General features: G+C 38.1%; 7 protein-coding genes and 1 pseudogene across 10 annotated transcripts; 3 read left to right on the plus strand and 5 right to left on the minus strand.

Annotated features, from left to right (window-relative positions):
• Nucleotides 1-11,425: 11,425 nt before the first annotated feature.
• LOC145777920 (peptidyl-prolyl cis-trans isomerase H-like) lies at nucleotides 11,426-15,695 on the plus strand. The gene is made up of 6 exons (XM_082589283.1): nucleotides 11,426-11,504; nucleotides 13,185-13,273; nucleotides 13,522-13,609; nucleotides 13,824-13,916; nucleotides 14,500-14,587; nucleotides 14,989-15,695. Exons 1-6 carry the CDS (start codon nucleotides 11,451-11,453, stop codon nucleotides 15,099-15,101), a joined length of 525 nt encoding a protein of 174 aa, XP_082445409.1. The 5' UTR covers nucleotides 11,426-11,450; the 3' UTR covers nucleotides 15,102-15,695.
• A 138-nt stretch (nucleotides 15,696-15,833) lies between these two features.
• LOC145777919 (testis-expressed protein 47-like) lies at nucleotides 15,834-23,940 on the minus strand. The gene is made up of 6 exons (XM_082589282.1): nucleotides 23,801-23,940; nucleotides 22,750-22,837; nucleotides 20,508-20,695; nucleotides 18,876-18,936; nucleotides 18,181-18,270; nucleotides 15,834-16,177 (listed from the first exon to the last, which is right to left on the minus strand). The coding sequence occupies exons 1-6, from the start codon at nucleotides 23,914-23,916 to the stop codon at nucleotides 15,977-15,979; spliced, it is 744 nt and encodes a 247-aa protein (XP_082445408.1). The 5' UTR covers nucleotides 23,917-23,940; the 3' UTR covers nucleotides 15,834-15,976.
• Nucleotides 23,941-30,353: 6,413 nt separating this feature from the next.
• On the plus strand, nucleotides 30,354-51,825 carry LOC145778544 (uncharacterized). Its single transcript, XM_082590051.1, has 21 exons — nucleotides 30,354-30,551; nucleotides 30,849-31,065; nucleotides 31,952-32,071; nucleotides 32,376-32,511; nucleotides 33,106-33,276; nucleotides 34,221-34,391; nucleotides 34,824-34,927; nucleotides 35,234-35,444; nucleotides 35,736-35,891; nucleotides 38,936-39,082; nucleotides 39,603-39,787; nucleotides 40,839-40,985; nucleotides 41,753-41,896; nucleotides 42,551-42,679; nucleotides 43,217-43,275; nucleotides 43,375-43,412; nucleotides 44,296-44,453; nucleotides 44,855-44,925; nucleotides 48,267-48,404; nucleotides 49,380-49,433; nucleotides 51,666-51,825. The coding sequence occupies exons 1-21, from the start codon at nucleotides 30,454-30,456 to the stop codon at nucleotides 51,823-51,825; spliced, it is 2,814 nt and encodes a 937-aa protein (XP_082446177.1). The 5' UTR covers nucleotides 30,354-30,453.
• Nucleotides 51,826-52,035: 210 nt separating this feature from the next.
• Nucleotides 52,036-55,366, minus strand: LOC145778545 (deaminated glutathione amidase-like). Its single transcript, XM_082590052.1, has one exon. The coding sequence runs from the start codon at nucleotides 54,003-54,005 to the stop codon at nucleotides 53,112-53,114; it is 894 nt and encodes a 297-aa protein (XP_082446178.1). The 5' UTR covers nucleotides 54,006-55,366; the 3' UTR covers nucleotides 52,036-53,111.
• Nucleotides 55,367-55,657: 291 nt separating this feature from the next.
• Nucleotides 55,658-59,334, minus strand: LOC145778627 (uncharacterized). The gene has a single exon (XM_082590156.1). The coding sequence runs from the start codon at nucleotides 59,315-59,317 to the stop codon at nucleotides 55,949-55,951; it is 3,369 nt and encodes a 1,122-aa protein (XP_082446282.1). The 5' UTR covers nucleotides 59,318-59,334; the 3' UTR covers nucleotides 55,658-55,948.
• A 26,946-nt stretch (nucleotides 59,335-86,280) lies between these two features.
• On the plus strand, nucleotides 86,281-107,098 carry LOC145778786 (uncharacterized). 4 transcript variants are annotated; one of them, XM_082590366.1, is made up of 21 exons: nucleotides 86,284-86,420; nucleotides 87,542-87,764; nucleotides 88,019-88,156; nucleotides 88,404-88,536; nucleotides 89,062-89,238; nucleotides 89,618-89,791; nucleotides 91,478-91,581; nucleotides 92,090-92,306; nucleotides 92,921-93,079; nucleotides 94,018-94,164; nucleotides 94,619-94,800; nucleotides 96,341-96,487; nucleotides 99,361-99,504; nucleotides 100,021-100,155; nucleotides 100,777-100,835; nucleotides 101,088-101,167; nucleotides 101,402-101,559; nucleotides 102,154-102,221; nucleotides 102,846-102,992; nucleotides 105,688-105,741; nucleotides 106,490-107,098. In XM_082590366.1, exons 1-21 carry the CDS (start codon nucleotides 86,356-86,358, stop codon nucleotides 106,608-106,610), a joined length of 2,832 nt encoding a protein of 943 aa, XP_082446492.1. In that variant the 5' UTR covers nucleotides 86,284-86,355; the 3' UTR covers nucleotides 106,611-107,098. The 4 variants fall into 4 exon arrangements, with proteins under 4 accessions (XP_082446495.1, XP_082446492.1, XP_082446493.1 ...); XM_082590367.1 differs by lacking the exon at nucleotides 99,361-99,504; XM_082590368.1 differs by lacking the exons at nucleotides 86,284-86,420; nucleotides 87,542-87,764 and having other exon boundaries at nucleotides 88,024-88,089.
• A 2-nt stretch (nucleotides 107,099-107,100) lies between these two features.
• On the minus strand, nucleotides 107,101-115,061 carry LOC145778787 (uncharacterized). Its single transcript, XM_082590370.1, has 5 exons — nucleotides 114,624-115,061; nucleotides 113,928-114,048; nucleotides 113,327-113,467; nucleotides 108,031-108,219; nucleotides 107,101-107,764 (listed from the first exon to the last, which is right to left on the minus strand). The coding sequence occupies exons 1-5, from the start codon at nucleotides 115,044-115,046 to the stop codon at nucleotides 107,697-107,699; spliced, it is 942 nt and encodes a 313-aa protein (XP_082446496.1). The 5' UTR covers nucleotides 115,047-115,061; the 3' UTR covers nucleotides 107,101-107,696.
• A 5,898-nt stretch (nucleotides 115,062-120,959) lies between these two features.
• On the minus strand, nucleotides 120,960-122,758 carry LOC145778273 (dynein axonemal light chain 4 pseudogene; annotated as a pseudogene).
• Between the last annotated feature and the right edge of the window lie 13,718 nt (nucleotides 122,759-136,476).

Here is a 136,476-nt window from a genome sequence, read left to right on the forward strand (position 1 = left end):
TACCAATTTTTCTTTGCTTGTTTCTTAATCTTGCAGCAGTCACTTCACAGTCATTCACAAGGGCGCTGGTAGCGCTTTTATCTCCATGATTTCTTGTCTGTATATTATGCTGTTAGCAGCTAATTTACCCAGGTCCGGTGATTGTTTAATAAACTTAATACCAGTACCACTAAAATTGTGTATAAAAGTATGCATCTCCCCAATGTTAAAATCGTCTAAAATTTGATAAAATTCTGATTTATCCCCTCCAACCTTTCATATAACTTCGGCACCACTGGACGGGATTACTCCATCTTCATGTGTGAAGATGGGTTGGGTTAGTGAAAGGTTTAAAGTTTCAGGTCTGAAATAGATCACTTAGCTTAACTCAGCAAATTTGCAATTATGGTTATTGTAGCGGGGACTGACAGCAATATTTAACTTAAAACCCAAATTGGAGACATCACCTTTAACTTTCTGGTAGAAGACGTTTCCCTTTAATTACGCACGCCGTCATTTTCTCTTGCCTGTCAGCCATATTGTTTTTGAAAGGGAAGTTTGTAAGTGTTAGTGCATCAGGGAATTATCAATTTATGTATTGTTGACAGGTGGCAATTAAGCCGAAATTAACACCCCCTCCTTCACTGTCTAAGACTGTATTAATCTAAATGTTACTGTAATCTTTGGCTTTGTGGAAATAAATATTTGGAAATACAGTACGAGTGGCGTTAGATTCCAGAAAACCACCTTCAGTAGAATCAACAACAAACTTGGTCACGCGGGACCTCTTACATTAATTTCGGTTTCGAATGGACTCTATCGTTGATGCCGAAAAGTAAAGAAGATTGAACATTTCACTACGGGAAAACTGACATTTGAACAAACCATTTACAGACTTTGGTGGTGCAAGAATCAAAGGGCCAGTCAGCTACCCTACAAATACTGCTCAGAGCATACTTACGGATGTACGGGATTGGAGTTGGCTGGTTAAGGAAGCTTGTTGCATCGGCTCGGACTGCACGGGTGTTGGTAAACGTGCACAGGTTAGTGCTTTCATTGTTTTTGTGTAGTGTCTATCTGATAGGTGTTTGTGTTTCGGTTGTAAGGTGTGTGAAATCACAGGTGGTAGGCGGTGCCATCTGCAATAATTTGTGACCAATCAAGACTTGGGGTTATACAATAATACATCAGAATATCTTACATTTCTTCGAGGATATAGTCTTTTTGCTGGTACCTTAGTAACCATGGGGTCTGAAGAAATGTCACCTGATGAGGCTATTGCTGAGGCCATAAGTGAAATTCAACAAACATGGGTAGACAATCCAAGCCCAGTACAACAATCTAATCATAGAAATCTTTTTCGATATGCTCGAGAGTTAGACGCAATGAATGCAGTCATGCATGAGTACTCACTAGGCGAAGATCAATTGAACCATGATGTCATAAAGGCGGTGTATGACTATGTTGTTAAAGCACATCACGAATATCTTAAAGCATTAAATCAATGGATCACAGAAGCTGATAAACAAGAAAAAGAAAACAAAACTCCCATATTAACCTTACCTAGGGTTAGAAAACTGCAGGCTCAATATGATACATCAATCCAGACAAAATTAGAAACATATTACAAACAAGCAATTGGAGTGGAGTCGTCACCAGAGATTGGAGGCAATAGTGATATTAATGACGGCAATATGGGAGAGACCTCAGGCCATGCTCAAGTGGAGGCTCAGTCAAGTGGTGCGAGAATATACAATGATGTTGGAGGGCCAATGCTTCGAGCTAATACTCCAACATTTACACCTGCAAGGGAGCACGCATGGAAAACAACACCCAACCACTCAGTGGAACAATTTGGCGGACCAACATGGAAATCGCTGCCACGATACTTAGCTTATGATAGAGAGAGTAGTCGCCGGTTTTCTGGAAAGGCCTCGGACTATCCCATGTTCAGGCAACAGCTTTTAAGCGACTACTCTATGTTTTGGGAAGCAGATCCTTATGGTCTGCTTCAAAAGATCGCAGCTTCGGTTACTGACACAGTGTATGATCACATCAAGAGCGCCTGGATAATGCAAGATCCTAGACATGCACTGGATCGGATCTGGGAAATATTTGAAGATCTATATGGCGACCCTCGACACCTGCTAGAAGACGCCATACGAGAAATCAAGTGGGAAAAAGGGTCACTGTCGAACAATGTGACACCTATGCAACTATATAGGACCAAGCTCAGAAACTTGGAAAGTGTGGCAAATTCAATAGATATGAATGATGAACTATCACGGCCAAAACTGCTATTTAGAATTGTTGATTGCTTCAATGCAAATTTGTATGCTCAATTTGCCCAACAATATCGAGAATTTCAACGATGGTCCTTTGACATTATACTTAAATTTATTGATGAGCAAGTTTCCAACCTAAAATTTAGGGAAAGGCATTCTTATGACATATCAGCCGTGATTGATGAAGAGAGAAATAACATTCCTCGGAGACCTCAAGACGAAGGAAGAAGAAATGGTGGTCATTGGAGACTTCATCAACAGAAAAATGAAGAGAGAAGAAGTGGCAGTCAATGGAGACCTCAACAAAAAAGACCTCCTCAAGCCAGGACCAATCATTTGCAAAGGTTTACCCCTGACATTGCAGACAGGAAGTCACCTATTCCAGACACTTCAAGACAAGCGAATTATTATCCCCAACAACCACCAAGAGCTCATGTTACAAAGTGCTTTATCCATCCGTTGGCCAAACATAACACAAAGGAATGCAGACAGTTTTTAGAAATGAAGGTTGCAGAAAGAAGAAACTTCGTCTGGAGAGAAGGCTTGTGCTACTACTGTCTTGAAAAACATCTCGCTAAAAACTGCAGGAACCGCAAGCCATGCGACAAATGTGAAGGGGGCCATTCAGTATTGCTCCACACGCCAGAGCAGGACAAAAATTATTCACAAGACCATCGTCAACGGGACACTCATCTCAATAATGGCCCAAGGTATGAACCAGTCGCATCCCATATGAATATGGCTCATGCAAAACAAGTTAGTTATTTCGACCAATCAAACAGTGCGGCATCTGTACCTTTGATGACACTAACAGCAGTAAAGACAGACAGCAAGCACCATGCCACAAATCAGGTTACGTTTTATGCACTGCTTGACACGGGGGCTGATACCAGTGTCTGTACTAAGGATTTGGCAGAGCAATTATTTGGGTGGAAGCCAAACGACGAAATAACAATTCAGTTTTTAGAAAATACTCCAGAGACCCACCCATGTATGAACCAGACACTGCACCTAATGGATCACACTACGGGGCTGGTAGAGTTGCCCAACGTTCCCTTTATCGACACTCGGCTACCGTACAGAGAATGTATTCCAAGTACAGAGGTCCTTCAGAGGCATAACTTGTTGGAGGAAAATTTTCCAGTTGTGAAAGGAGAACGTCGAGTCAGTATGATCCTGGGGGCACAGGACATTAGGAGATTTAAAATTTTAGAAACTTGTACTTGGAAAGAAGCCCTTGCAAGCGAACCCCTGGTTGGAAAGCATTCACTTGGATCAATATTCTGGGGTATGAAGATTGATGATTCCCATACTAAACACATCTGCGCAATGCAATCAGTCCAAGGAAGAAATTGTGTTGAAGACATCATTAGTATTGTAACTGCTGAGCATGGTATTACTGAGAAGGAGTGTATGGAATACATTCCTCTGTTGAAGCATGACTTATCTCGGTATTACAAGGATCAACTGATACTAGAGGTTGATTCTGAAAAGAACATAATGAGCAAGGAAGATGAAAAAGTCCTCAATATGTACAATCAGAGCTTGACAGAAGTATTTGACGGTCGTGGTCAAAGGCGACTACAGCTTGCATTGCCATGGAAAGAAGGATACCCTGAAAATGTACCAGAAAGCTGGCACATTGCCAAACGTCGTTCAAGATCTCAAGTCAACAGGCTCTCATTACAGCCACAAAAGGCACAAAAATACAAAGACACATTTATCAAAATGCAGATGGAAGGGCATGCTGAGCCAGTTGAAAGCCAATCTAGCTACAATGAAAAGAAACCTAAACATTACATAACTCACTTTGCAACTGAGCAGGAAAAATTTCGTGTTGTTTACAATGGAGCTCTTTCCATCAACGGAACAAGCCTAAACGACATGTTGTATCGCGGTCCTATGTTCTTGGAACCACTCGTCGGGGTCCTCCTTCGTTTCAGACAACATGCTTATGCAATCACAGGAGACATAAAGAACATGTTTTTTCAGATTAAGTTATGTAATGAAGACAGAGACATGCTTAGGTTTTTCCCTTTCACTGGAGCAGTGGAGAGACACAATCCACAAGAGTGGAGATTTACCGTTATGCCATATGGCCTTGTTTGTGTGCCCAGCATCGCAGGTTTCTGTATTAAGTACACTGCGCTAAAGAACTATGCAAATATTACTCCCGAAACTTTGCACAGAGTTGAAACGGATTTCTATGTAGACGATTTCATCACCTCTGTCGAAACAGTAGAGGATGCAAAAAAGACTATTGCTGAAGCAACAGAACTACTTGCCACAACCGGATTCATGCTCACCAAGTTTTCCAGTAATTGTCTGTCTGTGTTAGAGGATGTGGACCGGGATCACTTGGCACCCCCGTTAAAAGAAATCACTTCTTCAAAGGATGGACTTCCACAACAAAAGACGCTTGGCATTTCCTGGTATGCCGAGAAGGACCAGCTAGAGCTGTATGTTAAGGATCGCCCAATTGTGTCAGAATCTCGGCTAACTCGCCGCAAAGCACTCAGCTATGTCAACTCTCACTTTGACCCTTTAGGACTCTGGTGCCCTTTCTTTGTTAAGCTCAAACGGGGTTATTCAGACATAGTTGCCAACACCTTGGGATGGGATGATGAAGTAAACCCTGATCTAGTGAAAAAGTGGAATGAGAGTGTGTCGGATGTGCAGCAACTATCATCCTTTCCATTCCCCCGACAATACTCATCCCTCTCCGGTGGGGAAAATGAACTTCATTTGTTTACTGACGCTTCAGACTATGCGATGGGTGCATGCATTTACTTAAGAAAAATTCAGGATGAGAATGTGGAAACGGCCTTAGTCATGGGAAAGTCAAGGCTCTTCCCATCAATTCAAGTCAAAAGATTCTCTATTGCTCGTAAGGAATTAATTGCTTTATGTATGGGCATAGATCTGTTGACTCAATGCAAATCATGCCTCAGTATCCCTATACGCCAGACATGTGTCTGGACTGATTCCATGACTGTCATAAAATGGTGCAAGTGCACTACGAAAGAGCTGACACAGTTTGTCAGAAACCGCGTGGACAAAATTCTCAGTGGCACTGGGAACCAAATACCAGAGTATGTCGACACAAAGGAAAACCCGGCCGATGTAGCATCAAGGGGTATGCACCATCGGCAAACAAAGAGTTTTGAATTGTGGGCCAAAGGCCCTGCATTTATTCGACAATCTGGCATTATTCCGGTAGAGAAAACTGAGGAACGGGGGGACAGTGACACAGACTTATTGGAAGGGATCAAAAGTCCAGTTCTGCGCATTAATCTTGCACATGCAGAAGGAAAAGGCCGCATACTAAATGCCTTGTCAGACTCAAGCAGCAGTACGGAAGCAGAAATACGGATTGTCAAAGCCCATCATTGCCTCAGATCTCTTCAAACACACTTTCAAACTGGAAAAAATGCACAGGCAATCTCACCTATGACAAGAGACAAGGCACGGATCATTCTTTTGAAACTGGTGCAGCAGGAGACCTTGGAAAAGATCACCAGCAGAATGGAAAAATACCACATTCTCTTTGAAGAAGCCCTCAATAAGGATCCCCCGAAAGAAAGACCTCATTTCTTGACCCAGCTATGTAGGTATGTTCCCTTCCTAGATGGCAACGGTTTACTTCGTATAGGGGGAAGATTGCAAAACACAGACCTTGGTTTCGACTTCAAACATCCAATTCTCCTGCCGTACAGGCATTGGTGTACCGAACTATATGTGAAAAAGAGTCATGCTGACTGTGGACACCTTGGTCCTGACTTAGTATTCGGGACTCTGCAACACGACTACGGACTGTGGCCAATAGGAGGCACAGCCACCATTCGACATTACATCAAGGACTGTTTGGGCTGTAGGTTAAGGCGTAGGGAAAGGGGCGAGCAGTTGATGGCACCGCTTCCGGCTGTAAGGTTGCAACCTAGGTTGCATGTTTTCACACACACTGCTTCCGATCTCGCGGGCCCTTTCAGTGTGGCAGTGGGCAGAAGCTGTGTTAAGCGCTGGCTATGTGTTTTTGTGTGCATGGTCACCACTGCAGTGCGTGTTGAAGTAGCGGCAGATTTAACTACGTCTTCCTTCATGAATGTCTTCCGCAGGTTTCTTTGCTCCACAGGCTACAGGACCAAATTCATGCGAACTGACAACGGGACGAATTTCGTTGGTGCCAATACCCTACTGAAGAAGGAAATTGCTACTGCTCTCCAATCGGTTGGTAAATCGCCAGAATTGCGGAGAAGAATGGAAGAGTGGGAAATAGAGTGGCAATTTGGGCCACCGGAAGCTTCTCATCATGGAGGGCTATATGAACGGCAGATCCGCACCATTCGTAAGGCAATGGCTGCTCTTCCAGAGCTGTCTCTAAAGAACCCGACGGAAGATGAGCTTCAAACCTGCTGTAAGATGGCAGAATATATCATCAATTGTAGACCACTTACCAAGTCACCATCAGATGACGGCCTCCCACCATTGCGACCCATCGACTTGATGGTTGGCACACTAGAACCAAGAGATGATTGTATGCCTCCCAACATTACCTCACCCCGAGACGAGCTTCGACGAGGCTACAAGTTTTCAAAGCGAATAGCAGAACTGTGGTGGAGCAGATGGTACAAAACCTACTTCACAGGCTTGCAGGAACGCCAGAAGTGGCGCAAAGAAGAAAGAGACTTCAAAATCGGCGATCTCGTCATCCTGAACGACGAAGACGAACCGCAGTTCCTGAAGTACCCATACGCAATCATTACACAAATAAAAACAGGTTCGGACGGACATGTACGCTCCGTTGTGGCTCGCTTGCCTAGCGGAAAGCTCAGAGAGCGACCAATAACTAAACTGACTTTGATTGAGCCCAACGACGATAACTGACTTTGATTGATTTACACAGACGCTTATACTTGCCGCCAGTTGATTTCTTGTACGTTATTCAAATGTGCTTTACTGTGTCGTCAGCCCCCTTCCAATTTTAGAAAACTTCTTAAAAGTTTTCGGGGGGACTGTAGCGGGGACTGACAGCAATATTTAACTTAAAACCCAAATTGGAGACATCACCTTTAACTTTCTGGTAGAAGACGTTTCCCTTTAATTACGCACGCCGTCATTTTCTCTTGCCTGTCAGCCATATTGTTTTTGAAAGGGAAGTTTGTAAGTGTTAGTGCATCAGGGAATTATCAATTTATGTATTGTTGACAGGTGGCAATTAAGCCGAAATTAACACCCCCTCCTTCACTGTCTAAGACTGTATTAATCTAAATGTTACTGTAATCTTTGGCTTTGTGGAAATAAATATTTGGAAATACAGTACGAGTGGCGTTAGATTCCAGAAAACCACCTTCAGTAGAATCAACAACAAACTTGGTCACGCGGGACCTCTTACAGTTATTGTTTTTAACTAATGTGCTGCAGATTCCAGAACAAGACTTAAAGTGGAATTTTTTTAAGTTACTTTTTGCCTATGACAAGAGTAAAAGAAAGTGAAGATTTTTTTACAAAGAAAAAGAAAGCTAGAGAAGAGGAACTAAAAAGAATGAAGAAGTCATTTTGAAGTTCGTAAAATTGCCTCTGCTAAAAAAACAGAAGAGATTAGCACAGTAAATCTCTACCTCAAGTTGAGAAGGAAGAACTGTAGGCTACCTCGAGCAAAACAATAACAAAGTGATCATTGAAAGAAGTCAGCCTGTGAATGAAACACAGATAAAGATAAAACAGATGCTATCTATTATTCTCATAACGATGTGGCTACTTGGCCAGAAACATTAACTCATAACATGAGAGTTGTGATGATCAAACTAGGGCCCGAAAGGTTTCAGAATAAAGAAGGGCCACTCAAGCCAGCGATTAGAGTAATTAAAGGAGACAAAGAATCCTTCAGTTGTCTGGTTTTATTTTGAACTTTCAATAAAATCAAACATAACTTCTTTAATTCTTCTGTTGTGTGAAATTTTAATCAGCTTTTACGACGGTGTCAGGGGGGGGGGGGGAGGGGGCGGTGTTTCGTGCGAAAATCCAAGGGCGGCATATTGCGTTGCTACGCCACTGCGCTACAGTAGATAGTGACAAGAAGAAATTTGCAGCTGCTAGAGGCGTATTAAAATGATTCGGCCATTGCCTGACTGAATATAAGCGTAACTGCATGTTGAAGAATCTCATCTGTTTATACTTTGAAAATCCGCAGCCTGAAACCATTATAGAGTTAGTTATTTTTCGAAAAAAATTCAAGCCTCTAAAAATAATCCCGACGTCCAAACAGGGCTGTTGAGCAGATAGTTTGGGCCAGGCAGCCTTTCGATGAGATCCTCGATCACCCAATCAAGAAACTTTTAACAAAAATTCCCTATATCCAAAGAATAGCCCTGCGCGGTGGTTTCCTGAATTCCCATGCCATTCGGAAAGGCCACAGGCTCCTAAAACTATTTGGCATCAAAAAGTGCCTCCAGTCAACGCAACTGGACCTAAAGTCTCAAGCATATCCTATCGAGTTTTGTGGCCTCGTAAGGAATCAAGTTAGCTATTTCGCTCTTCAGACAGGCCTCGTTGTTGTCACACCTATAGTCGGGCATACGCTACAAAGTTTTAGAGTGCCTACAGTGGTAACCGAATAGCCTACCATTTCGAATAGATACTTTTTTTATGAATGAGATTCCTGATGAGAGTATATAACTTATGTCTATATAAATGAAAGCTTTTATGACTGGGTGCCTTTCGTATTGTGAGACCCAACAGGAATCTTTTTGCCAAGATAGGCCTGGTTGCGGCTCAATCGCTGGCGTCAAACTATTTCGTTCCAATATGAACAAATAGGGGGTGGCACCATCCGCGATCTGTAAGTGCTCCTTGGAGGAACATCGTCATGAACTGCGCCAAATGGTCTGCTCGAACTGGATGACTAATCAATTCAATGGCTACTTGACATCTGTGCAAACATCTAGCCCGAGTCACCACCACCAGTCAAGGATGGTAAAAGGCAGACCCTTCGACTCTTAGAGTGGCGAAGAACAAAGGTTCAAACGAAAAAGTTTTTTTGTTTTTTTTTGAAAGTGTGATAATGCATAGCAATCCGGGGTAGCAATTAGTAAAAATCTAGCATAACATTGCACTGGAAATCTCTAATAGTTTTATTTTGACTTTTGACATTGAAAAGTGAGTGATATTGAGGAACTTTTGAAGCCACAATGAGAAAATACATACGGCAGCACTGGCATCAGTAAATCGCATGCTGATTCTGATTGCCAGTTCGTCACTACTCACTTCGCTTCGTCGTACTCAGTGGTGCCTCTCCTAGTGTTTTTCCACTAGATCTAGTGTTTTTGGGTTGCATCTAGTGTTCTAGTGCTTTTTTTTAGCGTTATCTTGGAGTGCATATAAGTTGGACAGTGTTCAAAGTAGCCCACCTATATTTTGTTTGGCTGCATCAATGTGTTTGTAGTGCTTTTCAAAGTGGACAGCGAGTTTTTTGTCTGGTTACTCCCAAGTCCCAATGATGACCAAATTTGAGATACTTAACATAAATACTTTAAAAAATATACACCAATAACTGTGAAAAGTGTTCAAAGTAGGTAGCGTATCGTACGGTAGGCTACCTTATGGTAGGCTTACATTTCGTCGGCTTATATTATTGACAGCCTAATAAAAAAAAGGCAGTGGCTATTTGACCGGCTCCGGTCTTTGAATCTGAAACTCTATTTGACCGGTCATGACGTCACTACATAAGTACTTTTTTTTTTCTCTTTCAAAGCAAAAGATGTGAAGCGCCGATATAAAGTTCTAAATTCAACACGTTTTGTTCAACTCAGTCCGTGGCGCGTGCGTTGCGTCTCGGGTTGCCATTCTAAAGGGGAAGAGTTCGATACTATCCGGAAGCATTGATTTTTTTTTCATTTTTTTTTTATCTAAACTTTGAACCAAAGCGCATTTTTGTGGTCAATTTTTAATTTGAGTAGCCTACAGCCCATTTTTTTATGTCTTTTCAAATGTGAGTAATAAAGTTAGAGTTGTTTTAATTTGCTGGAATTTGAGAATTTGTCTGGGTAATTTTCCGATCGTCATAAGTGACCGTGTTTGCCCATAGGTTTGCCGAACGACCCTACATTTTTGCTCTCAAGTTAGTTATACAGTATACAATACTTCTTTTAAAAAAATGGTAATGGTAAAACCATTTTTTAAAGAAGTATTGTATAGGCTATAACTAACTTGAGAGTAAAAATGTAATTTTCTTTAAAAAAAATGGACAATCGGAAAATTGGACCCCCCCCCTTGGTAACTTATGACAAAGAGGAATTGACCAAAACATGTGGATTGAAGTGTGTGAACTGTAGCCTAAAGCAAAGGTAAAGTAGTTTCACCCTATATGTTTGGTCGAGTCCTGTCTTTCCATGAGTTACCAAGGGGTGGGGGGGACTTGTATACCAGTTCCGGCATTTCTTTCAGTGTCCCATTTTTCTCACACCCGGGAAAAATGGGACACTTTTTCTTTTTTAAAAAAAGTTGACCTTCCCGAGGTGGCAGCCTTGAAATTTTTATGGCCTTGTGTCACCCTTTGATTGTTTGCAAAATCTACAAAACAATATTCATGCTAGCTGTAAGGTTATTTGGTCCAGCAACAGAAATAGTCATTTGTGTCCCATTTTACCCCAGTTTACCCTACCAACATATATAAAAAAAAAAATTTTTTACAAATACTGCCTAGCATGAAAAATCAAACAAAAATCGCATATACAAAATCAAAGGCAAAGCAAAATGTAACCTTCACTGTGTTGCTAATGGTGATTTACAATAGTAGAAATGCTGTCAATATTAAGCCAACAGAGCAAGCAAAGCGGTTGCATGCAGTAGGGCATGGTCTCTGTAGGCTACAAAGATTGTGGCAGCATTTTGCATCTTTTTTATTTTTACCTAATTTTAGCATGTAGTTATACTATTTCAAGCTTGTATTATATTTTTGTATCTTTACTAAGTGTAGTGACTTTATTTACAAATGAAGTCACTACATATGAATTTGGTGGTAGTGACTTCATATGAATTTGATATGAATTTATATGACTACATATGAATTTGGTTTATTTACAAATGAAGTCACTACATATGAACTACACTACACATTGTTTTTTTTCCAATTGCACAGGCCTTTGAACCGAGTTTGTTTTTGCAGACAATTTGCAATAAGACTAAAATATGGTTGATCCGAAAAACCCAATTGTTTTTATGGACATTACTGTTGGTGGACAGGTATGAACATATTTCTTTATGGGTATTATGACTTAATATTATTATTTATATACGGACACGGTATGATACTTATTATCACATTAATGAAACTTGTATGTTATTAGGAGCATTGTATCTACACTTACATTATTTTGACCTTTGTATTGTTGAATAGAATAATGCCGGTATTATGTTTAGTTGTTTACTGGAATATTACACATTTTATGAACAATGCAGAAAACTATATTTTGTTTACTAACTGTAATTGCGAAGGTCGGTGGCTAACTTGATGTTCACTTAAATGTTCTTTCACCACCTTTCTGATTATTTCATGAAGGTCATTCAATTACATATAATTCAACTAATGATGAACACTTTTACCTCTCAAATATCTTTTATATTTGATTTTTTGAAGACACAAAGATATGGTTAAATTTGCATTTTAAATTTGTTTCTCTAGGCCAGTGCTTCTCAACCCCTGGGTTGCGACCCAAAACTGGGTCGTCGTTGCATTTGGCTGGGTCGCTGTGTGTAAGATGTAGTGATAAAAAATAACGTCTCTTGAGCAGAGGTAAAACTGCCTTCCATTACTTCAGTTTTCGTAATTTCCACTATTCAAACTACGCCGCAGGTTTCACCCGACGATTTTGCCGTGAAGTGTACACACTAGACTAGTTTGGAAGAAGAATTTTTATTCTGCAAAGCTTTTGAAACAACAACACGAAGCGAATATATCTTTGCTTTGGTCGCCTCAATTATGAATGAAAAGGGGTTAGAGTGGGCCTGAAAACTACCAAAGCATTTTTGGATTTCAAGAGGAGTTTATTGACATTCAGCGCAACAGTGTATTGATAAACTGTTGCAAGAAAGAAACCCTTGGTCAATTTTGGACAAAAGTCAAGAATGAAAAGACTGTTGTTGGCACGCACGCAGTTAAAGCTCTCCTGCCATTTCTTACTGCCTGCCTGTGTGAGAGCGGGTTTTCTGCGCTTACACCAAAACAAAGGAGAGAAATTGTCTTCAACCTGAAGATGACATGAGATTGGCACTGAGCAAGATAGCTCCTAATTTTGACTAGTTGTTGAAACAATACAAAGTCAAGGCTCACATTAATTAAATTCGACATTTTGTTGTTATGTTTAATCATGGTATGTATGAGTGTGACTCATTTTTTCATGCTTACAAAACATTGTGCGAAACGTAGTTTTGGAAATAGGGTCGCCAAATTTTCACTATTAATTTAACCTTAATTTTTGGGTCGCCACAAATAAAGGTTGAGAAGCACTGCTCTAGGCAATTGTATTTGGTTTTTTAATAATCTTGTATTGAAAATTTGCATTTTTTTACTATTGGTGCCAAAGCGCATCTTGGTGTTTTTCACAAAATTGGCCTAAAATCTACGTTTATGACTTAAATTTGCTGAACAAAATGGTTAAAGGTATATTTTCGGGGCTAAGGATTTCATTGATGAGATCAAAAACATCTAAAAAGCTTAGTTTTGAACAGAAATTGATGCACCAAACGTTAAGTGCCCCTAATTTGTTCCATGCTCATGATTCAACTTTTAACAGCCTTACAAATATCTGATCTCAAAGGGTCTAAATATCTTTATAGGAAATTTTTGCATAATGAAGAACTTTACTTTTAAGATTGGTCTTGTAAATTGGTGTACTCTATGGGACTTGTATGTTATTTCCTCAGGAAGTTGGACGTATTAAGATGGAATTGTTTGCAGATATTGTTCCTAGAACTGCGGAGAATTTTCGGCAGTTTTGTACTGGAGAACACAGGTATATTATATATGTTTGTATCACTTGCAATAAAAACAAAGCTTTTGATTAAACATAGCCAGAAGACACAAAGCAATAACAGAAAATACAACAGAAGTTGGTAGTGTAAGCATTATATAGTAGTGATAGTTTATTTTAATTCATCCCGTGAATTTCCATATAGACTGCACTGATTCACTATGTTACCATTACCGATTCACAACTGTTACCTGAGTGTATAAGTATGAATTTCCTACTTGATCTTGCAGAAGAGATGGTATTCCAATTGGATACAAGGGAGCTTCATTTCATAGAGTAATAAAAGATTTTATGGTGCAAGGTGGAGATTTTGTCCAGGTTTGGAAGTTTGTAACATGATTTATAATAGTTTGGTTGAGGGAATGCTTAAGCACAAACAAAAAAGCTTTTTTTGAAGTTTAATAAATCATTTTCATGTACCTGTGAGATCCCACTAAAACAACTGATACCATTTGGCATCCAACTGTGGTGATTAAAATAGTTATTGAATTATGTCATCCACGGTGTGGAATTTACAAGGTTAATTTTTTAGAACAATGGAACCGGTCTCACAAGCATATATGGAGGGAAATTTGAAGATGAAAACTTTAAAATGCGTCATACAGGCGCCGGATTATTGTCCATGGTATGCTTAGCATTTCCACATATTTTTAGTGTTTTAACTGCTCTGGTCAACAGCATAAAAATGCTTTCTCTTTTCTGTTATAGACGCTAGTTCAACGCTCCTTAAGAGCATGCAGCTGTGTCTTGGTAAGAGCCTTTACTTTTTGCACCAAAAAGGGGGGAACAGTTGAGTATCAATGACTGCACAGTTTTTCTTCATCTCAATCTGTACTTGCATTGTACTGTGTGTTGTCGCGATGGAGTAAAACAGAATGATTTTGTTATTATTATAGTGTCTGTGCATTTACATAATCTGTATTGAAAACCCGTAAGTTGCTAGTATATAATGACTCGTGTCTCGCTGTCGCTTATTCTTTGTTCCGCCACGCAAATACAAGTGCTATGACAAGCAAGTTAAATCTGAACTATAAAATTGTGTAAAGCAGGCTACGCAGACACAACAGTGGTGGGGGTGGCAGCTAATTTTGTTGACCTTTTGCTGCAATATTATAAATAAGCTGAACTTTACGTCAAAGGTTCAAAGTGTTTTTCTGTTTTGTTTTGTTCTTTCTGGCATTCTAACTTTTTTCATGTTATTTTTTCAGGCAAACAGTGGTCCACATACTAATGGCTGCCAATTCTTTATTACTTGTGCGAAGTGTGACTTTTTGGATGGAAAACACGTCGTGTTTGGTGAGTGATCATACGGCAATTAAAACCTTGAAAGTCATATGCTGCTTATCATCACAACTAGTGCAGTCTTTCAGCGCTAAAATCTAAACTTCTCCGAAGATAACGCAATACTTTCACAATGTAGATTTTAACGACCTGTTTTAGCCTGATGCTGCGAGTTCGCTGTGGTAATAGCGAATTGCACTAGCTTTCGGAACACAGTTCCATGAAAGCATCAGACTAAAACAGGTCGTTGAAATCTACATTGTGAAGTAAGCAACGATCATGCTGCTAAAAGCGAAACTCAATCTATTGCATAGCGCAATTAAATAATATGGTTGTTATTATATGGCTGTTGGAGCTACCTTCTTATGCGTTTCGTTAAACGTTGCCAATTCATGTTAAAACTTTGTGTTTCTCAGGTAAAGTTTTAGGCGACGGCCTTCTTGTTGTAAGGAAAATCGAAAACATATCAGTGGGGCCAAACAACAAACCGAAACTGCCTGTCGTGGTATCGGAATGCGGAGAAATGTGATGTTCATGATCGATGAGGGTGCGATCTATGTTGAACCTGCTGAAATTGTGCTGGAACTGAAGGAGCAGTAGAGACAAACGGCAGTGCAGCGTGTTTTTCTACTTTCATTTATCTTACGTTAAGGATGGTTTCTTTTTCGTTTTCTAACCCCAACTCTTTGAATCAGGAAGCGGAAGAAAGTATAAACGCACAATACCGACAGAATTGGACTGTAAGATTCACAGAACAGGTTTAGTCTTCAATGTGGTTAAAACACGTTGCATCGCACTTAGTATTCGACAAATTGCGTGATGTGCGATACAACGAGTGACTGACCAAACCCAAGTTCAATGAACCAGTTTCTTGTTGCGTTTGCAATAAATTAACGCACCATATTTGCTGAAACTATGAATGTGTTGTCTCGAAATTCATTATGAGTGAATTTGAAATATCATATGAAGAAAACGATTTCAATGTTTATTTAATTTTGTTTTTACAATACGGTAAGGATAAGTTATTTGCAACGTTCAGTAGAAAACTTTTTTTTCATTTTTGTTGAATTTGATAAAAGCATGCCTTGCATTTACGAAAAATACGCCACTATGACACAACTCGATGTTGACAGTGCCTCCAAATAAAATAGTAGAAAAACACCCCTGCTTCTGTGATGCTAAATGTAATCTTTTCCTCCAACTTAGCCTATACAACGCTATGTAACTATCTGAATATCTCACTCAAGCTACATTTGTACAATACGAAATACAAAAACATGTGTATTTTGCAGAAGAGGCAAGTTTTGAACATTGACAACTAGTATTTTGCCTTGGGTAGTTTACACAGTGATAGTAATTGTAGGTAAACAACAGGCTACAGTACATACATATTACATATGCTATTCATTTTATGGTGACTGCTATGTTTTCTGCCAATGGCCAAACCAGTTCACTTTCGAGAACTGTGTCGACAGGACGGTCGAAAGTTTTTAGGAAAGTCGATGGGGTGTCCAGTTCCGTTTGTTTTAACAGGTATCCGATTTGATCTTGTGGTATCAGGAGTTCTGGAACCGTATCATGCAGGTTGTCCATGGCATTTTTTACCTTCAAACAGTTGAGTTTTACTTTAATGATGACCATCAAAGCAAAAAATAATGCTACAGTAGAATTTGCCTATAACGGCTTCGTTTATAACGTCAATTCGCCTATTACGTCACATTTCGCTCAGTCCCGGCAGAATTCCTATCTTTTACGTACATTGTAGTTCGGCTACAACAGCATCGCCTATAACGTCAATTCGCATGTAACAGCACCCTTTATTGGTGGTTTAATTAACATTTTTCCCGCGTGAAAAACTATCACGTGTAAAAACTTTTCTACTACGGTACTGTATGTAACGAGCTGTATTGCGCAAATTTCCTGTAGCCTACTGTTCGCTGTAAGTTATTTTTTTTAAAACAATTTCTTTGTTTACTGTATTTTCTGCGTGACTTTTGTCAGTTTGGCGGTACACAGTAAACCTGACTGGATTATACACCTCTTTCTTTAATCAAAAAACAGTTTTGGAATAGTTTGCGGTAGTTCGTCTATAACGTCAATTCGGCTATAACGTCAGTTTTTGCAATCCCCTAGAGGTGCCGTTATAGGCGAATTCTACTGTACTGTGCAACATAGCAAGAGTCTCTAGAAACAACCGCTAATTCGAGACAAAATTATAACACTGAGCGCAAAGAATTTGACACGGTTGCAAAGCTTTAAAAAAACTTGAAAGTGAAGAAAATGTGTTAAATCTCAAAAACGCATGATTGAAAATAAAAAAAGGTTGCTATGGATATTGGATAAGAGTCTTTAGGCTAATGACCGAAAATTTATTGACAGATAAATGGCATAGAGAGGGAGTGAAATGCAAGGAAGCATTCGAGACCAAGAAGGTAAATCTCAAATAAAAAACAAATGTAGTGGATCAGAATGCGTAGTTGTAAACAGGGCCGTTGAGAGGATATTTTGGGCCCGGTAACAATGAAATCCTCGGGACATAAACCAAAGTGGTTCTTCAAGTGTCTGGAACCAAACGTACCCCTGTCAACTGCCTTTGAAGACTCTCAAAGCAAACGTTCAGGAAACTTGTTACATTTTGAATTTCATTTTTGTGTAGCCTAATTAAGTTTAAATCGGACTTGCAAGTGTTAATTGTAGGACTATTATCTCAAAAAACATTTTATTTTTTCTATCTCTCTTCTAGGTTTGGTGGCTGTACAATTTTAAGATAGTGGTAGTTTAGCTAGTAGGCCTACTGTTTTATCGATGTATATTTTGGTTTTTGCCATCTTTCCCTTTTGTTGGTGTCAAATTTGTATGTTTACTTTGTCGCTCTGTACATATTTGCGCCAGCAGCAAAAAATAAAATTGATTGATTGGTTGTAAAAATCGAAATGGATCAACGATCAATATTTTGTAACAAAGTATTGGGATTGCATTTGTGACAAATAAAAAATTTCCATTGTTGCATTGAAACATTGATAGACGCTTGTTCTCTGGGTGATCGATGGAATAAGAAGCAGCTGTGACAAGTTGGACAAATTCAGGGAATTTTGCATGGCAGAAGAAAAATTGCTAAAGTGAAGGGAAAAGTGTATCGGATTTGTGTGCGGACTGTCATATTGTATGGCAGCGAGACTCAGAAGAAATGGCGAGAGCAACGTGTGAGTGAACGTAGGGATGGAAAGATTGAAAAATTCATGGGTAAAGGCCTAATAGAGATGAAGAAAAATCTCGACCAACTTACAAGGGCTATTGGGGTAAGATGGAACGGGTAGGCTATGCCCTGAAGAGAGGAGGAATTTTTTCTCAAAAACGTTTGGAGGTGGTAAGAAGAAACAATAAGGACGACAAAAAACATGGAAAGAACAGGTAAAGAATGACACAGACAAGGTCAAACTGAAAGAAGAAGATGCGATGGACAGAATCAGATAAAGAAACTTACTGCAACGAAAGAATCGAGAACCCCCACCAGCAGGGACGAACCGAATTATGCCATAAAAAAGAGAACCGCGTTATATGTAACAAAGCTTAACAGCCTGAGTTTTGTTCTCATGCGAGGGTCTTACATTTAGTTTCGGTGTCTTCAAGATGTGCATTCCGAGTCTCAAAAGCTGCGATACCATTTCCACAACCAGTTGACTTACTCCTTCTTTACCCTAAAAGAAATGAGTGATGAAGCGGTTACAAAAGGTTGATCAAACGAAAGTCGATTCATTTAACTGCGTAGCGGTCCAGCAGTAATATGAGCAACTTTTAGAGCGTGTATCACCTTATAACTTACTTAATAAAAAGTTCCCAGATGAGAGTAAATAACTTTGTGTAAGCTTATTGCAACCAATTTGAGAGTTATCTGGTATTCAAGCAAGAAAATATGTCAATACATGCTTTTCTAATGTTAGGATACAATTAAAATTAGCAATGTTGCATACTTTAAAAGTTAACTGGTCAAGCGGAATTCATAGAACGTGACACCTGTAGCCCTCGCGTTGTCATTTTTCAAAATAAAATGACTTGAGAAAACATTTCCAGCCGGCAAATTAATTCTTTTTGAGATTGAATCAGCAACGAAGAAAAAAAATAAATTGGTAGCTGGTAACCACTGAAGCAACGGGACTGAAAAAAAGATATACTATGGTTTTTTATTCGGTGTTTTCCAGGTCATTCTGACTCGAATCACTGATGGCAAAAATTATATCAAGCAGTTGTTTTAAATGGAATAAAGAATGCCTAGCATAAAGCGTTAATCCACTGCACAATGCACCTCATAATCGTTTCTTCCTGAGGCAATGTTCAAAACCCGGTAGCTCCAATGCTGATACAACCTGAATGAGAAACAAGGACATGTGAAACAATATCTCGATCACAAATAAGTCTGCAAGTAGGCGTTGTTCAATGATCACAACTTGTCTCTACACAGGGCATAAGCCTACTTGTAACGTCAGATATGCGCATAAGCACTACGTTGCGTTTTTCTCAAAATTTTAGCAAAACCGCTGCTGCTCGCTATATCCGAAAATACCATTAATAACAGTGCACGCGGCTGTGTCTCGGCAAAGACACTTAATGGCAAGCCAAACTAAAGGGAGCAGCTGACTCGAAGACTATATGTCACTTCGCTGCTTCCTGTCGTCTGTTGTATCGCATCTGTGATCGCAGTGTATTGTATGTTATCGCAATGGGCGCAAATTAAAGCATGATTATTATTATTTTAAAAAAAACACGCAACTTTACAACACGACAATTAATAGCTGTTGCCCCGATAGCTCAGTGGTCAAGCGCCTGACTATACGAACGACCAGACTGCAAGATTACACTGAGTTGGTTCTACTCTCGGGGTGTGCGCTTGAGCAACGCATTTCAAGGACAGCTCTCCATTCAACTGCATGAGTTTGTTTTTATTTATTTCTAACCATCACAATGAAAAACAATATATGCCAAACATAGCAGCGGTCTAGAAAAAGGCAAAAGCGACAAAACGCGAACGTTATTATCAGTTTAAAATATGGCACGGTCGCAATACCTTAAATGGAATAAGTGGATGGAATAATTTGCAGACAACAACACTTCAACAATAGAAAACTTCACTCTGTCAAAACTCGGTGACCGGCCTGCGTCAGTGATTCAAAGCCTCTACAAGTATGCGAAACTGCCAGGATTAAGCTCTGCAAGAAGCTTTCCCAGTCCGAGGATAAAAATTCAATCAATCAATCAATCAATCTTAAAGTTCGTTGATACACCACAGATTGACACATTCTTCCGCAACGGAGTTATACAGTGACAGGTCCCACCTACTGCACCGGGTGGCAAGCCGAGGGCAAACAAGAAGGTGATCCGCTGCATAGGCGTAGCCAGGGGGGGAGGGCGAAAGAGGCCATGCCCCCCCCAATTTTTTTCCCACGAGGTTTCTGTCTCATTTACATATTTTGGTAAAAGTTTGTATTAAAACCATGTGAATGCATCATTCTCTCGTTGGCACGGTTGGTTCAGTGGTTTCATTCTCTGCCTATTGATCGTGAGAACGAGGGTTCGACGCCCGTCGAAGTCAAATTTTTTTTTCTTTAAATTAATTTTTGCGGTGCACAAAAGCTTTTCAAAAAAAGTAGGGTTAGGGAAAGCTTATATTTTATTATCATTGCAGAATTTCATTGGCAAATAGTTATTTCGCAATCTGAATCAACCAATCTCTCAAAACACTTTCGGAAAATCTTACTTTTAGAGTGACTAGAATCAATGAGACAGAAATCTCGTGGGAAAAAAATTTTCGCGACCGGCCCTACGACAGTGCAATGTAGGCTGTATTCTGCCAAACATGAAATTCAGTAAGTTTCGATGTGAGGTCTTACGGTTTCCTTATAACAGAAAAAGATCACCGTTTTCCCATATGAACACCTACCTCGTGGGAATATCGTGACTTAGGGTAAGAATTTTGGACTCAATGATGAGTGCGTTTTCACTTGAGGCACGTTTATCCAGATCACGTAAAATTCCATAAATAATGTCTGTTGACGATTCAAGGAAGTGGACAGCATATCCTGGGTAAACTAGCAAGATTCCAGAAACTGTTTCCGCCTGATGCTCCATCTGAAACAAAATTACTTTACTGAAGTGAAACATGAACAACACCTCACTCATCTGTACGATAAATGTATGGAAAAACTTCTAGGCAAACGGACGGGGCGTCTGTTCAATGTAAGAAGATAACTATACGGTTATTAACTCTCACCATTAGTGATTCTGTCTTGACAATGCTTTTTATTTGTAAAAGCTAAAACTGGAAACTACTGAATGGCTAAAGATTTTCCAAGGAGTGAACCGATAAGCCTACTGGCCATAGGTTTTCATAAATTTCTGCATTCACTCAAATTCGCTTATTCATCTTAGACGTGGAGAGCAATATATTCCAGTTTAAACTACTAGGGCAAGTTTCTAATGACCTAAATATTCACAAAAAAAATTATTGAACTAACAAAAATTTGACTAAATGAACCATTGTTTCTTGCATTTTATATTTAAAACAAGGCTGCTTGAACAAAAATAAATAAAAAAGGTAAAACAACGAAAAAACATTGAAATCCTCAACAGAATGTGTTAGGCACGACTGAGGGCTATATAAGTACTCTAAGCAGGCAACTAACTTCACAATGAACATCACATTCACCAAGAGTTGAAATGTGACATAGTGTTCAGTTCAGTAGGCCAAAGCCCTAAAAAGGGCTTTAGGAATTTCCCCCTTGGAGCAGTGTAATGTTCATGATCATGAAAGATTCAGGGCTATAGTTGAAGGGGCACCACTCCGTAATAGATGGCACACCTTTGGGTGTCTTGCAAAAGACACAGCCACATGTTCTTAAGCGGTGTCAAACCGGCGTTTAATTAACTTTCTGGTCTTTCAAGGTTCTTTATTTTAGAAATGTTGTCATTGATATCCAGTGTTTCTAATGTTAAGACGCTAAACGAAGCACAGATTGAGATTGGTGAAAAAGGTATTAAAGCAATAACATATCTGTTTTTTTACAGCGTTTAAAAGAAAACATTTGGACTGGACATGTCAATTACATGAAAACTGACTTTGTTGACCTAAAATTGAAAATTTGCTAAACGATAAAACATTCTTTTTATTGACCTATCAAACTAAGATTTTGAAACCTACTTCTTGTGGCCAGAACTCTTACTTAAAACCGCAATACTTACACTGCAATAAGATCCAAAAAAAAATTGACTTTACTTGTAATACTAATAACTAAATTGTCTTACAGTTGCGAAGTAATGCACAAGCAAAAAGAAACCCAGTTGTTAGCTGGGCTGGGCAAAACAATTCACCCCTTCTCTTGGAGTAAATATTACTATGAGCTTTTCCTTTCACACAAAGTCATTGTTCTCTGATGTTCAACGAGTGGTGATCAGTAACTTTACCAAAAGCTGTTCCATGTTAACAGTTTTTTTTTAATTTTAGAGAAGCTTTTGTTAAACTTAAAAAACAGTTTATACTAGTCAAATTTATCTTTGCCAACAATTTATAGTGAATGCAGGTAAATATTCTCCCATGAAAAACATTCAGGTAAATATATTTTCAAGAAAAAAATCCACCCTGATAAACATTTCCCCAGATAAAACCCTTCTGGTAAATAGTCCATTGGTAAAATCGAAATACTTGGTGTGGGAATACTTTTTCTGAGGCAGATATTTCACAGGGTGGATTTTTTTTATTTTTTATTATATATTACTGATCACAATTTTTACTCAGTGAAACAAAGACATACCATATTGGTAGGCAAATATTATTAATGCTTGAAGAATGGTAGAAACCATGCCCTAGTGGTGTAAGGTTAAGTTGTTTGTCAACTTAGCTTCAAAAGCACACTTAATTTGCAATTTACAAAATAGCTTTTCAGATTTAAATTAAATGATACAAAGAGCTGTTATGCAAATGAATTCATCATCATCAACCAATTTTGATTATAAAAGCCACTGGAGGCCAGAATTAATCCCCACAATGAGGGTGCGGCCTGTCGGATTAGGTATAGTATATATTGAAAGCTTGCTACAAAAAATGAACATCCAAAATAAAGGTCACAGCCAGGGCGTCACAGCATATGCCACAGCCAGAAACACTATAGACAAGTCTTAGTTTTTACCTGTAATTCTTTGAATAGGTCCTCATAGTAGTCTCCAAGATTACGATAATCTGATAATTCTGGTGATAATTTGGAAACATAGACCAACCTGAGAGTTCAAATATAACATATAATGTTTCAAACTTAATGCATTCATTTGCTGTGTTGGTCAATATTTTGTTTAAATACTTATAAAGCATTTATAGAACAATAAAATGACCAATCTGTCTTCAAGCCCTTGTAATCTTTCTTCCCTATCTTCGCACCAGTATGTCCAATTGTCCAAGTGATTAAGCTGTTTTAGTGTGACAAACCTACCACCTCATTGTCTGGGATAAAATAATTTAGCCTACATAAGAATTAATTGAATACTATAGGAAAAAAATAATGTGTTTAAGAAGAAAAATAGTAAATACACAACATTTAAACATTCTTGTTCATATCGGAGTAAATTGGGCTCATCTTTATGAGGAAAATATCATCTATGACGGTGCTAAATGTGACTTTAAAGGCCCGGTGATGAACAAAAGTTGTATGGTGTATTGTGAATAGATGGTGGTGCACATCCTTGGGGTCTATTGCTAACTGTTAAGGCTAAATTTCAATTACGCATGACTACACTTTCATACAGTTAGTGAACAATCTTGAACAGGTAACATTATTGAAAATAGTAAAATTACCATAATTCCATTTACACTAAAATAAGGTGTAACCATTTATCAAATAGGCTACTTGTGTAAGAGAGAGCTTGCAGAAGGCTATAAAATTACTATTCATCAACTAGCCTATGATTTAGAAATTAGAACTATTAAACAGTTTATATTTTTAACTTGAATAGGATTAATTAGCTATTTCATACTCTACATTGCAACCACAGGCAATAACTTAGTGGTAGCAATTTCAAGTCACAATAAGATAGGCTACAACTGAGAAGCCTTGGCCTGACTTCCAAAGCATGAAAACTCAAGTTGCATGATGGATTGATGGTTTATACCAGAATTCCAACTAATTAAAATATTCTAATATCAGTTTGCGTTCAAATTACAATCAAATTTTGTTGTAAGCAAATTACCTGTCCAACAATGCTTTTTTATTCAACGCTCTTTGCTTTTCCTCTAATAGCATCAGATAAGAAACTCTGGTTTCATATACAGTGGAGTCTGGTTCATTTTCGTGAATAGATGTCATTATTAAAAACTATAAAACCTATCATCACCTACAACAAAGCAGTCATATTTTACCTATTAGATTGTTAAAACACTCAAAGCTCTTTGTATAAAATGTTACCATGGGCCTACTGTTTCAAGAAACTTTGGCATGATAAATAAAGGGGTTTGTTTAAAACTGTTTAATAGAATCAGGTAGGAACATTAATGGAGTTAAATAACATATTACAGGTTAAAACTTTTCTCAGCCTATGAGAGCAGGACACTGAATGGCAGAAAGCAAACATCAAGTATGAAAAGGGACAAGGACATTTGGAAAGATCATGTTAATTAAATGTGTGTACGCCTAAATGACTAATGAGGCACTGAATTTACTTTGATTAATAATTCACTAATTGCCATGCCGTGTAGCCTACTAATACAGTTAATTTCCTCCAAATCCAGAAATTTTATTCTTTCTAATTACTCAACGTTATAATTATTTTCACTCACTTTATAAACTAAATTTCTTAGTAATTTTTCCCACATACAATATACTAACTCAAAACAGAAGTAAAAGTAAAGGTGGTTCCATACTTGATTCAAGTGTTGGGTATGAGAAGTTAAGGTACTCATTATACTAAGCTTTCGGCACTAAGGAAAGTAGGGCGACCAGTTCCTTTCTCTCGGCTACCTTTCTTTTGGGAGTCAAAACAGAAGTAAATGGTTAGTTTTTACATTTTTTTTTGTTTAGCTCTTGGGGTGTGCAGTACTGTGCACTGTACTTGAGCAATGAATTTCAGGACTGCTCTCCATTCAGTGGCATGCTGCTACCTAGTGAATGATATTATTGACAGAGAACTTCCACAACAAACAGAAACTTTACTCTGCCAATCTCAGTAACCGAAATTGTGTCAAAAGCCTCTGCAAAACCCGTCACAGGCTTGGTCGTTCTGAGGATATAGATTCAAACCAGCAACAACATGTTTATGTAATGTTTTTGAATTATGCAATTCAGTCCTATCAAGTTGCTATGAATTATCTGTCTATAGTATTCAAGAATTATCTCTCTACCAAAGCCATAACATGTTTGTTGATATTGCAACGATTTATTTTGTTATCTCAATTTTGTTTTAAATTAATTCATAAAAATTATCGTTGTAACAAAAATAAAAGTTGAACAACATTACACAGGAAATATAAGACCACGAGTTAAATTTGCCTGGGTTTATTTGTATCCTATAGCATAATTAATAGGGTACCAGTAGGTAGACCTATGTATTAATAATAATAATAAATATTTGATGTTGTAAGCACCGAGGTGCTTTTTCATCATTCTGATATACATAACGCATTTGCTGTTAATTAGGTTAACAGCTAGTTTCATAACTAATAACTCTAACCATCAATAATAATATATATAAACTTTTAGTATAATACTTATATAATATATAAACATATATATGCAGTCCTTGAATCCAGGATTCTGTAGTCAACAAGTTTAATGAAATAATAATTAAGGTACAGTAGTGTCCAACTTGCATAATCTAGCCTTTTTGGTTTGTTATTTCTTATTTCCTCCAGGGGCGGATTTACCTATGGTGCCGGGGCGCCGCAGCGCCTCCTAAAATTCTATTTTATTTTTTTATGTCTGCATGCAAATTTCCTTTTTATGCTAAGCTATACTTTAACTTGTAAATTTCCATTCTACTAACGTAAAACAATGTGTGATGTTTAGTCTCGGCAATTAGACCTAGTTTTGCTTATTTCAATTTTGCTTATTCTACAGAATAGAAATAGTAGACTCTTATTGCTGCAAGCGCTTTGTTCATATAATCATATTTGAATTATTTTTTTATTTGCAATATCTTAACTGAGTACCACTCACTTGTACTAAGTAGCCTACACCTAGGCCTCACCGTTTGAATGTTTTTTATAATGCATTTTTTTGGGCTATGCACCAGTGAGCTTCAGGTACTCTCGGTTGGTAACTAATTGAAATGGATTTTGGTAGTTACGATACCCCTTTTCATTCACTTGGAGCAATCACTGTTGTATAGCCTAAAGTTTTAGTGGAAAATAACTAAATTATCATTTCACATTTGTTATTGCTTTTAATTGCCACAAGTAGCATTATGGCATTGCCTCCACTTTACAACTGATTTTCACTTGTGGTGTTGATTTGTGATGTGGGAATGACTGGTACCGTAGCCTACCTGACTTAGATAGGCAATTTTATTGATAAAAACGCGAAAAATTTCCCCAAGCCATTTGCGGCGAGGTTGTTCCATACTTCTTTGGCGACCCCTAAAATTTTGCCCTAAATCCGCCACTGATTTCCTCTCAATTTGATGATTTCCTCACAAATTTTTGCAAGTGGAAGCCATGACCAAAAAGCCAAACTTGCGTCCTGCGTGTTGTTGTCATAGAGATCGGTTAAATCATTTAGGAAAATAATTGTTGCGGAAAACGGAAAGAATCTTACAAAAAGCGGAAATCAGTTAGAAATAAAAACAAAAAAGGCCTTGAAAACATATGACTGGTTGGTTGGTTTCAATCTTTATCCTTGAACTGATAAAGCTGCTGATAGGTTATTACTGGCAGTGTCGCATACTTGTAGAGGCTTTAAACCACTGGCACAGGGCCGGCTACCGAGACTGACACAGTGAAGTTTGTTGATTATAAAACTTTGCAACGGCAAGAAAACTTGTGAAACGGTACGTAATGAAGCTGTCACAGCCGGTCAAGAAGTCAAAATAAGTAGGCTACAGCAAAGTACAAAGATTCAGCAAAAAACAGTCCACAAAATCTGCTTTAGTAAAATCAAGGTACCGCGTAAATCACTGGAAGTAGGCTACTCACTTGGAAGATAGGCTAATGCCGCAGGCCACTAACAGTTTCACATTTGCAAAGGCTTTGAAGAACTAACGAAGGCCATCCCTGAGCTTGACAGAGTGAAGTTTTCTCTTGTTGAAGTCTGTGAAGTATTTCGTCTATGAGGTCCGTGGTTATCAATCTTTTTTGACTCATTCGTCCCTTTACTCATGCTGGAGTTTTTCCAGAGCCGGATTAAGAGTTTATGGGGCCCTGGGCTGAGCTGAAAGTGGGGGCCCTTATCAAGTGACATTTTTCGCTAAAAATTAATGGTGGAGTGGGGCTACGACACGGGCCCAGTTGCATGTATCTGTGGCACCGAGCCCAAAACAGCGGACCAGTGGCGTACGGTAGCCAGAAAAAAATTTTGGGGGGCCAAATATTTGATATTTTGAAGAGAACAACAAAGTGTTTGATTTAAAGCCATCGCCACTTGATGTGCAGTGGCGTATCCTGGTGGGTTGAAGCAATAAAAGTGGTAGGGTTTTTTTTTTTTTGAAAAATTACACTCAAATAATGGATTATAGCTATCTGAAAACACTTTTAGGGTAATATTTGTATGAAATTTATTAGCAGATAAATAGCTATTAACTTATTAAAGATAGCTCTTACACACGAACGGGCAAAAATCGCGGCTAAAATTAGAGAACACTAAAAACTCAGCTACATAAAAACTCAATAACTACGCAAAAACCCAACAGAGTAAGCCATTCTGAAATTGCTTCCAAAAAGTAGTTCAAAGAAACGTTAATCGCGTAAATTTTGCGCGATTTACGATTTGCAAAATTTATTGGTGTCTTTCTGTGTGTCTAAAACAAGTCCTTGGGGGTGTTAATGGCCAGATGTCTTGGAAAACGATATAAATTTCTACAAACTTTATTATATTTTCAACAAAGGGCTCAACTTTGGAATCCAAAATTGGGGAGGGCATGGCCTCTTTCGCCCCCCTGGCTACGCCTATGCAGCGGATCACCTTCTTGTTTGCCCTCGGCTTGCCACCCGGTGCAGTAGGTGGGACCTGTCACTGTAGCCTATAACTCCGTTGCGGAAGAATGTGTCAATCTGTGGTGTAGCCTATCAACGAACTTTAAGATTGATTGATTGATTGAATTTTTATCCTCGGACTGGGAAAGCTTCTTGCAGAGCTTAATCCTGGCAGTTTCGCATACTTGTAGAGGCTTTGAATCACTGACGCAGGCCGGTCACCGAGATTGACAGAGTGAAGTTTCCTATTGTTGAAGTCTTGTTGCCAGAGGAACTATTCCATCCACTAGGTGCCGCTGAATGGAGAGCAGTCCTTAACGTGCATTGCTCAAGCGCACACCCCGAGAGTCGAACCAGCGCCGCTTGATCTTGAAGCTTCTTCGTTCCAGAAGTGACGCGCTAACCAATTGACTCGATAGAAGAAGAACTGCATCACTATTCATATCTAACTGACCATCTTGTATCAGATAATGTCTTCAAAACAGGCAAACCATCTAGGAATTTTCGATGGACTGCCAACAATGAGTAGACGACACGAGCCATGAGTAAAGGCTTTGCAACAATTCAAAAAGTAGAGCGGCAGAACGGCATGTTTCTACAGGACATTTAGGCTACCGATTAAATTAAGTGAATGTGCTGTGCATGGGACATAATGAGCTACACTACATTTCTCGCGCAGAAGAGCTTGAAGACCGTTATACTTGCCACTCATATTGGCAGCATTATCATAACTTTGACCCGTAATCCGTACCATTTTCGGATATGAAAGTATCAAATAAATATGTTTTTTTTTTGTTAAAAAAACGAAGAAAAATTGAATAACTGGGGTTGGGCAGGGGTGCTGCAGCACCGCAGCACATATGGGTGAGCCGCCCTTGCTTGTTTGAGATACGAATTAAAGCAGTAATCTCCAGCTGTGCAACTAAAAAAATTAGTAAAATTTTTTCTTTGAGGCGGGAGCCCCCAAAAGTGGGAGCCCTGGGCTTCAGCCCAGTCCCCCCCCTTAATCCGGCACTGAGTTTTTCATTCCTCTCTTGCTACATTGGGTAGGCAGCATATGAATGAAAGAGTTGACACTTTGTTTTTCTACAATCGGTCTTTTTTTTCGTGCAAACATTCTTCGCCACTCCAGGGCCTTTGCCTTTACCAACCTTGGGAAATGGCGGCGACTCGGTCTAGATGTAGAGAGAAGACGAGGCAAAATGGACATGCCAATTTCAAAGTGCTCCATTTGAGCAAACAAATTAGATATCATTGACCTATTGCGTTTTTTATGTCACTTAGAGTATGAAACTTAATGTAATGAAACTTAATGAAACTTAATACTTAACTTAATGAAACTTAATACTTGATAAGGGCTAACGTGTGTATGGCCGAAAACGTTTGTAGCTTATAGTTTATGTTCAATTTTAATCGATTATGTTAAATGCCGTGTGGTTGCTTGGTTGTATATGTTTTACCAAAATTGAAACTTAATGTGTTTTTGTTTTTTTTTTACAAAAAATGATTTTCATTTTCGAAGCTATTTCAGGTGGGTCGCGCAGCATTTCTAAATGTTATTGTTACTGAATGTTAAAATTTTCTAAAAAATACCGACATTAGCCTACTATGGATCTCACAAGCCGCAGTTGTGTCTTGAACAGTACTGCGCCTTCGCCATCGCTACTCTTATCTTCACTTCATTTGTTGAATTTCCATTTTAATGAATTGTGCACCTTGTTCTTTATTAGAATAAATCGAAAAATTAATGCCATAATAAAGATATCATGTCTCATTGTCATTGTGGGTCGCACAATAAAACTTGCATTAAAAGTGGGTCTCGAACTGAAAAAGGTTGGGAAGCACTGCTCTATATGGTAACTTTGAAATAAGCTATGACGTTTTTGACGTCTGTCAATTTGCATTTTTTCTCTACCAGCGTTGCCAAATGGGAGATTTTGTTTCAAAATTTGCTGGTGTACAAGAGCCTGAGTTTTGAAGTAGCCTACTGTAATTAGGAGTATCGGGTTTCGGTCGGAGTGGAGCCACAGCTTGAAATTCTTGGCAATATAACATGAGCCGGAGTCTGATTTTTTGTCAGTTAATACTTTTAACGTAGGCTACAAATATTTCAGGGTCCAGAGTCGTACTGGAGTTTGGAATTAATATCCCCAAAATGTTTGTAGCAGGAGTGGAGTTTGGATTCAAAAATTTCAGAGTCGTAGTGGAGCAGAAGTCCAAAAAAACTGACTCCGTACACCTCTAAAACTTAATGAAAATTTGGAAAGATTTGTAGAATAATTATTTGTGTAAATTCAGTGAATGGGATGTGAAATATGAAACAGAATGTTTTAGTTTAATGGAATAGACGTACCTAAATATGTGGTTGGTTAGATTAAGTCTATGTTGTTAAATTCAAGGTATGATATAGGCTGTGGAATTCAATTAAGACCAGACAAGGTCTATCCTATTTCATGCACTTGACATTTCTTAAATTTTTTCATGCTTTGGTTACTAATGACCAATTTTCGATTGGAGATGACGTTTGCCTTAGTCCATCTTTTTATTGTTTAGTTTTTTTTTATTCTATATCTGAATAATAATATAAGTTCCTAGTCATAAAACTGATTTCCTTATTTACAAAATGGTCCATTGCTGCATACTCCAAGTGCTACATAGAACATAAACTTGCAACGTTTAAATCCAAGTTTGATGATTTGTTTATTCTACTTTTGAACGAAACATGAGCAGCTTCGATTTTGAGAGGCTAAAACATGACACAGTGTTTTTGGTGATGTTTATATTGCTTTGTAAGCTGCAGCCAACTTTTGGAACTTGGCAGTAAGTATGCTCAGCTGTTTTTCAATATCATATTAGTTTTTAGTTGATTTTAATTTTGTAGAATATTAATCCTTGTTGAAACTCTTGCTTAGTCCAGTTCTCATAAGGATTGAATCTAAAAGTGTTGAGATGTATATATATTTTGATTTTTTTTTTGCATTTTACTAGTTGAACCATTAGGCTATCTACTAGCCTGAATCAAATTTTGTGATAAAAACATTTGTGTTGATTGTGAATTGCTAAAACCGTAAGGCCATAAGCTTACATGATAAAATTATTTTGCTTTATATTTTTCAGATTTTCTGGTATTGGAGTGACTTCAAATCATATTTTAATACGTAATCAAGATGTACAACATGTTTTCTTTGCAAGAGATACCATAATCTTGAAAAGTATAGATAATAAATTTGTTTTAAAGTGGATTTCACCTTCTGATTGCTTATTAAGTTCAGAAGACAACCAAACATCTTTTCTTCAATGTTTTAAAATTGGACTTTATAACATTGGAATACAAGTAATTAAAACTTTTTAGGCTTCGGTACTGGAATTGTGTCATACTCATTTGATTTGACATTAGACTAAGCTGGCTGTTTCAACACTTTATCTCTGGGGTTTCATATTTTGGGTGGGTATAATTTTTATCAAAGATTGCTGAGTGAAAAGAATTGAGTAACCTTTTTTTTGATTAGTTGTTTATTAGTAGCTATCTAGTTTTATTAATGTACCGTACTGTCGGCTGCATGGCCATGCAATGGCAGTATTAGTACATCGATTTGACATCCATTGAGATTATGTGGATGTGCTTCAGCAAAATATGTTCTTGAATGCTTTTGAAATTTTACACAAAACTTGGCTTCCTTATATAAATGTTCTAGTAAGGGAATGCTATTGAAAGAATCTTCCGTTCTTGCTCACTGTGTGGTTGTATTACATTGTTATGGAGAAGTCTAGGGCCATTCCTGATACTTATACTGTGAGATTTCTTTAAACATTATGTGATAAAGCAAATTTAACAAGGTTGCTGTTTAAAGTGATGAACAATTTTAAGTTGTTATGCAGCTATTTTTGAGTTGTGTTTAAAGGTACGGTATAAAATGTAAAGTAAAAGAATGAAGTATTCAGTAACTTATGGAAGATTTTGAAAAAAGCGAATTAAGGAAAGTATTCATCACCTTTCATGGCATATCTTGCTTTGTGTTTACTTTTTCCATATTTTTAATTACCAGATATAAGCTGTGTTCACTGGAGTTAAGTAATTATTGTAATAGACTTAGACCATATAAATTTCACCTTGTTACTGAACATGGAATCACCTTTTCTCTAGTTGTGTAACTTTGTAGCTTAATCATCTCATAAAAATACATCACTAGCCAAATTACATTCGAATTTCATGTTTCTAGAGAAATTGCAGCAGCTGTCCTGCCAATGATACTCAAGTATTTGTCAGAATAGATGAGAGTTCAAATTGCTTTTTTTGGAATGCAACAGCAGTTATCAGAGAAAGTTATGCTGATTTGCAGGTAGGCTATCTGAATGAACTTCAAAAAATACACTAGCTTAAAAAGTAATGTATACACTATATATATTTGAAATATGAGTATTTCTTATTGAACATGAGGTGTTGTATTATAATCTTATTGTTATGCCTATGTAGAACTGTAGGCTATGTTAGATTAGTAGGTTTCTGTGTATTCAGATATTATGTGCTCTTTCCAACTTTTAGCAACTGTTGAATAAAGCCAGCATAAATCAAATGTTGCAACATTTGACAAAAGCTGGTTGTCAGGATGGTAATTGATTTTAATAGTTCACAATGTTTTTCAGTTGTCTGTTAGTGCAATTCGTAATTCCTATGCCAAAAATGAGAAACGTAATGCATCTTTTGTGTACAATGATCTGTTTCATTCAAGAAGACAACATCCTGTAATTGAAAGTGCAGTCAAGATACCTTTTTCAATCAGTTAGTATTTTCCTCATTAAAGTTTTTCAAAACAAAAATTGTTAAATCATAAATTAATTTCAATGCTAATTTGCGAAACAATTGTTGATTTTTTATACAAACAGCGCGATTGATATAGCTATATTTTTGATTTTGCACATTTAATTGTTTTTATGCCGAAAATAATGATATGTAGTAGGGCAGCGGTTCCCAACCTTTTTCTCTCACGGGCCAGTTTTAAAATAAAAATAGCGTTGCAAACTGGCGACCGGAAGTGGGAAGTTGCTATTTTTACATCATTTGCAACGTAGTCATTCGTTTAAATGATGTAAAAATGGCAACTTTTGTTAGCTAGATAGTATTGTGTGATCTTTCAGTAAAATTTCGAAAATCTGTCTGAAGTACGCTCACTTTTCGCATATCTCAGTAAGTACCTTCAACAACCAATTGATGCGGCTGGCCCACCGATTCTTTTGAAATACCCCCGAAATTGATATTCTTCTGTAGCACCAGAGTTGAAAAACATTTATTTTTTGTGTATTTTTTTATAGGCTGCGCAGGACAGTGTGAATCAGTTCATTGTTTCCTAAGTAAACAGTGATTGTTTTTCTTTAGTTTCTTCCTCATACAATCTAGCATCAAGAACATGGAACTTCCGTTTAAACAAAAGTGAATTTTTGAATTCTTCGTTTGTGAAAGTCACATCCGATCAATATTCAACCGTCACCGGTTGTTCTGTCTCTACAACATTCATACATTTTCATAGAGAACACGCACAGCAACCTGGTACGATGGCTACAAAATATGTATAAGTTTGGTTTCGCGCTAGGGATAGTTGGTAATAAAAAATAACTGTAGGCCTATTTCTATTAATGTAGGCTACTATTGACAAAGCACTTCAATGATCACTTCAAATGTTGTTGCATAAAGCCATCAATCAATCGGGAATGGCCCGTTTCGGTGAGTTCGATTCGGTGAGTCCGATTCGGTGAGTCCGATCCCTTAACGGGGGATTTTTTCAATTTTTCTTTTAAATTATTGGGTACCGCAGCCTAATTATCATTGCCGTTTTAGGGTTAGGGGGTTAGGGTTAGAGGTTAGGAACTCACCGAATCAGACTCACCGAATCGGACTCACCGAATAGTAGCAGACCCCAATCAATCAAAGATATTTCTTCACTAAAGTTCCAGCATGTTCCTAATAACTGCTGTTTGACGTGTGGTTGTAAGTCAATCTGTTTCAAGGTATTTCGTAACGTAGCGTTTGTTGAATTGCCTGCTAAAACCTAAGGAAAATATTTGTCAGCCTCGATAGCGCAATATAGCGCATGTTATTGAGCTCTCAACTTGTTAACAGAGCACAAGCAGAACCGCAAGATCAAGCAGCGATGGTTTGACTTTTGGGATGTTCATTTGAGTAACGCACTTCAATAACAACTCTTCAGCGGTACTTAATGGATGAAATAATTTACGGACAACAACACTTCAACAAGCGGAAACTTCACTCTATCAGTTTCGATGACCGGGGCTGTGTCAGGGTATCAAAGCTTCTAAAGGTATGGCAAATTGCCAAAATTAAGCTTACAAAGAAGCCTTCTCAGTCCGAGGATGAAAATTCTTACAATAAATCGAAATCGGAATAGTTCTTTATTGCTGTATCTTTTATTGCAGTATACAAAGTTGAATTATTTTTTAAAAAGTTTTTTTTTACAAAGTTGAATTATTTTTTAGCTTTTACGTTGCCATTGAAAGGTACCAGCGGTATCACAAGTGTGCCTGTGTTTCATCCTTGCTTTCCTGGTAGAGTTGTGCTTATTACTAATGAAAGCGTTTTTTTCACTCATGATGACTTTTCTTCGTTCTCCACGCTGAATATACCGACGTGGATTGCTAGCAATTATGGTAAGTCGTGTGTTATTACTTATATATAGGTTGACATATGTTGACATTGGTTGACATTAGTTGACATAGGTTGACATTAGTTGACATTGACATAGGTTGATTAGGTTGACATAGGTTGACATTAGTTGACATAGGTTGACATAGGTTGACACAGGTTGACATAGGTTGACATTGACATATGTCAATGAGATTGGGCTCTCGCTGTCACCTACATAAATAAATGGCCCAAACACCGCTTCATCACTATCAAAAAGTTTATGAAATTCCTATTTATAGCCTATTATCTTCGAATTCCATTAGGCTGGGGAATTTTTGCTTTGCATTTGCAAATAAAATTCACTTGATTTTGAATTCTACTTAACGTTAAAACATCGTATAAAATTTGGATCAAATCTATTGCAGTGTTTCAGATGATATGGTTTTCAATTTCAGGTGTTGAGGTGTCTGATGCCGCTGTGGGAATGGCGAAAATTTTTATCATTTTGAAAGGAAAGTTGTTTTTTGCAAGTATTTTCGACAAAAAATTGCAATTTCAAGTAAGTGGTCCTTCATTGCAAAGCATCTACAAGATATATTGGAATGCTTAACATTCCAAGCTACGTTGTCTCCGTTTAGTGATTATACAAATAGAACTCAACTACAAAACATTGCCTAATTTCAACTACGTGTTACAAATAATTATCTTGTGCAAAAGCTATCCGTTTCATAGCATGTTCTCATGAATAGTTGGCGTGTTATCTCTTTTGGGGATCGAAGACGTTTGAGTTGCTACTGTATTACCTATGGAAATTGTGAATGACCTGGTGTGTGTTGTGTTTATAGGATTTGCTTTATTGTTTCAGAGGCTGCACGTGGAAGAAACAGAAACTGATCGTCTGGTTGGGTTGACCACGTCATCTGTATGTTTGAGAAGCCCACATATTTCTGACGTTTTTACTTGGGAAAGCACTTTTGTTCTATCCTGGTCAGACAAAAAGATCTTTATCAGTAATGCTTTATTTGGCAATGGTAACGGGCAGTGGAAAACTTTGCAATTTTCACGGGAATATTTGGGTAAAATACTGTATTCTGCATTTGATTTGCAACTAAACATGACCCAACAAAATTCATCTACTGCTATCATCACATTGTTTATTTACCAGATAAAAACACTAAGATGCATAATGGTTGAATTCAATTTTTACTTGTTGCCCATTCTTTTTGTACGTTGCATTCAATTGTAATAGGTCTACTTGTCATTTTGGTATTGGATAATGGATACGTTTTAAATTCGCAGTGGACACATGGCCTGCATTTTTAAAAATGAAATAAACTCGTGGTATCGGCGTTGTTTCATTTTCACAGGTGCTACGGTTTTATCTCTTCGCCTTGAAACAAGCACCCAGTTTCTTCGGACGTTGGTTTTTCACAGAAGTTCTCTGAACCTGTTGGATTGCTTGATTTTGAATAACTATCATCTATCTTGTACAAGTTTGGCCCTGCATGCTATCTTCTTGAAAGGTTAGGCTCTTAAGTTGCATCATGACCATACTAGTAGAGATGACCGGCTATGTCACATTTTGAAGCCTTAAAATACCGGGCCGACTGTTTCGTAGCAGTTCGGCAGACAAAACACATTACTTTTGCCTTAAGAGTATGTAGACATGAATCGCAGGTTTGTAGACGTTGACTCAATGTAAGGAAAGTTTGTAAATTGAGAGCTGAAATATTGCGCAGCTTGACATTTTGCTTGATGGGAGTGAACCATGAAGTAAACTCATACGCAGTTAGTCACAGCATAGGCAAGTCTAGCAGCTAGAGTGAAAAGGAAAACAATCTAGTCGCACAATATGTGCAGTTAGTTTTCATGTGATATTCTCAAGCAACATAGCACAGAAAAGTAATGCACGGTACCGAAATTATGCAGCTGATTACTGAGCAAATCAAGGTTCGGATATGCAATGGCTACAGGCCTAGTTGTATTTTCACTTCAGCATACTTTTTAATTGCTACTGTAGCCTACTTTAACTTTGTAGTCAGTTGACGAAAGGAAAGCAGGTTATCTTCATGTTTGCAAAACTAAACCAGATAAACCAATCGTTTTCTATCAGCAAAATATTGTAACTCTTTGACCAATGTATGAATATTAATGCAAGTCTTGGCATGTAAGATGGCCTACTATACAATAAAAAATGACCGCAAATCGGTCATGATCTGTAGTTCACATGTGGAAGTAGATGACGGACTTATTGTTTCATTGCATTTTATAGGAATTAAGGTACAAAATGTCTAATAAATGCGTTGCGTTTGGTTGCAAATCAGGCTACCTTACTTCTACTGCCAATATTTCTAAGTTTGTTTTTCCTTTGAATATAGTGTAGTGTTGCTGCCGCAATGGACAAAATTCGTCAACCGATCTAACTGGGACTGGGAGCATACAAAAAAGTCTGTTTTGTGTATGAAACATTTTGAAGAGAAGTTTATAAGTTATGGTAAAAGAAATAACCTCAAGTGGCATCTAAATCCAGTTCCGACAGTTCACCCAATTGAAGCATCAAAACGCCCATCAGCTTTACCAACTCTAACAGCACCTCCACGAAAAGCAACCAAAATTCGTATAAAACACCCTGATGAACTGGTAGACTTCGCAGAAAAACAAAATATCTGATTTTCAGTGACATAACTGAGGCACACTGCCCAGATGGTTTCCAGTACTGTCGGGAATAAAACTTTTTGATTTTTTACAACATTATTTAGACAAGTTGTCTGGCTTTCCCAAGGTTGCTGAAGCTGTTACAGTAGATCGAAATTTGCATGTGCAAAAAGATTTGTTGAAAAGGGATATTCAATTTTGGAAAGAGGATCTAGCTGCAAGTGATCCATGCATTTCAAGCTTTGAAAAGTTTCAGGAAGATGTGGATGAAGTTGCCAATGAAATGTTTGACGCAACATTATCTTCTAATAGTGCAGAAGTTGGCTTTACAATAGCCGGTTATATTGCAAAGAACTTGTTAAACGCTCCAAATGTGCAATGTGCAAAAGTTTACTTACAGCTGATTCTGCAGCTAAAGCTCCTTTGTACTTTCAGCTTTTGTCAAGGGGGCTTCAATGTGCCTTCTCAGCCACTTGCTGATTTTGTTTGTAGTGCTTTTGCTGTTTTAGATGTTGTTGAAGAAAAGGTACGCAAATGTGGATTGCTTTGTCGAAAGGCTATGCAGTAGGCCTATGTTTTAAAAAAATATATTTTCTCCGGTGTAAAGTTTACATGTGACACACATGTGGTCTGTGGCAACCACTTTGCATCGAAAATTGTTGTTAATATTTATTATAATAATTACCAAAAGATTATAAATGAGTCAAAAAGAAAAGATGACATTGTAGCATTTAAGCGAAGGCAAGAGTAGTTTAAGATTCTATTGTAATTATGGGATGTCATTTTTCCGTCACCATGATCACTATCGTCTTTCTAGTTCCCCCCCACTTCTTGAATAACACATAAGTTATATCATTATTTTGTATGTCCTTACACTATTTTTTTTGTTAAAAAAATAGTCTGTGCTGTTTGTTATTGTTTATTTTGAGGTGTTTGTTCACTTTCAAATTATTAATTTGCACCATTCATTATGTAGTTTGGTAATACAGTATGTCTAAATGTAAGGTCAGGCACCTGTTAAATGCATTAAAAACGCCTAACAAGTCTAAAAAATATCTGCTTTGTTGTACCCCATGCCAGTAAGAGCAGTTTCTTTGTTAGTCAAAATTTCAAGTATTTTTCTATCGGCCCGTTGTAAAAAGGCCTTTATATGTGACATAGCTGGCCATCTTCAATGTATTTAGGATCACAAAATCCCTGATGATCTTCATGAAATGTCACGTAACTTTTAATCCAAGTCTTAATTCATTAATGAGCTATTTTCTTCTTCTCTGACGCAAAGGGAAAGGGCAATCTTTTGGGCCATGCCAGTTAGCACTTTGCGTACCCTTTACTTACGGTACCTTTACTACACCCTTTGGTTGGAATGTAGTACCACAAATGAGGTTTATTGCCACAAAAGTGCCACTTACAATAAATGTGGCGTTAAATAGATTATGTAGGCTAATATAGGTGATGGTTCAATGACTTGGACCTGACCAATAAGACCTACCCAAAAGTCAATATATTTTAGCGCGGTTGGGAGATAAAGAAATTAAAGAATAAAGGTTCAAAAGAAATTGAACTGTTGGAAATAAAACTCTTCAGTGACAAACGTGTTGAAAACGAAGCCACTACAAAGGAAGTTTGTGGGTTTACAAAATTTCACAAGATTTTTTATTTCAAACATCCTAACCCTAAATTATAGGTTACATGTGCATAAAAAAATATAATAAGCATAATATAATTGAAGCAGAAGTATGTTTTTCATCAATTTGTTTAAGGACAGTAAGCGCATTGTGACTCATGGAATTCCCAGTTCATGGCCCTGTTCCGAACGTAGGCACCGCGAAACAACATCATGTTATTAAAGACTTTTTGTTTTGGGATATAGCTATTGTATATTAAGCCAACTTCATTGAGACGTTTTTAGGTCTGATTTTTTGGGAATTTCTCAACACTGCTCAATCCAGCTCAATAATTTGGAACGGTAATCAAGTTGGATATGATTATGATGATGGTGAGGTGGAGGGAATTTTCACCGAAGTTAGTTCCATTAAACAAGTCGTATTAAATGCTGGTAAGTGCAGTCTATGTTCTGTATAATCAAGATTATTACACATTTTAAGAACGACCGAATTAAGCAACGTAGTTCATGTTCAAACTAGATTACATTTGATTCTGCAATTTCTAACACAACCGTTAAAAGATCTGTTCGTGAAAAAAGCAATAGTTTAGTTTCTATTTTTTTTTTTTTTTTAGAAGATTATAAAACCTATTATTCATTTTATTTCAATTTGTAAAGCTAACAATAGCTATTTTGAAGCACTTGCTGAAGATGTGTTTAGTTTTTGAGTTCTGCTTGTTTGGTCAAGCATATACGAACTTTTTGAACAACGACATTTGCAATGATTTCATCACAAAGCTTTTCTATAAACAATTATTGTGTAGCTTGTAGAATCAGTGCAACAACGAATGACCATTGGAGCTGCTTCGCATTTTTCATGTTGGTGCTGCAAATAATGATAACTATCATCATAATAATTACAATCCTACAGAACTTTTCTGGATAAGTAGGCTGCTACATTTTTTTTTGGCAGATCATAACAAGTGGCTTATCGTCACTGAAAACAATTCCCTTTTTTATGGAAGCGGCAAGACCAGAAGCTTGACAAAGTTGAGAAGAATTAATTTACCAGAAAGTGAAAATTTTGTATACAAATTTCGCAGGGTCGATAACAAAGTCATAAGGATTTCTTGGGACAACGTAACTGTTAAGTCCGAGGTGCATAAAAGTTTGTTTTTGTTTTGTGATGATTTATTCAGTTTGGTTTGTGAACTGTAGAATTACGGTAGATAGGCTAGTTTAAATTTTTCACTTTATTTTCGATCGTTTAACTGCATTCTCAGACTGCATACTATTCTCCGCTCCGGCAATAGCCTGTGATTGGCGATCTGGCCTTAATTTGTTATTCAAATTCACACTTAAAACTTTGAATGATGTTCATACGTCATACCGAAGTTACTGAACCTGAACGATCTATTCACTTAGCGCTGTTTAATCGTTTAACTGCATTTTTAGTTGATGGGTCCTTGAATAACTTATAACTAGGGCAAGTTTTTGCAACTTTTGCAACTTTTTTTTACAGCTTCCGGCAGCTTCCTAAATACTCAGAATTTATGTAGTATGATGTTTTAAGCTGTTTGTAGGAATTTTATATTGCAACTTTTTGCAACTTTTTTCTATTTTTCATGCAACTTTTTACTGCAACTTTTATCAAGTATTGAGCAAAATGTAAAGGAGTGATTTAAAAAACATGCTATAAAACTGTTTCTAGTACAGTATGGTTCTATTCTCTTTGATTTGCACAACAAAAGCTATGTGATGGATTAGCTGCATCTCAATGTTATCTATGACGCAACAGTTTGCTTGCAAGCTAGAAGTTCAACAACCTCAGCCAAGCACGACAGCGCCCGAACTAAATTAGAAGTGGAAGTATGACTTGGCTTTTGGCCAAGCCCGCATAAACGGAAACAGGTTGTGTCTAGTCTTTCGAAGTAAATGAATGGTAAAAAGGTAAATAAATAAATGCAACTTTTTACTGCAACTTTTGTTAAAATTAAGTGCAACTTTCTCATGTTTTTAGTGCAACAAAAACTTGCCCTACTTATAACACTACGTAAGACCAAGAAAGCGGAACAGATGTTAAAAGAGATTAGCGTCTACTTTATAAAGATTGTTTCTTTCCGTATGAGCCATCTCTCTTTTTTTCAACTGCAATGAAGCTATGAAACAACTTGTGTCGCTGTGTTACTAACCTTGCCTCCTTGTTCAGGTATACCCACTGCTCAGCGAACTTTATGGTGCTTTGCAAAATGCGACGCCACGGCAGCAATTTTGCGATTACTTTCATTTCTCTTCCAATCTCTTCCATCTTGGTGGGAACGTGAGGAACTTGGAAGGTGCGGGGGAGAGGATATCAGTAAGCATTGGTTTGCATTTAAGTGTTTGTGGTGACAAAATAACGTTGCTTTAGAAGTGATGTGCTTTTGTTTTATTAAATAACCTTTCCCGTTTAACATATAGGGCCTAAGATACATTCTTTTATCACCCCAGCCTGTAAATGCTTCTTGGACTGCACTAAAAAGTTGTTAAATTTATTTTATGGACAAAGACGTTTAGATTATTATAAATACCATTCTTGAAGTCTCTTCACTTGTTATGGAATTTCATAAACAATGCGATTTTGCTATTGGTCTACATTACTTCTTAAACAAAGGCATACAGTGCTTATATACTCAGCCATATGAGAGATCAATTCGCTGTTTGGTTTGAATCCTTATCAACGGATTGACAAAGTCTGAAAAGTTGATTTTGGCAGTTTTGCACAAGCTACTTGTAGAGACTCTGAACCACTGGCCCGATTACCGACATTGACCGAGTGAAGTTTCTGATCGTCGAAGTCTGTGAATTATTCTACCCACAAGGTGCTGCGGTGAATGGTGAGCAGTCCTAGAAATGCGTTGCTCGAGCTCACCCTAAGAGTCAAATCAGCGTTGCTTGATCCTTGCGGTTTCTTCGTGCACAAAATCTAAAGCTTGACCAACTAAGCTATCGGGGGCGGACTAAATCAATTCAGTTTTCTGATGGCGGAGCAGGAAACAGTTGCTTGCAAAAGTTAATTTATGAAAGTTCAAGAATAATTTCGTTGCACTTCAACAAACTTAATGCCGGTGACTTCTCGTGCAGTTGAGCATCAAAATCGCTTATCCTGCTCGGTCAAACGTCGATATTACGATGAAGTCAAGTTTCAGTGACGTGGTTGTAATCGACAGCACAAAAACCACACTGTCCACACATGTTATCCCAGGACGACCTGTGATGCGTGTGAAGGTGAGATCAAAGCTTTATGTTGGATTGGTTTTTATCAGGGTGTGATCTGATTGCTAGCTAAGTAGATGCATCAAATGTAGTCTTATTTTAACTTCTCATGAAGCGATGTAAGTAGGTTTTTTTGCCTCGTAACACGGCGTGTCTTCGGGCCAACGAGGCAAAGCAACCATAAGAAAAGCATAATACTGCTAGACGCGATTGCAAAATGCCGGTATTCTTTTATCCTCGTGAAAAAGCATCAAACAGATTGCCTAAAAAAATTGTAGGTCAACTTTTCAAGACTTGAAATTTTGTCTCCAAGATAGCCTAAATGTTATGGTAGAAAATTTTGCTGCACTGCTTGAAACAAGCATTCTCGACTTTAAGCAAACGAGAGCCATACACATGAACAATGGGTGTGTTTTTTCGCCTCCATTTTTGCACCGGTACGAAAAAGGAAGGAAACGAAAACAATTTCTGCTTAATTTACCAACGTTAAATTTCGGAACATTGGTTAAGCTATCAGGCATCTTATGTTGGCGCTGAAGAATCTACAATTCCGAATTCAAACTAAACATTCGCGGTTAAAACTCGTACTAATTTTTCTGAGGTAAAGCTCTGAGTCGGACGACTGTTAAACTTTATCTTAGTCGAAATATTTTTTTTTTTCAACAGTCGGTTGAAACCGTGTTGGCGAGTTCATGCAGCGACACCAGTGGCCAGTGTTTATCCGGAATCGCTTTGTTTGAGGTGCAAGTGGCAACTGAAGCCTCCCAACCTTTGTGCCTGCTGCCTCTCACCCAGGTATTTCAATTTGTTTAAAATAGTTGATGATACCAGCGTAGGCTATGCGTCTACGACTGAATTTCTATTGTCTGTAAGAAAAGTTCCTTATTGTGTATTTTTTTAAACGAAACAATATTATTTAGTGTGGCTAGCACTTCTGAAGGTATAATCAGTAACTTATACAGTATAATCTCTGTAAATATGTCAAGCAACATATTTTTTGTTTTCTGAAATTGGAAAGCAGAATAAATTAATTAGTTTTTTCTTTTTTTTTAATTTCTGTGTTCAACCAGCGATGCAATGTCACCCATACTTCGCTCTATAGGCAACCGTTCGATACCGCTGAAGAAAACATGTCCGTGTCTTGGCGATACAATTAATCGCATGCCAAAAATGGAAGCAGCTGACTGAATCAATGCAATTTTGCGCTACTTTTACTTGTCTGTTGTGTTGAAAATGTAATTACCAAGTCAAATGATTTCATTTGTTTGTCTTGCTCTCAACCGAGCGTTATGCAACTCTGTTGTGTTAAACGTTACACTTGCTCTTTTTTAGGTTCTTTTCATTAACATCTCGTGTCCTGCCGGCTTACACATACGAGTTAAAGTGCACGAGTAAGTGGTGGAAATTGGTTGTATGCAATTTTGTTATTGTCAATGGAGTAGGTTTAATTGATTTTAGTTTATTATTTATGATTGCGCTTTTCATTTTAGAAACAGCAGTGGCTGCAACAACCTGTCCAGAGATGCTGGTAAGTGATCGTAGGAAATTACTTTATCTTCTTCTCTTGTGTTGTCGCTATATATCAGGGCACCCGTCGGTTAATCACTGCCTGGTGCCATCGTCAATGGAGACTAGACAGACCTTCTATAATCTATACCATAAGGTGGTTTGTACAGCGGGCAGCCCTTGATTTTGTGGGCTGCCGTTTGCATTTCCCCACACTCACAAGCAGCACTCTCTGCCAAGCCCCAATTACTTTATAATAGTGAGTTACTTATAATTAATGATAAAAGTAATTCAGTAATAATTTGTTAATAGTGAATCAGTAATAGCGAATTATTTTATAATTACAGTCATTCCTTATGTAGAAAAGAGTCTTCTTTTTGACAGTAAGCACAAGGCTGTAGTTGCTGTCAGTCGTTGCAACTGTACAATCAGCTGCCTAGAAACATTCAGTTGTTCCTGTTTTTGTTCTTTCAGCATCTTGAGACCGCGTATGAGAACAAAATTGTGTAGATCTCCATTTGGTGGCCTTTCTTTCAGGCTGTTGTTATACATTTTTGTAGCATATTTACATCAATGTAACGTCTGCCAACGTATTTTGTAGCAATCATCAGTAATTACAGACTTACTATCGAGTTTTGAAATTGTAAACCCGCAAATTAGTCTTTGTTTCATCATCACTATCATGTTCCTTTCTCGCATTGATAGTTGGAGATGGAGTCAATGCACCGTTGTTCACGGTCATGAGCTTGCCGAGTTGTGGTACCACACTTTCATAATTTTTGTTTACGTTGATTCAATACTATATGTCTGCAGACGTTGAATCAATGTTAAAAATAGCTAATTTGCTGGTTGAGATTATTCCATCCATTGAAAAAAGCACCGGATTATATTCCTTAAACTTTCAGATTGCCATTTCTTGCTCGGCTACCCGTATTCGATTTATCTGACAGTGGATTTATATCGTTATGATGAACGTCTTTCTACTATCCGGAACAATGTGGAACTAACTGAAATTAATAAAAGAACCGGATTTCAAATACAAGACAAAAATTTGATATTGAAGGTACGATTTTGCAGCGACCTATAGGTTACAAATACGCCGACCGTATCGCTGCACATTATTGAAAATCTCGTCTAACGGATAACGAAGAAAGCATTTCAAAAAGCACTTGAGAGATTTGTTGGAAAGTTGTGGTTGGTGACAAGTAGGAAGTTACACATAGACTGAGGTTGGCTGTCTCCTTGCAATATCTCTAGAATTATCCAGAAATCTATTTGAACAGAAGAAGCACCGAAACAGGATTTTCGAGAATTTTCTCTCCGAGACAGGATTTCCGAATCGACCGCACCGAAATGTAGAATACCCGTCGACAAAATGTAGCTTAAATCAGTTCGCATAGTTGTATTTACTGTAGGCCTATATAAAATATAACCTACACTTAAATTATACCACTGTCGTTTCAGGATTGCTTTCTTTGCTCTGAATTTATTGAAACAAATTCTTCGTCGAAGATAATATTACAAACTGGGGCAAGGTGATTATTATAACGCTTCGTTTATCACTGTGAAACGTTGTTGAAATTATTCTATTTCAACGACGACTGGCCTGTATTGTAATTTGTAATTCTCATGATGTTCTAAAATAGAGCATCGCTCTAAAGCACACACTAAAACTTTGCAGAAAGTTTTTAAGAGTGGGAACTGAGGATAGGCTGCTGAGTGCTGATGTGAAGAACTTTCAGGGCTTTGTTTCGACATGAAACGTAGCCTACACTATCGTTTGTTTTTTTCCTTATGCCTCTTTTCAATCAACCATCATTCTTTTTTCACAATGATTCACGATTAAGGGACCGAACAACGACTAATTTTTCTGGCTAAGTTTTAAACAAGCCTTGTAGATTACGATAGAATATTTATTGAACTTTCGTTATTGAAGCTCGCTAACAAAAAAGCCAAGTTTTGATACGTTTTTAACTAATTGTTGCAAACACTGCAATCTGCTTGCATGTGCATTAGAAAGTTTTGCAATTCGAAACTAAAAAAAATGATCTCAACATGTGATGAGGACTTTATCACGATAGTAGAAATAATTCAATCCGGAACTGAAGCTCATGTGGTGTTATTTTCCAGATAGCAAATGCGGTCTGTCTGCAAACGTTGAATCGATATAAAAGAGGGCCTGATTTAGTAGCTGGAATTAAATGTATAGTCCAGAGATGATATAATAATAATAATCGTGCTTTTATTTGCGCCCATTGCGATAACATACAGTACACTGCGATCAGTGTTGGGCGCGATAACTCGTTTTTCAGTTAAGCGATAACGATAATCGATAAACGAAAAATGCCTAAAGCGATAACGATAAACGATAAATCAAAAAAAAGTTAAGCGATAACGATAAGCGATAAATTATCGCCGATAATGTCCGATAACGATAACTTTTTTTCTTGATTAGCGCTGCCCCATCCCATGCAGCACGAACTGTTTTCATCAACATGACGAAAAATCGAACATAATATACTGTAAAGGGAAAAAACTTTTTGTAAGTTATGCATGAATAGAATCGCAACAGCGGCAGTAGGTATCGAATCTTCAACCTCTTGATCCAGAATCAAACCACTGAGGTAACCGCCGTGCTTATAATTATACCTTCATTCTATTTGATTAATTATACCTTCATTCTATTTGAATAAGACCTTTTGATGATCCGTTAGGTGAAACAATTTGTAAAGGCTTCAGATAGTAATAACTATATTTGATTTAATTATACCTTCAGATACCAGTTGGATGCTTTTATCAATTGAGTTACACTGCCGCTTACGTGCAGTAGGAAAAATAATTAAATCAAATGAAAATACCATAAAAAATTCCAAACTTTGTAGGCTATATCGTTTTCTGTTTACAGCAAAGTCAGCAATAATTGAAAAAATTCCAAAAAACGCAAAATGCTTGAAAATTTATCAGTAATCTTAAACGTTATTGGTAGTAAAAATGTGCATACTGTGAAATCCATCAAGGTTGTCAAATTAGTCGTGTTTGTTTAAGAACAATAACATAATTAGGCTATCGTAATTTACTGATAATTTCAGATAATTTTTTTTGCTTTCTTTGTGAACACCATCATTAAAGCAATGGCAGAACGCTGAGTTGTTGAGATAAGAATTACAATATAGGCACTGTATTAGTGGGAATAAAAATATTTGATTGAGGTAGGCTAGGTCGCATAGGTAAATGAGAAAGGTTATACTGTATTTAGCATCATTTTACCACGCAACTCGATGCGCCTATTGTCATGCAAAAACTACTACAAGATGCAAAAATGTGATGTCGGTCTGCATGTCAAATGCTTCAAGCAATATCATATTCCGCAATGACTTGTTTCAGTGATATTGTGTTACGTTGCTAATTTTCATCTTCATATTTTTTGAACTTTCATTTTAATAAAATGCTTGATGACAATAATGACATGACAAGACATGAACAAGACATTTCCCATTTATCACTTTGAGCATAGTTAATAATATTAACTATGCTTTGAGCGATAAGTAGGCTAAAATGTAATAACGCTTAAGCATTACGCACAAGAAACTTGTAAAATTTGTTAACGGATTTGCCTAGCGTCTTATATATAGGACGTTTTTTTCTCAAAAAGTACAAACACAATTAGGAAAAACATAATCGTGATATGTTCTTTAGGTCATAATTATGCAATATTTAAATTTTCCGAAAACATTTTTAAGTACTTTCACTTTCGGCACAAATGGGTTAACTTTATAAGTTAAATGGCATTTACGAATTTGGTTATTATTTTTGGATTAAAGTTATATCGCCAAGCTAGAAAAAAATCGATCTTATAGTCTATAACCGATCTTGTGTTGTTATTGTGTGTGAATTTTGTCTTTTAAACTGAGTTTGTGACGTAACCGCACGTCTCAAGGCAAGTTCTTACAATTTTAGTTAATCTACTCATCTAAAGATTTAATACGCTTAAAACAGTAAGTTTCATGTTTTGACGAGAGGGATTTTATTTTTTTACGACAATTACTAAAAACTAACACTTCCAACGAAAAAAGAAAACACAAGAATAAAATAGTTGATCGTGAGGTGGCGCGAAAGACCATGTTTCCGATGTAAAAGCGGCCTCGTATTGCGACACTTTCACAAACCACTTGCCAATTTCTTTCGCTTCGCTTCAAAGGAATCTGTGCTGTCTGTGCGCTTACATTTTAATTGTAAAATTCACTCGCGATTGCCGATTGCAGCAAAACAACAAGAGGTTGAATGCATTTCATTGCATTGCAATTTGCAACTCTAAAAATTATTGTGTTGTCAGGGCCGTCGCTGCAGGGGGCGTGCCCCCTCCCTTGACAACGACCTGTGCACATACACTTCAGGCACTGAAGAAGAACTGGTTTTAATTTTAGTTTCATTAACTAGGTGGCTAATAAAAATATTACTTTTCATGGTCTTTTCACTTGTGCGTTGATCCGAAATAAAATTTATCGGCGATTAATTATCGGCGATAATCAAATATTGCCTTTGGCGATAACGATAACTGAAAAAATAATTGAGCGATAACGATAAGCGATAAAAATTTATCGCCGATAATTATCGCCGATAATGCCCATCACTGACTGCGATCACAGATGCGATATGACAGACGACAGAAAGCAGCGAAGTGACATATAGTCTGCGAGTCAGTTGCTCTCCTTATTTTGGCTTGCCATTAAGTGTCTTTGCCGAGACACAGCTGCGTGCTCTGGAGCGGTGTCGAACCCACATCCTTTCGAACATCGCGCAGACGTTCTGACCACTAGGCTATGCAGCCGAGTTTAGGCAGTTTGAGATTGTTCGAATTGATTTGCATTCGTTGCAGTGCCTGCCCATGCAAACCCGACAAATACGATCCCGATCGGTGGATAGGGAATGTTTCTTTTTATAATTCAGACTCTCCCCCGGATGCTACCAACAACACAAACGCATATCTTTTGCATGTAAAGGTTCTTGGAAACAGGTAACGCATAAAAGTATGGCTGTGTGGTAATTTTAAGTCAATTTTAAACTACCGGTACTTATTTCAGATAATACGAAATCAAGGAAGTTTTCAAAAATATTTGATAAAACTACCATTCAACGTTTTATAGGCAGAGAAAATTTTTTCTCGAACCGTTGAAAAACACCTATATGTTGATTCCGTATGTTTAAGGCAACTTTTTCTAGACGCACATAATACGAAACTTGCAATTGGGATTATGATTACTGATTGGTCGTCCAACTTAGTAAAATTATCATGCAAAGCGATTGGACATCAACCCAACAAAGCAATAGTGTCTGTCATTTTACTTAGGCTACAGCACAGAAGTTACAACTTTAAAAGAAATCGTTGTCTGATAAACTATTATTGCACAAAGTATTTAATACTTGAAATTTTCAAAACCATCAATAGAAATAGCGAGGCTATAATACATCAATGCTGTGAGCGCTCGGGCTATTTAATGATTAAAGGTTGAATGTACCAACAGCCGATTATTCACAAATCAGTTGATTAAGCACAAATTGATTTATGGCACGGATCTGTTGATTAAGCAACTTATTTCGTGGACTAGATTTGTTCGTAGGCTACTTACCAACCGTAACTTGCTGACTAGAATCGCTAAATACAGATCCACCGAATAAATTTAGCCTACACTGCTTTTCTATTATCTAATCAAACAATTAGCTAAATTGGTCGCTTAAAGAATCCGCTGTTGGTGTATCCATCTCTTAAGACGTATAACTTTTTATTTGATGATGAATTTTATCAACAAATTTCAAAACGTTAAAGCATTATCTATTTTGCGACAATACTAAGAAGTTGGTATAAATGAATTTAATTTATTGAGAAAAAAGTTGCTCTTTAAATTAATCATAAATATTGTGCAGGCTATATTGTACCTACTAACTTAGATTAGCGACTTCGGTTAATCAACTTCTTCCATTTTACTTCCAGCTATTGCAACTTGACCGCTATGATGTCCATTGAACTTCAACGTAGTCCAGTAATGTAAGTTAGCCAGGGATTCATACTATAGGGATCGCCAACTCGGCTGGAAATCCGACAATCGGAGTGTAAAAGTGTTGCCAGATAGATTTTTTATTTTTAGAAAAAAATATTATTTTGGCATTTTTAAAGTAGTAGTTGCCCAAAACGTGCCCGTAAATAAATATTTTAAAACTAATCTAAAGCAATTTTATTGTTCACTTATCAAACTATCATATTTTTGGCAAACCTCTCTTGTACATAGGCTAAAACATATTACTGGAAAAATAATTACCGGCTTCAACACTTAAAACACGAAGCTCTTTATTCCTGAGGTGTATTTTTAAGTTTATCAATTTTTTTTGTTCTTAACTGGTTAGTATAATTTTTTTTAAACCTGCAAGTTTTATTTAAGTTTTGCACATAAATTCAGCACATTCTTATTGCAAAGTAACACAATTACAAACTACTTTAACTCAAACTTTAGGTTAGTTTTAAACGGACAAGCTTTGGGCAACCACTACTCTTTAAAAATGCCAAAATAACATTTTTTCTAAAAATATATAAAATATCTGGCAACACTTTTACACTCCGATTGTCGGATTTTCAGTCGAGTTGGCGATCCCTATACTATGAATCCCTGAAGTTAGCCTACGCCCTACGTAATCTGTAGGCTAGTCCATCAACATTAATTTTTAGACTTTATTTCTTAACTGGTATTTTAAACGTTTTCGAGTATATTTCCAAGGTGCTAACTTGGGGGGGGGGGGTGAAAGTCCTGTGGACCCCATGTCAATGAAGTCACTTTCTGTGTGTGGCCCTGTAGGCCTATAAGCTTATCTTTATTGAGCAAGCTACATCGTTCGTTAAGATGTATAAATACCTGCTCATTTAGCAGCACGATTATATCAAACCGTTATAGATTTGCTATAAGTTAATCGATTAGAGTCAAGACGTAAGGCTACAAGTCTGTTTCGTGCCACAATGGCGTGAAAGATACATTTTTAAGCACTGTTCTCCATTCATTGGCACTTAATGGATGGAACACTTCACAGACAATAAGACTTCAACAATCAAAAACTTCACTCTGTCAAAACTCAGTACAACCTCGGCCCTGCGACAGTGAAGGCAAACCTCTCCGACGTATGTGAAACTGCAAGAATAACGTTTTGGAGGCTTTCTCAGTCCGATGATGAAGATTCAAACCAAATTGAAGGCGTAACAAATGATTAAACAGGCATAGCCTAGCTCAGCAACAATACGACATTCATTGTAACACAAAAATAAAATAAAGCGAACGTTTTCGACTTTACATATAGGCTAGTCCATTTCAAGGCTATAAAATGAAAAGTAATCATACACTGCACAAGAAAATAGTACAGAAACACAGTACATCAAAAATGTTGTTCAATCTAAACATTGCAAGATTGCCTACCCTGCGCACATACAAAATGATTACACTACCCCACCCTTGGCCACGAGAGTGGAAGAGCATCTGAATTTGGCTAATTTCAGTAAAACAGTGCAATTAAAGATCATATTCGAAACTGCCAATCGTGTTCTAGTAATAAACTGTCATTGGCGTCGTTCGAGATTGTTCGTATTTGCTTGTCCGAGTTCGACACAAAGATTCACAAGGCACTAATTATTAAATCTTCAAACCCAAGGCTTAACAAGCGATTGTTTGCCGGCAAAGCCTCCTATCTCTCTACTCTAGCCAAGTTTGGTTGGTTTTGAATTTTTATCCATGGACTTACAAAGCCTTGATTGGTTATACCTGGTAGTTTCGCATACTTGTAGAGGCTCTTGACGCAAGATCGGTTACCGAGATTGGCAGATTGAAGTTACCGATCGTTGAAGTGTTGTTGCCGAGGAATGATTCCATTCACTAGGTGCCGCTGAATGAAGAGCCGTCCTGAAATGCGTTGCTCAAGCGCACACCCCAAGAGTCGAACTCGAAAAGTTATAACAAAGGATTGTTTTAAATTGAAAAAATAATATTTTTGAATAGCCTGCGTGAAATAGCTTATATACAGTAGGCCAACCGACGTTAAAATTACAACTTGTCCAGGCTTGCGTCTAGTGTTGGTTTAGGCTAAGATGTACGAAATAAAGAAAGCAACTCTTCGTGCCCATCTCGAATAGTGTTGGTTTAACAGTCGTCTACTTGTTTATTAACTTTGAACAACTTGACAAATCGTCGTTGTTTTAACCGAGTGAGAGGATTCATATTTAACTCGTCAACTTTATTTGCAGACTCGTCGACTACTGGGAAGTGATCTCAATCTTTATTTTTGTCTGCCTGACCGTCATTGTTCTTGTGGTTTCCTATAGCAAGTACCATATTCATATGAAAGCTTTGAAGCAGGAAAAAGTGGTCGTGCAGATTTTGCATAGTGCTAAGGAGGGTAAATAACCCAAACTGCACACTGTGGCACGCAGCCTACGCATTGAAATAATCAAATTTAAAAAGTCTGTGCAGTGACTTTAGGTTGTGTTTTGATATTTATATAATGCAAGCATTTCAACAGTGAAAATTTTGTTTAAAATAAAATTTGTATTATTGCAAAAATAATTAACGTGAAGTGCAAAATTAGGCTGCGTCGAAATTAGCTAGAATGCAAGATACGCAAATTATATACATTATACAATACATGTAGTGCAGAAAAGGAGCGTTTTTTCTGGCAGTCAGCACAAGGATGAGTAGGTACAGTAGCCTACTACTTACAAGACCAGCGAGAAAATGCGATTCGCTCGCCGTCACGGTGTAGCCTCCACGCTAGCCATTTAAATCATCCAATCATCGATATGTTTTTCAGCAGCCAATTGCAACAAGAATTGACAGCGATAGACGTGTGTTTGGCCAATTTGGCAGGGCTCATTAGTATCACTTTATTGCTGTAAATTCTTGTTACAATCGGCTGTCGAGAAACATTCACATCGTGGACGTCGCTATCATCGCATCTAGACGGGAAGCCAAACCATGAGGGGCCTAAATAAGATTGCCATATTAGCGGTTTTAACGCCAAGTTTAAAAAATTTAGCGTTTTTTAATGCGATTGGCAGGCTATTTTGAGCTTGGCATTTTGACATATTTTCAGCGTTTTTAATTTTTTTTACCATTCTAATTAGTTAAAAAAAAGAGCAAATTTTGTTTTATCAATTCGCAGTACGGTACCGGTAGGCTAGCCTATTTGCAAATACAAGACATCAGGTTTGAAAAGGAAACTTTTTGCGAATCCTGACCTAATGATGCTTTTCATAATATTGCATTTTGAACTGATTTTGTCAACAACATGATTACTATCATAGCCAAAGGTGTTGCGATCGTGCTATATTTCTACCTTGAGAATCCATTAAAAAAGAGCCAAATTTCTGAAATTTGGGACGCTGCCGTTCAAGGCCTCATCTTGGACGGCAGCGTTAGGCTTCCAGTCCAGATGCTATTATAGTGACGTCCACGGGCATATACAATACATGTACGTTACACTAGTGCAGTGGATAACCATAACTATTTTTATTTTGCTCCCATTGCGAGAACATAGAATCAGTGAAGAGGATATAGTGATCGAGTCAGCTCCCAATTATTTTGACATGCCATTTAGCGTCTCGCTGAGACAAGCCGCGTGCTCTCGAGCAATGATGAACCGATCTCCTTTCGAGGCGCTTTCACGAATGGATAATGAATGGGCAAGCCGGAATTCAACTTCTACAATCATTATGATAAAGATCTTGCCTAGCGTGCTCTAACACTGGCATGTCGATGCGTAATTGCTTCAAGTAGTCACGATCAATTTTTGCTGTGATGACTCCAACTTCATCATCTTCAGCTGAAGCTAGAATTTTCCCCCATGGATCAACTATCATGCTATGACCATAGGACGATCGTTTAGCATTATGCTTGCCCACTTGCGCAGCTGCGACAACAAAACACTGGTTTTCTACAGCTCTTGCCCTGAGCAGAACTTCCCAATGTGCACGTCCAGTGGGAATGGTGAATGCTGAAGGGTAGGTTAAAATATCAGCTCCTTGCTGTCTCAATATGGTTGAAATTTGAGGAAATCTTAAGTCGTAGCACACCATCACACCAATGTTACCCACAGGAGAGCTCACTGGTGACAATATCTTTTTTCCTGGAACTGTTGTATCTGTTTCTTTCAAAGTAACTTTGTTTGGAATGTCAACGTTGAACAAGTGGCATTTGTCATATATTGATTGAATTTTTCCGCTGTTGTTTAAAATAATGTGTGTGTTTCTTATTTTACCCAAAGGATCATCATCACATCGAGTATGAATGCCACCGAGCGATAACCAAATATCGACTTCTTTTGCCAAACTGCTGTACCGGCTAAGCATGGTATCTCCAACAAGGTCTATTGATTCCGCCATTTTTACAGCATCTGTTGCATTCGTTGCAATGTAATCACATGCTTCAGGCAAAAACGCCATTACAGCACCTCGCTTCTTACTTTCTTCAATTAAGCTCTTTGCTTGAGCAAAATTCTCAATTTTATTATTGTTCACACACATTTGACAGATGCTTATTATTGGTCGAACCATATTTGAGGCTTTAATACCAACTGGACAAATAAGCATCTAAAAATACAGATAACATAAAAAATGGCTGAGTGAGAGTTCACATACGTAAGCTAAACAAAAATACGCAAGGTAAAACTTTGATAAAGTGAAACCATACAGTAGCATAGCTATAGAGTGCAGAATTACTACACAAATTATAGAAAATCAACAGCAAATATACAAACTATAACAGAAAAGGAACTGAAGTGCAAAAAAAAGATCTTGGTAAAAACTAATAGCCTTTAAGGCGAACTTCAATGGTAGCAGCATTACTACAACTATATATGACATGGCTTATCCAATGCGCACCAAATAGTAGACAATTTTAAGGGAGAAAATGACTAAAGAAAAAAAAATATTAACGAGAAAAGATTGTTTTGGGTGGAGTAAGATGATACTGACGGCCAGGCGCGAATCTAAGAGTTTTTTTCGGGGGGGGCCAGAAAATTTAAAAATCAATTAAAAAGAAAGAAAAAGCTAAACAGATATGAACAATGATACTACGACATATACGATATGCTAGAAAATAGACATTAAAACAACCATTTTCATCAATTGTGATGCCGAGGGACTAATATCAGCTGTTTAGAAGCACATCAAACCATTTGATGCGGAAACATACAATTTTTCACAAAATTTCGGGGGGGGCCCGGGCCCCCCCATAAATACGCGCCTGCTGACGGCAACTGCCTCTAACACCGTTTCCCGACAAGCTACGTATCTGACACAAACATCTTTAATTTGGCAAGAAATGTCATCTCAACTGGAGTTACATGAAATACCATCTCAACGACTACTAGCCTACTGGAGCTATATGAAATTCTAGTCGGAGTAAAAACAATCTTTAGACCAAATAAACAGTAATGTGTAAGTTAAAGCACAAAGCAAAAATTATTACAAAAAGTTTATCACAGCATCTTGAACATTTTCTTCGATATTACGTACAGTGGTAGTTTTTTAAGCTTGTCAAATGAGGTATAAAATATGTTTAATCATCTATAGCGATGTTTAATATTTCTTTAACCACATTAACTTCACATTGAAGTTCAAGCACTGCGCAATGTAAAAATTGTACAAAAAGGTGGTAAATAATTCCGTATTAGAAAAAAAAGATGAAGTAAATCCAATAGGATACAAACAAATGGTAAAAGAGTTGACCCCTCAGCGACATAAACAGAACACTGCATCGACGTCAGAAAAGAGAATTGCGTAATTTAATATGAATATAACGCGACTTTCGTGTCGAAACAAAATATCGACCAATTTTGAGAGGCAGCTAATCTAACACCCCATGAGACACAACTCTCAACAAAATTTGCGTGTGTGCAACTATCTTTTCGTTAAATTCCAACCTATCTTATTGCTATAACGTAATGGATTTCAACCACATAGGGAACGTTTAAATATTACGTAACGCCTTTTTTTCGAATTTTTGACCCCCCCCCTCCCCCATGTAACGCCAACGTAACGCTTTTTTCAATCCCCCCTCCCCCATGTAACGCTTTTTCACTACGAATTCAGCATAAAAAACTACCATTCCGTACTCGAAAGCGTTACGTTACGTTTTGCTTGAACCCCCTCCACCCGATGTGACGCTAACGTAACGCTTTGCATAAACCCCCCCCCCCTCCCCCTCGAAGGCGTTACGTAATAATGAGCGTTCCCATAGGCTATTCCAATAAGTCCGGATATGGCACACTACAATATATATGTTGCAACTTACTCACAATAACTTTGTTAACTACAGGATATGAGCTTATATTTTAAGGACGGGGTGGCTTACAAGACAACTCGTATGCCATAGCAGACAATTCATCAAAGAAAGTCGTGGGGCGGCAGACCTTGCTGTAACTGAAGTAACGGAATGAAATGAAAATCATCAAGCTACAAAATATAAATTTTAGCTCTACATTGCGTATGCGTGTAAATCAAAAGAGGCAAGATTGTTTTGTTCAAAAAAATCACAAAAAGTAGTTTTCCATTTCTAACCAGTCTTTTTGCCAAACTTTTTTTCTTGTGTCTTGGGGCATGCGGACTCCAGTCGCCCTAGCAAGAACAACGTCCACAATTGTATTTATTAACAACTGCATGTAAAGTGGAGCTGGCATATTCCTGTGAGTCCACCTTTCTCTGAAACAAACTTGTTCACTGTTAAACGAATCGATCTCTATAGGTTCATTTGGAAAAAGGCTGAACTGATTCTTCACCGCAACAAGGGACTTGTAAGCTGATTGCAATAATGCTCGTTTTTGAAGAGCGACCTCTTCGGTGATTCTCAGCACTCTATTTGCAACAAAAGATTTATCGAGCAAGAGCGGAAAGATGAAGATGTAACTTGTTTCACCATCTGGCTTCACAAACAACACACGAGATCCAGTGGTTAGTTTTTTGAACCGGGGAGGAAGTTGCAGACCTTCAGGTTTTCTGACAGTTTCTTTTTCTGGGTTATGTTGTAAGACTGCCCTACCGCTGAGAAAAGAATGAATGAATATATTACCACAAATGTTGCTGACAATGTAATCTGTACTGGAAGGTTGAAAAACTCTAGATACAGAGAATGAACCAGCATTTTTTCCCTTGCATTTCATAAAATTTTCCTCGGTTACATTAATTTGCACTGGGCCCACTTTACCCAACTCCATAGTGTCAAATTTTAGCTCTGTAAGCGATACATGCTGCCGAACTTTTGGCAAGTGCTCATCATACAATAACATGAAGTACATTCGATCACCAGAAACTGAAAGCTTGCTCTGCATCAAAGTAACTGCAGCATTTGTGGAACTTTCATACCTTCGGTAAGCAAACTTTACCAGTAACCCATCTTCTCGTTTCATTGTTAGAACAGCAAATGTCGCTCCACCAGCAGATGTCTCTGCAATCTGATCACTAGGTGGAGCATAAATTCTTGTAATGAATTTAGAAGGCTTCTTAGTTTTATTTTTGTTGTCTTGTAATTCGTCAGGGAATTCATCAGTGTACCATGGCTGCTGCTCTTCCATTCTTGAGTTTTGTAAATCACGTAAAACTCGCCTTCTCTCCGTATCGATTGCTTTTTTGCTTTTTGTCTTTTTTCCTTTTGCTACTTTTTTCAGTGTGATAACATCCTCAAATATAACATCATCTTCATCTTTTGCTGTGAAAACTTCCTCAACAAATGACAAATTAAATTTTTTAAATGGAGTGAACCACCCAAATGTATTGAGATGCATAGAGTCATGTTTCCACTGACACAAACTCAAACTCGAATCCAGAGAAATCATGTCTTCTCCATTCTTCATGAAGCAAATCTGCAACAATTCATGCCGATGAAATCGAAATAACTCTATCTCGATGCCTTGCCCAATCTTTTGGACCTTTTCTGTTTTTACAGAGGCTAAGCCCAAAATATGAAGTACACCATTGCTAAAAGGTTTCACTTCAGGAATTATTGACCGTTTACAATGGTTTTGTATGCTTTCAAATAAATTGCACTTTATGATATCTCCACTCTTAAAACCAACAACTATGCTGTCTTGCGTAGCAGCAATGGACAAACTTGGATGAAATGAAACAAAACATGGCAAGGAAATCTCAGAACTTCCCTCAGTTAAAGAGCCACTTTGGAATTTAAAATCACCTTTTGTAGTCTCAAGTACACATAGAGCAGTGAGTTGTTGACTGTTGTAAACTTCCTGAGAGAAATCTAACAGCTTAACATCACTGATTGCAACATAAGGAGCAAAGGATACACTCCATACCACCACGAAGCCCTCTGAACTCAATGTGACAATGCGACTATCATCCAAACTCCACTGAATGGATACAATGGCATCATTCACTTTGCCACGAAAGGCAACACAACGTACTAGTCTAAATGGTTCCCACAATAGGTCATACACCAAAACATCACCTCTATAGGAACCAACTGCAACAAGGCTGTGGTCATTTGTTAGACAAGTTGCAGTAACCCCTAAAACAGGTTTTGGAGAGACTGAAAAATCTGGTGAGTCTGATACAAAACTTTTCCACATATCACCTTCTTGTGCACTAAATATCTTCATTTCAACAGAATTACCGAATCTAGAATCCAGTTTGGGTGTAGTATTTTCAGACGAAATTGCTTCAGATTCTGCACCAGTGTCAATAACAGGTATTGGTTGTGGTTTTACTGCCGGTTTAGCCGCCGAAACGTTTGTTACAATTGGAATTTCTTCTTTAATGGTCAATTGAGTATGATTCCAAAGATTTGGTCTGAAGTTTTCTCTGCTGGATGTTATACTAACAAAAGATTCATCCATCAATTTTCCAGGTGCCTTTTTTACTTTGTTTCCCCCTACAATAGACAGTGTAGTGCTCGCTAATATAGTCTCTTCAGGATAAACCACTGTCATTCCAGCAAGAAAAATGCACTCTTCACATAAGTCCTTAATTAATGCAGGAAAAGTGTCTTGCACAATGTCATCTAAAATAGTAAGAACAGCATCAGATTTGATAAGTTCAGCTTGTAGCTCGTCATATTGTTGTTGGTCAGCCATTAACAATGTCTCAATGAGTTTTGGGTCAACTATGCTTGAAGTAGCTTGTTGAATAACATTTTCCAACAAAGCATCAATTATGGGAGATACAATTTCAATTTGTTTAGAATGTTTTGCCTTGAAAATTTCATAGGCTTTCTTGTTGAATTTTTCTGCAGATAGATAAGAGATATCTCTTGCATATCTCTTTTTCAGGATACCTAAATTTGTTTCCATTGTTTTCAACCTCTGTCTAGTTTTATTGACAAGCATTGGCAGATCATCATAATAACTTTGAGTTGATTCTGCATTGTAGAATTTTTCTTTATGTTTTAATTCTACTTGCTTATCAATCAGACTTTGTTGCTTACGAAGTCGTTGCTGTTTTCCCTTCTCTAAGCTTTCTCTCTCTTTTTCTCGGAGATTTTCTATAAATTGGAATCTTTGCTTTTCCGCAGCCTCTTTACCATTGGGCTGTTCAGCATTTAAAATGATTTGAGCAAAATGTTCTGTTGCTTTATTTAAGGCTTCCTTTCCGTATGCTTTGTCTAACTCTTCCTTGAGTATAGTGTTGTCTAATAATGGCTGTAAATGTGATTGTTGTAATGCAGTAAAATTTTCATCCACATTTGGAGCAGTTAGTGGCAGCAAAGTAGGTGACATTGTTTTAGAATTTTGCTTCAATTTCATTCGTCGCAAAGCCATCAAATCAGAAACGACCTTTTTCTTTTTTTCTATGCGTTCAGATGAAACATGGTCATGTGTGATATCTGAACTACTTCTGGTCAACTCATGGTGCCTGCTGCTTGTGTTTCGTGGCCACAGAAATCTATCCATATTCAACAATCAGTACATAATTTTAATCCTATAGTTTGTCTGAAAAGTTTTGTCTTTTCATTTACCAATGGAATAACCACCTTGTTTGCATTCTGTAATCACATTGAAACAAGTTAATTCTGCATTATCTTATTTACTTGTTGACGAATCTACATTATCCCATTTGTTGTAGTTGACATCATGCTAATTCTATATTGTTCAAAACCAGCCTCATTGCAATAAGATCTCCTGCACTTCTGGCACAGAGGTTGGAACTGATTGCATTCTTACTTGCTCATATCAATCAATTTGCAGGCCTCTAAGTTCCCGTCGACCATCCGAGAAGTTGTTAAATGGCCTCCGAAACTACTGCCTTGGTAGGCCGTGTTTGGTCCCGCTTCCATATCATTTTTCTACTCTGTTAGTATTTGAAAATTTTTTCTCAATTTGCGTCTAATCGTAAAATGTTTTTCTTTTCACTGGCATTTGCAACTTTTTCATAAACAAGGCTAAGTCCGACAAGAAATATATATTGCTGATAAAAGTTTCACAAAAATGCTAAACGTCAACCTATAACAACTCGAAGGTTAGCTCTACTAGACCTAATTGGGAAGCAGTACACATAAATACAACTGCAAATATGTTTCAACGCCTTGTTTGCATTGTTACCTGAATGAACACAATTAATTAAAACTGATTTTTTACTTTGGCTGCTGAGCGCAAGAATTTGGTCACTGGGAAAAATCTTTGATAGGCCATACATTAGGGTGTTTCATTTTTTCCACACTTACGAAATTAAAAACGTTCGGGTTTGCGTATGATGGGATTTTGGACACTGATTTGAAAAATGTAATTTTTATTCCATTATGACGTCATTTAGATGTGGCACCGCGTGGTCGAAATTTGTGTGGGGCTAAAAATAGGGGATTTCCCGTAACTCGATAACGGAACATGGTAGAGAGACAAAATTGGTGTCAAAATGCGCAGAAGGGCCGCTTTCCTATACCTTCTTTAGAGACTTCATTGCCGTATCTTCCCCGCAAAGCGAATTATATCAAAAAAACGATATTTCTCATGCACAAGGTGTTGCTTAGGGTGACTCATTTTCCTTGATATTCTTTAAAATTTTTGTCAGTTTGGAATAATGTTCCATTTTGCGAACTGATATTTGTAAACCAAAAATTTTTGTTGGGTTTTGACCTTTGACCCTGGTTCACCCAAGGAGAAATTCTGACTTTTTCTGAAAAATTAGTAAATTTTGAAGTGGTTTAGCAGTATCTGAAGAGAGGATTTCTCAAAATTTGATTACGTGATTTTGACGTCAGTTCCTCTGTTAACGTCCACGTGGAACATCTTCACCCTACTCCAAGTCTGAGAGTCACTAATAGTGCATGCTTTCAGTGTCATTTTAGTTAATTTTACAGTCTTTTCGCAATCAGTGAATCTATAACATAGACCAACAAAAAACTTTTGGCACAAAACATGAGAGTCATTTTAGAGTATTTCAGGGCCCCTGATTCCGAAAATGCACTTAGTTTTTTCGAATTGGCTCTAGTTTTCGAGATATTCGACAATGAAAATATTTTTAAAATCGTTTCTCAAAAGCTTTCAATTAGCAAATTACTTATTTTCAGCCCTGTTTACCATTATGATGTCATAATTGCACTTGTCTAGTTCAATTGGTTCATATTGCACGAAAGTTCAAAACGCAAGCAAAGGTTGAAATGAACTGTGTTTAACGTAAGGGAGACATAAATACACAATGAAAACAGTTGTGAATCAGTAGGCCTACATCACAAGAAAAATATCCCGAAAGTCATGTGCTTATGAATGCAGCTTTATATTGAAAAGGTAGTCCTACTGAACTGGATACTTGTACAAATGAAGTTTTATTCTAAGCCTTTGCTAAGGCCAAGTCTTTGCTGCAAGAAGTTTTTTTCTGGTCTATAGGCTAAATAAATTGCATATAGGCTAATAAAATATGCCTTTGACAAGTAGGATGCTGTACAAACAACCCAGATATATTTTGCTGCATGAGGCAACGCAGAGGACCAACGCATTCTGCGATAGATACAGCGCTACATAAAAACAAGCATTATTATTACTTTGACATGAAGCTGGGTGATCAAGATAAGTCCTGGGTTCCTCCTAAAGTATGCAAACATTGCACTCAAACCCGTTTCTGGGCTCAAGGCTAAGAAGTTCAGAGTGCCATGGCATAAAGAGAGCCGTGGAATCACCATGAAAATTGATACTTCTGCACGGTGAGGATGTTCGAAGGAAATTGGAACATCATGTTTACATGGAGTGTGCAAGGCAGTCATTGCATGGACGATTGTACGTTGCTGTTTCTGTTTTTTGTTTGCCCTCTCTAGTTTCAAGTGGTGATTTTCTTGAAACAATAGGAAAACGGGCATGACTGAGAGTAACCTCAATACCTTTAGTAATGTTTTGGAGCAAGGTCAAGTTTTTTTCTCAAAACCATTACTACCACCTACTGTAGTAGTTAAAGATTTAGTTATCAAAAGTGGTAGCTGCAATCTTGGCTCCTCATCTCGATCAACATGGCATTCTTGACTCCAAGGCCAAGATTACGTTCTTCCGCAGCAAGGATAAAATTCTAAGCAGCTACTTTACTGAAGAACATAACTTTGTATTCTGTAATTATATAAATGGCCTTCGTACCTTGATGGGTGTTGCTCAGTAGGCCAAGAGTTGCGTTTGTTCATCGATAGCTTTGTTTTGCTTATTTGTCTAGTTTGTTACGGTAAGCAAAACAATGTATGCATTTTGTTTGTACTTAGTAGCTTACTTAGTAAGTCTGAGACTGTTGAAGTCAACAAATATATTAATGCAAAACACAAGTTATATATTCTACATCTTGTATCCTCAGGCTTACTTCACATCATATTTTGATTGTTACTAGGCCAGTAAACGTTAAATAGCTGTTTGTTTGGGTTGTAATCAATGTGATTGGTTCCAAATAGCGTTTATACAACTCAGAAATGTGCCTGGGATTACTTCCAGTTTTGTCTATGTAGTAAACGACACGACGTTAAATCGAGAGGGGCTCAAAATTGCGAAAAAAATATTTTTGCTGTAACTCAAAACCTAAAGCCAATTCGAGAAAAATTAGTGCATTTTCAGAATCAGGGGCCTCGAAATACCTTAAAATGACTCTCACATGTCCTGCCTTTATATAAAAAAAGTTTTGTTGGCCTATGAAAATCGATAAACATCGTCAAATGATTCAAGAAACTGAAAGCAGTAGATATTTACTACGTGAAGGGTGCACAAAGAAAATCATGTCTGAAATGTGGTAGAATTCGACATTTTGAGAGTAATACACGTGTCAGTGTTACTAATTAAACCACTTTGCTTGCTACAAGTTTGTGTTACTGCCTCTTATTGTGTCCATGCCCAATCAACGACGCATTGCGAATTGTGACTGGATGCCTGCGCCCAACTCCAACAGAGTATTTACCAATCCTTGCAGGCATCCAACCTGCTGAGCTTCGCCGAAAGGGAGCCATTATACACCTGGCTCGCCGGGCGGGGGATCCTGACCACTTGCTCCATGCAAAACTCAACATCCCACCTCAGGAATCTCCCCGGCAACTAAAGTCAAGACACCCCTTTGTGCCAGCTGCTGTTGAATTACTACAACCATTCAGCGATCGTGCCATCAGCGCAGCACACTTCATGGAAGACACTTGGAATGCAGCATGGTGCGCCACCGACACCAAACTACATGGTTTTATGCCCCACCCGGTGGCGCGCCCCCCTGGTATGGACCTTCCTCGGCCGACTTGGGTCAAGCTCAACAGAATCCGAACCGGAGTCGGTCGCTTCCATTCCAACTTGCACAAGTGGGGTCTGGCTCCCTCATCGGCCTGCGAATGCGGCGCGGAGGAACAAACTGCTGACCATGTCATTCTCGAATGTCCCATCTACAAGGCACCAAATGGAACGCATGGTATAGCAACGCTGGACGAAGCTACACTCACCTGGCTCTCCACCACCTGCCCTGAAATTTGATCTAGTCTCAAACGAAAGAAGAAGAAGATTGTGTCCATTAAGATGCTAGAGTGCATTAGAACAAAGCGAGTGAGCAGTTTCAGGGATAAGCGAAAACTCGATATTTTGAAAAAATTCAAACCAGGTGAACCAGGGTCAAACGTTAATATTTTTTTGTGAAATTTGGTGTAGGAGATACATTTACCAAAAGGAACAATATTCCAAACTGACAAAAAATTTAAAAAAAAAAAATTTTTTTTCGAGATTTTGCGCCAGCCTAGTGTTGCTACAAGTTTAATTTTTTCCTTCAGTAGAGCTGTTGCTGCAAATTTACCTTGCATTACTGCTACAAAGCTAAGAAAAGGAAAAATAATGAAAGTTGAGAGTGAGACCCATTTGGTTAACTTGGAAAGTTCCGACGAAGACGAAACAAGGGCCGCTTTCCTATACCTTCTTAAGAGACTTTCTTGCCGTATCTTCGCCACAAAACGAATTATGTCGAAAAAAACGTTTTTTACAACTTATGATGCACGGTACTTGTTTGGCTCCTAAATAAGTGCGTTTTCGTAATATTTCTTTAATGGTCTCGAGGTAACTGTTCTGTTGCAAACTTAGCAATTGTATAATGTATACCCAATGCAAAGCTGAGAATTTGCAGAGATAAATTGCTACTGGTACGAAATCAATACTGTTAAACTTGCTAATGATGTCTACAGTTAATCTTGCAGTACTGTATATCTGAACGAGGTTTTGCAAAACCGGCTCACATTTCTCGACGTGCTCATTTCTCTCATGCTATTGCCTATATTAACTGATCGTTCTAATAACAAAATAACTCTTTAACAGCAAACAACGCTACTATATTCACTATCATTCCATGCTGCGCAAAAATGCACGAAGTCGCAAATCGGTAAGCGGTTGGTTTCATCGCTAATTCGCTCTCCTATAACATTCTTAAGCTTTCCGATTCGTCGCTCAGTGGAACGATTATTGTTATCAATCGACCTCCAGAAAGATGGGATACATGGGCGCACATAACGCATGTTGCAAATTGGCTTTGAACTGTGAAAAGAAATCCTCAATCTCGCTGCTCCGCTCTTCAACAAATTTCGAATATCAACAGTTGCTGGAAGCGAAGTAGGGATTTTCACAATTTCAAGGGAAAACGTTGAAGACTGCGAAAAAAAATCTAAGTCTCGTTTTCTGAAGACAGCCACTGAGAACCATTTTCCACGAAATATCTGTAAACTACATCAATCACTTCTTCTTCATCAATGTCCCGGCATGCTAGAAGCAAATCTCGCTGACACAAAGTAATGAATGGTCCATCACCTGCCTTTGGTTTTAAATGAATCATTATAAATGAAGGAACGTAAACAGACACGATGTAGGACACTAACTTGATCAGTTTTGACTTGTCTGCTGTAGAAAGCTTGTCAAATTGAAAACAAACAAGCGAAGATAGCCATTGGCAGTCGTTATCCATCTGGAGTTTCATATGGTTTCTTGTTTATAAATCAAAAGATGCTTCAAATTGTGTGGTACATCCATAAATGTAGAACAAGCCACCAGCATGCATATTTGATCGCTCCTGAAATCGTCGTTTTGTCCTTTGGTAACTTCCTTCTGTTCAGCAAACGATTCGATTTGTTTGTGCATTCTTTAATTGACCTTCTGAAAATTTTACTGCATTCTAAACGTTTGTTAACTTCCCACTTTTTACCAGTATTGACCGCCGTAGTGTCTGCCATCACTGAATAAATATTAGGCAAAATACTTTCGCAAGCATCTTGTGTGATGGTATTGCACAAAATTTCACTTGTGACAGATGTACCCGAGGAAAAAGATTTAACTGCGATCAATGCTTCCGCCTTGCCACGCTTCTCATCGATAAATTTGCCAAGGAAAACATTCTGCAATGCCATCATGCGAACTTTTTCACGTTGACGGAATATAGTCGATGGTGAAGCAGCGATTTCAGCACCTCCACAGCACAAGAGTTGATTGATTGCTGACGGATGCTTGTCATTCGGCGGTCTGCGAATATGCAACTTTCACTACGGTACTCACTTTCAAAGTCTTGAGTTTTGCGTACTGGCTCCCACCTGTGATCGGTTTTAGCAAAAAAGTTGAATCAGTTTCGTCTTAGTCGGAACTTTTCAAGTTAGCCAAATGGGTCTCACTCTCAACTTTCATTATTTTTCCTTTTCTTAGCTTTGTAGCAGTAATGCAAGGTAAATTTGCAGCAACAGCTCTACTGAAGAAAAAAATTAAACTTGTAGCAACACCTTGTGCATGCAAAATATCGTTTTTTCGATATAATTCGCTTTGTGGGGAAGATACGGCAATGAAGTCTCTAAAGAAGGTATAGGAAAGCGGCCCTTCTGCGCATTTTGACACCAATTTTGTCTCTCTACCATGTTCCGTTATCGAGTTACGGGAGATCCCCTATTTTTAGCCCCACACGAATTTCGACCACGCGGTGCCACATCTAAATGACGTCATAATGAAATAAAAATCACATTTTTCAAATCAGTGTCCAAAATCCCATCATACGCAAACCCGAACGTTTTTAATTTCGTAAGTGTGGAAAAAATGAAACACCCTACCATACATGGTCCCCAGAAAAATAAACAAGCTTAGGGGTGTAAATTAGTACTTTCTATCATGTTTCTTAGTTAATCCTGTCTTGCGTTATTTTGTGTTAAGTAAAAGAATTCAGTACACTCTACAGAGCTGGTGTACAATCCTCGGCCCTGGTCATAAATGCTATGATGTGAATATAACTGGAATCGACCAAGATATATGGGGTGGTGAAGTATATGAACAGTAAAGCAAAGGTAAAGTAGTTATACCCTATATGTTTGGTCGATTCCAATGTATGATGTCATGGTATTTTTGACCAGGGCGGAGACTTGCACACCAGCTGCCAATCTACCTTGTTTGCTACTATTACTATGTTGTACATTACAACAGTTTGTGTGTCAGTATTGCCTAAACCAGTGGTTCTCAACCGGGGGTCCGCGGACCCCAAGGGGTCCGTGAAGCGATTTCAGGGGGTCCGCGAAAGTTTCCGAGTTTTCAGCATTATTGATAAATTACAAAATTTAAAAATTGTTTGTGCTTTGTTTATGTATTAACCTACAGTGATTCTCAAACTGCAAGTCGCAAGCACTGGTGCATCGTTTGAAATTTCAAAGGACATGGCACAAAGGTTTGGTTTTTTAACTAAAAATATAAGGCTATGTTCAACTTGATTCTTTTGATACAGCAGGTTGTTGATCAATGATTAACTTAGAAATGCAAACGTTAGTCAGCAGTCTATCACCACTCACAGTTTTGCAATGACTGCAATTATAACGAACTAATATTGATTACAAATGAAAATTTCTTTGTAACGGTCGCAAGTAGGCTATTCTATTAAGATAAAATTTGTAGAAAAACATCAAATGAGCATATAAATTACTGATGTTTGATCCCGTGTGCCAACATAGGCCTATAGCCCATAAGTCATAACATAATTTTGTCAATCTCATCAATTGCGTTGCGAATTCAGAAAATTCTTCTAAGTGTGTTGCTTTGAAACTTATGAAGCCTAACATGATTCCATAAGGAGACGCGATATACCAAATTTCAAATATAATTTTTTAGGGGTCCGTGACCGCTTCGAAGGCACCAAAACAAAAAGGTTGAAAACCACTGGCCTAAACTTATTTCATTTCTTTCGTATATCTGATAATACAACACCTATACTATAAAACCATGTCTCAAATATCTTATTGATGAAAGAATTCAAAGAAAAAAACAGCATTCACAAAGTATCCATAGTATCTACCGGCACTAGAGCTCGACCGATATCACTTTTTCAGGCCGATACCGATATTTATGAAACTTTTAGTCCGATACCGATATATATCAGCCGATATATATCAGCCGATATATATATATCAGCTACGAAAAATTTGTTACCAACAAAGTTATTAAGCAACAAACCAGTCCAAGAAAGTTTATGCATTAGCTGCTGTAATGGAAAAATCATTCTTAACACTAATCACAAAAAAACACCAAACAAAAAAGAAACAACCCAGGCCTCGAAATTCGTTTTTGCTAACGGTGGACAAACGTGTCCGGTCTGAACTCTTCGCCATTTAAGAGCTGTGGCTACGGTTTCGAAGGCTTTTTAAAATTTCAGCGAAGGCTTTCATCAGACCAACGAGGTGCGCTTGGAGAGTCAAAACGCCGCATAACTGATTAACTTCCACTAAACGAGGTCGTGTGGCTTCTTGCGTCATAATGCTCTTGGCCTGGGTCGAAAAACGTCTACAATGAAGCTACTATTTTCTTCTGTGCAAAGTTTCACTAGGCTGTTTTCTTTGAGTTTATTTTTGCATGTCATGTGAGCGAAAGTTAATTTTCCCTGGGCCTTTTCTTTCTTGCTGTAATACCAAAACTTGACAAATTTTGCTGCATCTTGCTGTGATAGCCTACTCGTATGATCTCATTTTGTAACGCATCTTGCCTTATCAATATCACTCGGAGATCAAAGCCAGACATTGTGACGTAAGACTTGAAATAAGTTGCGTGTGGTTAGTGCAGAAGTACACCGGTACTCCCATCGATTCTTAGCGAAAAATTCATCTTTGTTACACGGATTCAATGTCATCAATCGTTGAAGCAACGTTTCAGGTTTAGAAAAATAACATATGATCAAATGCAGTTTTATTGTATGGAAAGCATCACCAGATATTTTGAACTGGGGTGTTTTATTTAAATATCCTCCCAAACTTGTTGTATCTGGTGCAAATGGCGAATCCTTACTTATAAACAAACATTGCGATTGTGCTAATTTTCTTTTAAAACTTGATTACCTATTTCGGTTTCCAGCACGATATTGTAACGTTTGCGTTTTGTCGCTTCTACCTTTTTATAGACGTTTGCTATGTTAACATGTATATATTGTTTTTGTTGGGATGGTCAGAAATATAAACAACTGAATGTAGGGTTTGCTTTGTAGCCTACCAGTACTTGTTTGAGTAGAACATTTTTGGGATTGCTTAACGTGCAACGTATCGCAACTCAACAGTTTTTTTTTTCCATTCCTCTTCTAGTGTCAAGTTGCGCGGATTTTACTGTATCAGTCTCTAGAAGTACACTAATGAAGCAAAGGTTATGGTAATTTCTTAGTCAAATTGAAATTGTTTACCTATGTTTGCTTGCTTGTTGTCAATACTAGAAGCTTGTAGAGTTGCCAAACCAAAATTTGTGTACGGTACGGTACATAAAAAAATAGATTTCCCTAGTGGTCAATTCAAAGTTCAATTCAATTTATTTTTCATTAATGGTGTGAACAAGTAGGGAACGATAAAGTAAACACACGAATTTGAAAATAGAGGAAAGATGACAAAACCAACAGGTTCAAAATATGCATCGATAAAACAGTGTTCACAAGCAATTCTTATTAAACGACAATGAATAATACACGCAGTTCCTTTTGCAACAGAAAAAAGCAGTAAAATATGTCTTTTTTTCCAGCATTTTTAAAAGTGTGGTAAAACTAACAATTAGGCTACAGTTTACGTTTAGCCTATTACGACAACATACTGTGAAATGAAAATCGAATATGCAAATGAAACACAATAGACAGCTGGAATCATCTGTCTATCCAGCGAGGTCATGACGTCAGCTGAAGTTGCTGGTTTACAGACTTTTGACTAGAGCTAGTCCAGGGGTTTTTAACCGGGGGTAAATTTACCCCCTGGGGGTAAATTTCACCTACAGAAGGGTAAATTTACTGAATCATAAATTAAAGGTGCACTGCAACGAAAATACATGGCTTTTGTATTTGTAGATCTTTCTGAAATAAAACGTTTTTCAACAATTTTTTTATTTTTTGTGTTACCATTAATTAAAAAACCTAAAAAACCTTTTTTGAATTGAATGATTCTGATTGGTCAAAATTTTGATGACGTCATTGGCTGGCAAAGCCGCATCCAAGGTCTATTGTTTTGCGTGCAAACACAAGGAACAAATCGCATAGGCTACCGAAACAGCGAACAATTTTGTGCTAAGGGAGTTTTTACGCCGTTAAAATGGTGGCTTCTTGTATGGCTCCCGGTTGTACTAACCGGGGAATCGTCAAAGAGGTATCCTTTCATCGTTTACCTCTGAATAATGACGACAAGCTGAAAAAATGGATCTCAGCGATGAAACTCAAAAACCCACCTGTAAACAAGCACCCCGTGTGTGCAGCAATCATTTTCTGGCCAGCGATTACCAACGTGATCTACAGGAGGCAGAGCTACAAGGCACCAAGTCCAGACATCTGCTCATCTCTGAAGCCGTTTCTTTTGTCCTTGATTTTTCAAGATATGTGAAAGCCACTGTCAATACAGTAGGCTACCCACAAAACTTGATCGACCTAGGTACAGGTCTGTGAGTACGATCGGGCGTTTGGATCGAATAGCAATTAAAAGCGAGAAAACAACAAGACTTTGAAACAGGTCAGTAACAGTAGGACAGTAAAACATTGGCAGGGTAGGCATATTAGGCAACTCTGAATACATAGGCTACTTTTAGTAGATATAAACCACTTGGTTCAAGCAAATTATTTTCCTGCATTTTTTTCAATGCAAATTTTCCATCCGACTGCTGTCCGAACTGGTGTTGTCAGAGCACGAATCAGAATGATGTTCTTCGCTGTCAAGTCGCCGTCTTTTTGGTTCAAAGAAAAATCCTTGTCTTGTTTCAAACATCTTGTTTATGCTGATCTTCTATTACTCAATATACAATGACCTATGCGACGTTTCTAAGGCAAAGGCATGAAGCTGTTTACTTGGTTGCCCGCCGATGACGTCACAAGACACATAGCGCCATCAGGTGGCCAATTTTCATTTGGTTAAATCTCCTAAACAAAAAGGCATATCAAAAAAAATTTTCGAAAAATATAATACTTTAACACTAAAAAATCACCAAAAAATTTTTAATTTTTCATTTCAGGTCCCCTTTAAGGCTTTCAGACAAAATTAGATCTGTGGAGTAGAAGGGTTCAAAAAGAAATTTACGTAAATTTTCCAGCATTTGATGATTGGAATGCCAGTAGAAGTCGCAACGAGATTTCTGACCTCGAAGTCGAAATATGCCAGCACTTTGACGGTTACTTCGAAAGTTAAAGTTTTAAAAGTAGGCTACTACTCTTTGGATAACTCATCCCTTCGAAGCCTGGTCACAGCGCTAAACCATAATCTCTTCGTGGGAAAATTGTAACATAAGATTCCCGGATCCGTTCGTCTGCATGCAAAAACCGAAAAGAAACACTCTTCTGAAACGTCTATTCAAGAACTGTATTTCTGTAAAAATAACCACTGGCTGTCGAAATTGGGACGCAACACCGTACGCCACTAAAACTTGTCACTACAATACAAATTACTGAGATAAAGACGGAAATTTTGTCTAGCTGGCAAGCACTAAGCAAAACAGTTAAATATGCGACCAACCTCTTCAAGCAACAATTTTAAATGACGAGAATAGATTGCAATATTTCAAACGCACGTAGGCAGTTTCTGTGACATAATAATGAAAAGCATTATGAAGCTATTCCAACACCTGTTGGCTTTGGCTTACACCATATCTCGTAATTCAAGATTTAACGATGATGTAATGTTTCAACAGGTGTGACCAGAGGGGATGCAATCTTTGCTAATTTCTAGCAATAGTCCACTACGTCAGACGCCAAGATTCAGTAGACCTGAACGGTTTTATGTGACGTTTGATTTAAAAATTGTTCGGAACAAAGCCAAGTTAGAAAGTATTGCTGACGATAATCTTTGCAAAGATGAATTGATTGATCTTCAACATTCAGCAACGCTTTGTTTCAAATTCTTATCGTGCAATTGGTGACCTTTCCAAGTTTTGGTGTGGATCAGTTGGTTGATGATGATAGTCGAAGAGTTTCCTACGCCCACTAGGCGTGCCTTTGAAGTTATTATACCTTTTCCAACTACTTATCTGTGTGAAGCAGGTTTCTCTTCATTGTTGGCTATTAAAACAAAACATCGATCTCGCTTAGTTCCTAAAGACGACATGCGAGTAGCTCTTTCAACGACTGTTCCAAAACATTATTTTTATCTGGAACCCGTCAAGAACAATCGTGTTTTCCTCAAATAAACAGCTTGTTTTTGATATTTGCCAAGGTAAATCCAGACAAAAAAGGATGTTTTGCATTTCTTCGCATGGTTGACTGGACACGATGACATCACAAGGGGCCACCAAAACGGTGGGGGTAAATTTTACTTTTTTCTTTCGGCAAGGGGTAAACGAGACAAAAAAGGTTAAGAACCCCTGAGCTAGTCAAACCTCAACTAAGTCGGTTGGTTGGTTTTTCAATCTTAATGCTCGGACTGACAAAGCCTTGATAAGTTATTCCTGGTAGTTTCGCATACTTGTTGAGCAGTGTTTCTCAACTTTTTTTGGCCCAACGGCCCCTTTATGAACTGGCAAAAATTTACTGCCCCCCAACAAAAACGATTAATTACGAAAAGCGAATATAAAACAATAAATAGGCTACGGTACTATTAATACTACAAAAGTGAAAAATCCTCAATGCCAAGCAGAGCGAATTATATCAAATATAGGCTAGTTACCAGTCTTTAAAACCCTTAAGCTACAGCTTGTTTTACCCTAAAAGGGGGATCATCAAAAGGTCCTTATTCTAATATTTTTCAGTTTCCAAATGTAGAAATAGAATTCTATTTGAATAAGGACCTTCTGATGATCCCCCTTTTAGGGTGAAACAGGTTGTAAGGGTTTTAGAGACTAGTAGCCTAACTATTTATGATGTAAAGCAAATATATATTTGCGAGCATGAAAACAGTATAGGCCTACTGGTAGTCAGTGTGAACCTTGGGCTTGGTGAAAAAGTGCCAGTTCCTTCACATCCGGTGTAAAACATTCGAAGTAAGTGAAAAACATTTGAAGATCACCTCTTATGGATATGTCAAGTGGGTTTCGCTTTCGCTGTTTGGTATGTAGCAGAACAACACAGCTGAATTCCTTTTCCACCAGATATGAGGTAGGAAATGCTACCACGAAGATACGAACTCTTTGACGAAATCGTTACCGTACGCTGGGCGGTAGATGAGTTAAACCAGAATGTCCCTAATAATCAAAACGCCCCTCTTAAGCGAGGTTATCATACCGCCCCCGTTTCGAACCACTGTTGTAGAGGCTTTTGACGCAGGGCCGGTTACCGAGCTTGGTAGAGTGAAGTTTTCCGATTGTTGAAGTCCCTTCCTTTAACACATTTTGAGCATCGCACAGACGCTCTAATTCGGCCACGTATGCAATAAATATAAACTTAAACACAGAATTAATAAATATCAAGTAAGTAAAAGCTAAATACTTTCTAATTTATTTTAATTTTTACATAGATTTTCTCATGCTTTGTTTTTCTTTTTGGTTGACAAAAACGCGACTTCCTTTATTTTCAAAATAGTTAAAAAGATTACAAGGCAACTCACAGTTCATTTGCAGAGTGCTAATGTGTGGTTGCAGTTTTATTTGCAATTACGCTACCTCATATTTTTTTCTGCTTCTTGTCTTTTAAAGAATGTAGTTTTTTTGTACTAATCATGCTTGTGCCATGCCATCCGACCGTAAACCCGGTGAGAAAGCGCCCGACCTTTTGTTTATCGTGAATAATCTCTGTGTATCGTAAAATGACAATTGGCATCGATAGTAGGCTACAGTAGTTTAATAAATCTTGCTATGATAACCTGCATTGCGCTATTAGCATAAGGCCTGGATATTCACTGCATGAGCATGGCTACTTGTTAATTCAACTACCGATACCCGTAGGCTATATCATATTTGCTTTATATCTAGCCTACTGCAAAGGCTTGTTAAGAAAAACAGCTTATTACCGGTAGTAGCTTTTCAATTGTCTTTCCAAACAAGTATTCCTTAAATATGCTCTACATAATATTTTCTAACTATCTTCTGTAGCTAACTGTAGGCATGCTGTAGGCTACCAGGTGCTCTACAATACTTTTTACAATTTCAAAAAAAACCGCATGCTTTAACTCGCTACAAACTATCGCCCTGCTAGTGGCGTGAAATTAAAGTAGTCGCAGTAAGTCTTTGTATTCCCTTCTTTAGATATCGCTAAACTGTGCCTATGTGTCAATGGTTCAAAGCTACGCTACTGCAACATCGGACTGCTTCCTAGCTTGTAGTAAAACCTAATTCAATTGCACGGCGCGTTAAAACATAAAATGCCTTGTAGTTTTCGTCTACTTCTTGCATCAAACCTTTGGAAAATTTAAAGGCTTTTCCATTTTCAAAATTCAGTTTTGATAAAATTATTCAACTGTGCGGGCGTGGTAACCTACATAATAGAAATTTCACCACGTAGGCTATATCAAATTGTTTCCCAGTGAAGTTTACACTGGCAGTCCACGTTTGATAAAAGTTAAAATTTGATAGAAATTAGCAAAAAAAATACAAAAAAAAACTCTACAAATATGTGGCAACTCTGGGGAAAAACAGAATTTTGCAGACGCTCATAAATGATCAATAAAAAATCAACCAGGTTTGGTAACTACAAAAATTTAAATTACAAAAATAATACATAAAAAAATACATAAATTTTTGTAGTTACCAAACCTGGTTGATTTTTTATTGATTATTATACGTTTGGTTAAATCCTCTCACATGGATCCTACAATTATTGATGATTAGCAATTCCCATAACACCGAGAAGCCAGAACTGAGGTTAAGAGTCTGCAGAAACCTTTTATTACTGCTCATAAATGAAACGGCCAAACGTTAAAACGGGTGTCTTTAAATGTCGCAAGCCTTGTACAGTTGAATTGACAGCTGTGAGGTTTTTCAGCCTACATAGAATAGATAAGTTAAGCTGTAGCCTACTGGTGATTGTAAAAGGTTTCTATTGTGGCAGATGGAGCTTGTGCAGTTGGTAACTAAGCTATGACTTTCAAGAAAGGCTTGTGCAATTGATAGCATTAAGGTTTTCTCATCCTGCATATGATTGTAAAAGACTTCTATTGGGACAGATAGCTTCCCAAAGTAGGCAACAAAAAGATTAGGTGCTCTTCCACAAGACGCCCTGTTGGTCAAACGGAAAAAATAATGACGTCAGACACATTGGAATAGACTATTATGAAGGAAGTGCGGGGTGGAAATGCAAAGAAACACACCAGAAGGAAATTGTCTCCCATTTATTCATTTGTTGTTCAATTCAAACAAATTTGCTATCGTTGAAAAACACAAGCTTAGATCTAACCAACTAAGTTAATACCAAGTCCCAAAATACTACTAGCTCCATCTGTTGGCCACTTAAACTTGATCAAATTCAAACCATTATCAAAAGTTTATTTGCAATGATAAAAACATTAAACGACAACCAATTAAAAGAACATGTTATTGTTTATTGAAGTGCTAACTTTCATTTTTATATCTTATTCAGTATGCGCGCAATCGTTGTTCGAAGACAGCCCCCCAACGAAGCTTTTGCCCAATGCATTTCAATAGCGAATCGATCGTTTTCCAGTTCACGCCCTGCGTGATCACGATAATTAATTGTCTCCCATTTATTCATTTCTTGCTCAATTTCAACAGATTTGCTATCGTTGAAAAGCACAAGCTTAGATCTAACCAATTAAATTAATACCAAGTCCCAAAATACTACTAGCTCCATCTGGTGGCCACCTAAACTTGACCAAATTCAAACCATTATCAAAAGTTTATTTGCAATGATAAAAACATTAAACGACAGCCAATTAAAAGGACATGTTACTGTTTATTGAAGGGCTAACTTTCATTTCTATACCTTATTTAATATATGAGCAATCGTTGTTCGAAGACAGCCCCCCAACGAAGCTTTTGCCCAATGCATTTCAATGGCGAATCGATCGTCTTCCAGTTCACGCCCTGCGTGATCACGATAATTAATTGTCTCCAATTTATTCATTTCTTGCTCAATTTCAACAGATTTGCTATCGTTGAAAAGCACAAGCATAGATCTAACCAACTAAGTTAATACCAAGTCCCAAAATACTACTAGCTCTATCTGGTGGCCACTTAAACTTGATCAAATTCAAACCATTATCAAAAGTTTATTTGCAATGATAAAAACATTAAACGACAGCCAATTAAAAGAACATGTTACTGCTTATTGAAGTGCTAACTTTCATTTTTATATCTTATTCAATATGCGCGCAATCGTTGTTCGAAGACAGCCCCCCAACGAAGCTTTTGCCCTATGCATTTCAATGGCGAATCGATCGTCTTCCAGTTCACGCCCTGCTTGTTCACGATAATTAATTGTCTCCCATTTATTCATTTCTTGCTCAATTTCAACAGATTTGTTATCGTTGAAAAGCACAAGCATAGATCTAACCAACTAAGTTAATACCAAGTCTTAAAATACTACTAGCTCCATCTGGTGGCCACCTAAACTTGACCAAATTCAAACCATTATCAAAAGTTTATTTGCAATGATAAAAACATTAAACGACAGCCAATTAAAAGAACATGTTATTGTTTATTGAAGTGCTAACTTTCATTTTTATATCTTATTCAGTATGCGCGCAATCGTTGTTCGAAGACAGCCCCCCAACGAAGCTTTTGCCCAATGCATTTCAATGGCGAATCGATCGTTTTCCAGTTCACGCCCTGCGTGATCACGATAATTAATTGTCTCCCATTTATTCATTTCTTGCTCAATTTCAACAAATTTGCTATCGTTGAAAAGCACAAGCATAGATCTAACCAACTAAGTTAATACCAAGTCCCAAAATACTACTAGCTCCATCTGGTGGCCACCTAAACTTGATCAAATTCAAACCATTATCAAAAGTTTATTTGCAATGATAAAAACATTAAACGACAACCAATTAAAAGGACATGTTACTGTTTATTGAAGGGCTAACTTTCATTTTTATACCTTATTTAATATATGAGCAATCGTTGTTCGAAGACAGCCCCCCAACGAAGCTTTTGCCCAATGCATTTCAATGGCGAATCGATTGTCTTCCAGTTCACGCCCTGCGTGATCAATGGCGAATCGATCGTCTTCCAGTTCACGCCCTGCATGTTCACGATAATTAATTGTCTTCCATGTATTCATTTCTTGCTCAATTTCAACAGATTTGCTATCGTTGAAAAGCACAAGCATAGATCTAACCAACTAAATTAATAACAAGTCCCAAAATACTACTAGCTCCATCTGGTGGCCACCTAAACTTGACCAAATTCAAACCATTATCAAAAGTTTATTTGCAATGATAAAAACATTAAACGACAACCAATTAAAAGGACATGTTACTGTTTATTGAAGGGCTAACTTTCATTTCTATACCTTATTTAATATATGAGCAATCGTTGTTCGAAGACAGCCCCCCAACGAAGCTTTTGCCCAATGCATTTCAATGGCGAATCGATTGTCTTCCAGTTCACGCCCTGCGTGATCAATGGCGAATCGATCGTCTTCCAGTTCACGCCCTGCATGTTCACGATAATTAATTGTCTTCCATTTATTCATTTCTTGCTCAATTTCAACAGATTTGCTATCGTTGAAAAGCACAAGCATAGATCTAACCAACTAAGTTAATACCAAGTCCCAAAATACTACTAGCTCCATCTGGTGGCCACCTAAACTTGACCAAATTCAAACCATTATCAAAAGTTTATTTGCAATGATAAAAACATTAAACGACAGCCAATTAAAAGGACATGTTACTGTTTATTTAAGGGCTAACTTTCATTTTTATACCTTATTTAATATATGAGCAATCGTTGTTCGAAGACAGCCCCCCAACGAAGCTTTTGCCCAATGCATTTCAATGGCGAATCGATTGTCTTCCAGTTCACGCCCTGCGTGATCAATGGCGAATCGATCGTTTTCCAGTTCACGCCCTGCGTGTTCACGATAATTAATTGTCTTCCATGTATTCATTTCTTGCTCAATTTCAACAGATTTGCTATCGTTGAAAAGCACAAGCATAGATCTAACCAACTAAATTAATAACAAGTCCCAAAATACTACTAGCTCCATCTGGTGGCCACCTAAACTTGACCAAATTCAAACCATTATCAAAAGTTTATTTGCAATGATAAAAACATTAAACGACAACCAATTAAAAGGACATGTTACTGTTTATTGAAGGGCTAACTTTCATTTCTATACCTTATTTAATATATGAGCAATCGTTGTTCGAAGACAGCCCCCCAACGAAGCTTTTGCCCAATGCATTTCAATGGCGAATCGATCGTCTTCCAGTTCACGCCCTGCGTGATCAATGGCGAATCGATCGTCTTCCAGTTCACGCCCTGCATGTTCACGATAATTAATTGTCTCCCATTTATTCATTTCTTGCTCAATTTCAACAAATTTGCTATCGTTGAAAAGCACAAGCATAGATCTAACCAACTAAGTTAATACCAAGTCCCAAAATACTACTAGCTCCATCTGGTGGCCACCTAAACTTGACCAAATTCAAACCATTATCAAAAGTTTATTTGCAATGATAAAAACATTAAACGACAACCAATTAAAAGGACATGTTACTGTTTATTGAAGGGCTAACTTTCATTTTTATACCTTATTTAATATACGAGCAATCGTTGTTCGAAGACAGCCCCCCAACGAAGCTTTTGCACAATGCAATGACAAATCGATCGTCTTTCTGGATTCACATTGCGTGATCGCGATGATTAATTGTCTCCCATTTATATTGAAAAAATGCTAAAGTCATAAAAAGGATTAGGATCAGGCACACAAATAGCCTAATTGGTGGTGTAATGGCTTGTCCGAATGAAGTAATCTAACAAACACTGATCAATAGGAAAGCGATGTGTGCTCTAGAGCGGTGTAGAACTTTGATCCTTTGGGAGGTCGTCGACTAAAATTTTTTCACAACACATAGGCTAAGCCTAATAAACCTAGGCTTAAATATGGATCAAAGGAAAGTAACGAAACCGTAATGAAATGACTTGGGCTTGCATTCTCGTGTTCTTTCTTTACCACACGAAGTCATTTTCCCAAAGGCATCCGTGTGTGTAAACAAAATGATTCATAGGTCCAAATTTTAAACGTTGACACACAAAAATCATGTTACAAACGTAAGTTAAAAAAATTATTTTGTTTCATCTGACATTGCACTTTTGTTAGCCTAGTTTGTTTGTTATAGAATAAATATCACAAAGTATGTGGGCAGCAACTCTTTTTTATCATTAGGTAGCCCTGAAAAGGGCTGTTTTTGTTTGGCAAATGGACGATGTGGCGGCTACAGTAAGGGGTAGGACTCCCTTATGGCGCATAGAACTTCAGGAAAATGTCGTCCCCGTGGAAACTGATGTCGCCACATAAATTCATCAAGATACCCAGGTATCATGTGCCTTGTGGTGCCACCCATTCTTTTAAATTTCCGTTTACAATTCAGCCACAGGTTTTCAATGTGGCTCGTATGAACCCCTGTGGCCGAAACATAATGATGGTGATGGTTGACCGTTTGGTGGCGATATCCAAGATCTAAAAAAATACGAAAGCAACTTTAAATAAATTTCAGCGTAAAATGCTTGCTGCAACGGTTTCCAAATAGAAATAACAAAAACATGTTAAATTGGTAAATTTATTTTTAATGGATGCATAATTCTTTTGACATGAGCCATCGTGCTTTTTGAAAAGGAGCTGTGCAGTTAAGTGGCGAGGTCAGTTGATTGTTTTTTCTGCTCCCAAAGTAACTTTAAATGGTTAACTGTTGTTAACAGTTTTTACACTATGAATAAGTTGTATCAAGTGGGACCTGGCATGACAGTTTAAGCCATATGGTTGGGTCTGATGCTATCACAACAGAAAAGTACATATTGTACTGTGATATGTCTTCAGACAAGCTAAACACAAACTGGTGTTTGAATGACCAATGGGCTGTGCAAGCAATCACTTTTGGGACATATTCCTACATTCCTACGTTATTTTAAGGCTGAAAGGAATTTTTTTTCACTTAAAAAGTATTTTTCACTAGGGATGTAGATAAGAGCTACTGCTTTATTTTGTACAATCTTGAAAAGCCTTATTACACTACACTTTGCTATAGATCATGGCAAAAGTATATAGGCTACCTTTTTAGATTTCAATTCATTGAACCTTTAAAGTGTCTTATTTTATCATGTCTGAAAAGAAAAGCGGGTCTATTTATTGATGAAAACCAAGAAAACAAGTTCTGCTTCTTTTTCTCTTGAGTCTCTTTCATTCCATCATACCCTTGACAATCAATTGATGTATCTAGCAAAGTGTCCCCTGGGACATAGCCCCTTGTCCCATTGATCATGCATGTAAGCAACCTATGGGACAGTTATCTGACACTTTTTAATAATGAAAAAAAAACAATAAAGAATATTAGCCTACAGTCATCACTGTTTTAATTTCATGTTATGAAACAATGACTAAACTTTGCAATAAAATTGCTTTAGTTCATGATTTGCTTTAAAATAACGTTTATTAGAAATAATGTCGTATTCGTCTCATAGGTGCCACATCTCCCCTACACATTTTTACTCTCAGTACACCTAGTCTACACAAATGTTTAATCTACATGCACTTTATGTACTTCATCCAATCCATTTAATGTTTAACATAATCTACGTTAAGTGTTTACATGTTAGTGTATGTCATTTTAAAATAGAACTACAAGAAACACTCACTAGACAAGTTGGAGTATCCACCCCATTCATCGGAATGAATCTCTGTTCCTGGTGCGATGTGGCGTAGAATTTCTGCCTCCAGTGTAGCCCTGTCCCGCCGCGATACCATTACGATGAAGCATTCTCTAATAGCACAATTTTACTAGGGACATCTACAGGCATTGAGAAGCAAAAGAACGTGCCCTAAGGAGGGTGGGTTAAATAAAAGTGTTGTCAAATATTCCTTTAAATCCCAAGCCCAAGTGATATTGCTCACCTGCTCGAACGTAGTTGACTAGGCGTAGGTATAGTTGTAGTGCGTAAACATGCACAATTGCACATAATATATAACTTACTTTGTTGTGGTGTCAATCCCGCCAAAAATCCACTGCTGTGGCACTGGGCGCCCTTGTGAATTTCCTCGTTTTCGTCTGGCCACCAAGGACTCATCGATAGCGACGATGTGGCCAGGTCCACCGATTCGATGCTGATTCCTCAACAAATCCTCCGAACAGATATGTACGTTATCAACAAATGGCGAATATTCGTGTTTATCAATAGTGATGGTGTGGCCTGAAGCCACATAGTATGCTTTTCGTACAAGCACGAATATTTGTTGTTCCAAAACCGTTTGTGTTTGAATATTTTGCTTGGAGACCCAGGGCCTATGAGAGGGAGGTACTGAGGGTACGGCGTACCCTTGAGGGCCCAGGCCTGTGATTGTTGGGAGGCCCGAAATTGTGATTTTATACTTTACGCAAAAAAATGATGGTTAAAACCACCCTAAACGACTAAATTCAAGCATAAAAGTTGTTATCCTTGGGGGGCCAGTAATGTAGCAAAAGGGCCCGGAAAAGTAATTGAGTGCATTGCGCGCAAATTAGGGGCCCAAAGTGGTGATTTATTGCTTTACGTGCAAAAATGTTCCGTTTTAAAGCACCCAAAATTAAATCGTAAAAGTTGGTTTTTCTCCTGTTCGGGGGAGGAGGACATAGGGAAGCAAAAGCAGGGTTGAGAAACACCCGGGCTTTTTTTAAAAAGCTCGGGTGTTTTTGGGCTTTTTTGTGTTTTTTAAAAATTATTTGAAAAAGGTAGTTTCACGCTTAGGCTATTTCACTTCAAAATGAATTTTGGAGTTGGAGCAAGAGCCGGAGTCAATACTTTCGGAGCAGGAACGGAACCGAGTCAAAAAAAAGTAACTTCGTTCACCTCTGCTAGGCATGTGGTGAATGAATACAAAAGTTAATGAAGAAAGCTTATCGGTCAGACAATTAATTTTATGATGTTTTGACAAGATGTTATGTTTGAGCCTTGGTAGAGAGCTTGACTTGTAGGCTACCAGATACATATAACACTCAGTAACGTTAGCGGATTTAACATTTTTTTATTAACACACAAAAAAACAAGAAAAAAACTACTAAATCCAACGTTTTCGACACCAAATCATAGTGTCCTCATCAGGACTGATTATAGGCTACATCTAAGAGAAAGAAATGAAAAAATTTGAAAATTTTGCATTAAAGCTGTAAGCTACAAGCGACACCTCTCAACAGCACCGGCATCAACAACTGACACACGAATTCAATGCAGGATAGCCTACGCAAATTGGCGAGGGACAGATCACATGATAGGCTATGCACAACACAAAACACTAAATAATAGTTTTATTGCAGCCTGATGCTATTATTGCGCACAGATGACCAATTCTGCAGTAAAATGTTGTATGGTGTGCAATACGCCTCAGCAAAATCACGCGCTTTGCCAAAAACAAAGGGGGCCCGAAGTGAGAGGGGCCCGGAATGACTCTTCGTACCCCTACTGAAAACTGTTCTTTTGATAATGGTCTGAATTTGGTTAAGTTTAGGTGGCCACCAGATGGAGCTAGTAGTATTTTGGGACTTGGTATTAATTTAGTTGGTTAGATCTATGCTTGTGCTTTTCAACGATAGCAAATCTGTTGAAATTGAGCAAGAAATGAATAAATGGGAGACAATTAATTATCGTGAACATGCAGGGCGTGAACTGGAAAACGATCGATTCGCCATTGATCACGCAGGGCGTGAACTGGAAGACGATCGATTCGCCATTGAAATGCATTGGGCAAAAGCTTCGTTGGGGGGCTGTCTTCGAACAACGATTGCTCATATATTAAATAAGATATAAAAATGAAAGTTAGCACTTCAATAAACAGTAACATGTTCTTTTAATTGGCTGTCGTTTAATGTTATTATCATTGCAAATAAACTTTTGATAATGGTTTGAATTTGGTCAAGTTTAAGTGGCCACCAGATGGAGCTAGTAGTATTTTGGGACTTGGTATTAACTTAGTTGGTTAGATCTATGCTTGTGCTTTTCAACGATAGCAAATCTGTTAAAATTGAGCAAGAAATGAATAAATGGGAGACAATTAATTATCGTGAACACGCAGGGCGTGAACTGGAAAACGATCGATTCGCCATTGATCACGCAGGGCGTGAACTGGAAGACGATCGATTCGCCATTGAAATGCATTGGGCAAAAGCTTCGTTGGGGGGCTGTCTTCGAACAACGATTGCGCGCATATTGAATAAGATATAAAAATGAAAGTTAGCACTTCAATAAACAATAACATGTTCTTTTAATTGGTTGTCGTTTAATGTTTTTATCATTGCAAATAAACTTTTGATAATGGTTTGAATTTGATCAAGTTTAAGTGGCCACCAGATGGAGCTAGTAGTATTTTTGGACTTGGTATTAACTTAGTTGGTTAGATCTATGCTTGTGCTTTTCAACGATAGCAAATTTGTTGAAATTGAGCAAGAAATGAATAAATGGGAGACAATTAATTATCGTGATCACGCAGGGCGTGAACTGGAAAACGATCGATTCGCCATTGAAATGCATTGGGCAAAAGCTTCGTTGGGGGGCTGTCTTCGAACAACGATTGCGCGCATATTGAATAAGATATAAAAATGAAAGTTAGCACTTCAATAAACAATAACATGTTCTTTTAATTGGTTGTCGTTTAATGTTTTTATCATTGCAAATAAACTTTTGATAATGGTTTGAATTTGATCAAGTTTAAGTGGCCACCAGATGGAGCCAGTAATATTTTGGGACTTGGTATTAACTTAGTTGGTTAGATCTATGCTTGTGCTTTCCAACGATAGCAAATCTGTTAAAATTGAGCAAGAAATGAATAAATGGGAGACAATTAATTATCGTGAACATGCAGGGCGTGAACTGGAAAACGATCGATTCGCTATTGATCACGCAGGGCGTGAACTGGAAGACGATCGATTCGCCATTGAAATGCATTGGGCAAAAGCTTCGTTGGGGGGCTGTCTTCGAACAACGATTGCTCATATATTAAATAAGGCATAAAAATGAAAGTTAGCCCTTCAATAAACAGTAACATGTCCTTTTAATTGGTTGTCGTTTAATGCTTTTATCTTTGCAAATAAACTTTTGATAATGGTTTGAATTTGGTCAAGTTTAGGTGGCCACCAGATGGAGCTAGTAGTATTTTGGGACTTGGTATTAACTTAGTTGGTTAGATCTAAGCTTGTGCTTTTCAACGATAGCAAATCTGTTGAAATTGAGCAAGAAATGAATAAATGGGAGACAATTAATTATCGTGATCACGCAGGGCGTGAACTGGAAGACAATCGATTCGCCATTGAAATGCATTGGGCAAAAGCTTCGTTGGGGGGCTGTCTTCGAACAACGATTGCTCATATATTAAATAAGGCATAAAAATGAAAGTTAGCCCTTCAATAAACAGTAACATGTCCTTTTAATTGGTTGTCGTTTAATGCTTTTATCATTGCAAATAAACTTTTGATAATGGTTTGAATTTGATCAAGTTTAGGTGGCCACCAGATGGAGCCAGTAGTATTTTGGAACTTGGTATTAACTTAGTTGGTTAGATCTATGCTTGTGCTTTTCAACGATAACAAATCTGTTGAAATTGAGCAAGAAATGAATAAATGGGAGACAATTAATTATCGTGAACATGCAGGGCGTGAACTGGAAGACAATCGATTCGCCATTGAAATGCATTGGGCAAAAGCTTCGTTGGGGGGCTGTCTTCGAACAACGATTGCGCGCATATTGAATAAGATATAAAAATGAAAGTTAGCACTTCAATAAGCAGTAACATGTTCTTTTAATTGGTTGTCGTTTAATGTTTTTATCATTGCAAATAAACTTTTGATAATGGTTTGAATTTGATCAAGTTTAAGTGGCCACCAGATGGAGCTCGTAGTATTTTGGGACTTGGTATTAACTTAGTTGGTTAGATCTATGCTTGTGCTTTTCAACGATAGCAAATTTGTTTAAATTGAACAACAAATCAATAAATGGGAGACAATTTCCTTCTGCTGTGTTTCATTGCATTTCCACCCCGCACTTCCTCCTTCATAATAGTCCATTCCAATGTGTCTGACGTCATTATTTTTTCCGTTTGACCAACAGGGCGTCTTGTGGAAGAGCACCAAAGATTATAGGTGTTTTTATCAAGACAAGTAAAAATCTTTCATATGAAGATAGATAACTATCAACAAAATTTACCATCACAAGAGCCAAAAGTATCAAGCAAAACCTTAACATTATTATCTTTAGTCTAAAAAAAAACTTTTTTTTCTATCTGCCACAACCGGAGTGTTTTGCAATCTCAATCAATCACTAAAACAGCCTAGCTGATACATTTTATGCAGGCTAAAACAACCTCAAGCTATCCATTGCACAACCCTTTTTCAAATTCATAATTTTCCATAGCCTACTTATCAAATGCACAAGGTCTGTCTGGCACAATAGGAGCTTTTTACAATCACCAATACAGCTTAGCCTATGTAAACTGAATTTCAGCCTATATAAACTGAAATTCAACTGTACAAGGTTTGTAACATTTAAAGATGCCCATTGAGACCATGGTCAAGGCTGTAGTTAACATGGCTTTGTAGCAGCATGTAGTATCAGTACTTACACATCTAACTTACACAGTAATTACAAACTACAAAGCAACTATGCTCACCGAAAAAGCTCCGTGTCTCAAGTATCTTGTCAAGACACAGCTTGTGTTCTCAATAGAGATTAAGCCAACAACCTGCAGAGCATCAGTCCAGTATTTTCACCACTAAATGCTGAACATGTGGCAAGGCTAAGTTTAAGTTGAACTGTCAAAATGACTAAAATATCTGTGATGTTGCTATGTATATGAAGTGACTAAGGATATAAATTAGGCTATGTTAGGGATTTGTATGGATCTGCTATCATTAGGCTAGATTTTTATATGTTGATTTTCATATGTTTTCATATTGCTCATATGTTTGTCACAAAAGCATTGCTAAAAACAACACCATCCAGGCCTCAAAATTTGTACTTTTTTCCGGCGGTCAAGCATGTCCTTCCGGACTGGCCCTTTCAGCGGACATTTAATATCTCAACCGGACATATTTTTTGCATGTAGATTTTGCACAAAATCATGTGTCTAACACCCTCCTTTCTGTGCAGAAATTCTATTTCTATCAGTATCAGCGTGAATAAGGTCGCCACATTCGCCTAAGCACGTGCGGAGCCCAGCTGAGACTTGCTTCTCTGTGACGTTTCTTTTTAACAAACGATCAATGTGACGCAATAATCCTCATTGTTAAAATTAGAATACATATCCTGCGGAAAAATTCAGACAACTTTATTTCAAGGCAACATTACAAGGCGTTGAAATGATGTAAAAATGACTACTTTTGCAATCAGCTCGTTAACCACGCCACTCTAATGTGATCTTTAAAGCAATTGCCTGTACTATTATTGTTTCAGCTCCGTATTTGTTCGCGTTAAACAAACAATTGTAACAATTCAAATTTAAAATATGTTTTTGCTGCATTAGCTCTATTTTTGTCAAGAATTTTGCGGCGGTCATTTATGACCGACCAATGAGTCGGCTTCGGCAGACATTCGAGGTCATTCCGGAGGTCATGACCGCCGGATATTTCGAGGCCTGCCATCATCAGGGGATGACAAACATAGTTTATATTGCACCCACATATAAAAAAAAAACTCAGGCAGCCTATAGTATAAATAAAGTGTGTAATCGTAGTTTGTAGCCATCTGGTACACTTATAAGCCTTATAGTTTATCCCAGTTTAAAGAAATTTAGACAATTCTATTTCATATTAATTTTGTAGATTGTTTTTTGTACCTTATATAATATGGCTTATAAAAACAAAACCATAAAATTTGATTTTTTTTTTATATATTATACATGTTTTAGTCACTTCATGGACTTTAAAAATAAAAATTGTTGATGTAATTTCATTCTTTCTGACTTATGTTAGCCAAGTAAAGTCAGAGTAACGACGGACAAGATGAACTTTTTTTTTCTAATTTTATGTTTCTATTGTGTGTTACAAAGTATTAGTGGAAATTGGAGGTGAGGAAATCAATGCATTTTATCAGTGTCATGTGTGGCCTAGTGTCTTGTTATTTCAAATTTACATCAGCAACTTTGCACTATTGAATAGGTTATGGATTTTAGTTTTTTCTTCTGCATGTCAGTCCAGGGGGAGTATTACTTCTATTATAATAATATTCATGTTTTATTTTGTGTCTATTGCGACAACATACAGTGCAATGCGATCACAGGTGTAACACAACAGACAAGCAGGAAGCAGCGAAGAGACATATTAGTCTTTGAGTCAGTCGCTCTCCTTATTTTGGCATTCATTAAGAAAACACAGTTTTCTAATTCTCCTTTGTTTTGTGGAAGTGATAAGTACTTTAATGAGAAATGTAGTTAGTATTCTGCAGAGTTGATCTATAGACAAAACTAAAGAGTTCATTTAATTGGGAAGAAAGCGAAAGCGAGAAAAAAAATTTTCACTCCACCCTAATGAAAAGTAACCTAAAAGTACAAAAAGTGACTTTCAGTAAATTTATAACTTTTTAAATATTGACCTCACTACCATGAAATTTTGGTAATACATTTCTTTTGTTAATTGGTTCAACCAAAAAAAAAGTAATTTTAGTGACAAAAAATCGCCCTAGTATTACTTTTATTGATATGGAGGCACTGAACAATCCATGCGGTTATCAAAGTCAAGTTGTCCCGACATGCAATATTTTACTGTGTATAATAAATATGGAAAAAGTACAATAAGTACAAAAAAAAGAAATGAAAAAAAACTAGTTATCGGCAATAGTAAAACAATGATAATTAATAATATCAAATTTAAAAATGTAAGTTATGTCATCGCAATAATTTCTTTTTCACAACTTTTACATCAATGTTTTTAAATTTAATTGCTTTGTTGCGCTTCAGTTTTTAATGCTAGTCAGGCCATTGACATAGAGACCATTGACTACAACATGGAGACCATTGTAAGAAATAGTGCTGACTAACGATGTGCCTAAGTTTCTGCATAAACAATATAATATACACGACATTGTACACATATAAATTGAAAATTGAAACTCAAAGTTTCCCAAATTAAAAACTTTTGTATCAATTTGAAATTTGGTAAAGAGGTAAAATTTATTTGCTTATAATTTCAGATTTACTCTTTCATCTGGAGTATCTTCATTGCATTTTCCTACTCAGAGTCGTATTGAAAGATACTACATTTCTGGACGAGAAGTGATAGTTCTGCAAACCCTAAACAACTCTAATATTAATTTTTTATCACTCAATATGGACCCAGCCAGGCTGTGTATAATTAAAGATGCCAACATTTTGATATGTCCTGGAAGTGGAAAATATGAAATTGCATTCATAACGGTAAAAACTGTCAATGATTTATTGCTTTCAACCTGGTTGGGATACTGTAAAGTTCAACAATAACATGTACAGTCAATGAGTTCTCTCTTTTCATGCATTGCTTCAATGTAGCTCTGCAGTTGATAACTCTGCATATGTATAGTTATGTGCATTCTGCATAAGTTTGACTTCAGAGCTGGTAATGTTGCAAGTTTTTTTTAAATGTTTTTCCTGGATTTTACACTACAACTCACACGTTTATTATAAATATGCAGGGAAGCTGTGTTAACTGCGATGACAATGAAATGACCATCAGAATTAGCGAAACTTCATATTGTTATTATTGGTCAGTTACAACTTCTGTTGTCAATTCATCACAAGTAGATGTTTTTGCACACTATGTTATTTTTCAAGTATGTATCTGAATCATTTTATAAATTCTGTGATTTGAAAATATTTGTACTATAAATGTTTTGGCTTGGTGTACAAGTAAGTCATTGTTTGAAAAAGTGTCTTCAACAAACTGTTATGATTATGTGATTCAATATCATTAAAGCAAATAAGGTAAGCACATTCTAATTTTTAGATCAATGAAGTTTCAGTTTTAAACATGCTCATATAAATGCTTTTCAAAACTGTATGTATTGAATTTGTTTTTAGATTTCAGTTAGTTCGTTGTCGAACTCCTCAAGTGAGATGAATGAAATGTCTTTAGAGATTGTCAATAGAATGTTGCACTCAAGAGGAGAAAATCCAGTGCTAATAGACGTATTTGGCAGGAAGCTTGAGAATAGTTAGTGTTCAAAACAATTGGTGGTATATGATTTGTGGTTACTTTCTTTCAAGGTTTATGCTAATTTTTTCACTGAAAACTTCAACTTCCTTATACATTGCATTGGAGCTTTTCGTTATAACCCAACTATATATGTATGTTAACCTTTTGGCTTCAGACGATGGACATATATTTTGTACTTCATGAAAATATAACTACTGCAAAAAATGATGATTGAGTTGGTCAAATGATTGTCATCTTCTTTACGAATTTTGTCCATTGCTAATCTGTGCACTTTTCTAATTGGTGGTTCAAAATATTTTGCCGTTAGCCAATCTCTCTGCTTGCAAAGCTAATTTTTTATGGAAATCGAAATCAGATATCGGACACCCTTCATGTTCACTCAGCCTCCAGTTGTGCAGCATAGATTGTTAATTCATCTACACACTTTTATCTTTTCTTTCAATAGGTGGCCAATGCAAATATCATTTTGTTTAAATTCCCATTTTATCATTGACTTTACACTTTATATTTTACTTTATTAAGTTTCATCCCTTTACAACCCCGTGTCCAGTACGTGGAATATTACCATACCTCATGTTCATCCCACCAACTCATCCTACCTCCTGGTAACTGCAGAAAGAGGGTTGCCAATTTTCGGCTGTGGGATTGCACCAACTGAAGTTTTATTAAGTCATCCAATACAAAGCAAACTTGGACAAAGTAGGTGCAATGTATAAACAGTCCTACCAAATCTTAGTTGTTTGAAGCAATGTGCACAACATAAATTTATATATAGTAGTGGTCATGAGTATTGAGTATGACGATATCCACATTACAGCAAAAGATCTTCGATATGGAATTTGTTCATTGATTCATGGTTGATTTTAATTTTTGTTCTGCAATTGGATCGAACTATTGAAGTGGAAAGTGTGATCCGTGTCATATAGGGACACACTGGAACACACATTTACACACACATCAAATCACATTGCACCTCTTCCTTCTTTGGATACTTAACTTAATTACTAACAGCAATTCAAAAGGATTTAATTAAGTATATATTTTATGCCTTTTTGTAAACACGAAATGTTTTTGTTAGATTTCGGGTTTGTCAAACTAACCAGCTCAAGAAAACTTATCGGCCAACCTAGATATCATCCTTGTGCTTATGAACGAGTTGTTTTACCAACTGCTGATGGCATCTTCTACACTTCTGATCACTTTGTTACTACTTCTTTGTTGGTGATAAGCACTAGTTTGGCCAACATTTATGGTAAGAAACAAGGACTGGTGCAAGTTTATCATCATTCTATAACTCGATCACTGTTTTGTTATTGCTTAAGCAAGTTTGTTTGATCACTTAGTCAATTTTCTAATTTTTGTACGATATTTTTAGAAATTGGTTGGCCAACTTTTTGTTGTCTAGTTAGCCACCTTTTTGTTGTTGCCAGGCTTGCGCCCGGTGGTTGAAGATGTAGATTAAGTGGTCGGGAGAGCAAAGGAAGTCGATTTTCGTGTCCACCTTCACTCCTTCAGGCATGCCTTTTATTGTCTTGCCAAAGACACATACACATGCTCTTGAGCGGTGTCGAATCGACGCCCTTTCGAGTGTAATACCAAGGCTCTCACCACTCGGCTATGCAGCCGACGTCACAGGCCTACTGTTGAATTACAGTACGGTATAAAAACTGAAAAACAATCAAAGTTCAAGGAATGTGGGGAAATGTTGCATGGCAGAAAATTTTCACTAAAGATGAAAGGAAAAGTATATCGGAGCTGTGTGCGGCCTGCAATGCTATATGGTAGCGAGACATGGGTATTGAGAGAGAGTGAACTGGCAATCCTGAGAAGAACGGAAAGGTCAATGGTGAGAACAATGTGTGGGGTGAAAACGAGAAGGGAAAAAAGGACTGAAGAATTGTTGGCTATGCTAGAGATGAAAGAGACCATAGACCAACTGGCAAGGGCAAATGGAGTAAGATGGTATGGATGGACATGTGATAAGGAGGGAGGAAGGAAGTTTTCTTAGAAAGGCACTAGATCTAAAGGTGGATGGGAAGAGGAAACGCGGTCGTCCAAGAAGAACGTGGAAACAACAAGTGAAGGATGAATTTAAAAAAGTCGGACTGAAGGAGGAAGATGCAAGGGACAGGGTGAAATGGAGAAAGGGGATTAAAACAATTGCTGCGCGGAAACAATCGGCCACCCCCACTAGTGGGGAACAAACCGACGATGGATTATGATGATGATGATGAATCGCCCTGAAAAAGATTTAGAAGAAGTGTACTGAAAGGCAAGGAAACAATTCTACGCATCAACGTCGTAAAAAAAATCTCGACGCCCGTTTTCCCTACATGATGCAGTTTCCCTACATGATGCAGTTATCTGTAAATCCAACTTCCACATTTCCGAAATTTGAAGCAGTGAATGCAGAAAAGTTGCTAGACCAACTTAATTCACAGTCCCTTCCAATACCAACACTCCACCCGGAGCAGAACTACCTCGGAAGGAATGGGTGCTCATTGCTCAATCGTCTGCGGACTGAGGTTGGCCGTTTCAACAACAACATGTTCCAATTGGGTCCCGCCGATTCACCATCTTGTGCGTGTGGCTCAGATTCTCAGACTGCACACCACATTATCTACCATTTTCCTGTATATCGACCCCAGGACAGATATGTGGATCTCACAACGCTCGATGGACACGCAATCCATTAGCTGCTGCGCCTGCGCCAACGTGATCTGCGGCGGCCTCGAACGCAAGAAGAAGAAGAACGTCATAAAAGGTTTATCGACGCTCGTCTATGCAACAGATGAAGAATGAAGTTGTGACACATACAACAAAACATCATTTCTCTGTTGTGTTTATATCTTTTGCTGTCTTCTTTTCGAGATTATTTCGATGTACGGCCTAAAGCTGTTCTTTTAAAAACTTATCATCTGCACACAGTGTTGTTTAGGTGTCGAGGTGACGCACATAGAGATGATAAACACGTTGCTGTTGCTGATTTTGCAAGGAGAATTATTCGCAGCAGAGATTGGAGATCGTAATTTGCTTTTAAAGGTGGGTATATATATTACATTATTATTGCACACATTAAAGCTTTATACTGAGCTTTTCGATTGTATTTCTTCTCAATCAAAAAGACATTACAAAATAAACAAGAGTTTAACAAGTTTGTTAATCTCCGATTTATCAAAGTGCACTCAGCTGGTGGGTGGTTCAGTAACTTTTTTTGGTCCCTCAGCAAACTACTCATCACATGATCAATTTTTGTTATTTAATTGTTTCTCCTTTGCTCAACCTCATATCTTGGTATCTGTTATTGTTTCAACAAGCTATGGTTTTTCTCTGAGCTGCTAGAAAAAACTTTTTAGAGCAAGTGAATGAAAATCTTAGTAGATACAGTACTGTAGATACATGAGGATACATGAGTATCCTCATGTATACATGAGTAGATACATGAGTAGATACATGAAGAGAATAGACACTCATAAAAGCTTAAGTTCTAAAGATACGTTTTTCCGATATTTCCTTACTATATTATGTAGAAATTTTGTTATTTTTCTAGCATCTGGCCCTATTGGAGAATTTGGGTGGCTCACTGTCTGGGATTTCTTCGTATCCGTTATGTTTGATCAATCCAAGTATGACGAATATCTTTGCTTGGGAGAGTAGAAGTGTCCTGGCTTGGTCTGCTAGCTTTCTGTTTATTCATTACGAAATATATGGAGATATTCTAGAGAGAAATACATGGATATCGATGAAGTTGCCACAAGAATATTCAGGTTACCCAGTCGCCCACATTTTTTCGTTTTTTGTAAATTCATCAAAAGTGGCTTACCATTGTCAGGTAGGTTTTCTTATTTTTAGTTTATTGCAGATGCAGTCCGCCCCTTTAGCTCAGGGGTTTTGCACTCGACAAGATCACGCGGCGGTGGTTCGGCTCTCGATGTATGGGCTTGAGTAACGCAATTCAGGACTAAAAATGTAATATACAGTATATACCCACCTTTAAAAGCAAATGACGATTTCGAATAATTCTCCTTGCAAAATCAACAACAACAACAACGTGTTTATCATCTCCATGTGCGTCACCTCGGCACCTAAACAACACCGTATGCAGATGTTGAAACACACTGTTATGCTGAACGGAGATTTAGCAGCAACTAGGGTATAGAATAATTTCCCAGCATTTCAACTATCGGAAACTTTACTCTGCCAATCTCGGTAACCGACCCTTCGTCCAAAGCCTCTACAAGTATGCGAAATTGCAAAAATACCAGGAATAACTATCAAGGCTATGTCAGTCCGAGGATAAACATTTAAAACCAAACAAACCAGACTAACAATGATGATGCAGATAACATGTGACAATGTCTATTTTAATCTTATTGGGTAGAGTCGATCATTGTCAAGGCCAAACTAGAAACTTCCCTCAATAAACTATGGATCCTGGCCCGAGACCGGAACTTAGTCCGGATCCTTGAATGCGAGTTCCGGCAATTAGAGGAGCAGTTAACTTGTTCCGTTTTGGATTTGTCTAACCGATTGCCTCAAGGTTTGCTTTATATTATGTTATTGCTTTTGATTATTATTTTAAAAGTTATCAGTAGTAGATGAAGTGATTTACATGGCGTAGACTGAATTGTCCTAGCCAAGCATCACAACGACATGCCTTTGCTGCAAGCATGACGACCTATATAGGCCATGCCTATACTTGGCAACGCTATACAGGCCATGCCAACATGTGAGCGTTAAATTTGACTGGAAGTTGATCTGTTTCGCTTGATAGCAGTCAAAGTCGCCAGTATAAGTTGATATGTTTAATACAACTTTTCTGTTTCTGTAAACCGACCCAGTAAACTGTCCACTTGAAGCGATTAACTGTCTTGAGCTCTTGACATGATCAAACTGAGGATGCTGTGATGGCAAAATCGATTTTTGATTAACAAGTGAGGCCAGTGCACCGTCTGTTGCGTAAGTAACAAGGCTTATGCTCAAGCATCATAAATATGGACTTTGTGTATTTTTTATCTGATTTTGGGCCACTTGTTGTACCATGCAAGGTTTGAACTAGATTTTAGCACTTGCACTGAAAATCAGAAGAACATCTGGCAACACTTGTAACAAGAGAAAGGTTTTTGACATTTTTTAAGTTAAATCACGAGGTTTGCAGTGACTTGAATTCAGTGATCACACTTTGGCAATTTGGTTTTGCCTGATCATTATTTCAACGAGATATAAAGTACATTTGTCTAGAGTTGATATTTAGATGTTTTGATTGGATAATATGATGTTTCTTTTTTTTGTGTGCTATGATATTAGTTTAACCACAAACGTTTAGCAGGTTTTACTGTGGTCATTCAGATGGCTTGTAATGGTACTGATATCATATAATGTGGTAGTATTGTACAGTACGACATGGGACCCATTGCTGATCATTTATAGTTTAATCACACCCACTTCAATGCTTTTCCTCATTTTTTTGTTTTTCAGGAGTATACGAATGGGAGTTTTTAAACTCAGCTCATTTAAGTGTATTTTTGTGGACCTCTACAAGCATATACTATTATTTCAATGATGGCTTTCTTGAAGGAACCTTTCAAGAAATAACTTCAGTGCACAGTGTTGCTTTCAATCGAGGTGAGTTATTTTTTCTTCAATCATCTTATCTCATACTGTGATGGATCATAGATTAAGCTGAAAGTGTTGCATCCGGTAAGCTATTTTTTCAGTTTTGAACAAAGATAGGTTTGAACATTTATTCACAAATCACAAGTAGCCGAATAAACATGTTTCCTGGAACCAGGAGCCTACATATCGCCTGGTTGTTATAAAACATGTAAAAAAAATTTTGTTTATCGGTGATACTGTGCATTGCCTCTTCCCAGAGACCAACAGTAGTCCTAACCTAGACGATTATATCATCTGCAAAAACTAGAAGCAAAATGAAGTTATCTTGTCTTATTTTTAGTCAACGTTAAATTTATAATAACGTAATTTGAATGCAATGTTTTAATTGGTATCATGTTGACACTTGTGCACACATACAGAACTATACTTGCGTTTTGTTTCAACTTAACAGAATATTTTTTAGATAAAACCAAGTATTTAATTGAAGCGAATGACCATGCATTATTGTATGGGAGTGGAAAATCAACAAGCCTTGTAAACTTAACAAAAGTTGAATTCAATACCAGCGATTATGTTTATAAATTTCGCCACGCTGATGACGAAGTGATACGAATTTCCTGGAGCAATGGTTCTTTTAAGCAAGAGGTATGCATGCTTTGTGTTGGATGTAACTAGGCTACTTAAGGGTACGGTACGGTTTGATTTGTCGAATTTTGCATGCTTTTGTAGGTATTGTCCGTTGTTCCTCAAGTGCTCGATTGCTTAAAGCAGGGGTCACCAACCGGCGGTCCGGCACGCTATTATGTGCGGCCCGCGGAAGGCATCAGCGTACAAGTATAACCAAAAATACTTTTCTTGAATAGTTCATTCATTCAAGAGCATGAAGGCAAAAAATACTTTCCGGGAAGCATATTTTCGCTTTGCACACGATTCCACCGACCGACCAATCAGATTGTAGTTCTAGGTGGGGGTTGCTTAAAGTTATTCCAATGCGATGTCCATTGTACAGCCACACTGTCCCAGTGGTTGATTGAAACGCGTACAAAGTGGAATTATTAATTATTATGCTTCCGGGCAGTCGAAAAATATTTAGCTTAGTCGCCTACTGCAAAAATGTTGTAAATCAACAATTCTTGCCATGCTGATAAGCATCGGAAGTGACAGTTGTCTAATAATAATCAAAGAAAGACAGTTTTATCGACTCTCACAAAAAGGATGAAAAACCAACTCATGGCATTTTTAGAGGGAACGCTGTTCATGAGTTACCATAGAAACGTTTTTCCGGTGATTTCCACAAGCGTTTGTTTCATGGTGCCTGGTTTCTTTCTCCCTGTTATTGGAGCGTATTTTCGCTGATATGTTTGCAGATCACTATTGTTGCCTGTATTGCGATGTGTCAAATATTTCCTTGTTTACTGAAACTATTAATTACAAGATATCATTTGTGAAACGAAGTGACAACACCACTCTTGCTTGGCGATGAATATTCTGATGAAACCGCTCGCCTCGTTATAAGTGCGCAAAACAAGTGACCTCGTTTATTAGACATTGTTAAAGAAATCAAAAGTGTTGTCAACTGAGGTTGGCCTGGCGGTAGCGTTGTTCGACTAATTTTGTCGCTGCGGTATTGTAAGATAAATATCAACAACATGTAACGCTGGATACTGGGTACGAAATGCGTTCTTTTCTAGCATAAGAGTCAACCTACCTAACGTTTTATTAGTGCGGCCTGCCACAGCTTTCCTTAGTGTCAAAGTGGCCCGCATGCAAAAAAGGTTGGTGACCCCTGGCTTAAAGTCAGATTTTTTCATCCTTTGCTGCCTGGTAATGTTATAACAGCCTCTGTCGCCTGCAGAAAGTAGTGAGCATTTTAAAAATGTATTTTTTAGATAATGCGATTAGACTGTTAGAGTACTGCCTACTACGGCAATTGACGTTGGACCAAACTCAAACTCTCCCTATTTTTCAATACATGAAGATGTTGTAAATTAAAACCATTTGGTCATCTAGGGAAAGCAGTAAAAAGTGAAAAGATATATGAATTTTAGCACATTTCAGTTGAACAATGAACAGCAGTTGCCAAAAATTGTAAAATGTGACAAATCTGACTGTATCTCCAGGTAGGCATGGGTTAAGTTTCTGTAATAATCCAATTGTGTTTGCGTGTTGTTTTTTTGCCTTTCAGATGTATCCACTTTACAAGGAGGTATATTCTGCGTTACACAGATCTGGGGACAACAACACCTTTTGTGATTACTCTAACTACCATTCCACTATCTTTAACCAAGACGGAAATGTTGTGAATTTGGAATACGTTGGCCAAGAGATACTGGTAATACTTTATATTTTGACGTCTTTTTTTAACAAGAATTATCAGGAATTATTGGCTTTTTTTTCTTTACTTAAAGATAAGAGTAAACGGACTGGTAAAGCCGGTGGTCGATAGTCTGTGGCAGAATTGGCAGTGTTTCGATCCGCAGTTTCCTCATACAGGTATCTAGACTTTCCAGCCTGGCCCACGCGACTTATCTAAGCTGGTGGATCTCCCTCTAGCAGGGGCGGATCCAGGTATTAACGTTAGGGGGGGGCGATGTCATTGACATTCAGGAAAGTGATCAGCCCGCACAAACAACGACGGGGGTCTCCCCTAGAATATTTAAATCAAATTTGGTGCGTTCCGAAAGCATTTTGAACACAAATTATGAGAAATTCTATAACTTAAAAAACCCTTTACAATGCTGTTGTTTGACAAAGGGAGGGATGAAGAGCTGATATGCTCTTGCAATGTCAAGTTGAAGCCTGAACAACCTAGCCGCATTTATAGTTGAGACTGAAGGTTTCACTCTTGATTGTTTCACAGCAATTTAAAAATTGACCACGGAAAGATAATAACAGGTAATTCTATCTTCCCAAGGTCACAGCATAATATTGATACAGACATTGACTTGAGGTTGGTATAGACTTACTGTATAACTTCGAGGTTTTATTCCTCTGACAAGTTTTGAATTGTTATAAAGAGCAATGAGGAAAGGTTATGCATACATTCAACATAATGAGCAACAAAAGTGGGGGCCATGTCAAAACACTGGGTTATGCTCCACCCCGTAGAATCGCCACTATAGGCTAGCTTTCGATTGTAAATTTTTATTTTGGACCAGCGAAACACTACAATTTGTACATTAAAACTATAGAATGGCAGTTAAACATAGTGAAATGACGACCAAAGGATATAGTCCTCCTTAAAACGTGTGATGCACGATCGCTGCAGCAGACAAAGAAAGAAACTAACCATAACAGAAGGTATTTGCGGTTTCTACTGTTATCACAGAGTCTGTGTCAATTAAAATGTCCCGATGCTGGTATAGTAAGACCAATCCATTCAGTCTTTCCTCGCCGATGTTGTTCCTCAGCCAGGTTTTCAACGACCGAAGAGATGAAAAGTTTCTTTCGGCTGATGCTACGCTGACTGGCAAGGTTAATAGTATTTTTAGAAGAGAGTGTACGATTGTGTACACATCTTCATCACACTGTTGTAAAGCTTCTTCCGCAGTCATCGGTAAGACTGCAGCAGTCGCCGGAACAGTTATATTTGTCACTTCTCCTTCCATAGTTGGATCTCTGAACGTAGAGCAGATTCCACACTGTATATATGACGTAGCAAGTCATTGTAGGCATTGCAAATGACTTTTGTCAATGCTATCGGGTCGATAGGCTACTTGAGCAATTTCGTGGTAGCAATGATGTTAGGTGACAAGATGCTAAAGTCTCATTGAAAAAAAATTGAACTTTGCTGTTTCTAGATGCAATTTCAAGGTAGAATTCCAATGGTTTTAGTTCCACGTCTGACCGCCAAAGTTACCAATAACCTGCTCTGTTAACCAATCTATCTAGGCTAAGGGATTTATCGCTATGCTCTGCACTGTCTGTAGTGCCGGCAAAAAGTTTAGAAACTTTTTAAATTTTAGTAATTTCGTTCGGTCATTAGACTCTGTGACGAAACAATATCCTTATAGCCTACTATAGTTATTATTATGGCCTACCTTAGCCTAACCTAATCTTTGAACATGGCGAAAGACTTATTCAGCATTGCTTTCGATATGTTGTTTTCCTCATCGTACACATAGCCTATAAATAAAGAATAAAGCTACTTTCTTAGGTTTTAGGGGGGGCGATCGCCCCAATCGCCCCCCTCTGGATCCGCCCCTGCCCTCTAGGATACATCGCCGCACCCTTTGCCACGGGGTGTGGCAGGCCAGTTTTTTAAAGTCTCTGACCTGGCTATGTTTATTGTGTTCTTCTCGCCGCTTCAATTATTTTGTGCTCACTGCGTTGTCGATCCAAATAAAAACAGTTCTTCACCGTAAAAGCCGCAGCGCGGTGTCTATCGCTGGCAATTCTACAATCGTTTGCCCAGAAACGTCATTATCAGGTGTTACTCTTAAAATGATAGTTTGATAACGTACTTTTATGTGTTGATAAAGCTTTGGTAGAGAGTTTGCTTTGTTGAACCATAGGGAAATAAAACAAAGTAACTTCAGCGGGTTTAACATGATGTATTACATACACATTACACAAATATAACATAATTAAAAATAAACTCTAACGTTTTCGACACGTACGTGTGTCCTCATCAGAAATTACATATCTGCAATATTATACATAAAATGAAAATTGTAAGGTAAATTTTACTTTGCACTGTAACTGTATACTAACGACACTCCAGACTGAAAAGCACAACTGAATGAGTGACACAGGAATGATTACAAGTAAATTATACGGTGGAAAACAGATCACATGAGGTGTAAACTGCAGGCATTTGACAAACAATTAGAACATACACAAAAGGAACGATGAGCCACAAGCGAATAACTGCCGGTTGAGAGACGGATTATTACGTTTGATTCTTAAGGCTTCCATGATCTTAGTCTGAAATTCAGATCTGCCTCGAGAGATGATTTTAAATTGTTCGATCGAGACATTGTCAGTGCACGTTTCACAAGAGGCGATGTGCTCTTTAATTGCACTTTTGGTTGTTAAGTTTGGGTTTAAGTGCTCCCCGGCCCTTGTCAACAAATGTCTGGTTGACATACCAGTGTATGTCTGGTTTGCGTCACGCAAACAACTAAATTTATACACAACATTTGAAGAAGGAGCGAAGGGGGTAGGCGACTTCAGTTGAAAATATTTTTTATGTGTTGCTTGAAGATTAATGTTTCGTTCACACATCCTGCTTCAACTGTTGTGGGGTTGTCCATCTTTACGTTTTTCCATGATCTTGTACTGATGAGAAACATGACAGTCTTTGTATCTACCTACGTCATCCCAGGAAGACCTTTATTGAGAACACAGGCGAGTGGTTTAGTATTGTTGCTAAGCAGACGAAATTTGGCAACACCACGGCATTTAAAATGATAAAAGAAATAAAAATAGCAAACGTTTAGGATTTCTCTATCATTTCGTATTTAAGCAACGTAAGACAGTTATCTCGAGTGTTTTTGTACCGTATCTAGGTTTAAACCTGATTGATGAGTTGCTAATAGATTACTTTTAGATCAATGTTTCCCAAACTATTTTGTGCCATTGCCCAAATAAACGTAACGTTTTCTCATTTTTCCTGTCACTACCTTATTCCAAACTCGCTTTGTCAAATCGTTTTTATCCATTCGTTCAAGATGTCCAACTCATCTCAGATGATAACCACGCAAGTACTCTTCAATATTCTCAACAAATGAATGTCCACTCTCTCAAGGCAAAATCTGGCATCACTTTTGTATAACGCACCCTACTCGCAGAACCAAGATGGTTTAAGTTGCCCTTCCCGGTATACTCTTGATTTCCCTGCCTTACACTTTGTCGATGTTGCAGAATTTTCGTGGCTTCCTTCAAGGAGCATGTACCGACAGTGGCCTCACTTGTGACAATGGCATTGCTGTGTTTGAGGTCGATATGTCTCTCGCCCAGGACTCGACCAGGCCTACGTGTTTGCTTCCGGCAAATGAGGTGGGTTGCTGCAACAAACTGCATTGAGATGATAATATTTTTAATTGACAAAGAAGTTTGCCGACTCGTTTAAATAATATTCGCCTGTTAGTGCGTTGTTCTGATTCCCACAAAGATGTTCGTTTCAAATGTTTCCTATCATTATCCATTCAGCATCTTATCAACTGTTCACCACTGCAGATGTTCATTTAGCCTATAAGCCATGGGGTTATATTCTTTGAAACCCCGGGAACTTTTGTTGCTAAAGATATTGGTTTGCAGACCTTTGGTATGCACGACGTACAAAAGAAGAGCATGATAAAAGAGCAAACACCATTCTTTATGAGAGCTACAGATTTTTCATTGAGGTCCTCAGGGACTCCGTTAAGAACCACTGGCTTAAGCATTTCATTCGTAAAATATTCAGTTACTTTAGCTTCCAGTCTAGGTCTTCCCGAGGAACCAGTAGAAATAGTTGTTTAATAAAACGAACTTCCAAAGCAGTGAATTCAAACTTTTTGTAAGTGACTTCGGTTTTCACAAAACGAAAACATGTCACTTCTTCCAACGGTGCAATGGGTTAGCGAGATTTTTTGATGCTTTATAAGCTCTTTTATCTTTTATGTCTTGTTTATTCTTAAGGTTTTGTACATCAACATAACCTGTCCTGATGGGATGCATGTCAGAATAAGACAAGGATTGTAAGTTTATGTGCATTTTTGTGTTTTCTTTGTCAGTATGTTTGTTTTTTTTAGCGTGTAGAGTGGATAATATACGTAAGAGCGATGTTTAATGTGAATGATAACGTAGTGTAAGAAAATTTGCTGCAACTGAAATTCTACTCATTTGTCAACAATTGTAGCCATGAACAAAATAACTAAGAAATTTTTTTATGTATAGTAAACTTCCCTTGTAGTCTTTAATCTTTGTTTAAGCTCCATGCTTATCTGCAGTACAGATGCACCAGAGCAATGCAATTTGCCTCAGAACGATCCGTTGCTGGGCTTCTACCTTGGAGATTATGATAAGATAGGCAAGTTACGTTTCAACTATTCTACAACTGCGTCTGCTTGGGAGTGAAAACTTTTGTGTGTTGACTGTTAATTCTGCCTCACGTTTCATTGTTCATTCTATGCGCTATGCTAATATATCACATAGCAGTTTGGTGTGTTTTTAGTTTCGGATACGTTTGCGACGAAAGTAAGCCTATATTCTTTTCACTTTTGCATTTAAACAATCCCTTATTCACCATTACAAATGTTTCCAGCGTGCCATTACCGCATACCACATCCATACACATTCTATCCGCTCGTTGAGATACACACTGCTGACGGGAACTCGCGTGCTGCCACTGATGACGTTAGGCTGACCGAGGTTAACAGCGCGACTGGGTTTGAATTGATAAACAGAAACCTCATGTTAAAAGTAAGTGTTTGTTTAAGGTAAATTTTGCCGTTGAAAACTAGGCGATTGCACCGTTTCACGTTGCTCATTCGAGGGCTGCTGCTTTCACTGTAAATGTAGGCAAATGCATTTGAAGATAGATGGGCCATGTTTTGACTGAAAAGACACAGTCACACCTTATTGATAGGAACTTCTGTGATTGGGATTTCTCGCCATCCGACATGAATATTGAATATGCAAACGCAGGCGTTTTGGAAGATATTTCAATCCTTTCCTTTCTATTCCAATAATCGGGCAACCTCTTTAAACCGGTGTTATTTGACGGAATGAAGTTGGTCGGGTTAATGAGAACTGTAACTAAATTCTAATCATTCTGCTGACGAATAATTTTACCTCTTATGTTATCGGCAGGAAAATGTTTGTTTAAAAATGAACTCATAGCTAGACTGCATACATGAGTACTGATACTGACGTGACCAGCAGTGCAATTTTAAATTTTACCCTTAACTTATTAGAAAAGTGAAGAATTGTAACATCAAAGTCGAATCATTTAAACTTTAATATGTTTGGTGAAAACTTGCCACCATCACCAATTGTGTGTTCTCTGTGTTTCAGGATTGCTTTCTGTGCGAGCATTTTCATCCACTCAATGCATCGTCAATAATATTACAGACACCTTTAAGGTATTTCATGCTAGTACGATTTTTCATATATTTAAACTTCTGCTTAAAACGTTTCATGCTACTTTTTTCTGTATTACACCGCAATGTACTTTGGCTAGGTTATTTGTTGCACCATTAGGGCGGTTTAAGTATAGTAGCTTATGATGTCGTTAAGAGGGACAAACATTGATACTGTGTAACGTAAATTGAGTACAAACGTCATATTTGCCAGCATAAGAGGAGACGGTGACCAAAATCAAGAGAATGTTTCTCAAGCCTAAATCCTATCGCTTCACAAATTCTGAGATGTTGTGGCGTTTGTGTTACCACAGTAACACGTGTGTGGTTTGAAGTACCACCATATTGCATGGCACCAACCAGGCTGAGTGTGATTTAATGTGTTGCTTTCAATCTGCTCCATTTTTATGAATGTGTCTTGCAAAAGCCGAAAAAAATAACACGAGAAATGCCTAAACACCATGTAGCGCATTGAGTCTTGAGTGGGTTTTTGAACACGAGCGACGATCTCTTGTAAGCTTCAGGTAACTGAAGATTTATTATATCGCTGCATGCGGGAGCTCCCATCATTAATTGGGTAGAAAATCATAAATTTTATCATTTAGCAGTCCTATTTTTTTGCTACAGTGCATGCCCATGTAGAATTGATCGTTATGATCCAAACATGTGGATTGGCAACCTCTCGTTTACTTATACTGATTCACCCTATGTGACCGAACCAAAACTACCGTGGAAAGATGTGCTTATCTTTGACGTTGAGCTCCTCAGCAAAAGGTAGTTGTGTAAGATAATGTATATTTTATAGGCGGTCTGAAAATAACTTCGAAAGTCATCGCTTAGTTGGCAGGTTTCAGCCAGTTTCAACTAGTTTGTGAGCTGGACTCTTCAGGAACTGTTCTCCGTTCAGCTTCACCTAGTGCAGTGGTTCTCAACGGGGGCGGTACCGCCCCCCAGGGGGCGTTTTGACTTTGTGGGAGGACGCAGGCCTCGAAATTCACGGCGGACAGCATGTGATGTCCGCGGGAAGTACCATCTAGATCGGTCATATTTGTCCGCCGAGAAATAACACAGGAACTAGCGATACAAATCGTCATTGCATAGAACAAACATTTGTTGCGAGAATATAATTTCCCGCGCATCTAGAAATTGTAAATACTGTATCTCTTAGCTTCCATTCACGAAGGAAAACTTTCGATTTTTACGTTGCTTCAACGATTGATGACAATGATCAGCGTAACAAAGGCGAATTTTTCGCTAAGAATCGATGGGAATACCGGTACTTCTTCATTAATCACGCACAACTTAGTTCAAGTTTTACGTCACAATGTCTGGCTTTGATCTATTAATATTGATAAGGCAAGGTTGGTTACAAAATGAAATTATACGAGTAGGCTATATTGCAGGAAGATGCAGCAAAATTTGTTAAGTTTTGGTATTACAGTACGAAAGAAAACGCCCAGGGAAAATTCACTTTCGCTCACAAGACACGCAAAAATAAACCTTAAGAAAAAAAGCCTAATTAAACTTTGCACAGCAGAAAATAGTGGCGTTTATGTAGGAGTTTTCCGACTCGTGCCCAGAGCATTGTGACGCAAGAAGCCACACGATCTCGTTTGGTGGAAGTTAATCAGTTGTGCGGCGTATTAAAGGCATACTCAATGAAATTTTCAAACGGGAATTAAGTATTAAAATGCGTAAACTGAACATTCAAGAATACATTTTAAAAAAAATTACCGAAAAAAAATTGTTTTCAATGGCACTGGCAAGGTCCAAAGTCCAATGTTTTAATTTTTTCAAAATGACCAAAAAGTGGAAACACTGCTCGAGAACACGTCACTATCGACAGCAATAACAAAAGCCACGTTACCACATCTGATGTTTTAACATCAGATCTGATGTTTGAGCAAATTGTCTGATGTTTTGATGTTGAAATCTGATGTTTTGATGTACATACTGATATATAGCCTACAGTTAAATCGCCCAGTAAAAACTATTGCCCTATCAGCTGATTACTAGTCAATAGTGACGTAGACTGTACAGTCGCACGCTTCGCTGCTCACGCCCATTCCCGTTTTAAAAGCTCTGACAAAAGCACGCGCGGAATGCTGATCAGACCGCACTGGGACAAAATTTTATTGAAAATCGTTTTATGGTAGCATGTTAAACACAAAGAACGTGTACAATCGCCAAGTCAGGTTTTTCCTTTAGTATCCCTTTAACATCTACACGGCGCTTTGACTATTCAAGCGCACAGGTCTGATGAAAGCCTTTCAGAGTGACTTCGCTGAAATTTCAAAAAGCCTTCTAAACCGTAGCTATAGTTTTCGAATGGCGAAGAATTATCAAGATAAAGTGACTGAACATGACGATCGACGCTAAAACTGGTGTGTCTTCCGTGAGACTTAGTTTGTCCGCCGAGATAGCTGCTCAGACCGGACACGTTTGTCCGCCGTCAACAAAAACGAATTTCGAGGCCTGGGGACGGTATGATTACTTCGGCTTTAGGGGGGGGGGGGCGTTTTGATTATTAGGGGACATTCTGGTTGAACCCATCTACCGCCCAGCGTAACGATTTCATCAAAGAGATTCTATCTTTGTGGTAGCATTTCCTACCTCATACCTGGTGGAAAAGGTATTCAGCTGTGTTGTTCTGCTACAATGCTACATACCAAACTGCGAAACCCACTTGACATATCCATAAGAGGTGATCTTCGAATGTTTCTCACTGACTTTACACCGAATGTGCAGAAACTGGCACTTTCTCACCAAGTCCAAGGTTCACACTGACTACCAGTAGGTCTATAGGCCTACTGTTTTCATGCTCGCAAATATATATTTGCTTTTCATCAAATATAGTTACTAGTCTTTAAAACCCTTAGTCCTTACAGCCTGTTTCACCCTAAAAAGGGGATCATCAAAAGGTCCTTATTCTAATAGAAATAGAATTCTATTTGAATAAGGACCTTCTGATGATCCCCCTTTTAGGGTAAAACAGGCTGTAAGGGTTTTAAAGACTGGTAACTAGCCTATATTTGATGTAATTTGCTCTGCTTGGCTTTTTGCATGGCATTGAGCACTTTTGTAGTATTATATTCGTTCTTTTGTTTTTTTTCGCTTTCGTTTCTTTCGTTCTTTTGTTCTTTTATATTCGCTTTTCGTAATTAATCGTTTTTGTTGGGGGGCGGTAACATTTTTCCAGTTTATGAAGGGGGCGTTGGGCCAAAAAAGGTTGAGAAACACTGACCTAGTGGAAAGAATAATTCGCAGACAACAATATATCAAGAATCGAAAACTCCACTTTATCTATCTCGGTGACTGGGCCTGCGTCAGTAGTTCATTGGTTTAAAAAGCCTTTACAAGTGTGTGAAACTGCCGTGATTAAGCTTTTAAATGAGTTTCTCAGTCTCAGAAGAAAGATTTTCAAAACAGTCGCTTTACATTCACTTACTTTTTCGTTTAAACTTTTCAGCCACTGCAATCTTTCCACGAAATTAATTCTGTACCTACTCAAAACCCCTACAATGTAAGTAACTTATTGCTTTCTCGTTCAAAATTGGAGGTGCATTTTTCTTTCATCAAACTACAGTACTGTTCATTAACTCTGAGATGGCCTAATGTTTCTATGAACTTCACCATTAGTTAAAACGGCATTTCGATGCTAAAAAAGTTGCAAACCATTTTAAAACTAAACCTAAAAAATAGAGCAGTTATTTAGAAAAGGATGTTAGCCTATCGCGTAGAGCAGTGATTCTCAACGTGGTCCAGATGGACTACCTGAAATTGTTGAAGGTCCACAGATGGGACATCAATAGCAGATGAATCATCAGATTAAGACTGAACAAGTTTGTCACAAACTGGCTTTGAAAATGGTTTTCTAAATCCGCTACTAGTCCCCACTCAGTTTTTAGTTGTTCAAATTAAACGAGTAGTTTGGTTGAGTGTGCAAACTAAGAGATATTCGTTAAGTGGAAAAGGACTGACACCGACAGACGTATGTGCAACCCCGTTTCGACAAATGACCTTCTTGGGGTGTCGCCGAAACAACGTGGTTCATCAATTTTTTTTTTTTTTTTTGAAAAGCGGTATCTGGGACAAGAAAGGTTGTGAACCACTGGTGTTGACTGTGGCAGTGTACGAGATCTTCTCTAGTTGCAATTGAGTCATTAAGCGATACGCTAATTGAAATTGTCTGTTGGTAAGTCTGCTGCGTAGAGCGCCACATTCAGCGTTATCGTTGCACTTACAAGTAAATTGTGTTGTTTTTGTTGCAGAAGCCAACATCCGTTGGAAATGATAGTTCTAGCTGGGTTTGCATTCATCACTGTTATGATCTTAATGTTCTCATACTTGGTATACACGAGCATTCATGAACACAGACAACTAGCGACCTAGCGCACCTACAAATAGTTAAATCCTTATGCAATGCCTCTCAAGGTTTTCTTATTCAATGCAAGGAGCTGAGAGAATTTATTTCCTGTGTCAGTATTTCCAACTTTCATGATTGATAAGATGAACTTGCTGAGAAGACAGTTCTTCGAAGAACAAGAGATATAACTATCTTTGTCCAGACAACAAATCAACCGTTTTTTACATTGATTGAACGTCTGCAATGTTAAACTTGAATCAATGTTAAAAACGGTTGATTTGTTGTCTGGGAGTAGACTATTCAGCAAGTAACTGTCATTTTTTGCGTTGATTTAATGTTTAGAGACGTTAAAATAATGTAAAAAATACTGAATTTTTGGTTGATTTTTCAGCAATGATAGCCATTTGTGGTGTTTAAATAGATGTGGTGTATTAAATAGATTTAAAGTCTTTCGCTTTTCGGGTTTCTATAAAATAAATGGAACTTATCTGAACTTCATGTTGGCCATTACATGAAACTGTTTTTATTAAAGTAAAAATAGAACGTTTACAATGGCACTTGCTAATCTCAGTTATACAAAAAACCCACAGTGCAATTCAAGTTAAATATCCAGACAGTAAATCAGTCTTTTTACATTGATTCAACGTCTGTATACGTAAAAAACGGCCGATTTGCTGTCCAGGTTACTACGCTTTTAAAATCTTAAATTATTGAGCTTTTGCCGGTGACCCTGGACCACACCAGCAACATTTTAACGCGGCATTGATAACGTGAACGCAATCAAGTGAAGTTTTCAAGCACAGTATGAAGTTGTTTGACACGTACCGGCGATCGATTCAAGTTTCCTCTGACAAGAAACAATCTTAGGTAAGGTAGGCTATTCCTCGGGGAAAATGTAGTTTCGTTTCATAGTGGTAGTGGCCTTAAAAGGCCTACGTCTTAAATGACTTGCATAAGTTATTTGCTGACACGAAACGGGGTTGTTTTTGCGACGCGATATAAGCTAACTTCAGAATAAAGACTGTCGATTTTTGCTTTTGTGTGGTAGGTCAGCAGACAACCATATCTATGCTTCGTTATAATTACGCTTAGAGCAGCTTGTCTTGGTGAAGTTATTTTTTCTTTTTAGCCTTGATTAATTGATTTTCAACCATTTGCAAGTATTTTCTGATGTTCAAATCTGAAACAAATAAGACTACCGATTAGTGCCGTACAGTGACTTGATATTTATTGCATGGCGAACATAAGAAAAGTTTCTATTTGTTCTGCAAATCAAAGTTCGCTTATGTGATTGCAGAAAATAAAACAAATTGTTAAATAAATTAAACCTGTTAAATAAAACTTATTTCAGTTTGTATTGAGTTAGGCCCACGCTATGACGTATGTAGGATTTTCTCAAAGGGAAGGGCCAAATGTCAACGTTGTAAATTATGGGAAGAAACTTACCTATTGGTTCGTGAGAAAAATCTTTAGCACTTTGTAAGTAAAATCTGGAAAGCTCGTATTCCCTCAAGTAGTAGCATGCCATTCCTGCTCTTGTAAGCGCTTTTACGTGATCCTCCCGAATTTCCAGCACTCGAAGACAATATTCCTTGATGCGACGATACGGGACTCTTTCTTTGTGCATTAAACATACTAAAAAACATAGAAATACCGTAAGTTCATTATATTGTTTCTTGCAATTTAATTAGCCTACTCCTCCATTAATTCATTTTAATCTGCTCATTGTGGAATGCAATTTCATGCACCCCTGTGTTTTATCCATGTTAGGCTAAGTCGGCTGTGTCATGTTCCTAGACAGCAAAAATATTTTTAAGGATTAATTATGGATTTGCTGTAGGCCTATGGTTTATTACAGAACTTAATTCCAAAGTATCATTTGATAATGATTTCGCACATCGTAAATTTGCCCTTTGAAGTTTTGCTTGTTGGTCAAGCTGCGTTGAAGAATAAGCAATAGCCTGCCCAAGCTATCATATTACAACCTTCTCAATGACAGGTGTTTTTATAAAGATTGTTTAGTAAACCAACGCCACGCTTTGAATGTTGGGTTTATAGAGAAATTCTTTCAGCCTAATACTCTAAAAATGAACACTTTCACACTCGGGGCGATATTTCTTGCAAATTAAAATATTTTAAAGTAAAATCAAAACATTAGGCTAACCTAGGCTTTATCTTGAACTGCTTCGTAACGATTAGGCTATAGCTACCGGTAAAGGTTTCCAGTGATCTATGTCTAAATTTGTTACAAGCTAATTGAGCAAAGAAAACGAAGTAGCCTACCAGTAGCTAAACTTCAAGATTGACCTCTATCCATAGTAGCCTAGGCTACCTCATGCCTCAATCGCTTATAAGCATAGCCTATCGTTTCCTCTTTTATTAAACAAGAAATTTAATTTCATCAAAACCTTTATTGTTAATAGCTATTTAGGCTAAGATCAAGAAAGAATACGTTTTATATTTTCACTAGCGTAAATAGCTAACAATCTGGCTAACCCAGCACCAAACCGATAGGAATTAGGAAAAAACTATGGCCGAAGAGTGATAGCTAGGCTATGATTCAAATGTTTTTTCAACTTTATTTTAAGCTGTGAATAAGTTGAGTAACGTGCCTAGCATTAGTAGCCTAATACTGTCGATCGTTAAAAGACCGTGGCATAACAGCCACAATAAAGAACTATAAGTGTGTTGTTTAGCCCAGGGCTTCCCAAACTGGGGGTCGAGACCCCCAAGCAGTGGCGTAGCCAGGAAAAAAATTTGGGGGGGGCCAAATATTTGATGAATTTAAGAGAACGACAAAGTGTTTGATTTAAGACATCGAAACCTGATGTGCAGTGGTCTATCCTGGTGGCTTGAGCAAGGGGAAGATATGAAACTGGTGGGGGTTAGAGCGTGCCGAAGGCACGCGTATTCTAGGGGGGTCCGGGGGCATGCTCCCCCGGAAAATTTTTGCAAAATTACACTTAAATAATGGATTATAGCGCTTTCTGGAAACACTTTTAGGGTAATACCTGTATGAAATTTATTAGCAGAAAAACAGCTATTAACTTATTAAAGGTAGCTCTTACACACGAACGAGCAAAATCTGCGGCTAAAATTAGAGAACACCAAAAACTCAGCTACACAAAAACCCAACAGAGTAAGCCATTCTGAAATTGCTTTCACAAATTAGTTAAAAGAAACGTAAATCGAGTAAATTTTGCGCAATTTACGATTTGCAAACTTTATTGGTGTCTTTCTGTGTGTCTAAGACAAGTCCTTGGGGTGTTAATAGCCAGATGTCTTGGAAAACGTTATAAATTTCTACAAACTTTATTATATTTTCAACAAAGGGCTCAACTTCGGAATCCAAACTTTGAAAATTTGGGGGGGGGGCCATGGCCCCTTTCGCCCCCCCCTGGCTACGCCTATGCCCCCAAGGGGTCGCGTAACGAACTTCAGGGGTCGCAGAAAGTACCGTATACCAATTTGCACAAGATACTGCATGTTACCACTTTTGCGAGATGCTGTGATAGTTACTAACTTTAAGAGTCGCGCACTCAATAGGCTGCCAGTATTTTTGAAAATTTATGAGGTGAAATGGAATCGGAGTTAAAAACTCTTTTACTGCATCGTGAAGTGAGGTGGCTTTCAAAAGTCAAGGCTTTAAAATGGCTAGCCAATTAACCTTGAAAACCGAAATCGTGATTTTTCCAACAGAATAAAATTCAGTCTTGGTCCACCGTTTTCGCAATGAGATCTTGCTTTTGGAGTTATGCCAAATGTCAGATTTTCTTGAAAAACTGAACGAATTTAATTTATCCCCTTCCCTAGGAGAAAACATCAATATTTTGCATTGAAATCTAAAATTGATGCGTTCATCAAAAAATAGAACATCTGGAAACAAAAATTTCAAAATAATTTATCTAAAATGTGCTCACTTCGCCTACCGTTCTAGCCTAAACAACATTGAGATTGAAACCGCCTTGAGACCTGCATTAACAAACACTGAGCCACGGCTGGACTTGCTTTGTGGCAGAAAGCAGTCACACCCATCACACTGAATAAATGTGTTTGCTTTTTGTTTTGTTTCCACTTTCCAGTAAGCTGCCCATAGACTTCGTTGTTATGGTCAAAAATAAATAAAAACAAACTGAACTGAGCACCAATAAATTGTTTTTGGTTTTCGTTAGGTTTAAGCTTTTCAATAAATATCACAAATGTATATTTCGCACTGTTCGTCGTTTTAATCGTAAGGGGCCGCGAAACATTTTAGGAGATTAAAAGGGGTCGCGAGCAAAAAAGTTTGGGAAGCCCTGGTTTAGCCTATGTCTGCGAAGCGATCACAATAGCCTGTTATTTAATTGGATTGCAAAAGTCAGGTTACGTTGAAAAGATTATTTTTAGATTTGAAGCGTTCCCTTAAAAATGACCTTTCTTTGTTTGAGAATGTAATAAATGACATGTTTAAAGCATAATACAACATCTTATGACCTACTCCACTGCACGTTCCGAAAAGTTTTGTAAACACGAAGGATAACTGAGTTTTGAGTAGGCTATCACCTTTGGGCAAAGTGTAGCCTATGTTTTGTCAACATCAGGCATCGCATCATCAATCGATGTAAGAAGATACGTTTTCCACGACAAATGATAATTTTGACAGAAGCGTTGTCTGCTACGCATAGACCATTCAAGGTTTCTAAGCTTTGAAGCCCTTTAATTACAAAGCCGCACTTTCGTAAAGAAAAAAGACACCTTTAAAAACAAGTCTTCCCGAGGAGAGGTTAGTTGCTTCTCTTAAAAGGGCACCTCTCTTCCCTTTCGGATGTGCCTTAATTGCTTCTTTTCTGTGAGGGCCCGGATAATTGGGCTACTTGACCTGACTACTTTTTCTAACGAGCCTGAGTTTTCACGTTTTCCAAAAGTTCTGAACCGCTCCAATGGTGTTTTATTGGAGCAGTCACTTACCATGTCGCCTACGAAATACAATAGGGCCTATAGTTGGCCTACTTAAGCTGAATAATGTATTTTTTTTTTGCAATCAGACTCAAAGTCCATAGAATTCAAATTTTTAACAGTCATCACACAAAATATCAGACTAACACAACATCAAGCAGGCTACATCAAACAACGTACAAAATACTGTTGTAGTGAATATAAAATGTAGAATTAAAGTAGTAATCAGAAGACATAACATTGCGCAAAAGTGGATTAATTGATCTTTTGCAACGTTCTACAAATGCATAGCAATTTTTTCTTTATAGAGCATCAAATGTTAACACGTCGTTCTGTACCTGAGACACTCTAGCACTGTCGCATCTCGACAAATTGTGGATAATTCTGTACGAGTCGTTGTAAGCAACTCGTATGCGATTTAAAGTAGAAGTTTTATAGTTACACCACCATTATAGTTACACCATTTTATAGTTATGTTGCCATTAACGCAATCGGTAGCCTACCGTGTTTACATCTTGTTAGGCCATAAAGCAAATAGGAATCGCACCCACACCTAGCAACACTATAGAGTTGAAGGTATTAACGATTCTGTCACTGAGCTGGTATGAAATTGCATATGCCCCTTTTTCGCTGTATTAGCAGTTTTAGATTACACAAAGGGAAAAACATACGCTATTTTAGCCTATTTATTGCAGAAATCATGTCTAACAAAATTCAACGACAGTCACAAAAAAGGACACAAAAGTTATGTTTAACAAACCACGATCGCCAAATGAGGCTCCATTGTAACCGTTTTGGAATTTAAGCTATATCTACTCAAACCATATTTTTCAAAGTTCTAAATCGCCTCAAGAGCGAGCACAAAATGACTGCAACTACACCTCTCGAAGGAAGTGAGTGCTTTATCGGTTCAGCCCCAAAAATGGTCAATGTCGTGTGTGAAAAAACTACCACCATATTATAAATACCTTCACTTGTTTGAAATTCTATTTTTTACATTTTACTTTAGATATTAATTTGTGCAGTAGCCTAAATAAACTTGCTCTTAAAAACGAAAAAGTACAAGAATCCTACAAGTGAATATAGTTTTGCTACTTTGTTAAAACGTTTTCCAGGGAGAGAATCGTTTCAAGCCATCGCTGTGACAATATAACGTGATTGACTGAAAGCAGCCCAAGCAAAATAGTCATTGCTAATCCACCAAAAAGCTAATTTATGAGCAATAAACGCGTCAAAGGGTCGCTGAAGTGCTCTTCAGGAAATCCCAGCGAGATTTCTCTAATGATTGAGCTTAGCCAAAGCACCTTAAAACCTACTTGAAAGCATCACAAGTCCAAATGCAGTAGCCTAGAACTACATGATAGGCTACAATTGAATGCAACATACAATGGTCGCAAACTAAACAGGAAAACAGCGAAAAACTATGTAGTCAGCCAATGAGCATACCAGTTTGGCTTTTCTTTGGAGACATTAGGATGTAAAAAACATTTTTATTTCAACGCCACGTTGCAGATTGTTAAAGGTCATTATTCCTTTCACATAAAAACACTTGACACCTGGAAAAAATGTAGTCTGGCCAATTGGCTACAGCTAAAGACATTTTGTCACTGTTCGTGGTTTTGAGAGCTTTATCTCTGGTTCACTTTTTGTTTGGCCTACTTTCGTAAACAAATCAAATGATTTTTTTCAAAAATTGGATGTTGAAGATAAAATGTTAAATATAAATATGCAAATTAACTGTTTTATTTTCTCAATTCTGCTGTAAGCAATGGCTGACCGTTGGATTTAAAATAGGTTTTAAAATCACCTGCAAGATTGAGAAAGCAATCTATCTCTACCGCTTCTTTAATGTCTTTCAATTCGTTTGGCATCACTCTGAGAGGCATTTTATCTTTGTCCATGGATTCAAACTCAGCATTCCAAACCACTCCTTCATCGGGATCAAGACCTAAAGAAATAAAATTTAAATTTGCAAGACAATTTGGAGCAATATTATGCAGACGAGTTTCTAAAATTCGAACTTTAAGCCAGCCTACATGTTCTTGAGAAGTTAATGATTATTTTTATTCTCACACATTGACTTGTATAGCCTATAGGCTAAGTCAGCTTGCTTTCTTTGCCTGTCAACAGATTTTGCAGGCACAATCCTTTTTTTCTTACAAGATGTAAGCTGGTAGTTCTCAAACTTCTTGTGCTTACGGACTCCTATCAACATATGATTAGGCCTAAGTCTGTAAGCGATTAAAGTTAGGCTAGGCTGCTAAGGATAGAAAGCAAGAGAGAACTTTTATTTCGTGTGTTGTCTTAAATATAATTATATGAATTGTAGGCTAGTGTTTAAACCTCCATGGTTTTTTATAACTTTATAACTTTGATAGATGCACAACCCCCAGAAAGCATATTCTCACCTTTTACGTAAAGCAAAGCTTTGTGAAAGCTCTTTGTTGCTTCACGATAATCTTTGTGTTGTAATTCCTCCACACCTTTGTTTTTTATTTCCATTGCAAGACTCACCTTTACTTTCATGTCCTAGAAAGCAGTCATGCGTAAATTTGAGAAGGAGTTTCTACAAACGCGCCTTCTTGTAGCTGCTATAGAAGAATACTTCTACAGGAAGCTAAAAATATTCTCGGCTTCAAATGACTTCAACTAAGATAAACTGATCAATCATGTGAAGAAAAAGTTTGTTTACCTTTCAAATTTGAGGCTGCTCAAAACAAAAAGAATTCGTAATTTTGAAATATTTTATTTTGATGTAGGCTAAACTTTCGCTTAGTTTCGTTTCAACATCGGTTGGCTTATCAGTATTCCTTTTTCATTTAGTTATGAGTTAATTAGAAACGAAAACGCAAAATCCATATCTTAATTAATGTTAAGGGCAGTAAATTTGCGTCACGGCCTTTAAAGATTTACAAATTAGGCCTATTCAAAGTTGCAAACATTGTTTGAAACGAATTTGGCTACAACTTCGAATTAAGCTTCTTAATGAAGATTTATGTTTTGCTGAATTTCAATGGAACTACTACTCACTACATAAAAATGTACATTTATTTCGAATAGCCTTACAACCAATTCAGCCTATCCGGCCTTATCTGTTTTGATACCTGTATAAAATTAACTTTTGGCTTTCTTGGTGAAATCGATGCCTTTGGGTTTTCGTACGCTGGTTTATTTGTAATCACAGCTGTTTTGCATCTAAACTCGCGTTTGACGGCATCAAATAGTCCAACTGGGCCTGTTGCTTCGTCCAAATTGCCAGACGTCACTAAAAGTTCATCATCGTCTTCGTCATCATCATCAGTTCTGTAGTGTCGACTCGGCTTTTCAATAATTGGGGCAAAAGTGGGGCGGTGGGGAATCTCTGCGACGTCTCGGTCGAATTCTAAAGAAGTTTCAGGAATAGAGGCCATTAAAGTTAGTCGAGAACTGCTGCTTGGAGTTGGGCTCGAAGAGGCTTCGCTGGGTGGCGCCAAATGCACGGTTTGTTCAACAGGGTCAGTTTTTGTAAAAAAATCTTTAGCATTCATCGCAACAATATAGCTAACAACCTATACAAATTTGTAAAAGCATTATTTTGAAATATAGCATGCCAACACAAGATAAATATCTCGAAAAAGTTTGCAATAATATCCTACCATAACAACTTACACATTTATATTCAGTTGCAATAGCCTGTAATAATAATAATAATCATGCTTTTATTCGCGCCCATTTCGATAACGTACAGTACACTGCGATCACAGATGCGATACAACAAACGACAGGAAGCAGCGAAGTGACATAATATTATAGTCTTCGAGTCAGCTGCTCCCCTTATTTTGGCTTGCCTTTAAGTGTCTTTTCGCCGAGACACAGCCGCGTGCTCTGGAACAGTGTCGAACCCACGTCCTTTCGAACGTCGCGCAGACGTTCTCACCACTCGGCTACACAGCAGTAGGCAACCAGTATTGCTTAATAAACAAACCCTGCATGCTAATTGCGTGACATGACAATTTTAACCGTGCCGTAGTATTGAAAGTATAGCTAATGATTGCACTAGACTTAAGTTAGCTAGGAAAATCCCTTCTTTTTATGCTGATGTAGGCTAACAGGCTAACTTCTAGGCGTACAGATGTGTTTTCGAGAAACTAGAATCTACCAACAATTCTAAAATGTAGGCTATTGACCTATAGCATTGCATGTGTCATTCAATAACGTAACGTGCTTTTTTGTTTTTGTTCATCATTTTGCTGTTTAAACTAGCCGTGTAAAAGATACTTTAGTTTTAAACTTTAATTCATAATCGCACACATAGCTTAAGTAGCTATACGTTCTTTTTGTTCTTTTGGAATCAAGTTTCCTGTACACAACAACGTTGTACAATAGTTCTGTATGATTGATTACGTCAGCATGGCGAAACAAAAAGCTTAAAACAATATTCTAAAAGGAATAGGTCTACTAAAGCCAGTCAGTAGCCTTCGTAGCAACACATCGAGCCTACACTGACACCTGATAACACAAATAACTTTTCATCTCTCCACAGCACCGCACAAAAACAATACAAAGGAAAAAACAGAGATCGATAAGGACAAACACATGTCGGTTGTGGTGCTCTACCTAGCGGGATTCACATTAGTGACAAGATGCAGTCAAAAGATTAATTTGCAGTCAATCTTTTGTCGCCACTTCTGGGTTGGACGCATCAACAGTAAATCAATCACCGATTAAGCAACTCTGTTGATTAAAAAACTTATTTTGCAAACTAGCTTTTTTATCTCATCCCTCACATTTTTATCTATAGGCCTAGTAGGGTTTCTAAAAGTGTAATGTCTAATGAGAAAATCCCCGCAAAAGTCTTATTATGAGAATGTCGTCACCGTGTGCACAGCAGCTGCGAAGTGTCAAATCTGAAATTACTCTGGAAAGGAATATTTTAGACAGAGAAGTACTTTTGGACCTGAGATGATTTTAGGGGCTTGTAACCTTTTCAAGAGGCTCGGAAACTACCGCGTATTCTTTGGTTGCAGACTACAGTGCATTTATCTTAGATTCGTTTTGATTTGGGCAAGTAGATTTATTTAGTACTGGGCCCAAATATCCTCTCAACGGCCCTACTTCCAACCTCCGAATCAAAACTATTTGTGCACAAGAACAGGAATGTATTTTATATTGCAGCGAAAGCACACAAATGATTTTTCTGGTAGGTTAAGCCTATGCATTGATAAAAATAAGCTATAGCCTAGGCCTATCACGTAGCCTAGTCTATAACTTTTTCAACGTAGGCTATAGCACCTTCGATCAAAAAGTTACCGGTAGCTAGCTTAAAAGCAATATTTCTAAAAAAAGCATTGACGCAGTAATTAAGGCGATGTGCCGCAGTAGATTCCGAAATCTTCTGGTGTGCTGTAGACCAAAAAGTTTAAAAACGACTGGTGTAGATCTTGCTGGGTTATCTGGAACTTTCAACTAGACTGCGTTTTGTTAATCTCATCCTACCTTGTTTGGTTTATCTCATGTTCATTCTTCGCTTATGCTACAGGTGGGCAGTTGAGAGAATAATTTGGGGCTGTTAACAATGAGATCTAGCGCCCTAAAATCTAAGCAAGTCTAAAAAAGAAAGGTAGCCTAGCAAATATTAACGCAGGGGAAAATGCCTCTTCGAGCCCTACTCCATGCCTGTAGCATACGCGCGTGTGCGCCTTTTTGCTGAGTAATAAATCTCCACCAATTCACCCCACACATCGGTTGTTGCCTAAAATCAGGTTTCAATCCTTCTGTTACATTTCCTGCTTAGGTCTGGCTGTAGGCTACCCAACATATTATTGTTAACTAAGTTAGGCAGGTTAACTATAAGTTAACCAGCTACAACTCGATGTTGACAAAGCACCATAAGCGAAATGTTAGAGTAGGCTAACACTCCTTTTTGGTTGAAATTGTAACTAACTTATGGCTTGCCTGGTTGACAATTAAGCCAAATGACGTTATTCGCTCTTTGCTGCAAGAAAGGCTTTGTTCTTATAAAGTTTTTGTGCGATTTGCCTACACCTTCTGTTTGTCTTTTTACGTTAGAAACAGGGCCGTAGCCAGACCGTAGAGCAAGGGGGGGGCCAACTTTTCGTTAGGGGGGGCCGAAAAAATTTGAATGATTTTGGCATTTTAACCTCTTAAACACCGGTATCCACAAAAATTGCAATATGTCAGTTTAGTGTTAAGACCAGTAGCGTAGCCAGGAATTTTGAAATTAGAGGTTTTGACGACCGGCGGGCGAAGCCCGACGGCGTGTTCGCCTAAGACGACACCCAGCGACGGGGGGTCTGGGGGCCTCCCCCAGAAAATTTTGAAAAATTACTTTGAATTTGGTGCATTCTGAGAGCATTTTCAACAAAAATGTGGGTATGAATATTCCTGTAAAATGGTGCTGTCAGGTGGCATAGCAAAAGGATAAGATCATGTTTTTTTCAGCATTTTTCGGAAATAAAGCTAAGTCTCTATGTTTTCTTGTTGCTAATTCCTGGCTGAGATGTTTGAATGTTTGGTATTGGCACAACTCGCTCTTTTAATGCAGTTTTGTTTAAATTTAGGCAAATTTTTTTAGACTGAAAGCATCATGCTCAAGCATAAAGAGACTGAAAGCATCATTCTCAATATCGTGACGTCACACGCGTGCCAAAGGGGGGTTGTAACCCCCCCCCCCCCCCCTTTGGCTACGCCACTGGTTAAGACCAACACCGGTCTCTTATCACGGCAACCATATTACAATGACCAACATAACAAAGCAATTGTTGACTTGTTGTATAAATAGCGGTACTTGTTACGAGCAAAAACTTTAACTGGCTCGAAGAAGCTAGTGCCGAGGATTTTGATATAACTTATATGATTACATTCCGCCTATACAACCGTGAGCTAGTCTATTGCAATTGCAGTCGCGGATGTTTGGATGCAAGCCGTCTCACAAACAAGTCTAAATCGATAGATTTCGATACAGAATGTTCAAAGGCCATAAGCACTAAGTTTGCCTGTCTTGGTTGTAACATGCTCCGTCTAGTGCAGTGGTTCTTAACCTTTTTTTCCCCAGCGCCCCTTTTCAGAGATTTCCATAGTCTGGCGCCCACCATAATATAAGGGCTGTAGCCTACTAATGACATTTTCTTCCAAGACTATAAGGCTAGCCTACAGCCAGTAGTAATTAGTTATTAGTTAGTAAGAAAAAACTAGTTTAAGCCGATGTTAGTTTTAATACTAAAAAATCAGCACAGATGTGCCTTAAGGCTCTTAACTTAAAAGTCTTAAGGCACATCTCTGCTGATTTTTTAGTAGTTAGTAAGAGTTACACTAATAACCATTATTGACTGACTATTATTATGACCAGTCCTTATGGTTTGCTTGCACTGCCTGCCCGCTGTCCCTGCCAAAAGCTGACCACAAAATGCCATTTACTTACTACAAGGAAAGGGAAACAATGCCCATTATCAACAACAAAGGCCATGCACAACACCATCCGACGTCCACGCTTGTCGGATGGTGTTGTGCATTGTGCTGTATAGGCCAACATAGAATGCTCTGAGAGAGAATCACTACTTCCCTTGTTAAACACAATCTCTATACTGTATATAGCTCCTCATCCTCTGTGGATTCTCGTACCCCCAGCAGAACTACTAAAGCAAATTTGCAGTGAGGAAAATATCGTTACACCTTCTGAATGTAGCGCCCCCTATAACGCCCCCTGAATATTTCCGCCCCTCTAAAAGTTAACAGCGCCCACTAGGGGGCGGTAGCGCCCAGGTTAAGAACCACTGGTCTAGTGGGAGCGTCAGCCCTTGTTAACACTGAGAATCCACACTCACAAACGGCAGTGCTAGATTCAAATGTAGCAATATCTGCTGCAAGGTTGAACACTTCACAGATCAGAAAACAAGAAACAAAATTTATTTACACTGATTGGATTGAAAAAATAAAAATAAACACTGCTTAACTGCACAAATTTGGTTTATCACTGCACAAATTGGTTATCACTGACCCTTAGAATTAAGTATGGTAAGTAATGGGTATGAATTAAGTATGGTAAGTATTTAAGAATGGTAAGAATTAAGTATAGCCTAATTTGTACCGGTTTGTAGGCCTGCTAGAAATCCATTCTCTCTTTGTTAGGTTATCATTCTTTCCCAAAACATTTTTATTTTACACAGTTTCTGACAATTTTTTTACCAACCTAACACGTGTTGGCCTTGGTTGAACCTGTTGAGGTTGCCAAAGGAGGAGTTAGGGGGGGGGGGCGAAATTGTTTAATCATCATAGCTGTTAACTAAACAAAACAATTGTAGTTAATTGGGCCAGTTGGAGCTCTGCAACGGGAAAATGGGCAAAATCATTATAATTGCAGCTGTTGCTCAAGAATGTTGGGATTTTGCCAGGGGGGGCGAGGCCCCCCCTGGCCCCCGGCTGGCTACGGGCCTGGTTAGAAAACTGTCTGCAGCTGACTACAAACTGTAAGTAGCGTCTTCAGTTCAGTTGTTTTTTTTATTTCTGACCATCACAGCGAAAACACCACACGTCAACATAGCAAGAGTCTAGAAAAAAGCATAAGCGACAAAACGCAAACGTTAAAACGTGCTTGAGACAGAAATAAGTAATTAAGTTAAAATATTGGAATGGTCGCTATCTAGGCTTTCTTTATTAGCCCATATAGCTTTAAGCTGATATTTTTAAAATTTGTATAAATAGACACGTGCTGTGAAGATCGGCCATGGTGCTTTAGCCCACCCATACTAAACCTGAATATTTAACCCTCATTGGGATGCATACATTCAGAGTATACAAGGAGCCTGCGTTGTTTGAAATGGAGGTCAACAAATTGAAATCTACTTGCTGGTGAATGAACAAAAAGATTGTTTTTAGGGAAAATTTGGGTCGCTGAGTTTGAAAATGAGGTCCGTTTTCACATAGTAAATCTGGTTTTGTCACTGCAGCCATGAGCCATCACACGTGTGATGGCTGGAGTTACAAAACCAATCAGATTTTCTACGGAAAAGTGGACTTCATTTTCGGATTCCTCACTCTATAACACCCCCAAAACCCCTTTTATTTTTGTTGCACCAAAATTTCCTGTAAAATGGTGCTGTCAGGTGGCATAGCAAAAGGATAAGATCATGTTTTTTTCAGCATTTTTCGGAAATAAAGCTAAGTCTCTATGTTTTCTTGTTGCTAATTCCTGGCTGAGATGTTTGAATGTTTGGTATTGGCACAACTCGCTCTTTTAATGCAGTTTTGTTTAAATTTAGGCAAATTTTTTTAGACTGAAAGCATCATGCTCAAGCATAAAGAGACTGAAAGCATCATTCTCAATATCGTGACGTCACACGCGTGCCAAAGGGGGGGGGGGTTGTAACCCCCCCCCCCCTTTGGCTACGCCACTGGTTAAGACCGCCACTGGTTAAGACCAACAACACAACACAAAAACCAGTGATATGGGTTCAATAAATAAGATAAGATGGGCTAATTAGGTATGATACTGTATTATTTTTCGAGTAGCCCATATATGAGATCATATTATACTTTGACGGACAAACTATCGTTTCTGTACCAATTGCAAGTAAGCATTGATATTTTTCACAGAATACATGTATGCAACCAATTGCAAAAATACATCAGCGAGAACGCAGACTATGGACCAACAAAAATAAATGAATTGGACGCAGTGACGAGGGAAGCTTATACTTTTCCATTACCACCACACTAATGAGATGTTTTTAAAGCAATATGTAGGCCACATTGTACAATGGATCAATTAATCAAGTTTATTTTGAGATGGTAAGATTATGGTAAGGTATGTGGTAGCTACAAAGGAAGCGAAAAATAAGGCACATAATCATTTTACCAAATAGTTAAACCATTGACGTGCATGCAGACACAAGAGGAACAGATAGCCTACCTTTAAGCAACTCGAAAATTAAAAATGTCGAAAAGGTATAATATAGGCTATTAACATTGAAAAAATGCTTCAGCTAAGATAAAGCAAAAAAGTTCTGTTGCAGAGCATCCAAAATTTTACTTTGGATGAATGGGGTTACGGTTTGCTATTATTTAGCCAGGGCAGCTGCTTGCAGTGTAGCATTAAATATCATGCAAAAATAAAATGTTGAAATTATGAATGCATCCAACATGATACCCAATAAAATTATACGATAAAACAACAAAAATGGAAAATGATGGTCAACAAAAAAAAACGGTGAAAACAACCTAAAAAGAACCATTTTTGGTTATTTTCCCAATTTTTTTTATCAATTTTCGATGCACCAGCATCACATCTTTTGCATAATGTAATCTATTGACCAAAATAAAACATCACTATGAAAAGTACCGTGATTTGATGCTTAAGTAAGCATAGGATACTAGTATGATGCTAATTTACAATGTTTTGTTGCATCCAGGCTTACATGCGGTTATTAAAGATGTAGATCAAGTGAACGAGATGCAAGAAAGCCAATCGTCCTACCTAATCTTAGTACTTTGAGTGTCTTGTTAAACACACAATTGCATGTTTTAGCGGTGTTGAACTGGTGCCATTTCGAGTGTTTAACCAGGGCTCTAACCCCTCGAATATGCAGCCGATTTAAAAATTATGACAAATGAATTGCAATGTAAATGAAGTCAAAAATAACTAAGGGCTTTAACTAGCTACACTTTCTTTTTGAAGAATCGATAGGTCTGAGACATTTCAAATCTGCAGGACTAAGCGCAAGTTACCTGTTATTTATCTTTTTGATGTACATGGCTAATACAACCCAACTTTGCAATTTGCAACAAATACCAAAGCATGATAAAAGTAATATCAGAAAAATTATACCGGTAACATTGAAATATAACCCCAATTATAAAAAGAAGAAACATTGGCCTACACCATTCATACACGACAAAAATGTTTATGAACATTTCCATACAATAATTGCTAAGTTTCCACCAAAAAACATGTACAGAATATTCTTTGTTTCATGTGTGATCTCAAATCCTAAACCTTCACCAACTATGGCATGCCAAGATGCACCAAACTTCTTGTCCATATTTTCTTTGATCATTTTTGCTGCATTTTCATTGTTGGTGCTGAATTTTTCACAAGCTGTCACACATAGCTCCATTGCTTCCACCCGCATTTCTTCAGGCATATCAGTGTGACGAATGAGTGGATAACTATGCAATCTTCTAAAGTCATGGCCTTCTTCTTTTTTTACTTCTGTAGTCATTGTGCAATATTTCACACCTAAAACTAAACTTATGCTGAAAAAAATTGAATATTTGAGCATAATATTGCAATACCGTACATCATTAATCTTTTTTTTGTCATTAATGTGTCAGAAATGAAAAAGATAATACCAGCTGCAATAAGTGATATACAGTAATAATATCAGAATGTTTATGAATAAGGAAAAATGTGGCAAAACCACATGAGGTTCAAAATATGCTTGACTAAGTGTTTGTTTACTGTGGTAAACGTGTGTACAAAGAGCACAGCCACCAACCTAAAAACCAGCAAAAAAATAAAAACAGAGAACTACACATCTAGTAGGCTATTAAGCAATAAAGTTTAATTGAAGATGTTGTGGGCCACAATAAAGGGTCCATGTCTTTTAGGCGCAGACAGTTAGGCGCCGGTCAAATAGGCGTGTACACTGTGGCGTCAGGACATTTAGGTGTGGAGCACTGTGGCGCCCGTTCATTTAGGTGTTATTCCTAGTCAAGTCTGCAGATTGTATCAGATCAGCTTTGGCAAAACCTAGCCGTGGTTTTGGCGGAAAAGTAAGTTACTCTTCACTCAAGCCACCCGCTTGAATATAGGCTACACTATATTTTTTACTGATGTTTAGTGTACTTATTATTTGACTTAACTAAAAGTGAACTCAGTCATGTTCGGAAACTTGAATAATTTATTGACAAAGCTTCCGCTGACGCAAACCTGGGCTAACAACAAATAAATGCCGAACACGCGCATTAAAAAAACAATATATTTTTCTGTTCAATATAACATTTTGTGTGAAAAGCATTGCCGGTTTAAGCAGCTTAACTCATGGAAGCCAAGACATATTTTTCTGTTCAATTTAACATTTTGTGTGAAAAGCATTGCCGGATAAAGCAGCTTCACTCACTGAAGCCATGAGTAACAACAAATAAATGCACGCGTATTAACAAAACAACATATTTTTCTGTTCAATATAACATTTTGTGAAAAGCATTGCTCTACCTGCCAAGCTGATACAATCGGCAGACTTTACTAGGAATAACACCTAAATGAACGGACGCCACAGTGCTCCGCACCTAAATATCCTGATGCCATAGTATGCGCGCCTATTTGACCGGCGCCTAACTGTCAGCGCCTAAAAGACTTGCTCCCACGATAAATGTCAAAACTGACTTTTAAAGTTGTAGTATGAATGTGTAGTCAGGCTTTGAAAAAATAATACAGGGATATCTAGAACGACGAGATTGCTGACTTTGCAAATTTCGATAAAGCGATGGACACTAGAAGGGTCATCGCTGTTAACGCCCGAAAATGAAAAAGGTGAAAGCGCATGTCAATTACGCTGTTGAGAAGTCGCCTTTTCTAGATATCCCCTGCTGTGAAGCTAAAATAAGGTCTTGAAAGTGGGCACTCCTAGGCCTTGTCTATAACTTAAGATCATCATTTTAAAGCAAACTTTTGCTGTTAGTCATCCAAGACTATTGAGTATTGAATACAGCTTTAGTTTTCGTATTTAATTGATTACTCAGCAGTGGCCGAGTGGTTAGCGCGTTGGGCTCGCAGTCGAGAGCCTGCATGTTCGACTCCAGCCACCCGCATTTGCTGTTGTTTCTCTGGGCAAGAAACTTCACGATAATTGCCTCTACCCAGTGATCGATTTCGAGTAATGGGTAGTACCAAATTTAAGCCATAAGTAGAGTAGACAACCGGAAACAGACATTGCCATCGGCTGCAGCGTGGGTCAGGTGTATGTCGGAAGGCGTACACCAATGCATAGTGCTCAAGTCCGCTTTTCCGCATTGCAGGATAAAGATAATAAAACAAAACAAACAATTATTGCATCACTTTTGGGCAAGTTTTAGTCATCAAAAACAGGAAATAAAAAAAAAACATGAAAAGAAGTAAGAAAATTCAATTTCGTGGTATTGCTAAACAAAGAAAGTTGGATAAGGTTGGTTGTAAGTCTAACAATGGTGGTAGACTTGATGAACTGTTACTGTAACACAAGTGTAACCTTTCCTGTAACACCAGAAATCCATCCAACAACAGAAGATCAAAGCCCTTTTTGCCAACCTTCTACTTCCACAGCAAAAAAAATTAGGAAAACAAGACAGTGGAAAAATCTCTGCGTATTCAGAAATCTGCCAAATACTCGACAAGTTTTGACTTGACAAATCAAGAAAGAGAAGCTTTGACACATCCAAGGCCACGAGAAAAACATTAAAAGCACTTAAGAAAAAATTACAAACCCAAGCAGAGGCAAAAAAAGGGTCTACTTATGACAAAGGAGGCTTTAAGGTGTTGAAAATGTTTATTGTTGTTTTTCGTAAAATGTGATTTTTGACCAAGTAGGCTACCAAATTTTAATCCCAAATATCTCTTTTATTTATTTGCCAATCGCTTTCAAATTTTTAACACTATCAGACAGAGTAAACATGCAAAGCCTCTGGTCAAAGAATTTTGGAAATTTTGTCCATGATGCTGTCACCCATTTGTTTCATGTCCGAGGATCAAAAATTTTTGAAAAAATGCAACAATTCGAATAACTTTTTATTTTCTCAAAATATCTTCATTTCCTTCCATAGAGCTTCAGTCGTGATACTTATAAACATTCTGTTAAAGTTTGATTCAAATCCAGTAAGTGGTATTAAAAATACTTGTGTTTAAAATTTGTGGTGGCGGTTTGGGGAAAAACGGCCACATTTTCAATTTTTTTTTGCTTTTTTTAAATTATTTCATCTTCAAGCATCATTTTAAAAACAAGAAATGGGTTGTATGTTGAGAAATCCACATTTTAGTTTGTGCAGTAATGATGCAGTAACCCTCCTATTGTCCACTTCAAAACAGAGTCAGCAATCCCGTTGTTCTAGATATCCCTGAAATAATATAACTTATTACAAAAAAAATACTGAAAATGTTCATGTTAACTTGCACCAAGCATTTTATGCAAAAATTAAGAAATAAATGCAGCCGGCGGTAGGTTAATTTTAAAATGTATTCATAATTATAACAGCATCTACATAGCGCTCCTTCTACAATGCAAACTATTATACATATGGGCGATGATTTCGATGAAATAGTACTTTCAGTTATAATGTTCAGTAAAATAGAACGATTTTCAAGCGGGACTTGATTTCATTTAAATTTTCAACCTCCTTTGTACAAATAGGTAAACAATTCCAGCAGCTGGCAGCAACAACTAGGAAGTTGCAATTTCCATATGGCATATTAAATAAAGAGTGACATAATAGTGATTGATGTTGGAAATGTAAAGTTCTGGCAAGTTAATAATGAACAAAAAAAAGTGTCAAATAAATCAGCACTAACCATGGAAAAAGTTATATACTAATAGACATATTTTGAAATGAATAGGATACAATACAGGAAGCCAATGCAACCATTTTAGTATGGGAGTAATATGCTCAAGTTTACATGTTACAGTAATTAGCCCAGTGGAAATGTTTCGAACTCTTTGAAGGTACAAAATAGTACAATGTTATTTAGCAATGAATTTGAATAATCAAGCCTGGATGATAGGTTTACAAAGATGAACATTTGTAAAGTAGCTATCTGATGAAACCAATATTTATGAGATGAAAAAAGCAAGACAGGAGTTATATGTGATTTTAATATGAACCATCTTGAGTCTGACACAAATACAAATAAATATTATCACTGGGAAAGTTTTCCAAACACAAATGTTTAGCCTATTTAATGTTACACCAAAGCAATTTAATTAAATAAAAAAGATTAATATTATTTAGAGAAAGGGACATGTCATTAAACTTTGAAATATACTGTTTAGGAGACATTACAATTAGCCCACACATTTCTTGATTAAAATTTAACATATTATAACATGTACATCCAATTTGAAATATCAACCATTACATTTTGATTTAATATTGTAGCCTACAACACAATGAATCTTTATCAGTAACATGCAAATACAATTGTATATCATCAAGATATGAGTGGTATGAAAGTCCATATCGCTTTATGGTGTCAGAGAGGTTTTATGTAGATTAGAAGCAAAACAAGACAGAGCCGAGAACAGAACCCTGAGCAACTCCAGAAGAAAGAAATTTAGCAGTTTTTCTACACAGACCGAGTTTAATGTGTAGTAGTCCAGTTTTTATCCGGTGATGTCCCCGTTACCGAGGGTGGCCGGATTCACCTCCAAGTGCCGCAATCGTCTTCACACCCTGCCTCCACATCGATCTGTCTAACGCGTCCTCTCTTGTCAAGCCCACCTTGCTGCTTTCTTCCTCAACTTGCTTTTTCCATGTTTTCTTTGGTCTTCCTTGTTTTCTCCGACCCTCCACTCGCAACTCCAGCGCTCTTCTCAAAACATCATCTTCATCCCTTCTCAAAACATGCCCATACCACCTCACTCCATTCGCTTTTGCCAACTTATCTACACTCTCATTCAACCCAAGCAAGCTCATAAGTTCTTCGGTATTCCTTTTGTCCATCAGCTTTACACCACACATTGCTCTCACCATCGCTCTCTCAGTTCTTCTTAAAATCGCCAATTCGTTTTCCCGTAAGCACCATGTCTCACTTCCGTACAGCATTGCAGATCTCACACAACTAGTATAAATTCTTCCTCTCATTTTCAACGGAAATCTTCTACCACATAACAACTCTCGACACTCTCTGAATTTCACCCAACCAAACCTTCCTCTTGCAGTCACTGCCGCTTCACAACCACCACTGGCATTCAATCTATCTCCTAGATAGCAAAAGGCATTTACTGATTCAACTTCATCATTCAGCTTTTCAACAGGACCAATCATTCCTTCCTCAATCTTCTTGCATCTTTCACATTCAAAACCATCTCCAGATCTGCATGTCACTCTCTTCATCTTTGCACATCTTCCATGCACCCATTTCTTGCATTTCGTACATGTAACAGAATTTCGTACATGTAATCTAAAATCAAAATGCCAAAAGCTAGACTTGCAGATTTAATAACTTATGACGAATCCCATTTAAAAGACTGTAACAAAAAAAATATTTTTTTGCAATTTTCTTCATACGGGCGCTGTGGTAGGCCGATGCTGTAAAAGTTTAGCCTATTAATTCATGCTGGTTTTACCCGTGCTTTGGTTGTCCACAGAATCGCGTCGTCGCTAAGTCACTGATTACATGTTTCGCTCCACTGATTTTTATTTGTTTCAATTGTTTTGAGAAAATGTAAAAGGTCTGTGGGGAAAATTACGATAGGAAAACTTGTTGTTTCTGAAAAACTACCCTGCCTGAAATTGTCTTGTTTGCGGGAAAATGCACTTTTTTTTTTGTTCAAAATGCCATGTTTTTGACTACCTGAAAATGGTGAAGATGTTTTACAGACAGAAATTTGTGCAAAAATGTGAACACTGTAATATTAACGACGACCTTTTAGAGTACATGTTAATTTAAACAAATCCATCACAGATTCATCATGTACATGTTAATTTAAACAGACCATCATGGTCTTCTAGGCTTAAACAAAAAACTTCAATTACTGAATAATCAACTTCACCATTTCAAAACAACCCACAAAAAGTGGTGATGTTTTACAGGTCGATGCCGCTGAATGGAGAGCAGCCCTTAACGTGCGTTGCTCAAGCGCACACCCCGAGAGTCGAACCAGCGTCGTTGATAAACACTGCTCATATTTACCTAGATGTAACAAAGTTGGTGGGTATTGTTGTTGAAGGTGTCGCGGTACTCCCCTCCATGGAACCCAAATAATAATGTGTTTTGTGCATCACTGGGAGACAAGCTCGTAGTAGCACGTGATTGGTCCGCTCTTCCACAGTTCTGGAATGTGACGTTAGATTTAGTGAGAGCGCAGTGTTTGTTTCTTCGTTATGAGAGATGCGCTCCTCTCTTGTAAGAAGCCATTTTTATTTCTGAAACTTGAAAAAGAAAGTTAGTTCGTTTTAGACGTCTGCTTAACGGTCGCTTATTACAGTCAAGCACTGGATATATGTTTAAATGCATAATCGATTTATTTCGGATCTTGTATCAAAGTAATGATTATATATTGGAGATACAACCCTCAACCTTTGGATGTACAGTAACGTGGAATAAACTACTGGACGCAGTGAACAGTGAATACGGTAATAAGTAGGCTACACAGTTATTGTTATACAGTTACACGGTCGCGTCGCCGAAGCGACTTCCATCACAGTTGCTTCGTAGACCGTGTGGCGCTTAGCAAAGGGCTAAGCTGGTGACCCCAACCCATCCATAAGCGGAAAGGCGACATTGGTGACCCCGACGTGATTGGATTTGGAACGTTGCAACAATTTTTTATGTAACTTAACTTGGCCTAATTCAACCAACATGGAGTTTATTGTTATTGTAGTGTCACTTTTGGCTATTGTGACGTCATTTTTAACTACCTTACTGTATTTCGTAGTACGTAGCATTAATACTAAGGCAAATAATAACGCCACAGAGGCTTTTCACACTGCTGCACAAAATATTATGAACTTGTCGGCAAACGTACCAGTATCAAAAAAACTTAAATTACCTGCGTTTACTCATAGCAATGTGCAATTATGGTTATCATTGTGTGAATCTGCGTTCATGCAGCACCCTGACATGAGCTCACGTGATAAGTTCGATTGCATCGTACAAAAATTTGATCCTAAGCAATTGGCTGATATGACAGAAATTTTGGATAATTGTGTACATTGTGATTTACCGTATGAAAATTTTAAAACTTTGATCACTGCCGAGAATATGAAGTCTTCTACGGAGAGACTTCACGAGTTCTTACATGGTAACAAAGATCGAGGCCTTAAGCCGACCGAGCTCTTAAAGCGTTTACGTCAGTTAGTTGCTATAAACGGTCGTGTTCCTGAGAATTTTTTTCCTCTCCTTCGCATAGTTTTTCTTGACCGTCTTCCTCCTGGAGTGCGACAACTTTTAACCATCTGTAAGGGTGACGATCTTCAAACGCTCGCCGAACGAGCAGATGACATCATTGCTGCGGGAGAGCCATCTAATTCTTCTCCCACGCAAGATACCAATAAACAGCCAGAAATTAACTTCCACTTGGAGAACCGCATTTCTTCACTCGCGGACCGCCTGGAGGAGCTCCAAACCTCCATTACTGTTTCTTCTGACTCTCGTTCATGTACAACCTCGATGTCTACACTGAGCTCGCCTGCGAATTTTAGGCGCTCGGAGCCGAGTACCTCTACTCCGAAAATTACGGACTCCACCGACTTCAAACCCAAACCGAGGTCCAATGACTCAAGGCGTGTTTTATGCTATTACCATCTCACATATGGTAATAAGGCACATCGCTGTGAAAAACCTTGCTCTTGGGTCCCAAGAGGCAAGCCAAAAAACGAATAACGCCGAGGGATGGACGAGTGGGCAGCCTCGGCTCCGCAGGACCTACGACACATTCCGCTCTTTTCATGATTCTTGACACTCTTACTGACATTAACTTTTGTGTTGATACAGGATCGACCTTTTCGTTGTTGCCGCGTTGTTATACCGACGTTTCCGAACCGCAATCCAGTCTACGCGCAGCTAATCACACTGCGGTTAACATTTTTGGCAAAAGACCATTGACTTTGTCGCTTGGTTTTGACCGCACATTTGAGTGGACGTTCCGCGTTGCAGACGTAGATTTTCCCATTCTTGGACTGGATTTCTTACGCCATTTTTGTTTAACACCTGACGTTGTTAACGGCCGTCTCCTACAGACGACCCCAGCCGATCCCTGTGCATCGAGTACTGACTTTGCTCCTGATACGGATTTGTCTACTTCACCTACTGATGCTTCTGAAGTTCAACTCTATTCTGATGCCTGTTCACCTTCTGCGAGCACGGCACAGATTTCTGCTGAACTAGCTTTCCTAGAGGAAGAGTTTCCTTCTGTTTTTGAGCTGGAGAACTTCAACCGTCCAGTTCGCCACACAACGGAACACTATATTCCTACCAATGGTCCACCTGTGTGCCAACGGGCACGACGACTATCTCCAGAAAAGCTGGAGGGTCTCCGCAAGGAACTGCAGACGCTCCTTGACTTGGACATTATAGAACCGGCGAACTCTCCATACGGTACACCAGTACACCTTGTACCCAAGCCAAATAGGCGGTACAGAATCACGGGTGATTTTCGCTTGCTCAACAAACAAACCACAAAAGACTCCTACCGCATACCCTATCTTCACGACTTTGTAGACCACCTCTCTGGATCCACTATCTTCTCCAGCCTGGATCTCGTGAAGAGCTACTACCAGATACCCATAGCAAAACAGGATCGTCACAAGACGACCCTTGTGACTCCAATGGGGAGTTACAACTTCAAACGTACAGCTATGGGTCTCTCGGGTGCCGCACAGACGTTTCAGCGCTTCATGGATGAAGTGCTGCGGGGTCTTCCCTATGTCTATTGTTACATTGACGACGTCCTCGTCCATTCTCGAGACTTAGAGGAGCACAAACGCCACCTATCTCAGGTGTTCAAACGTCTTGACCACTACGGTCTCATCCTCAACAAGGAAAAATGTTCCTTTGCGGTACCCGAACTGAAGTTCCTAGGACACCAGCTCGACTCGAGCGGCATACGGCCGCTTCCTGGCAAAGTCTCAGCTATCCTGAACTTTCCTCTACCCACCACCGTAAGACAATTACGATGTTTCCTGGGTATGCTCAACTTCTACCGCATGTTCATACCACACTGTGCGGAAATCCTTCAACCTCTGTACACTTCCTTACCGCCTGATAAGTCGTCAAAGAAACCTCTGATCTGGACTGACATCATGAAGCATGCTTTTGAGACTGCGAAACAGAGCCTCGCGAAAGTCACGTTACTCTCTCACCCCGTTCATGGTGCTCCCATCCAACTAGTCACACACGCGTCAGATACTGCCGCTGGCGCTGTTGTTCAACAACTCATCGATGGCGAAGCCAAGCCGCTCATGTTTTTTTCTCGTTTCTTTAATACAGCTCAACAGAAGTATAGTGTCTTTGACAGGGAGCTTACAGCCATGTACCTCGCCGTCCGACATTTCTCCTACTTCCTTGAGTCACGTGATTTCACAATCTTTACAGATCACCGTCCGCTAGCTGCAGCTTTCAGCGCAACGATGGCGAAAGCCACAGCACGACAGTTACGTTACTTGGCCTACGTCAGTGAGTTCTCCACTGATGTTCGCTACTTAAAGGGTAGTGAAAACTTGGTCGCAGACTGTCTCAGTCGCGCTGCAGTCAATGCCATTTATGAAGATGGTATCAACTTCGACTTTTGTGACCTGGCCATTGCTCAACACGATGACACCTCCTTAGCTGACTTTCGTATGAGTCCTACCTCTCTTACGTTGGAAAAACGACTCCTACCTGAACACGGCATATCCATCGAGGGGGATACCTCAACTGGACGCTTTAGAGTCCTGTTGCCGACGACGTATCGCCAAACAGTTTTTGACAAACTGCACAACCTCAACCACGGAGGAATCAAATCAACACAACGCCTTATTGCTCAACGCTACGTTTGGCCTGACATGAAGGCTGACATTAAAGCTTGGGTTAAGACATGTGTCTCTTGTCAACGCGCCAAAATTCAACGGCACGTCTCGGCGCCTCTAACTCATTTTCCTACTCCTGACAAACGTTTTGCGAATGTCCATGTTGATATCGTTGGAGAACTACCTGAGTCCAGCGGATATTCGTATCTCCTCACCGTTATTGACCGCCACACGCGTTGGGTCGAAGCCCTACCGTTGACCAGCATTACTGCACGTGCATGTGCTGATGCCTTTCTCTGGGGTTGGGTATCACGCTTTGGCGCCCCTGTCACCATGGTCACTGACCGTGGTCGACAATTCACCTCTCTCCTGTGGAAAGAGCTATGCCAATACCTTGGGTGTGATCATCGTACAACTACTGCTTACCACCCTGCTTGCAACGGATTAGTTGAAAGGGTGCATCGCACACTCAAAACTGCCATCAGAGCTCAATCCAACCCAAACAACTGGTTCTCCCACCTCGGATTGGCACTCCTGGGCACTCGTGCAGTGATAAAGGAAGATCTTGGTTTTTCTTCTGCTGAAGCCACACTTGGCACCACCCTTCGTTTACCAGGTGATTTTTTTGCAGACCCCGTTGTAGGTCCTGTCAATTCCCACTACGTGCGTCAGTTACGTGATTTTGTCAACAATTTTCCTTACATACGCCCGCGTCATGGCAAACGCTCTGTTTATATGGACGCTGACCTTGACACATGCTCACACGTTTTTATACGACATGATGCAGTGAAGGGACCGTTACGTCCACCTTACGACGGGCCTTACCGTGTAATCGATCGTTGTGAGAAGTACTTTACCGTTGACATCGCTGGTCGCACTGATACAGTTACCATTGACAGATTAAAACCTGCTTATATGGACACTTCCCCTGATGAGGATTTTTCAAGTCATGCCGAAACGTCACTGCCGTTTCGAGACGATACGTTCTTAACTTCTTCGACTTCTTCTATGCAGTACGTTCGTTCCCAGGATGATCCTAGGGTTTCTAATGAGCTCCCAGTCTCATCGACCGCTTCACACTACGTGACACGTACCGGCAGAGAAGTCAGGTTACCTACTCGTTTCCGGAAGTGATGAACCCTTGCCTTTACCGTACCTTTCTGCTGTACACAGTTCCTTTTTTTTTACCTTACCTTGAGTCTAGGGATTCTGTGTTCGTGTCCCTTCGTTTCTCTGGTGAGTCTTGAACATTTTTGAGTATGAGTGTGATTCAAAATTTTTGACTTACTTTAGACACCTTCCTTATGAAGGACTCTTACTGCCTTGTATATACTTTGTAGATATTCACCTCCAACACTGCTGTAGACTGGGTGACACAACTTTGAAAGATCAGAAGAAATTTAAGGACTGATTGGACAATTACGGACATTATGTCATCGCGAGCAGGGATACTCTGCATGTCGATCGCTCACGCGATACTGCGGCCGTTCCGCAGGATTTTTATCACATCCGGATTGCTACTCGGAATGACCGTCATGCTAGAAGAACAACGATCATTCTTCTCCGCCTGCTTCATGCCGTAACAACGACCATCAGCCGATTCACCCAGAACTACCAATATTTTTGTCATTTCGTTTTGTATTCTTGTCGTGTGTTCGCATAACTTCGTACCCACTTAGAGGGGGAGCTATGTCGCGGTACTCCCCTCCATGGAACCCAAATAATAATGTGTTTTGTGCATCACTGGGAGACAAGCTCGTAGTAGCACGTGATTGGTCCGCTCTTCCACAGTTCTGGAATGTGACGTTAGATTTAGTGAGAGCGCAGTGTTTGTTTCTTCGTTATGAGAGATGCGCTCCTCTCTTGTAAGAAGCCATTTTTATTTCTGAAACTTGAAAAAGAAAGTTAGTTCGTTTTAGACGTCTGCTTAACGGTCGCTTATTACAGTCAAGCACTGGATATATGTTTAAATGCATAATCGATTTATTTCGGATCTTGTATCAAAGTAATGATTATATATTGGAGATACAACCCTCAACCTTTGGATGTACAGTAACGTGGAATAAACTACTGGACGCAGTGAACAGTGAATACGGTAATAAGTAGGCTACACAGTTATTGTTATACAGTTACACGGTCGCGTCGCCGAAGCGACTTCCATCACAGTTGCTTCGTAGACCGTGTGGCGCTTAGCAAAGGGCTAAGCTGGTGACCCCAACCCATCCATAAGCGGAAAGGCGACAAAGGAAAGGAAACTAATAAATAGGAACTCGCCACTCTATTCTCGTTGGTGCTGAAGGCCTAGTATGATGAGAACCTTATCTTCTAATTTTCCAAAGTTTAGTATCTGAGTATTTGGCATTTTTCTTTTTGGCATATTTTGTAGACTTGGACCTGGCAACTCTGACACCATCTACTCTGCAGCCTCTGCTTCTGACTGAATCCAGGGTTGCCAAGTTGGCTTTTTTCAAGCCAGATTTCTCAAATCTGGCTTTTTTTTAAGGCCTTTGGCTGGAAGATTTACGGTTTGGCTTTTTTTTTAAATTTGGCTTCTTTTTGGCTTTTTTTTAACCTTGGTTTTTAAACAGTTATATAGATTTTTTTTTACTTTTTAGATACTGGACATATAAATCTGCAATCTGCCTATTGCAGCAGACAAATGCTGATCCACAAGGTCTTACTAAAATTCTACACTTGCACTCTCAAGCTTTGTATAAACGACTGCATTATGTAAATGGCAACCTAAACCCTATCAGCGATGCCACTCTTGATGTAATCATAGATGTCTTATATATAGATATGCAACTCAGTGGTGCGTAACGATGTTTGAAGGCTAACAGCGTAGCTATGGCTGTATGCATTGACTTCAAACTTGGCACAGAAAAACAACTTTATTTTTAATATATTTTTTTGGTTTTTGTTTAAATAAAACTTTCTTCGTTTTCAAGTTGACGTATGGATTGCTTGTGATGACGTCACATTTTCGTTCCGCATGGACTGCTTTATGGAGATTCTGGCGATTGAAAACAAATCACAGTCACAGAGGGTACCTCTAAATACCCATTGTCAGGCATTGTCGGGCATTGTCAGGCATTGTCGGGCATTGTCAGGCATTGTCGGGCATTGTCGGATTTTTGGGGGGTTGTGGATCATTTTCAGGGGTTGTCGAACATTTTCAGGGGTTTCAGGTATTGTAGAGTAGGTTAACTACTTTCAGGCATTGTTGGGAATTTCTAGGCATTGTGTAGGATTTCCAGGCATTGTCGATCATTATCAGTGGTTTACAGGCTTGTGAGGCATTGTCGAACATTTTCAAGCATTATCGAACATATTCAGGGGTTGTCGAGCATTTTCAGGGGTTGTCAGGCATTGTAGAGTAGCTACTTTCAGGCATTGTTGGGAATTTCCAGGCATTGTCTAGGATTTCCAGGCATTGTCGATCAATATCAGTGTTTGACAGGTTTGGTAGTCATTATGGAACATTTTCAGGAATTGTCGAACATTTTCAGGGATTGTCGAGCATTTTCAGGGGTTGTCAGGCATTGTAGAGTAGCTACTTTCAGACATTTGTTGGGAATTTCCATGCATTGTCTAGGATTTCCAGGCATTGTCGATCAATATCAGTGTTTGACAGGTTTGGTAGTCATTATGGAACATTTTCAGGGATTGTCGAGCATTTTCAGGGGTTGTCAGGCATTGTAGAGTAGCTACTTTCAGACATTTGTTGGGAATTTCCAGGCATTGTCTAAGATTTCCAGGCATTGTCGATCAATATCAGTGTTTGACAGGTTTGGTAGTCATTATGGAACATTTTTAGGCATTGTCGAGCATTTTCAGGGATTGTCGAGCATTTTCAGGGGTTGTCAGGCATTGTAGAGTAGCTACTTTCAGGCATTGTTGGGAATTTCCAAGCATTGTCTAGGATTTCCAGGCATTGTTGATCATTATTAGTGGTTGACGGGTTTGTCAGGCATTGTCGAACATTTTCAGGGGTTGTCTAGCATTGACAATGCCTGGAAATCCTAGACAATGCCTTAAAATTACCGACAATGCCTGACAATCCCTGAAAATGCTCGACAACCCCTGAAAATGTTCTCGACAATCCCTGAAAATGTTCGACAATCCCTGAAAATGTTCCATAATGACTACCAAACCTGTCAACCACTGATATTGATCGACAATGCCTGGAAATCCTAGACAATGCCTGGAAATTCCCAACAATGCCTGAAAGTAGCTACTCTACAATGCCTGACAACCCCTGAAAAT

The sequence above is a fragment of the Aplidium turbinatum genome, chromosome 10 (genome assembly GCF_918807975.1).
Source record: "Aplidium turbinatum chromosome 10, kaAplTurb1.1, whole genome shotgun sequence".
NCBI lineage: Eukaryota > Metazoa > Chordata > Ascidiacea > Aplousobranchia > Polyclinidae > Aplidium > Aplidium turbinatum.

Coding starts and splice junctions, on each gene's coding strand:
- LOC145777920 (XM_082589283.1), top strand. CDS start 11,451: ATGGTTGATCCGAAAAACCCAATTGTTTTTATGGACATTACTGTTGGT. Junction 11,505..13,184: donor ACATTACTGTTGGTGGACAG/GTATGAACATAT, acceptor TTATTTCCTCAG/GAAGTTGGACGTATTAAGAT. Junction 13,274..13,521: donor TTTTGTACTGGAGAACACAG/GTATATTATATA, acceptor TTGATCTTGCAG/AAGAGATGGTATTCCAATTG.
- LOC145777919 (XM_082589282.1), bottom strand. CDS start 23,916: ATGACATCTATTCACGAAAATGAACCAGACTCCACTGTATATGAAACC. Junction 22,838..23,800: donor AAAAAAGCATTGTTGGACAG/GTAATTTGCTTA, acceptor TTGAACTCTCAG/GTTGGTCTATGTTTCCAAAT. Junction 18,271..18,875: donor CAGGAAGAAACGATTATGAG/GTGCATTGTGCA, acceptor CATTTCTTTTAG/GGTAAAGAAGGAGTAAGTCA.
- LOC145778544 (XM_082590051.1), top strand. CDS start 30,454: ATGAGCAGCTTCGATTTTGAGAGGCTAAAACATGACACAGTGTTTTTG. Junction 30,552..30,848: donor CCAACTTTTGGAACTTGGCA/GTAAGTATGCTC, acceptor TATATTTTTCAG/ATTTTCTGGTATTGGAGTGA. Junction 48,405..49,379: donor GTAAAGGTTCTTGGAAACAG/GTAACGCATAAA, acceptor TTTTACTTCCAG/CTATTGCAACTTGACCGCTA.
- LOC145778545 (XM_082590052.1), bottom strand. CDS start 54,005: ATGCTTATTTGTCCAGTTGGTATTAAAGCCTCAAATATGGTTCGACCA.
- LOC145778627 (XM_082590156.1), bottom strand. CDS start 59,317: ATGGATAGATTTCTGTGGCCACGAAACACAAGCAGCAGGCACCATGAG.
- LOC145778786 (XM_082590366.1), top strand. CDS start 86,356: ATGAACTTTTTTTTTCTAATTTTATGTTTCTATTGTGTGTTACAAAGT. Junction 89,239..89,617: donor ACAAAGCAAACTTGGACAAA/GTAGGTGCAATG, acceptor TGTTTTTGTTAG/ATTTCGGGTTTGTCAAACTA. Junction 94,801..96,340: donor ATGGTTCTTTTAAGCAAGAG/GTATGCATGCTT, acceptor TTTGCCTTTCAG/ATGTATCCACTTTACAAGGA.
- LOC145778787 (XM_082590370.1), bottom strand. CDS start 115,046: ATGAATGCTAAAGATTTTTTTACAAAAACTGACCCTGTTGAACAAACC. Junction 113,468..113,927: donor AGCTTTGCTTTACGTAAAAG/GTGAGAATATGC, acceptor TTATTTCTTTAG/GTCTTGATCCCGATGAAGGA. Junction 108,220..113,326: donor TTGCTTTCTCAATCTTGCAG/GTGATTTTAAAA, acceptor TATGTTTTTTAG/TATGTTTAATGCACAAAGAA.